This window comes from Drosophila miranda, chromosome 4 (assembly GCF_003369915.1).
Source record: "Drosophila miranda strain MSH22 chromosome 4, D.miranda_PacBio2.1, whole genome shotgun sequence".
Lineage (NCBI taxonomy): Eukaryota > Metazoa > Arthropoda > Insecta > Diptera > Drosophilidae > Drosophila > Drosophila miranda.
This window is the reverse complement of record NC_046677.1, coordinates 26,098,802-26,220,697: the sequence shown is the minus strand read 5'-3', so window position 1 is coordinate 26,220,697 and position 121,896 is coordinate 26,098,802. Positions and strand designations below refer to the sequence as shown.

Genomic DNA, 121,896 nt, shown 5'->3' with positions numbered 1-121,896 from the left:
AGATACACCGAGAGAGAGAGAGAGAGAGAAGGAGAGAGGTTGGTAACATTCCCGTGGCTCACACGCATTTCGGTGGAGTATTTAGGGCTAAGCCAAAATGATGTGTCTGACTTTCAGCCAACCTGCTGTCCAAGGGGCTATCCAAGGGTCTGCTCTGAGGGTGGGGGTGGGGGAAAGTTTAACGGCAATGCAATGACCGTTTTCATAGCTGCTAAAACTTTCATTTCACCTTCAAAGTCTGCAGACCACACGGGGCACCGGGTGCCCCAAAAATTGCACATGAAAAACTAAACCGGAAGTCGTATATTCCATTTATGAGCCAGAGCAGCGGAAATGAAAATATAAAACCATAAAACTGACACCAGGTGCCCAGAAGAAGGAGTGCACACCGCCTACAATCCTGCTCTCCTCCCGAGCCGCCATTTTCCATTTTCCATTACGGAAAATTCCCCCTTTAAACGACCGCCAGTCCCTGTCTATGGTCTACGTCTGCCTGAAAGACTCTCAATACGATGTGGTCCGCCCTTCGAACATTGCAATTTTCTTATAAAATTATAATGTCCAGTAGAAGATTTCTTTATTCTCTTATTTTGCAACGAAAATTGAATGAGTTCCTGTTGGGTTCTTGACTCTGCCTGTCCTCCCTGTCCTCCTCTGGCCATCTTCGGTATTGGCTCTCTCCCCGCAGCTGTAATGTGAAATGTTAACATGATTTTCCAGCTCTTTACTTTGCATATGGGCCAGGGCCCACACCCACAACGACACACGATAGTCCCCCTTCGGAGGGGTCTGCTTGTGTTCTCCTCGAGGCATGTTCGCAAAATTAGAAAAATATTTCCTCCTTTCTTCGGCTCTTTCAGGTCCATGCCGGGCTCCAATCAATGGCAATTTGCTTGGCTGGATACGACAAGACTATGACTGGGGACTGGCAACTGGGAGACTGGGGGACTGTGGGACTGGGGGGACAGGAGATACGGCTAGGTATGTTTTGTGTGGTCATTTCCATTAATTTGTTTGCTTATTAAATTATGCCCTTTTATTGCATTTTCCCCCACAAACATCCGCACAAGACATTGTCGAGGCATTCTCAACTTACTATGAACTAATCTAATTAAACTTGTTGGACATTCAGCTGGGGGCTAAGACATCACCTTTGGGCTTTAAAAAAGATCCTGCACTAGAGAGAGAATCTTCATCCATGCAGTAGTTCCATTGTTTAGGGAAATTCCTGCACCAATCAGTCGTCACATGTTGTCCACAATTAGAAATATGCCAGACACCAGAGGGGCATATCCTAGACAAATTCGAGAATTGAAACCACAACAGATTGAGTGGCAGTGGAGGTTGAAACCGCAGTAGACAGGGAGGTCCCGTCACGGCGAGGCAACACACAAATGCCATTAACTAGTTGGTAGCGACAACTTTTCACATTTTAGCCGCTGGGCGCACAGGACACCGAAGAGCACACCGGCCGACGCGACGCAACGAGGCAGCATGAATACTATAAACACCCAGAGAACACCAAGAGAACACCCAGAGAACACCGAAAGGGAGTAGGGGGGGGGCATCATCATTATCATCATCAGCATTCTGCTGATTCGGTGGAGTGGTGCTGGGAACATCATCCTTATGCTATTATCAACAACATCAGCTATTGTCAAAGTTTGGCGCATTTATTTGGTTGCTCAATCAGCGCCCAAAGCGCTTTCGCTTTCAAGGGACCGAGGACCGAGGACCAAGGACCAAGGACCAAGGACCATGGACCCCAGACCAAGTGCTGGCTCATTTTTATCAAAGAGCCGACAAAAACTCCACTTCCACCTGCGCCGCTGCCGCCATTTACAATAATTACCATCAAATGAACAAACAAACTTTTGTGCCGCTTGTCGTGGACTGGCAAAAAGCGCCACTGACCTCCGACCCCTGCTCCCCCACGCCCCCCACGCAAACTCCTAGAAACCGCCGCCATTCGCTTCCTCTAATAACACTAGACAGCATCGAATGCGAAACGAAGCAGCTTTCTTGCTGGCAAAATAAGGAATATATTCCAAAAGGGAGGCTTCAGTTTTGTTGTACAGTGCCCCCCGGCGAAAGCCTTTCCCAGGACACCATCTCCGTTTGAGGCGGAATCTGGTTAGCGGATGCGGATGGTGCTTATCGCGCAGCGAGCATCACTCAAAAGTTGCGTTTTTTCTGTCGAGCTTTTTGTTTGTGGCCCGCTTTTACTTTTACCACCCGACCAGCCCGACCGTGCTGTCGGCTCAATTTTCCAACATTTGAACATTAGGCCGTCGAGGATTAACAATAAGTGGATGTGGTTGGGAGGTGGCCGACTGGCTGGATGGCTGGCTGGCTTATGCCTCGGGCCAAGCAAAGTTAATGAGAGACACGGGAATACGGGGGGCGGCGAGGGCTTGTCAACTCTGGTTAATGTCGGCCGATGGAGAGGCTCCAGCTCCAGCTCAAACATAAGTCAGTGGAGGCCACTTTAATGCGGCAAAGGGAAAACTAAAGCTGATGTTAAACGATGCCAAGGCGTACCAAAGACATCGCTCAATCGTGGAAAGTGGTCCGCATAAATGTATAATCCAATAGTTGATGAGCAGCGCAAAACCGCAGAAATTAATTAATAACTTCGTGTCGTGCACAAGTGAGTGCTCGAGAGGCGCCCCCACACACGCCCCCCCACACACACACACATATGAGCCAGGCGATGGATTGCAATTAAAAACCGCGACAAAGTCAACAAGTCGCCCATTCCCTGGCCCATCTCGCAGGAGAGAACCTCCTCTAATTACGGATTAAGTCGCCGTCGAAATAGACAGTCGGCCTCAAGAAGTTTCGCGGCCGGAGGCGTGGCAATTAAAGAAAGCCAGATTTCCTAGTTGGCCGGGATGGTGTCAAGGTAACAAGTTCTCGGCAATTAACGCGATTAAACATCTCCACGCGAAAGGCGAATCCCAAAGGAGCTCCGTCCTAGGGGTCGTCATCCGTGTCGATGTCAGGCCATGTTTGCATTCGTATTTGTGTTTGCCACTCGCTCAATTTATGAGCCCAAGTGCGGTACTAGTCCTGGCCTCTATATGTGCATGTTCTATGTACCTGGTAAATATTTATGCAGCCGGTAATGACGAGGCTATGCTGGGAGTCAACTGCCAACTGGTAGCTGCCAAGTGGCTGCTTGAAGGTCGCAGCTCGTAGGCGCCCTCTCCGCCCCCCAACCCGACCCACTGCACGACCCACTGCAGCTTGCCATTTAAATTGCGAGTGTTTATTTAAAATCTTGAGGTGTTTACTGTGGTCCGAAGGAATCCCTCAATGGCCACATGATATGGCACTAATGAAACGCTTATGGCAAGCCCTCCAAGCTGCAAGTAACTCTCGAGGAGGGCCAGACAGATGCTGTCTTACCGGTGGGGGTCGGCTCAAGGCATCTCAAACTTCATTAAGGAAGTTTCGAGTGGATATGTGCGGGCTCGAGAGTTGCTTTTCTAGGGCCGGATGCAAATTAGTACAGCTTTTGCTTTTAATTTGATTACTTGGAGCATCTTGGAGACTTGCCTTTACGGGAAGTGCATCCCACTTCTCTGGGAAGTAAATTTCGGATGTGATCGGAGGAACAGATTTGATTTGTGGCCCATGAAAAACAGGTGAAAGCAAGTGGCAAAATATCGCAAGAATTGCACTGTTTATGGTTCACATTCTGCAAGACAAATGCTCCCAATATAGGGATCGTTTAAATGATTTAGTTCACGGTTGTGTTACTGCGTAACTCTTATTGATTTATTTTGGTCTATTTTCGGGGCATTTTGTTCTATTTTCGGGGCATTTTGTTCTATTTTCGGGGCATTTTGTTCTATTTTCGGGGCATTTTGTTCTATTTTTGAGGCGGCAATCCATTTCTTTTTAATATCATTATCCATTACGCATACGCACTCGTATATTATGTGCCCTGGCCTTTGTTGGCACCCGTCACAGGTGCCACTGAGCGTATACTTAATATGCCATTTATTTTGGCACAACTCAAGGCTAAGCGAACGAAACGAAACGAAATGAAATGAAATGAAACGAAACCCATTCACACAGATGCGACCCAGCAGGAGGACATACATAAGGACTGCGGATCTGCAGGAGTCTGTGGAAATGCAGACGGAAAACTGTCTTCCATTCGGTAGTTGGATTCATTGTCGCCTTAGTTGTTGCAGTTACTGCTGCTGCTGCTGCCTCTGCTGCCTCTGCTGCTGCTGCTGTTGTCGAGAATCAATTTGGCAAAAGTCATTGCATTCAATTGTCACTTGACAAACGACAAATGGTGTTGATTCGCACACAAACACAGCACACATATGTATCCTCAGAGATGCAGACACACACTCAGACACTCAGACACTCAGACCGACTGCGACTGCGAGACAGACAATTGAGCCGGCCCAAGATTATTTATTTTGGACACATGTATTTTGAAGACTTTCTGAGCTTCGGAGCTTCTGAGCTGTGACCAAATTTGTTGCCACTGCGCCTGCCAAAGCGTTTAAAAAGTTATTGGCCAAGTGGACCGCCGCCGGCAGGAACTTTTCAATTGCCAGCAACTTTGGGCCTTGCCAAAAAACACATTTAAAAGCGCTCGCCCAGACAGTCGAACGAAAGCCGAGCATAAATTTGCAAAGTGCCGAGCATCGGTTAGTGCATAACTTTTGTGGCATGCCAAAAGCCACAAACAGCAAAGGCATTGCCATCATGAATAACGCACTCGCACTCGCATTCACACTCGCACTCACACACCCATTTACACACCCATTCAGAAGCACTTCAAAGGCTGTGTGTGGCATACTTTTGTGCGGCAATTGTGAGGGAATCCAACAGGCCCCAATGCCGTGGCGTCACAAGTTTTTCTACGTCTGGCTCTGGATCCAAATCTGGGCCTGGCTTTGGCTGACTGAGTGACAGGGCCGGAGACAGGGTTCAATGAACCCGCACTGCAAAACTAATTACAAACCAATTCCGCAATGTGACCGCAAAAGCCGCAAAAAAACAAAAAAATTTTTCAATCTTTTGGCTTTTTTGATTATGCAATTTGAGGTTGAGTTTTTTTTTTTGTATGTGTTGCAATGTAATTTGACAAGTACGACGGCCCAGGTGTTCCATAGAACTCTTTTCAAACCCAAAAGCAAAGAGAATCCAATATTTGGTGTATCTGTAATCACTTTCTACTCTTTTTCCTAAAGAAATTGCATTAAAACTGTCGAGAAATATCTTCCTTAAGCAGCGATGGAGGTTCTATTTAATATTCTCAACTTAAGGAATGTTTAAAGCCTTTGAGATGTCCAAAAACCCCATGGAATTGCATAGTTAGGATAGTATCTTCCTGAATAGCACTTCATCTCTATTGTTTTCCAGATCTCATGATAGTTTTCCACAACTGCAATCCAGGAAAACCCCCCAGTATATCGTTTTTTTGTGTGTGTTGCAATGTAATTTGTCAAGTACGATTTTGTTGGACCCAGGTGTTCCATAGAACTCTTTTCAAACCCAAAAGCGAAGAGAATCCAATGTTTAGTGATTGGGAAACCAATTTCTGTTCTTTTTCCTAAATGAATGCCATTGAGGTCTTGAAGAAATGTCTTCCGTAAGCAGCAATGGAGGCTCTCTTTAAGATTCTCAACTTAAGGAATGTTTGAAGCATATGAGATGTCCATAAACCCCATGGAATTGCATAGTTAAGATAGTATTTTCCTGAATAACACTTCATCTCTATTGTTTTCCAGATCTCATGATAGTTTTCCACAACTGCAATCCAGGAAAACCCTTAGATGTTTACAGATATCTCAACTATATCGTACCTTCTCAGCTGTGCCCCAATCTCCTGCCCAGCCCGGGTGAACCCTTGACTGAGAGAGTGTATCTTTGGTAATACATTTGCCTCAGAACGCCTCGAGTGACTCACAGCTGTCAACACTCTGTTAACTGCATTTGCCAAGCCCTCTGCTCGATGCCACTCTCTAGACCCCGGACTGTCTCTCCGTCTCTCCGTCTCTGTGGGGACCTCTGACCCCCTTTGAGGCACATACGGTTAATGAAATTGTGCACTCAATCGAGCGTAACGCCGAGCGAAAAGTCAGCAAAAATTGAGGCTGCAACGATGATGATGTTTGGCTGTGGCACTTCTGTCAGGTGAGGACTACTCCTACTCCGTGGCAACAAAAATTAACATCAACGACACTAAACTGCTATCGCTGCCAGCATAAAGCTTACCGATGTGTGTGTGTGTCTGTGTGTGTGTGTGTGTGCATCTGTATCTGTGTGGGCTCTGGGCTGTGTTTCATTCTTCTGGCAAGCATAAAATGTTGTCTGGCAGTGCCATAACCATGGCCAATCCCAATCCCAATCCCAATCTCAATCCCCAGGTCCAATGTGATTTTGAATATTTAGCGTATTAGGTAAATGGCTTGCGCTTTTTCCTACTTGGCGCATCCGTTGCAACATCGTCCGCTTTATGCACCGCCCCGAGTCGCGAAGTCATGCTGTTTGGGGCGCCCCACTCTCCGCTTAAATGGCATTTTGAATTTTAACGACCATAAATGCAAGCTTATCTTAAATGCTCTTTTATGGCTAAATTTATGCTCGTGCCCGGTGAGTTCTCAGCTTTTTTTCTACCTCTGTGCATCCTCTGTACGGCTGCCAACTGCCAAGATGATTACCCCTCTCTCTAGTGGGCTCTCTAGTATGTCTGTGCCACTCATCGTGCAATGAGCTAGATCTGCTGCCACTTGTGGAAATGTGCCTCAAAAGGAGGGGCTTGCCCCTCTTGGCTTGCCCCGAGTTATGGCCTGCCTTGTTTTATAGATTATCGTGCATAAATATTCATGCAAGTCCTGTGATACCCATAAATCGTATCATAATTTACCTATTCAAACAAAAAATCGAGAACTTGCTGGGCTCTCATGGCGCTATTTTTCAGCCGGAGGGTTTTTGGTGCATGAAAAATGACACTGCCAATGTCTAATATTAGTAGAAATGTATTTTTCCCGACCCATAGAAACGCCCCCACTGTCCCCATTCATCGCACATGGTAAACGGCACTCGGGGGAACTATCTGGAAAAACATTTATCTAACACACGACCCCATCCGTATCCGTATCTGTATCTATGCCGAAGGACGCTGTTTGATCTCCCAATGTATCTGTCAACGCCGGGGCTTGTTAATTAATTATAATACTAGCAGAATTATATGTTTGTTTAGTCCGAGCAATTATTATTGAACAGCGAAAAAAAAGGCACTCCCTGCGGCCTATTTAACGCGATTTGTGGCCCTGTGTGGCAATTTGTGGCGCGTGCGGGGGCCACTTTTGGGGATTCGAACAATTGCCCGACATTTGCCCAAAACACGGAGATGATGACGGAGACGAAGACCCGGTGATATACGAACTTTTCAATTAAATTCATTACACCTCCTTCCGCTGGCCTTGCCTGTCGCTTAATTTCCCCAACAAACACTAAGTCATTTCCGGCCAAACGGCCTGGCCATTACCTAGATTATCATTTCAAGTTCGGCATGGAAATTTTCCCTTTTGTCCTCCCCTAACCTTGAATGAATACGGAAAAGTTGAGCCTGGGTTGCGACTCGATGATGTCCTGTATATGGCCGGAGAGCAGCGGCCATTCGTGCATGCCGTGCCACCTGCGCCCTGCCTGTCTCTACATGGAATATAAAAATGTCTTGTGTTTTTTTTCAGGCACTTTTTTGTTGACAGCCCAGCGAGACATCAGGGGCAAAAGACGACACAGGAAGCAGGCTGAAAGCGGAGCCAGGTGCTGGCTCGTGCTGCGCCCAGTGAATTATTTTTTAGGTAAATTGGGTGTGCTTTCTATTATTGCCCCAGACTTCCGGCCTGTCAGCCCGCCTGCCCGCAACACCAACAGTCACTTGTTTCAAGTCGTTTAAGTTATTTTAAATTTGAAACGTGGTGCTCCTCCCAGCTGGACAATGGAAATAAAATATTTTCCGTACTTTTCCGCACGGGCTTTTCTGTCGTTTCATTTTCATCTGGTCAGTTCTCGTCGGTGCTGACGGAGAATATGACAACTCAGCCAGAAAGTGACCGTCACGGTCGGTCCAAAGCAGGAACTGTGGCAAGTGGCAGCGGCAAGTGGCAAGGAAGATGTTGAGGAAATTAAACGCATTGTCGACAAGCACTTGGGGTTTCCCTCTCTTCTTTGTTTTCGCTCGTCTGTTCGTCTGTCTGTTTGTTTGTTTGTGTTTCTTTTTTTTGTTGGTTAAAGCTCTCTGTTTGGTTTTCTGATTTCGTAGTTTTTGTGCAAGGAAAACGGGGTGCGGGGGGGTAAAGTGTGTGAGGGGAAGCTGCTTAATTAGTTTATCCTTTAAGTTATTTAAAGTAGGTTTTGGGTGAGGCAAAACCCTCTCACCAAACGCGATAGTGAGGGATTAGGCCCTGTCTTTTGGTTGATTGTATTCAAAAGAATCCCCACTTAAGTGCACAAAGCGAAACACTCATCAAATATGCGTCTCCATCTCCATCAATCGCAGGCCAAGTGCAATAATCAATCGCAAAAAACGTAGCCTACTTTTTGGGGCCGCGAGACGGGCGGCACTTTGCCAATTGCCTCCCACCCACTCATCAATTATGTATTGCTTTGCTCTTTTAATTATCTCACACCACTCGCGCGGGGGCAATCCACAATCAATTCGACACATTTGCCATATTTCGCTCCAATAAAGAAACAAAAATACGAACAGCGATACAGTCTCCCACGGAGCGATGGTGCGATGGTGCGATGGAGCGATGGAGCGAAGCCTGATGGTGGCTCAGCCTCATATAATCCCAAGAGCTCGGCATAGCCATGGCATTTTGTTTAGAAACTTTTAATTAGTGTTGTAAAAGTTTTTCAATTAACACCACCTGCACAACTATTTATTTTGTTCGCTGAGCCGCGCCGAGGAGAGTGGAGTGGAGCCGAGCGTTGGGGCAGCTTCTTTGCAAACATTTTGCTTCATTGTTGCTGTTGCTGTTTCTGTTGTTGTTGTTGTGGCTGTCAACTGTAAATTATAAAAATATTTTTGAACTTGGAAACGCCTTGCAGCTAGAACAGCGCCAAATAATTTACTACTCGTACAACTCGCCCTCGACCAGGGCCCCCCCCCTGCCACTTATTAAAGCCCCAGAAAAAAAGTGGGGGAAAAAGAATGAAAAATTGTGGCCAGCCGATTTCATGGAATTGGAATCTCAAATTGATTTTCACTCGAACGTAATTTAATATAAATTGCACAAGTTTTGACAGCCCAAAACAGTTGGCCAACACGTTCCCCCTGTTGATAATTAGCCGGCCAAAACTGATGCTCTGACATCTGAAATGCCTCTGAAAAATACGATTACGATTACTGCCGAAAATCGCTAATGGAAATGGTAATGGCGGCAACTTTTTGAAGACCTGAGTGGCATGGCCCCTGCCGCAAAATGACAATCAATTATGACAATTTCTCAAAATGATAAACACGGCATGTGGCCGGGCCGTAATTAACCTGGAATGGAGTGCCGCAGTAATGTAAATTTCAAGGGGAAAAGACTGGGGAAATGGTGGGAATATATTACAATTTTCCAGATGAAGTTTTTTCATTACAAAAAGTTATGACTTTTTCCACAGGATGGAAATAGATTTTGCGTGGGAATAGGATGGGGATTCCACCTTTCAAGTATCATATGAAATTTCCATCAATCATCATTTTGGAGAACAGAACTTGATGTCGAATTAAACCGTTGCGCAGGCACATGGGAAAACTTTTTCCATCTCCTTGGCTACAAAAAAAAAATTGATTTCTGTTTCGTGGCGGATCATTATCCAAGGCCGAGCAATTTTTATGGTTAGCCTAATGAAATTTCTGCTTATGCGAATTCGTTTGTTGTTGACACATAAACGAGACAAAGACATCAATAATGGAGGGCCAGAGATGAAGTCATTGAACCGATGACGACGACCAGGACGACCAGGACGACAACTTCCTAGACAAACAAAGAGGGGCGGTCCCTACCGGAATGCGGAAAGAACTCCAATGGCGGGGAGGCCTGCGCATGCGGATTAATAATAATAGTAATAATAATAAATATTAAATGCCATTACAGCTGCTTTGAATTTATCTCAATGAAATTATCTAAACGACGTAATCTCGTATTCAATTGAAGGAGACCCGAAGAGGAAGCCAAATGAAGATGCGCCGGTTGGACGAACTAATCCGGATACGGGTACGGGTACGGGTACGGGCCCTGCTCCGGAAGAGTGTACACGTAGCGCGTAAACTGTTTAGAAAAGCTTTATTTATGTTAAGACATAAATTTAATGCCAACAAGCAGCCAGAGCCCGGGTCTTGAGATATCTGAAAGCAGAAACGAAACCCATCGCATCGCAGACGACGTGCCACGCCCCGCCCCCAGCCAAGGTGCAAGTGAAATTTATTTGGCTGGCACTGCACTTGACGAAACAGCGCGGACTTGCAGCACGGACTTGCAGCAGAGAGGCGCCCACCCAGCATTGCCAAGGGTATAAAATTAAATTTCAACTTTTAACGAATATTTACGCGTTGCCAGATAAAAGTGGCATAAAAAGTTTCTGCAAAGTGCAGAATAGTTGCCCCCAAGAATGGCCAATAAAGCGACGTGCCACGCCTCGCACTCACTCTCTCACTCACTCCGCAGCGCCCTTAACGAACCAGCCGTGGGACTGGCAACAACAACAACAAAATAGCAAGTGTTAAGTATAAATTATAGTGCAGCATGTGGCAGGCACGGTAGGTGCTTAAAAAACAATGCATTTTATTTTCGCGCAACATTTCCACGGCCACGGCCAGACACGTAGCAAAGAGCAATCCTCAAGAATCGATTAACAGCTTCGGCGATACAATCGTTTGGAAGAAATAGTGCTTCCCGTAACCCCCTTTGGGGATGGGAAAAACAGTTTTAAAGTACATTTATACTTCATCTATTTGAAGAATACCGATTAAGAAGTCGCTCTTCGAAAGTGGGGCCTGAGGGATCAGGGGGGCTGTACTTGAATACAAAATCCAATGCAGAAGCTCTCATTGAGGCTCTGGCTTACACAGGATAAACCCTAGTTTAGCACTTTTGAAATTTGCCAGAAATTCCTCTCTGAGGGGGCATGCCACAATCTTAAATTCCTGGTTAAGCCTGCCCACACGAAATTGCAATTTAAAATGTATTTATGTGCTGCCAAAAATGTTGCCATTTGCGAGCAGTTTTTGTTTTTAATTGCTTTGTGTCAAATTGTTGCGAATCGAACGGGGGGTGGGCAGGGGGGGGCGGAATTATTCAGAAATTGTCTGGAAATTGCACTTTCCCTCGCAGTTGATTCGCATATGCATTAAGGTGCACACCGAAACATATAGAGAAGGGCTGCGGCATCTCTGGGCGACAGTTGCTGCCGCTGCCACTGCCGCTGCCGCTCCAGGCCAAATGCATGCCAGCCAAGCAAAATTTTTCAATTTTCTTGGCAGCCAGCACAAATGTAATTTATTTTCCACAAGCACACGAGCACACGAGCGCACACAAGATGCTCAAATGCAGATACAGCTCGTACAGATACAAGATACAATGCAATGCCATGCCATGCCACGCCCCCCAGCTATAGTGCAACGCAATTAACCTTCATGTCTTTTTGGCAGTTGTGGCACACTTGTGAACATCTTCAAATTATATCTCGGCTCTATCTATACATCTATCTATAGGATACTCGTATCTGTTCTGCCTTAAATGTGTGCCAGTCATTGAAATTGTCTGCCTTTATTGTTGGCCACTCGACGGCCATTCCGAATGTGAAATGTGAAAAGTTTTTAACCAGTTCAGCCCTCAGCCCCCCTCAGCCCACTCAGCCTCAATGGCCTGCAATTAGCCAGAACTCCGAGCATTTACCTGAGCTATTTAGCCTGGCTTTTATTCTTTCCAGTTAAAGGGCTGCTAATTGCCTACTTCAGTTTATATTTCGAGTTGCAAAACCATCTCGAGTTCCACATGCATGCTCCCCTCCACTTACGGCATCTTCTTGTCTAAATACTCCATTGAGATGATTCATTTTTTCAAGTATTCTGAGCTGAAATTTCCCTTCTGCCGTTGCCACTTGATGTTTCTTTAATTGCAAGAATTTCCACATTAAATTAGTTGGATCCGACGCCTTTTTCCTAGCTTCAAAGCCGTCTCGTGATTCCCATTCCCATTCCCTGGTGTCCTGCTCCTCGACCTGGAGCATTTGTTATGCAATCCGTGCCAAAATGGAATCGGCGGAGCGAACATTTTTCCCATTTGGCAGGCAGTGTAGCCAGACAAATCCCAGCCTGACAACGCAGCGCATTTTAAGTATTAATTTGAGCAAATCTTTGCCGGCCAAAAAGCAACGAAGGGCCAATGCTCTATGGAGGATACATTTTGTATGAACTTTACGTGTAGAAGGGGAAGATTTAGGTGCAAGAAAGATACATTTTTAGGTGCCATATACATTCTGTAGAACGAAAAGCTTTTGGTAATCATTGAACAGCCTTTTGGTGCCAAAAAAAAGCATCTATAAATCCACAAAAAAAGATATTTTTGGACTATATTTATATGCATTTCTCTCCATCTAAATAAGCCACTTTCCCCATTGACCCAAAACTAGATCAAAGAGATTTTCATTTCAGGAAATCTGCATAAAAGTACGAGGGGATCTTCCTTCCAGTAATTTGCATGTACTCCTCCGGAACTGTTCGCACATTCATTGGGAAATTGATACTCGATATGGCCAGCGATTTATACCAGTTTTATATCCCTGTAGAGTACATACAAAGTTTTGGTAATAGAAATTTGTCCGCTGGGCCTGCGAATCGAAACAAAAGCTGCAAATACCGAATGGGGCAAAAAAAAGAAACCAAAAGAGAAGGCTTTGGGCCATGGCTGCCTGCCAATAGCCATTCTTTCCAACTGTGTGTGTGTCCGCCTGTCTAAACACGAAAAAAAAAAGGAAGATGTAGATTTCCAGGAAATTGTGGGGCGTAAAATATTTTGCACAAAAGTTGTACAACAATAGCATTAACAAGGGTAACAGAACAGAATAGAATAGAATCGAATAGAATCAAACCCCACCGAATAGTTAAGAATGATGGGGATGGTAGGAATATTTGTACAAAATATTTAAAGTGCATTGAACGCTCGAATGCGTCGAAAAACAGGCCCCCAAGGCCCCTCTTTTTTGTACATTCGCAGAGCCGCATAGACACTCGTGGATGGGGCCAAGCGCCAAGGTCAACTATTTTGACTTTTAATTAGAGCTGGGGCCATAATTACGGAGAGGACAAGTTGATGGCGAAACGCCTACGGTGCGCCGGCACAAAGGACCTGGCACTTGGCTGTAATTCAAAAGGCACCTCTTTTGGCTTTGACTTCCTTGACAGTGCGGCCACGTGCCACACGCGCCGGGCGGAAATTAAAATTCTGCCGGCGTGGAAGAGGCAACAAACACAAAGGACATGGACATGGACACAAACAGCCAGGCAGCAAAGAGCATCTAATAAACTTTCGCGTTGACTATGAATTTTCGCAAAAGCCAAGGGCTTGGCTTTGCTCGACACGCGCTTCTCCGTCTAGACACAAATCAAAGAAGAACTGCGCCGAAAGGTATGGCTGTGGTGCCATACCGTCGAAGGGGCTCTTAGAGGGCTATATAGCTGGGGCAGCTGCAGGCCAGATCATGGCCCGGGGCGACTTTAATTAACATAGATTGGTGGACACCAGCCTCGGGGAGGTCGCCGACAAGAGATTGGTTTACATGCAGCCGCTGCTGGTGCTGTCACTCCTTCAATTAAAGTCCACGGAAAGTTCCATTATTGACCGAACCCGAGAGGATTGTCCAGGGCACAATTGCAGCAGTTTATCCAAGTAAATAAGAGTGTCAGTGACGGGCTAATGAACATCATGATGGGGATACGGGAGATGCAGTTGTAGTTCTTGTCCTTGCTTAATTGGTGGATGGATAATTGGGCGGACTCCCAAGGGATACCTGCTGGAGCAACTCTTGTTAAAGAGCTCCAAGCCTCAGATCTGTCCTTGAAGATGGTTCAAGATTCGCGTTTGATAGCCCTCAGAGTGCCTGGCGTGGAAACCCATAAAGTCAACTTCCAACAACTCTTGAGGATCTTAAGCTATAAACCCGGCCATTAGCGGTTCAACAATCTGTAGAAAACTTATCCGAACTTTGAGGAATTCCCGCGAAGAGTTGAAGGGGTTGAGTGGGCGTTGAGTTTGGCAACAATCCATTCAACGATGTCATAGGTGATATGCAGGGCCCAAATAATTTCCACTTTCGCGTTGACAGAGCACTCCCTCGCCCCCCCTCTCTACCGCCCTCTCTCTCTCTCTCTGAAACAAAAGAGCTCTTAACCCGCCTGTCTGCGTGTCTGTCTGGCGCCCACGTGTATGTACTGCGAGTGGAAGTAACCTTTGGCCGATTAAACATAAATCCCTATAAAGCAACAAAGTAAAAAAATTGCCAACGAGCCAAGTAAAAACTTTGGCAAAGTGCTGAGCATCTCGTGGGTTTCACTCGGCTCGCGGCAGGATGCTGGGCGGGTAGCTCTTAGAGCCTTTTGAAGTTGCGTTAATGCAAAGGCTGTGGAGTAATTTATATGCCAGGCACAAGATCATCGCTGTTAGGGCATTAAAAACTTAAATAGTTTTAATGCGACACAAACTATGCGGAACAAGAACAACCAGCCAGGACCCAGGACACCGACAGGACCCACGACAGGACACCGACAGGAGCCTTGTTCCGGTCCAAGGTGCGTTTACTTAGCGACAATAATTATTATGGCTGTGGGCTCAGCCCAAGGACCGTCCACCATTCATAATGTGCAATGAGTCGTTTACTTTCGCCGGCGACCATCTTGTCCTTTATCCCGGCGAAATGTAAATTTAAATAAAGATACAAATGCAGATGGAACAGCAAAAGCAGAAGCTGAAACATAAATAGAAATAGCTATAGATACAGATACAGATACAAGCTGCTGCTTTGCTGGGCCTTGAGAATTGATTTGAATGACCGGCGGGGCTCTCGGGGTATTGCCAGGGAATAACAATAAACATTTCTATCTGCTTCATTGGTTATTTACTCATTTCACAGGGGGGAGGGGAGGAGGGGTGGGGGGCAGGCATCAAACAAGAAAAACAGCGAAAAATGAGAAATTTTCATTCGGGAAACTGAATTTGGAAAAGGACTTGACTGCGAAAACTAAAGCAGCCAAATAAGCAACCGCAAGGCCTCCGCGAAATGTGTCGGGGGTGAGGAGGGGGGAGCTCCTCCTTATAAAGCAATATACAATTCGCTGTGGGCGGCCGCGGCCCAGTCAAGCAACAACAATCGAACCGAATCGATATTTTTTCGCTGTTGGCTGCTAGCAGGGAGAGGGGGGTAGGGGAGGATATATTCATAACCATCCTTTGTCTCGAGTTTTTGGCAAAAATGGTTTCCTGCCTCCGGGGAGGACTCCGGTTGACATCAGCCGTGACATCTGACGTTCCTGGTTTGGGGTTTGCCGCAGGAGATCGGTGGCGTCTCTGAAATCTGTCCAGCCTCCAACCAGACTTCATTTTGAAAGTCTCACGATTGAGTTCCACTCCTAAGCGACTTCCTCAGTCGGCTGCGTGTTGAGGCTGGGTTTGAGTGCGGCGCCGACTCACCGAGAGAGAGTCGTGCAGAGCCGCCTGCCCCACAGCTGTTATATCCGGCGTAAGAGAGTAATACGGGGATATTGCTGGGAACAGTTGGTCGGGCGATCTCTTATACACGTACTGTTAGGCGGCAGCTGAAGCGGAAGCTGTAAGTCCACTACAAAAAGCATTGATAGTGTTTATCCAAATGGGGGCAATAGACAACAAAGGAAGGACTAGCAGTACTCGTGGGGTAAGGAGTGAGGGGATACAGGATATGGAGGGAATTCAACTTTGAGTAAACGATATTTTTCAGATATTTCTAGAGTACTTCTGTTTTTTAGTCTCTGAACATCTAAGACACTTCCTTCATTATTATTTTTTATAATATTTAATATATCCAGAAATTAAAGCGGTTCTTCTTTGGTTGGTAACATATTTCTATGCACGAATAGATATATTTTTTATCGGGGGTCTCTTGAATTCAATTTGCATTCGATAAATCCCATTTATTATGCAGTTTACAGGTCCCATCATATTATCGTGCATCTCATATCCCCGAAACGGATAAATCAGACTAAAAATAAAAACAAAATTGGCAACGCACTCTCACTTTCACGGCTCTCCGCCGCCGCCGCGGCCGCAAACAGCTGCGCTCTCTCTCTCGGCGCTTTCGCTCTCTCTCGGCGTGCCGTATAACAGTTTTGAGGGAGCCGAAGACGCGCCACGAGCCCGTTCGGACGTTCACGGACGCCGCCTGGCCGCTGAAATTCGCCCGAGCGTTGCGGGCCCCAGCCAGTCTCAAATTTGACGCCGTAACCGACAGACACAGCCGGGCGCCACGTTCCACCCTCTCTCCAAAACGAAGCTCTCACCGCCGCCGGACGGAGTCTGTGTGCGGGCGTCGTGCAGTGCGAACGCGATTCAGCCAAAACCTAATGCACTTTCACCGTGCTTTCACCGTGCGAAAGTTTTGACCACAGAAATTAAGCAGCGAAAGGTAAAAACCCAGTCGGGCCGATACAAAATGGTTGCCGTACAAAGCGGCCAGTAGGTCAGGCCCCCCCGCAGGAAGCTGCTAAACGTGCAACGTGGGCGCGCGGGTGTGCGGGTGCGTGGGTGCGGCGCCTTTCAGTGCGAGTGTGAGTGAGTGCGGCACAGGATCTGCAGGAGCTAGTACGTGCTACGTGCCTCCATGAGAATTTTGTTGGGATAACTAAAACGCGCTCCGGTGTCGCCTCCGGTGTCGCCTCCGTTGTCGTTGCCGTCGCCGTGGTCGTCGCTTCGAAGAGCACTCCTGGTAGTGAGTGGAGTGGGTGTCGTCCGTGTGTTTGTGTGTGTGTGTGCACCGGGTAAATAGTGAGAGCTGAGCATCGAATAACGTAAAATCCATTTGCCGCAAATTGAGGAAACACCGCGAGCAACGTGCAACAACATGTGTAAAAGCTAACGAGCGCGTAAACGTGGCAAGTGCCCCAGCTCCTTCTCCAGCTCCAGGGGCAGCTACTGCGACAATGACAGCACTCGTCGTCAAGTGAAGGAACATTTTGATTGATTTTGATTGACATGCCACTCAGAGGGCGGAACACCCACCAAGCACCAAGCAGCAAGCAGCAAGCAGCTCCGAAAATGATGGGGGAAACAAAATATTAAAAAATAACACACACACGCCACACACAGTCCCAAAAAAAAAACACTTGCCAGCTAAAAAATACTCGTATTGAAATAATTGCCTCAAGGGCACTGTCGGCGAAAGTGCCACTAAAACAGGAATTCTATTCAATGGCCAGACACAAAATGCAATCAAATCAGCGCCCATAAAAGCCGCATAAAAGAAAAGAGGAACAAACGGCAAAGAAATATAATAAAAATCCACAGAATCAGACGGGCTAATCAACTACAAAAACCGAATCGAACAACCAAATAACAAGCAACCAAAAACAACAAAAGCCACAAAAGCCACAAAGAAAGAAACGCTGAGTGGGGCAACAAAATTTGTTTGGTAGTACCAGTGTATCGGTATAATATACATAAATACGTGTACGTGTATGTATTCGTGTGCCTCCTCAAAAAAAGGATAAAATATTCCGTCATTGATTTTCCTGGCAGCCGAAAAAGTTGATCGCATCGAGGGAAAAGGAAAAGTTTCCCCGTTTCGCAGACATTTTCGGTATGTTGTTTCTAATTTCTGCAGTGTTTTAGTTATTCCTTCTTGTTGTACATAAAACTCAACAATATTGCTGTCAAAGTTCTGACAGTTTGAACTTTTTATATGCTCCTTTTACCCATTCCCCCCTGTCTTGGGTTCAATGTTTTCGCTCGACCCCCCCAATCGATGGGGGGAGGGGGGTCTTGTATAATTAAGTTAAATGCTTGTGAATAAATAAAAGTGCTCGATTTAAAGGGTTTTCTTGGGAAAAGTTTCTGGGGTGAAGATTGGGTTCATTGGGGGAATAGTATTTCCCGGGGAATTTCGGAACTTCTGGCGGTGCGAAAGTTTTGTTTTGCAGGTGGGGAGGACCCCCCCCCCCCTTCTACATCCTTCCTTAGTGGAGAGCAAACTATTGTTTATTGATATTTTCTTCTGCCTGAGCAGACCATAAATCACCTCGCTTAATTATCCTCTGGGAACTGTCATTAATTTGTTAAACATTCAATTAAACTCTTGTTAATTACGAATGTCAACCGCCGGGCAGGTCGTTCAACCCGCTCTGATTAAAACCTTTTGATAAGGCAATTTAATTACGGAGCACACAAACTGCCCAAAAGTAAAACTTGCTGATTTTTCAAATGTTTGTTCTGCGGCTTTGGTAAAAAAAAAAAAAAAAAAAGGTGAATCGACCACAACAAAGGGGTTGTAAATTCACCCCACTCCACCCCCCCGCACTGTGGGGTTTCGGGGGCTCACCTGTAAATATTTGGCAAGCCACAGAAAGCCGTGTGTTTGCCTCGACGACAAGGAATTAAAATGGAAACACGGCGCCGGAGACTGGGCCGAAGGCAGTGGTGCCTTTTCAACGCTGACGGCGTGTAAATGAGAAAATTCATTATTTAACATTAATTAAGGCTTATTATGCACATTACCCACACAGTCCAACAGCACTCGCACGCATACTACTCTATGTGTGTGTGTGTGTACATATGATAACCGCATTAAATGTCAGTCAAAGACTCGACACAGTTAACACACACACACAAGTGAAAGAGTATCTGTGTGTGGGGGTGGCTGATAGTTACACTTTCACCCCACTCCCCCCACCACCCACCTCGCCAAAGGAAAGTCAGGTTCATAATTCAACGCCCATTTGACGGGGAGTCTGGTCGGGGGCTGGGCGGAAAGCAAAGGAACAAACAGGAAACGAAGTGGCAACGAACAAAAAATACAGCAAAAGGACTATGAAAGACTATGGCGGTGGTTCGACTAGGTGATACCCAGCCATGGCTAGAATTGTCCACCAAGTTGTGGCGGCAGTTCCAAGGGAATTTCTCTCGAAAGGTGCCTGAAATCTACTAAATTTTGATGTTTTCTTAAACCTAAAGACTCTATCGAATTAGTATTTTACTAGCCAATAATTTCCTTACCAAATGTCAAAATTTATGCCTATTAACCGATGCCGCTCAGCCCAATATACCCTTTTGCCACTGCTTTTGCACCATTGCTGGGCGCAAAAAGGTGTTTAAATTATTCAGTAAATTGTTAAGTAAATAACACGAAAGAGACACGTTAAAAAGCAACCAGAAGACAATAACAACCTGCACATCAGACATCAGCACCAGGGGCTCCTCCACCACCTCCACCTCCTCTTCCTGCTCCTTTCCATTTCGTGCCTATGGGCACCTCCCATATGGCCAGGCCAATGATGGGGCGAATGGCACTGGCGATGGCAATGATGATGGTGATTCTGAGCCTGATGATGCCGATGATGACACGCCACACCGTTCACGGCTCGGCGGAGATGCCGGCAGCAAGTGTACAATAAAATAAACACCAAATGTGGAGAACTGACTGGCTAGCCCCAAGGTGCAGGGAGGTCGTTCTGCAGCGGAAACCTGGTGCGTGAGCAGGCGAAACGAAACGAAACGAAACGAAAACAAAGCCGGAAACGGAAGCAGCCATGAGAGCTCGCTCAGACGACTGGAACGACGCACTCTGAACCAAGTAAACAATAGCAAAAATTTGTAGCAACAAAAGAAAGGCAACACGGACTTACTTTAGTGGAAAGCAGGCCCAAAATGCTGCCAGTTACCCGAAAAAACAATTGCAGTTCTTTGGAATCGATGAATTATTTCTCGTATCTAATGGAAGAAGCTCGGATTCCAAGGAATCTACGTTCTGTATGGTCTAGTATTTTTGGGGAAATAAATTCATGAATTTTTGCTCCTGAAAGGGTTAGAGGTAGGGCCTCCAAAGTGCTACATTTTCTGTATATTTTTCTTAAAAACAGATTGGTTTCTACAAGACTGTGCCTTGAATGGTATGCAGTAGAAAATATAGATTTCTAGAGGAACAACTGATAGACCCATACCATATATAGACCCGTCTGGGTTGTGGTTCGCCCCTCTCTATTGGAACGATTATAAGAGGTTTATTTTTAGATATTTTCACAACTAACTGGCACCGTCTTGGAGTATTCGGAGAGTTTGCAGTAAATCTTTGCTTAGGTGTGTGTTTTTTTTTTTGGTGAAATTGCGTCGCAACTATAAATACGAAAGATTTATTTGCCGCCCACAGAATGGAAACAAACTGTGAAAGTTAGCCACCGTCCCCCGTCCGGGGGCCACATACAATATATCTGTGCCGGAGAGTGCCGGAGAGTGCCGGAGAGTGCTCAGACGCAAATGACATGCAAAATAAGCAGAGCTGGCATGGCAGCGGCAACCAAGCCACTTGCTCGGCCAGCCTCAGACATCCTCCAGATAGGGTTTATTAGGGCACCGAACCGGAGCCACAGGCAGGGGGGGGCAGGGATGGGGTGTGCCATAATTTATGCGGGTTTCGAGTACAAAATGTTTGCATAAACTTTATGCAAAAATATGCTAGGACCAGGCCAGGAAACGCATGAAAGTGGGCCGCTAGTGCCACCAACAGATACATTAACAGAAATTGATTTTCGATTTTTCCCCTCTCCCCCGCACACGTTTGGAGAGCAAATGCTTTCTACGAGAATTAGAAAATAAAGCAATTTATTTTGTGTGTTTTCGGTTATCCTGCAGGATGCTTGTCCACCCAAAAGTTTGATTAGTTTGTTTTGCATTTGTTTCGGTTGTGTTTCGGGGGCCAGGGACCCCAGCTAATGTTATTAATGTTTCTATACACTGGCCGGGGAGATTATCGAGCTTTGGTTTTGCTCTATTTCGAAAAAAAGCAAAGGCTTTTGCCACATATTTGCCGAAAAGTTCTCTTTGGCAGGGGCTCTCTACCAAAACTTTTCCATACTCAATGGCGTGTTGGGGCGTGTGTTTTATGTGGCACACTTGTGCGAGCCATTTTGGTAAGCCAAAGTTCTGAGAGTCCTGGCCCCGGTCTAACCTTTCTGCATTTATCCAAAATTTTAGCAAAAACTGCACTCTGACTTTGACACCACGCGGCGGTGAGGCGGTGGGGCGGTGGGGCGGTGGGGCTGGTTAATAAGTCAAAAGTGTCCATAAAGTTCATGGCTTAACCTTGAGGATGGCTTACCGAGGGCTGCTTGGCTTAGGAGTCGCCATTTTCCAGGGAAGCTTCTTGAGAAATCAATCGTCTGCGTCATCCTTCGAATACTTTCATCGAATATTCCTTAGAGTAGAACGTATTCCTTCTCTGAAATTAAGAATTGAAGTGTCTTATTGTCCGACATAGATTCAAATTTCAAGAGAATTAAATAGAAAGTATTCCCTGAAATTTGCTGAGGTGCTAATTTGGTTCAAGATCAAAGCCTCCTCCTAGTGCCAGACTTCTCGGAACGCTTTGGCTCCCTTCCACGAACCTTGACCACATTCCGGCTCAAACTGACCGTGACCGGTTGCAAATTGGCGTGCAAAGTGCTCGGTGGCGAATCAATTGCAATTACTCGGCCAGTCTGCCAACGGAGCCGCGGACCAGAGCAGGGCAGGGCAGGGAGGCGGCCGAGTGCTATGTAAAACATTAAATAATTCCATTCGCTTCCTGTTGGGCGCCGCAATCGCAATCAGAAAGTTGGCAAAAACAAATTGCAAAATGAAAACCCAAATGAGATACATTTTTTAGCCGCTTCCTCGTTTTTTTTTTGTTTTCAAAGAACCAGGACAACGGCGGCAAGGGCTTACTCCATTTTCAGCGGAGAGCGAAAGCAATTTCCGTTCGTTAAACCTACATTTCGAAATTAAATTTTTTACACTTGAGAAGTTCGCAGCTTCAAATATTTTCATTTTCCCTGCCTCAGACGAGGCGCAATTATGCCTGCCCTCTGGTTTGGGGTGTGCGTGTGGGTGGAGCCCACTCAACCAGGAAGCAGGAGCCAGGCAACCCTGCCCTCCCTGCCGCGATGCGGCAAGGGCGCGGACGCCTTTAAAACTTTGCCCCTGCTTGGGGTATTCGCGAGGCCTTGAAGGTATCGACTGAGGGATACTCCTTGAAGGGCATTTCTGGGTATATTCCCAGCTCGACAGCTCTTTATTCGACGAACTTTTGGGTGCATTTCTAAGAATAAGATCAAATCTTTGAAGCAAAGTCTTTTTGGAATAAATAAATGGGTTTTTTGGGCATAGTTTTACAGCCTGAATGTGACTGAAAGTCTTTTGAAACCTTTATGCATGTATTTTTGATTATTTCGCCGACCTACCCCCAAAAGTCCTTTCATAGGGTGCTAAAAAAAACCATCAACAAAGTGTATAAAAGCTGAAAAATATACACGAAAATATTGCATAAACAAATGTTGAGCCTTCAAGACCTCATCACTCCCCCGACAGAGCAGCACTCATTACGACCTACCACGCAGGACGACGGACGCAGGACGAGGGAAGGAAAAAGTTTAGCCTCTGTTTGCCAACGCTGGGCTGCGGTTACAGCGGTTGGGGAAGGGGCGGGTCGAAGGGCAAACAAAAAATTCTGTCGAGTATTAAATATCTATTGATGGGCCAGGAATTGAAGCATCGGGAATATGGCTGCTTGTTTTTCATTATGCTTCACTCCGGCATCCGCTGCTGGCTCGGCAGAAACGATTTTCCCCAGCTTAATTGAGGCATTATTTGTGTCATCGATTTTGGAGTCCCCTCAAGGGTCGCTTCTTTGCTTTAAAGACAGAGAGAGGGAGAGTGGCTGGACCCAGATCTGAGCACACTCGATCCCATCTAATTTATATTATCTGCTTAATTTATATGAAACACCAAATGGCACCCAAAGTAGATAAGTCTTTGTGTGGCCCCGCCCCCACCCAAAAAAAAGGCAAAATTTAGAATACGAGAAAAAAAAGGGCTGCCAAGGACCGTCAATAAAATCTGTTTTATTTGCCCGCTTCTGGCGAGGACAGGGACGTGGCTGGTTTTCGGTTTTATCCGAAGGGGCCCCCGGGCCTATAAACCGACAATCAGAATTGTAATAATGCGAATGCAATTTAACCTTTGTTTCGAAACGGCTGAGGGCTGAGAGGACATCATGTTCATGGCCATGAATATGAATATGAATGCTGGACATAGGCGTTCGGGGAGCAGTGAAAGAGTTGAATTTAATCACCAAACAGAGCTCGTGAAAGTGTCGGGTATCTAGGCGATAGCTACGCCCTTGTCCCTGAAGGAATGCATCAAGTTTTGGGAGGACCTTGGGACGACGCCTTCGGAATACTACGACGCCATTAGATGGAATATTTAATTTTATTGTTATCCCAGTCGAGGAGTCCTTTGTCCCTCTGTCACCAAAGATGCATCACAGACAGGGAGGCATGATATTCGGACTATCAGATACCCCCTGGCCACGAAATATCTCATAGAATCTTTTGAAAAGTGAGACTGGAGTACGACAAGGCCATATCGAATCTTTTATGCCCTCGGAAATGCCGTCACAAGCCCCTCCCTGACCACAGCATACCCCCCCTTCAGCAGTGCTACCCCGCATAAAAGGGTCAGCCTCGAGTCTCGAGTCCAGCGAGGCACATTTTTCGAGGCTTAGCTGAAAATTTAAATTCCGAGCATGCTGCTGTGAAGGCACCAAAAGCATCCAGCACATATTTACATATTCCCTTCGTCCCACCTAAAGCCATTTTATATTAAAAATACAACAAAAAAACACAAGGAACAAAACAAAATGGAACAAAAAGTTTTATACATTTCTAATATGCGAAACCCTTTTTGGAGTTTTTCATTTCATGGTCTTCGTTCTGGTTTTTTTTTTACAGGTTTCTGGCGGACATTTAAGCCGTGGATGATTAAAACGATAAAAAGGTATGTCTTTCAGCTTTAAGATACGATCCTGCGGGGCAACGAATGGCGGATACCCTCCAGCAGATGGCAATCGATGGGAAGTTCCTTTTAAAGATAATTTGAGACAGAGCAATCAGCGAAATCCAGTCCGGGTTTTGGCCCCTTTTTTTTGTGGTTCACTGACTTTAAGACCCTCCCCCCCCCACCACCTCTATGCCCGATCCAAAGTCAAAGGTTAAGGTACATTTGGCCAGCATTTCGTGGCTTGTTTTGTACGTTTTTGTATGCAAATCAAATTAAATATGCAAATCAAAAGCAACGGCAACGGCACGGCTTTGAAGTAAGTTTTCAATTTTCGTTTAAATTGTTTTTACCTTTGTGCTTTTTGCGGCATCGGGCTGACATGGCTTTATTTATTCATTATTAACTTTTATTTATTTATTTACAAATATTATATGCCATATGTGGGCATGGCCGATTCGTCAAAATCGTATGCCATATTTCATGGAGGTTTAAAAACAATATTTATGCGCCTGCGGGTCCAAAAGTAAAAACCGAGAGTTTTTCGGCTGTTTGTTTGGTTTCCTCTCCCCTCGGGGGTGATGGTGAGGGGTGAGGGGTTTATTAACTGAACGACATAAAAATGGCCACAAAAATCGCTCTGGCAATGGCCGTGTACTCGTACAAGCGGCCCAGACAAACGGCATTCGCAATAAAAACGAAATTGATTTACGAGTAGGCTTGAAATGCTCCCCCCCCCACCCCCCGCCATCCCACCATTGCACCATGTTAATGCCAGCCATTTGTGGCTGTATGACTATAAAGCACTGTTTTTATAAACGCCTCTGACAAGTGCCGAAGGACGCCACCCAAGTGCTTTTCGTCTGGAAAATGGGCATTTTTCAGGTGGTTTTCCTCCAACCAAAAGCCTGTTTTTCAATTGGATGCACTGGTTTTAAGTCCAGCAGCAGATTGACTTGATTAAGCATGAGGACCCATTGAAGGCAAAGACAAAGAAAGAATTAAAGAATGGGTTGGATAGGCAAAGAGTTCTCTGTAACTCTGTCAAAGACACAACTCTCGAGCCTGCTTCTTGGAAACTGATTTATACGGGGGGCTACCTCTGATCCCTAGATGTGCCCACCTTTCGAGGCCATGCCCTCATCTCACCTCGAACTCGAGGGTTGTCTCCAAAGAGAGTCTCATTACATGTGCCTGTCGCCAGGCTTCGAGTGCGGTTGGGGGGCGGGCGAATGGCAACATTTTAATTTCCTTTTAATGCGGGGACAAACTCATGGTCTTAGCTTCTTGCTTGGGGTAGGCCAAAAAATTAATTATCGTTGGCAAACACGCGGAGCCGAGCCGTGGAGGGAGAGTGGGGGGCGAATCATTGCAAGTGAATTGTAAGCCGCCGCTTAGGAGGAGGACGAGTGGGAGGCCGCCGCGTTGTTAAGCTAAAAGTAAATTGCTTATTAAAAAGCCTGCTCCGCACATGCATAGCCAGGTGGAGATCCCCGCCGCACCAAACTCGAGGATGCTGGAGTCTCATCTCATCGCCTGGCGGCTGCTGGAGCCACTCATTTACACTTGAGGGAGCAGCAAAGGATGGCGGGCTAGGAGACCCGGCCAGACAATGAGGAATGAAGCTCCGAGGGACTGGGTAACAGGGTGTGAATGACAAAGCACCATGGAATGTGTGTGCGCGCGAGAAAGTCCTTGAAGCAATCGACTTAATGCGTATGGCTCTGACGTTGGTACATATTTAGTTTGCATTTACATCGCACAACCAGGACACCACCACACGTCCTGAGAGGCAAGCACTGGCGACGGAGACGGAGCCGTAGCACATTTAATTTTCTACACATTGCACCATGTCCTGATAGATTAACTGGGTATTGAGGCGCCCCAACTACATGTTTAGCTCGAAATGAGCGCTTTATAAATATGTCCTTGTCAGCGTCCGAGGTGGAGACAATTTGCCATTGCCCTGACTGCCACGGCTGATTGGATGCCGCACGGTTCGAAAGTCAAGGTATCCTCATCCGCATATCCTCCGTGTGTGTGTGTGTGTGTGTGTGTGTGTGCGTATCCTGCACGCATCAATGAATTTTTGTCAACGTGATTCGCATTAGAATGTGTATTCAAATGAGCACATAATTTGTTTGTTTGTCTGCCAGCCAGCCATGTCTGTGGGATGGCATGTACTTCCTGGGGCCCAGCAAATGATCGACCTAAGGGATGCCATATCTCCAGTGGCAAGGGGTCCAAAGATGCAGTAGATATATCCTTTACAAAACTCGTTGAAAATTCTATTCATTTTGCATGCCTCTTCCGGCATACCCTCTCCACCAATGGGTATCCGTTGCCTAACATAAATATCGAGGCAAAGACCAGCCTAGGCTTTTGCCATTTTACGAGTGCAATTATGTGTGTGTGTGTGTGTGTGTGCGTGTGCGTGGGAGATAGAGCCTCTCTGGGGTGACTACCGTTTGATATAAATTTCCAACAAATTGCAAATAAATTGGAGTTGTCTTGGCATCGCCATTGTCAACCCCAAACCCCCAATCGCTGCCAAGAGAAAACCCCACTAGTAATTTCAAATATGCAAATTTCGCCAGGCACACCCTCGACTAGCTGGCTGCTGGGTGTTGGTATTTATTGCGATTCGGTTTGTGTGGCTCAACCACTCTCCCACTCCCGCCCCGTTCAACCCATCCGCTGGCATAACATTTAATTTACTTAAGTTCCCTAAGCCGCTTTCGAGGCCAATCACTTTGACGAATATTGTCTGGGGCCAGACCGTTTTAATTAAATGCATAAACCCCTCTACAGTCCCCCCCCGCCACCCACATTGTGTGTGTGCAGTTTTTGTTTTTGTCTTACGTTTGATGGATGGGACTTTGTGCTGCTTTTTGTGGCCTGCAAGTCAACGCGAATTGATTTAATGTGAAATGCAGTCCATTTTTTATTTATGGCGCCTGCAACCTCGTTTTGATGGACATATTGGTGTTCCGCTGATCTGCAATAAATATAAATTCCTTTCAAGTGTTTATGATTGAGTTGCAAGGCCATGGCCGTGTCCTGGCCGCGCTTAATCCCCTGCCCAGCGAGACATAAATGTGGATGTGAGTGATATAAATCATCTGGTGACAAGTGAATAAACAATAAATATACTCGAATAAATGTGGATATATTCCAAAAATAATTTTATTTGGAATTTTGTTTAGTTTCCGAAAGCATTTCCCATCGAAACGGGCAAACCGCCGAAAAATAAAATGATTTAAATTCGAGTACGCTTTTTCAATGAAAATTCCCAATATTTTCGGAGCTGGAGCTGGCAAACATTTTTGCGGCCATTGAACAAACAGTTCGATTTTGTTGCTCTTTGAAGTGGTGTAGACAAACTCATTTATTTATTCCGCTCTTCGTCTGAGTATCGCCATAAGAGCTACCAGCAACCACATTCCCCCCCAAACCCCAACTAGAACCGCGTGCCCTTTCAACCAGCTTTATTTTCGCGCATTTGCTGTTTATATAAAACAATAATCATAAATTTTGTGGCAATTTAGAAGACGGCTTTTGTTGCTTTGACTCGAAGCCCCAGCCCCAGCGCCAGCCCCAGCGCCAGTCCCAGCGCCCCCCCACTCCATCAGTCATGCCCGGCTTCAGTATCATTCTGTAAACTTTCACTATTTGTGTTTGTGTTTTCGGGCCGGAAAGTTTTTGCCTCTTTTGCCATTGAATTTATTTGTTTGGGGATCTTTGTGTGTGGGGGGGGGGAGGGGGCTGGAAATTATTTAAGCCTATTGAACCCGACTGGTTGTGTTGCTGTGGTAATTGCGTAACCAAATAATTGCTGGCTTCTTGATTTCTACCCCCCTCCCGCCACCCTCCACACACCTCTTGCCCTCTTGCAGCTTTATTAAATTTACAATGGCACAACGTGTCGTATGCGTAATGCCCGGAGAGACAGGAGAAAGCCTGAGAGAACTTGGAACCGTTATTAAACATTTCGTTCTGTGAACAATAAGTATTTGGCATTTCTGTTTAGTTTTTGCGCTTGTCTTGGCACCCTCAGAGGCAATCCCTGCCCTGCCACTCCCACTGCCTCCTCCCTCCACCCATTCGTGCGTTGATAGACATTTCTGACGATTGAGATTGAGGCGAAGCGAGAGATGCAGAGCCCAAAGGCACAAGGCAACTGGCGCCATTTTGTATGCCGCACACATGTATATAGTGGCACAGTGTGAGCATGTACATGGATGTATGTGTGTGTGTGTGTGGCAAAGTGACGATAAAACATTTGCCTCGATTGCTTAAGTATGCCATAGAAGCAAAGAGCCTGCGAAAGCAAAAGCAAAAGCAAAAGGAAGGATTGGGGCGCAGATGGAGCTGGTGGCCTGCTACCCTATACCCTAGCGAGTTGGGTATTACGATACCATTACGTAATTCCATGTGTGCGTTCTGCCATCAAAAAATTACGCCAAACTCAATTATTGATGGGCGCCTGCATAACCAAACAAGTTCTTGGCCGAATCTGTGTCTCATTCGTGGAGGGGGGGAGGAGCAGGTCTGAATGGCTTATTTAAAGACAACTAAAAACGTTTATCAATAATATATACATTTATACAACGGTGAATAAAGTAGAGCCTCGAGCATCGAAATTTCATATTTTCCAAAGCAATAAAGGCACATTTTAGAAGTAAACTTTTCCCAAAGAATCAGTGGCGAATATTGCATTATTTGAACCCTTAATAAGTTGTAGCCCCTAAGTATTATATAGGATATAATCTCCTCTAGAATACTGCTTTATTCTCCTCCCGCAAGAGCATCCCACTATCGTTCTATTCCGTACAATTTTCATTGACTTGTATCTTCATTGATTTTCCCTCGGTGGGAGTTTTTCAATGTATCTCGCCGGCAATATGCAGCGTACGAGCCACACATGAAAGTTAATGACTTGCCGTTAGTTGGGTGCCGACCGCTTAGTCCAAAAACCGAGCCAAGCTGCTCGGTGTTGTGTTAATTTAAGTAAAAAGCATTTTAGCTGATGTGTTTATTTGCCACGCCCTTTACACCCACCCACACATGCATGTACACCCTCTCGCCCGTTATCCTTGGGCTCCAATATTACTGATAATTTAGTTGGTCTCTTGTGCTGGCAGCATACTCGTACATTTATTGTTTGCCATGTACCAATGGCTCTATATTCTATATAGGAGAGACCCAGAGAGAGAGAGAGAGAGATAGAGCGTCCCCGTACGGCTTAGCCCGCTCGAGTCTGTATCTGCGCCATTTTTGGCCTTTTGCCAGCCCCGACACATTGGCGTCCTTTTATGCGAAAATGAGTTGAGGCAATGTGTTGGGCTAGCTATTTTTTCCCATCTCTCGAAGCTCTCTTTTTCTCATATCATTATGAAACGCTTGAATGGGTTTTTATATCCACGAGTGTGCGTGCAGCTGTGCGTGTGTACAAAGCGCTGCTAATATATATTCTTATTGATTTAGAGCTGCGATAAGTTAAATATTTAATAGATTGTATCAGTAATTTAATAAGGCGAGAGGAAAATGCGAGCAACCAAAAGATTGAAATGGGTTTTTGGAAATTAAAGGTGGTCCCTCTTTCTTGTTTAAATAAAAATTAAGTTTAAATCCCAAATATTCCTTAAATCTCTACAGATATTCCACAACTCCCTTTTGGGCCCCCCCGCAATAAACCTGTAACTGCCAAAAGCCCTCAATTTGTGCCTCATTTCTCAATTTGGCTAATGCCCAAAAGTATTTACATACACACTCGCATTTGTGCAACTGTTTGTTTAACAATTATGCAAATGTTGCATACATTTTAGTCTTTTTTTTCGTGGCAGCCTAAAAACCCAAAAAAAAACCCCAAAAATAATGTAAGAAAATAAGTAAATAAGGGCGTTGTTGTATGTACGAACATAAATTATGCCAAAGCATGTGCCGGCAGACACCCGGGCAGACAGCAGCAACAACAATTGAACGCCATTTTTGTTGACCTACAAAATGGCGGAGCAAATTTCCATTTCCCATAGCATACTTTCCCGCGCAAGTCCGCGCAAATTGCGGGCAATTAATTAGCTGCAGTCGCGGTCTGGTCGAGCACGAGTCCGACTCCGTGTCCGTATCCGTGTCCGTATCCATGGCCGTGTCCGTGTCTGGTGCCATGTAATTTAAGGCGACCGCGACACTTAAAGCATTTGTACGCCTTTCGGCTTTCGTCTGTCATGACAATGATCAGGTGGCGACCAGCAGACAGCTCGCCATTGCACAATGCATTGTGCTCATGGGGTATAAAGGGGTATATAGAGCCGGAAAGGTCTTTGAAGTTCTTTCTTCTGGGAGAAAACAGGTTATATTTTTCTGTGTTAAGTTTATAACCGATTCGAAACGATAATATCTCGAAGGTGATAAGCAAATGCTAATCTATTATTTATGGTAATTGATAAATAAAATAAAAGATTTTAATTTTTTGGATCGAATTTTTTGAAATTATTCTACAACATATAATTGACTACACATTTGATATATTTATTATTATTATTATTTATTTATTATTATTATTTATTGATTTTTATTTATTTATTATTATTATTAGTATTATCATTATTTATTTTTTATTTTTGTATCTTTATTTATTAGATCTGGATGGATTATTTTATTTTATATTTATTTATTATTTTTTATTATTATTTATTTAATTTTTCTAAACTATTTTCGAATGGTTTTGAGACGTCCGTGATACAAGATACCCTGTGTTGCAGAAAATTCGTATTTTATGGCGAGGAGCATTATCATGGCTGCCCTTCTAATGATCGGCATGAAGGAAGGCTTACAGTCGCATTAGAGCCACAAAAGACCTTATTTCACAAGTTTTCAGACCAGTCCTTAGAATAATCTAACCTACGGCTTCCTGTGTGCCCCTGAAGTTATTGCAGAGGCTGACCACCGCGACAATGGGCAGATAGGCGCCCAGAGTCATGGAATCCCCGTAGATGTACTCCCAGTAATTGGATCTCTTCGCACCCTAGTTGAAGGCCTCCAAGAACTTGCTCTCCCTCGATTTAAAGCTTCGATCAAAAACTATGCCAATGAATGGTACCAACTCAGATATCAGGCCTTACCCCTAAAATATACGAAAATAAAGCAATAAAAGCTGATAGAAAACACCCAATTCTCTGTCTTGGATTCATCTAAATCTTTCGCGATATTCCCCCACTCGAAAGAAACCGCACTAAGCCGCTTTTAAGCCGACTGATTCCCAGATGCTAGCTCCCAGATGCTTCGTAAAAACCCTAAATTATGTGCCTTGTCGTGTTGCTGTGCCCGGCTAAGAGACATTTAGTGTTGGGCATCATTAGAATGCTTTCCTTGTTAATACGATTACGCTGACGTATGCGCATTAGCAGTTCCAAAAATAAACCCCCAGCAAGGCGAGGTGAAAATTGTTGGCAATACGAGAAGAGAAGCAGCCACAGAAAATATTCAACTGGCAGCTGTGTCTGAGCTCGGGGCACCGCAAAAGCCAGAGCCATCTCTGCCACTCCGAACCCCACTCTGACGGTGGCCCCTCTGGCCACCAAACCCCAAAACCTGGGGGTAACCTGACATTTAATCAAGGCACAGCGTACAGGTAAACAAACGGAAATAAGCGAAACTTCCGGTTGCCGTCACCGCTCCCCTGTTTTTCCTGCCTTCCTGCCCCGCCCCTCTGCGTACACGGAACGGAAATACAATCAAAATTGTGTAATGTTTGCTTCTACCAGTGTAGAAGGGGCAGGGCGGGGCGTTGCAGACGCACGTGGCTCTTTGTGGCGAGGGTTTTGTAGTTGCCTTCTTTTTTTTTTGGGTTGGTTTTTTGGTGTTGGGGGGGCCTTGAGGTTTCCGGACAGATGTGGAGGCTGCTAATGAATTTTGCCAGCCATTGAATGATTAGCATTATGCCAATTAAATATTTAACGCGCCCATTTATTGGCCATGTTTATGCAAAAAGGGAGAGTGGGTGGGGGTGGGGGCTTTGGGGCTCCCACAAAACAAGAAACTCACATTTCGACTTGTAAATGCAAATGGCGCCGCGCACGTGTGCGGGGGCTTGGGTTGGGTGTGGTGGGGGGTTGCCAAGAAACCGAGAAACATTCGACGAATGTCAGTTATAATTGATGTTTTGACAAGTCAATTGCCAGCTAATTGGAGCTCATGTGTGGAAGGGGGGGGGGGGCGAAATCGAAATCAATGTCAAGTGGCGACTGGCGCTGAAAAGCTGATTGGTATACACATCTTTTAGCCATTAGTCTCCCCCATCAACCCTTTGGATAAAGTTTAAGGGCCGCCAATATGGCGCCGAAAAAGGCAATTCATTTATTTCAAAAGTTGCCCCAGACTTTAGTCTTAAAGTTGCCTTGTTTTCGTGTAACCAAACCCATGATAACTCTCCATAGAAGAGCCCTAATCGATCAAATGCCTGCATGAATATCAAAATAAATCACTTGCCATTAGCCAGGGCTCGATTCACACTCAATTCCTAGACTCTACTCAGGGCCAGGGCCAGAGAGGGAATAGTCATGCCAACGCCCATTTTTATTTGCTACAAAACAATTTTCAAAGTCATATTTTATGCCATCAAAGGCATTTGTCATTTATACACAAAATGTGTGGCAATTTCGACAAACAGTTGCCAGATGGAAACTAGTATCTGACGGAACATGATGGGTGTGTGTGTGTGTGTGTGTGTGTGTGTAAAAAGGGTAAAAACATAATGGAGGCTGGGGGCTGGGGGCCAACAGCAGCTGAAAATTTAGCAAAACTTGTGTTATTTGTCTCGCTGCGCAAAAAATGTACAGCGAAAAAGTTGACAGGACGAGCAATTTGATTTTGGCTGACAAAAATTTGTGCTTCTGCTTTTGGCTAATAGTAAAAAATATGCGCGAGTCCTCTGTGACAGCTCTCGAGATTGCCATGAATATATAAGCCCTGACTGCAGAACCGACTGAGGCCTGCCACGGCTGAGGGACGGGTGAGCAAACATGCCAGCAAATGTCTGCCAGGCTCCTCTGTATAGGGTAAGAGGGGTAGCTCTTGACCGGGAATCGATGCATCTGCGGCAGTAAGATAGTTCCCAGGGTATCTGCTAGTCGAAATATGTCCTTTTTTTTCGCTGTGTGTGTGCGTTTGAGGCCTCGTCAAAACAGTTTACGTTTTCTGGAGTTGTGCCAAGCGCTTTACGCACACAAGCACAGCAAGAGTGATGCCACACACACACACAAACACAGAGAAAAGTGATACTCTCTTCCACCCACACACACACACACACACACACACACACACACACACATGCACTTTACGTTTATTGTAAGGCAATAAATTCGCTGGATAATAATTTCAGTCTGGCGTCATAGCAATGATAAACTGTAGATGATATATTATTGCGTTTTTAGTAGAATAAATAGCGACAAGTCCTCGACTGCCACGACCCCTGGCAAAGGGCCGGGGGACTGCCTGTTTACCACGGAATACAGGCCAGACCAGAGCCCGGTCTAAGCTTTAGAGTACATAAATCTCATCTTGGTGGCTTCGGGCCTGCCCCAGCCACCGCAAAGCCCCCTTTCACATGCAGAGTGTTGCCAGCCTTGTCGGGCTGTGGGGCTGCCGGGCTGCGTTTTAAAATTCCCCCCTTTATGGAAGGCGCTTTTTATGAGCTAGTGTGACGAGTGCTCATAAATTTGATGGCCAAGAACTGAGTGGCAGCATACATTTACGCCGCGAATCCCACACAAATTTACAAGTATTTTGGGTGCTTATAAATTGCGAGTAGAAACCGGGGATTATACGGGACATAAATCATTGTTTGCCTAAGGCCAGAGTTCACGAGGAGCTGCCAGGGCTTTGCTTTAAAGAAACTTGGGGGAACAAGTAGATAAAAAACTAAAACAAACATTCGATTGATGTGCCATTCAATCGGTTATCACAGCAGCTGGCTGGAAAACCCCATCAGGAAATAAAATAAAATCCCCGCACAAACAATTGAAAGACGCATGAGGTTGACAACTGTCAGTGGCAGAAACACCTCCCCCCCCCCCCACCAAGAGGTGGAAAAAAAACCAGAATTAAATGAATTTCTTTCTTCTTTTATATTCGTATATGGAATATGCACGTGAAGGAGTCCAAAGTCCAAAGAGTTGATGGGAGTGATGCCAGAAGGTGTTCGATATGCGGATCGATTTTCGTGGGCCCTCAAACCGCAGCCCTTTAGGCCCGAGAGCCACATATAGGGGATACGGTGTACGGGATATACGGGCCAAGTAAATATTTGCCATCATCTTGGGGTCATGAGGGGGTCGCTCTCGAGAGCCTTTGTCGAATGTTTGATGTTTGATGTCCTCGTGTAATGTGATTGACTTTAAGAATCACCGAATCTCTTTCTCTCTCCCTCTCGGTAAGCCCGCAACGTAAAAAATTAAAACGAATGAAAAGAGGGACTCCAAGCAGGGCAAATAAGCTGCGTTTTTGGGTCCCACGATGGTAGGACAACGGAATCTTTAGGGCAAAAACTTCTGCCTGCTTTTCCCATCGGTGGTCAATGGAGCGTTCTGCTCTCGACTCCCGACTCCCGACTGTCGTAACGTGAAATGAAAGCACGTAGCATTTTCATTTCGGTCAGTGTGCGGAATGCCAATTACAAGATGTGGCGCTCCCAGACAGACAGAGAGAGAGAGAGAGAGAGAGGGAGAGAGAGGAGGCGAGGCACCGCAGCCGAAAGTCAGCTCCAGAGCTCATTGAAATGAGTCGCGTAGTGTCGACGGGTGGGGTCTCATAACTGATAGATGCCTCTCGGGCCAAATTTTTAATAATCTTCTGCAAGTGCACGGGTGTGTCGGTGAGTGGCAGGTGACACGCCCAAACATATATGTACTTGGTGGCGACTCCCAGTTTGGGGTGGCGGCTATTTTTGTCTGCCGCACAGTGGTTGCAAGTGGCTCCAAATTTGCTCTATTTCCTTCTACTAAATTAATAATTTTCTGTGCTTTAAAGTACTTATATTTAAGACATTTTTTAGACCAGCCACTCAAAGGGGTCATTGGTCATAAAAATATCGTATAAATCATCATCATCACTGAGTCAATAGTTGAGGCGATAGAGCCACTCGATAGAGTATGTACCTTGGACTATCCGTTTGTCTGCAGAATAATATAGAATAATCTTCCCAAGGCTGGCCCTACAGCCTCTCCCTTTCACAGGGTGGCTTAGCACTTGGGTTGAGTTATATCGGAAATAGACTCAAAGAGAATAAACCATCTCTCTCTCTCTCTTTTTCTCTCTCTCCCTCCATCGATAGTCCTCAGTTTTCATGAGTTTTTTGGTTAAAAGTGAGGCTCCTGCTCCACTGTGCCTGCCCTGACCTGTGCCACCTTTTGGCCGAGCAACGGCACTTAAAAGTGTTTTTATTATTGCGTTTTGCAATTGGAATTTTAATTTGTATTTCATAAGTCATGCGCTTGGAATCTTAAGCATCTTATGGGCTAAGCTCTAAAGCTCTTAAACTGTATCCAAGGTTCGTCTGGATCTGGCTAGGATAATTTATTGTATGCCTACATGTGGCCGTGTTTTGCTAATGCTTTGCCACCCAAAAAGTGTGCCACATGCCTCACGTGGCGACTACTTGGTATGCACACCTGGCCATGCTCCACGGGATTCGGATGCGGCTGCGGCTGCGGCTGCGGCTGCGGGAACTTTAAAGCCCCACACGCGCGTGCCCCAAGCCAACTAGAAACAAAAGGAAAGTAAGCATTAGAGAAAGAGCCACACAAGTGTCCAAAGGGGATAGCAGAAAGGCTCGAAGGGGGAGCTTCGAAGGCAACGAGGAACGCCAATCGAAGGATATGCACATAACAAACCCGATAAACAAGAGACTGTAAAGTTTTCTCAGTGTAAAAACGCGGGAAAATATGAACCCATCAAGCGAATACCTTCAAAAAAGCAGCACTAGCTGCTGCTGCCCTCCAAAGGGTGGAGCATAGAGCCAACTATATATCACAATGTCGGCGCACTTAACATAGTTTATTCCTTATCCTTTATCCCCTGTCCCTGTCCCTGTCTGTGTCTGTGTCTCCTCCTTTGGCCATTATGCACACGTCGCGCATAACCATAACGATTATGTTAATGCCCCACAGGATGGGGGCCGTGGTGGGGGACTGGCGCTGGTTACCTGCTCATCACTCGCCTTGGCTTATTTCTGGGTTATTTACATGCCCTAAGTAGTTGTAATGGGTTTCCACTGTCGCGTGCGTGGCGTTTCGTGGCGGCGACAAAGTGTTGGCAATAAAGCCCCAGCCGCGTCCTTGGCGTCTGTCACCCACCGAGTGGCTGTAGAAATTCTGAATGGGGGGGGGCTGAGCACTGAGCACTGCGAGCTAGTTTTTTTCTATTTTTTCTATTTTTGGCCCACTGCAGATGTCTCTGGCTTATGAAAGGGATTTGGCTTATTCCGTGCGGCACTCAGGGGCGGGATAATGAGTGGGCGAAAGTGAATTATACAACCCAATGAATGGCTCTACGGAATATCCTTTATATAAAGAAATTCTCTGTCGCCCAGCCTTGGCAATTTCTATCCGATGAAATGTCATAAAGAAGGCATTACGAATCAGAGACCCAAAAAACTCAATTGCGCATGCAACGTCCCCCCTACGAGGGCCACGAGGCCCAGGAGGCCCAGGAGGGGCTTAAAAGCGTAAAACTTTCAATTTGCGTTAATGGCATTAAATAAAGTCACTCTCCTGCCACTCCCACATGCCCACATGGAGAACATTATCTCAGGAGCAACCCCCCCCCTGATTCCGAATCCGAAACCGAATACGAGCCACTTCCATGGGCCGGCAGCCACTTAAAAAAGGTTGCCCTGTCAGGCCAAAGCCGCTCAAATGGCTCCACACACTACATCGATACTTTTGAGGGGGGGGCCAGGGGGCACTGTTTTTTTTAACTTTATTTTTGTATTTTTTTTAAATCGCATTAAAAATCATTGGAGCCCCGAACACGACACGAACGGTGGGGTGGGGGTGGGGGGTGGTAAAGTAAATAAAAACTCGACAGAGAAAAATACCAACATGAGATGATGGGGTGGGGGGGGCGACGGACAACAACAGTTTCGTTTTCGGCTTAAAGCAGGTGAATTCTTGGCCAAAACAACAAGAAATGATAAAGAGCCCACCCACTGGGCGGGAGAACAACAAAAAAAAGGATGAAGCCACCCAGGGAGTACCCTTCCTTCTTTGGCAGGGAGTACCCTTCCTCCCTCCCCTCCCCTCCCCCAAAAACCATAACACCCTCTGGGGCAGGGTATTTAAACATGAAACTGCTTTGGGGGCTACTGTTACCAAAGAGCCCGATGGGGATGGGGCTGGAGGGGGGGGAGGGGGTGTTGTACTTTAGATAAAGTTGCCGCAGCTAGATGTTGCTTGTTTTTTTTTAGACTTTGTTACCAACATTCGACATGCAATGCACGTAATGCCACAAAAACACACAGATACACACACACACCGGCACACACACCGGCACACACACCTGGCCAAAGTTTTCCTTCGGAGACTTTTATCCCCCAGTTTTGCAGGTTTTTGGTCTCTCTTTTTAGACGGGCCTGATATCTTGGTCGCCGGGCAGGGAGTTTATAAAAAACGAGAAACACTCTACCATTTGCCAGGACAAACCTCAGCCCCCACCCCCTCCCCCCTGGGGGGTAAAGTGTGTTTGTGTGGCAAGGCCGAATGCGTTCAACATGATTTGTATTTTACTAACATGCCGCTGTGTAAATCACATGCACAGACAGCCACCCACCGACACCGACAAAACTTGGGCATTTACCAGCAGAGCAGCAGAACAACAGAAAACAAGGGGAAGAAAAGGGTAGCCTTTGAGGCCGAAACTTGGGATACTCTGTAGTTACCCGTACATGGTAGTACTTGATGTGTTTCCACCGATCTTTGTGGATTACACACAGATATACGGCATATCGAGGGCTAAAGAGAGCATCCAGGGTCTATAGGGAGGCTTGGTTATGGGCTAGCCCTCTTCCACTCGCTACCCCAAAGAAGAGTACCCCTTGTGAGGGCAGTGCAAAAAAAAAAACAAACAAATTCGATTCTAGAGACCCACTTCGAGGTCTCACTGCAGTAATAATAATAAAGGGAATGGTTATTGTTTTCTATTAATTTAGTTTTCTTGTCTGCTGTTACACGTTGTAGTTTCCATTGTGTATCTGTATCTTTTTGTGTCTGCATTTGATTTGATTTGTTTGGTCTTGATTTTATCTTTTGAAAGAGTGGCAGTGGCTATAAATGGTTTGGAATTCGATTGGGGATGGGGGGACTGACAGCCACAATGATTTAATTGAACAAAGGTGGCCTGGCCGTTTCCCCAATCAATTTGCATTGCCTCAAATCGGGTCGCCGTTGCATTGCAATCCCATAAATGGTGGGACTCGCTTTGGGCGATACGGGTTTGGGTCCTGGTCCTGGTCCTGGCCACGGGATTTCAATAATAATAAAAGCAAAATACTTGAGAGCCGCCTTTGGTAGCAATTGCGAAACATTTCTCATAAAATGCCCGCGCTTACATAAATATTTAAACTAAAGCAAAGGCATGAAAGGCAGGGCTCCTCGCCACTCTTCTGCACTTAGGACTCTGTGAAATAAAAGCCCTCTGCCAGATGGCGGCTGTATTTGCCCAACAAGAAGAGGAGGAGGACGACGACGAGGAGGAGGAGGAGGAAGGAGCAACGTCTTTGGCTGGCAATATTCAGCCTCTGAGGCAGCACGCTGACTAAGTGAGTGAGTGATGAATATGTAGGGATGTAGGCCAAGCCCAGAGCAGGCCATCTGTCCTTGCGCCAGAAAAACGCTTTTCAATAGAACAACTCAAACGGGCAACATGTTACAGATTGCTAGCGAAGACTCCGGCACGGGCTTGGTCTCCGGCACGGGCTCCGGCACGGGCTAAGGCTGAATGCATTGCGTGCCGGCCTGAAATGATGCCACTCTCGAATACTGTGTACTTTGTGGAAATTTATGCTAAAACCTTTCATTCCACTGCCTAAAATATTTACCAAATTGCTGGAAAATCCTTCAACTATCGATGTTTCTACTTCATGGAACTTCCATTATGTTTGGTTCGATTTTGTGGAATTGTTTGGAAATCCCTGAATTTCTATGCCGCAATTTCCATTGAAAGCATTCGAACATCTGTCTGTCAATTGGCATTTGTTCGCCGAGCTTGCCTCAATTTGTTGCACGCACGCACTTTCGACGCCTTTCGGTTGCACAACCGACAACCGGCTGCGGCATGTGGCAGGCAGGATATAAGCCAAGTGTCTATCTCGTTTCTTGTTGCCGTCATTCCAGGCTAATGTCTTCGCTCCAGTTTCCCTTTTCGTGTTCAATGTCTATAGTCATTCGCATTCGCATTCGCATTTCCATTCCCATTTTGTTTTCCTCTCGGCCTTGTTCCTCTTTTTTTCCCCCATCCATTTCTTGCCAGACACTGCATTGAGTCCTGTTCTTTCGTTCTTTCATTTTGTGCTGACACAGTTGGTAGTTTTGCTCCCACGCACCCCCCCCTCGTCCTTGATACACATCATTCAGGCCAAGATGCCAGCCGGGGGTTTCTGGAGTGTCAGCCTCCGTCAAGATTGAGCGCGAGTTTTCCCCTGAATTAATTATTTTATTAAAATGAGCCTTATTCTCCCCTCCACTTGCAGATCTCCTTCAGCGAACTATAAGCGAAACTCAACTCTAGAAAGGTATGTAAACGGCGGATGATATTTCCAGGAACCACTCCAGGGACAGGCCTCACAACGAGTGGAAAATTCCACTTCATAGTAGACTTTGATATTTGAAGAGACACAAATTTCGACAAAGAGTAGATGTAGAGAATTCTCAGATATTTTTACAAGCTGTTGCCACGACTTTCCATTATCAATGCATCAGAAATTTAATCACCAAGTCCTTGAACCCACCATCCGCCATGTGAGAGCTTTTCGGCTTAGCCAAAAGAGCAGCCACGTTTTCCAAGTGCCTGCCAGGAGCAACATCACGAGGCCACGTTAAGCAGCTTATGGCCGAAACTGATCAATAATAAACGAATTTTAGTTGGCTCCGAGTCGGAGGAGCACGGCCCCAGCCCGGCCCCTGGCTGCCGTGTAGGGGGGGGCCAATTTATAATCCACAAGGCAAACTGCAATTAAAACGACTTAATTGTTTATTAATGCGCACTTCCCAGCCTTGGCGTGAAAAAATAAATTAATTAGTTGCTATTTTAAATATGGCGCAGACAATTTAAAATGCCACGGCCCTGGACTCCCATTTCCCAATGCCTTTTTTGGGGGGCGGGGCGAAGCGTTCCTTTGATTTATGCTCCCTGCACTTGTTCGTTGAGGGCTGGGACTGGGGGGGACTGCATCGATGCTGCTTCAGAGGGGGAGCCAATTTAATTGCTGGCTGGATTTTCACACTAAATCCATGTTTCCTGCAAACAGCACAGAAATAGCCCTGGTCTGGGAGCAGGGGAACAACACGAACCCCTACGCGGGCTTCGGCGTGTCGTGTGATGATTAATGAGACAATTTTTATGACGACGAACAGTGGAGCCACAAGAGGTAGTAGGGGAGTGCTTAGCGAGTGCTGTAGGGTCTACAGATTCCCCTTTTTCCATCCAGAAACCACCCATCCCCAACCACTGTGCCCCCGACTGTCTCTGGCCCGAAGACTTGTCGCTGCCACATGAATAACATGAATTTCGTTATGAAAAATGTACAACAGCAGTTCGTGCAGATGGATGGCTGGTACATGAAGGCTGGGGGGGGTCTCTTTTGGGGTCTGCTGCCATCATTACAGAGCTGAGCGATAAGCGACGTTGCATGCGGCGACGGCGACACCACTGACGATTGCAGAATGATGGATACGTCTATGGGAGATGGGAGATGGGAGAGTGCGTGCCTGCCTGCGACAGACAAGAATGCGAATTGATGTGGCACGTGGGTGCAATGCTGTTGACTTTGAAAGATTTATATGAAGAGCAACGTCGACAGCTAGCAAAAATTAGCTGCCATTCTGACAGGCTGCCACATGCAACTCCATGCGGCACAATTAACACAGGGCCGCCAGCACACACTGTTCTAGAGCTCCCAGACAGGAGTCATCGTCGGCAGCTGGCACCTGTCTTCGTCTCCCAAGGACCTCGTTTCAGGCAAGTCTTTTATTCGTTAGACTCTTACAGATTTGCTTCCACGGTCTCCGAGTCCGAGCGCTGGCAGCATTTCTTGACCCTGTGACATTTGGGCCAGGGCAGACACAGCTGCGGTATGTACTCGTCCATAGCTGCCTGCGAGGGGGTGGCGAGCAGGGCCATCCCCACCAATAGGGCGAGCAACAAGCACTTCCAGCCGGTAATCATTGTATTCCACTCGTATTACCCCAGAGGCTACACCAAAGTTTTGAAGAGTGCGGAACGGCTTTCGGGAATCGGTTTGTTCCAGTTCCCGAACCGTGCTGAAAAAACAAGACTTCTGACGCCTCAAAGTCCCGGGTTCTAGGCCCCAAACCCCCTTCCACACACTCGTTCTATTTCAGCTTTTATCTTCTTTGGGTGTATTTGAGCTCTGTTTCGGGATCGTATTCCTCCTCTTCAAACCAAACCAGCTGCGTACTCCCCTCCTTATGGGTTCGCTGGCAGCACAGCTTGAGGTAGGTACATCTTGGCCAGGGCGGACAGTGCCGATCGGCCCAGCATAGGAGCGGCAGAAGACTGGCAATGCAGACGATTACCACAAAACCATAATAATACCTCCAAGTCGATACCATACCTACAAAGATTATTCAGATATTTGGTATATTCTTTACGATTTACTGAAATGCTGATTACCGAATGCCTCAAGTTATTTTCCCTTTTAATTGGCAAATATTCCGACCTATCTTCGGCCCTTGTTCCGCACGTTCTGTACCCCAGAGCTTCGTTTTTGCCTGATTGTGTTAGGGCCGTGACAAATCCATTTCAAGTGTCGGCTTTAACGCGTAGGCAAAACCCCAGCAGGTGGCTAGAAAATGGGAAAAATGAGCAGCTATTGGGGTGGTTCATACCTGAAGGAATGGCAGTTCTCTCTGACAATGTTTTAAGGGAGATTTACAATAGTTCTGGGGTGATCTGGAATGATAAAAGCTAATCGACTGACAACTGATGAGACGACTGATTGACGACGGCCTACAACTGAATAATTAGGGCCCTCTCTTGGGCCTCGGGCGGGTCTCGCGCTCTCGAGATCGGCTCTCTGTTCTTGCGCTCTCGGTATAAGGTAGCCTAGGTGGCTATGATGGTACGCACTTTGAGGAAGATTGCAGCAAATGAGCATTTAGAGATCAGACCAACAAGTTTTCTGCTAATTTTTATCATATTTGGAATCTAAAAAGACTGAAATTGCCCAGAAAATTGAACAAAACTTTGAAATATTGTTTCAGGAAGAGGTACGTCGTAGTTCAAAGCCTTATAGCCTTTGAAAGGCGAATGGTGCCCCTCCAAAGAATATGCAATAAAATCAAATAAAATGTTATGAGACACAACTTTTGTGCAGTCGATCAAAAACGTTGCCGCATCTGAAATTCTCTCAGATGACAGTTGAGCAGATTGTCGACTAATTAAACGCATGTGCATTCGGGATCCCCTTATGGGAAGGGCACACAGCATGAGCGCTAATTAGTCTCTGGGCTGACAATGCGCTCGGGGCACAGGCCGAGAGGCCTAGATCAAACAGTTGACTTTGGGACATCACATCGAGGCGTTCGCGTCTCATCTGTCCTTCGGCGTGTCCAGGGGGACAGAGCCTCTGTCCTCCCCGTTGGGCTCCCGCCTTTGTTAAATGCTCTGCATCCAGGCGGCAAACACAGCCCCTTCGGAAAAGATCAAAGTGAATGGTGACAGGTCTTTGGGGAAACTGAAACTGTTATGGCAAGGAAGAACTAAAGAGATGGCATCAATTGGAACGAATTCATTCGATTTACCTTCAAGTTGTAGCTCCCCAATATCCATTATCGAGTATTCCTCGAAGGAGAGTCCCTTCCACGGGGCCAGGGCCCTCCGCCAAAGAACTCAATGAATCAAATGTAATTCTCTTGGAAAATCGACGCAAAACGAACATTTGCACGGAATAATGAGGCCAAATCGCATTAGAGGCGGCAGCATCTGCGAAAGTCTCTAATTGTCAATGGCTAAATAATTGAGAGCCAAAAGAATGGCGAAAGAGAAGACTAAGCAAGAGGGGGGGAGGGGGCGGCACGACATAATAGCATTAAGGCAAAATCCAAATGAAAATCACTTTAAATGCTAAACAGATGGCCGCTGGAAAATAAAAAAAAAAACACACACACACACACATAAAGCGCCTTCGGGCCTTTAAGCAGCCATTAAAAATTTAATAACTTTGGCCCGGGCCCCGAGCCTGGGCCCAATGCAATTTTCTAGCAAAATTAATTAGTCAAACAATCCATCAGGACCTTAACGTGGCCAAGCTGGCCCCGAGACCACACAACGAAAAATAACAAAAAAGGTAGAAAGACAAACAGGAAGCAGAACGTGACCAGCCCACACTTTTGGGACTCCTCCTCTCTCTCTCCGGGCTCATCTCGGGCCCGGCTCTCCTAAGCTGCCAAAATATTGACCCTCTCGAGAGTGTTGGGACACTTCAAAGGCGCGCAACAAATGTAATTTTAATCAAAAACTGTTCAGCCCCAGAAAATCCCAATACATAACGAATAAAGGACCTCGGAATGGCCCAAGAAAATAGGGTCGAGCAGAATTTCGATCCGAATGGAAATACATATAATTCTGACAATTTATTTGATCCATATTTATGGTTGAAAAAGTTGTATAAGGTCTTTGGATGAAGTTTTAATGGCCTCGAAGTTAAGGCACAAGTATTTTGATTGCGAGTATCGCCAGGACAACAGACAGACGCATTTCGTGCTCAACAATTTGCTTGTTTAATCGACTTTTGTGCTGCACAATCACGAAGAGATACAAGACACGGCCACAGACAGGGGACCATTAATTTTTAATGCAACTCTCGGTGCGGATCAGTCCGGCCGGACAGCAAACAAAAAGCGGCATCGTTGAGAGCAAGTGGCACTGCTAATTGCACTCATTCACACGGCAAGCGACAACAAAGACGGTCTGAAGTGGCATCCACAACAGCAACAACAGCAGGAGCATCCTCAATGGAAAGGAGAGGCCCGGCCCAGGCACAAGAGCGAGTAAAAGCGAGCAAGAGTCTTCCCCCTTGACGCACGGAAACGGAAGCGCTAGTTGCAAGGATATGTTGGCATAGTGCACGGCACTGTGGAGCGAAATGGTGGTTTCAGGTGGCCTAAAAAATGTATAAATGGCTACTGAATGGGCACCATATATAATATATACTCCACAATCATTTGGTAGACCTTAAAATTCCCTTGAATTCCCCTACACTTTGCCCCACTGTGCCTTGTGCTGTGTGCACTGTGTGCACTGCAATTACGTGCCATTGAGGCGGCCATTGTTAGTGCAATGCAGATAGCAAATATCCCGGGCCGAAGGCGATGCCAGAGCCTGGTCCTGCTCCTTCGTCCATTGCCTATTTCCGAGGTAATTGTTATGCCAATTTTTAAGGCGAAATTAAATGAAAATCAAATAAAGTCTGGCCGCACAGAAGACAAGAGACACACACACACACAGCAGCGTTAAATGCTAACAGTCGATTTTCCAATGCACACACAGACACATAAAAATATCAGACCCCACTCGGGGCTCCAGCTAGAGCCGCCTTCCGGCATTGCTCGTCATCATCATTCCGGCTTAGACTTTGGGGCGAGTGCAAATTGACAATTTCTGTGAAATTGCACAAATACGAGCCTGTGCTCCAATTTTTTATGGCAAATTACCCCCAGCCACATGTGTGTGTGTGTGTGTGCGCGGCAGGGGCGTGGCTCTGGCAGGATCCCAGGGCATAAAACCGTTTGGTAGACGCTGCGCTTCGGTAGGGTTTTACGATTGGTTTTTTGCGGAAAAGGGGGAACAAAATAAATAAAATATAAACTGCGTTATGTTTATGCGCCAAAAAAAAAAAGGGGGGTGGCAAGGAAAAGCTATCAGGACATCATCAGGACCGCGTATAATTAAACATTACGCAAAGGCAATAAAATAAAAGACAAAAAATGTATATGAGATCCTGGGGGAAAAGGTTTTTGTGGTACATTCGAATGGGATCGTGTGTGGGCTTTAAGCCAACAACAAAACACAGCCAATTGGCCTTTAAAAAAAAAGATTTAAAGGTATTTTGTATACCCCTTAGGGGTACAATGAATCTTGCAGGCTAGCTCCAATGATCCGACAGGCAAAAACAAACACGCTTTATCTTCGGGAACTCTGCTTTGCGGATAGATACCCAACTTTACCTTGTAAAGCAGAACTTTTTGAATGAAATAACTTGGGGGAGAATTACACCAAAAAGGAATCAAGAAAGTAATTCAGTCTTTTAGACGAAACTTTGCAACTTTCTTGAACAACTTGCTTGAGAGGTCAATAATCTTTTGAGGGGAAAAATGGTAAACAAATTTCGTTCAATTCTATGCAAAAATGTGTTCCCCCGTGGACAGCCTTTTGGCTCAATTAATCTGCATATAAAAGTAAGTGAAAAGCAAGGGACTGCTCTTTTTTATATATTGATATTTTATTAATATACATTTATTAAGCAACATGGAAATTATGTCCACGAACAGGGTTTTTTTTTTCGAAACTTTAAAAGCAATTAAGAAGTTTTTTTTGCTCTTTCTAGGAAAGTTTTGGCCCAAAACACCTTACGGCTCCTTAGGCAGAGGGAAATGAACTTTTCGGCCAGCAGCTGTGGCCAGGAAAAAGGCAACAGCATTAGGGCCAACCATACACTCGTGGCACAAACATAATGATAAGCATAATATGATGCTGAGAGCCGGGAAGTGTGCTTAATTTTGTGCAACTTTAGTGCCTTTAAGTTGCAGGCGTGGCACAGATTCGATGGCCGAAGCCTTGGATACCCTTGTAGGTTCAAATAGGGTATTCCTTGCAGTCCAAGACCGTTTTCTGTATGATTTATTCGGTACCCCTTTAACAGCGGCAAAATCAAAATACTCTCCGTGAGAGAGGGTAGGAAAAAAAGTTAAGAAAAATCCCCTTAAGTGTGCGCTGGACGCTGGAAGCCCGGGAACTTATTCCCCTTCCACGACTCCACGGCTCCGTTCAGTGGCTCTAAGTGCACATGCCACAAACAGCTTAAGCTGCTAGGCAAATGTATTGTACAGCCACCGGCAACCGGCAACCGGCAACCGACTCCAGAGGCATGCCACATCGCAATGCTCTCTGGCAAACGGGGCCCAAGTGCTCAAAGGAATGTAAGGAGCCGTGGGGCCTGGGCCCGAGACGAGTCGTTGGCGTTTATTTGCGTTTATAATGTGTGAGCTATTAAAATTTTAGAGGCTGTTAGTGTGGGCGTGTGGGCTTGTGCGTGTCTGGCGCACTTGAATTAAAAATGTTCTTTTTTTTTCCCCGTAGCAGCAGCAGCAGCAGCATAAAATGAAAATTAGTTGATTTTTTTATGCGCTGCTCGCAGGGCGTGAGGCTCTTAAAGCTTTCAGCGCCAGCTGGCAAAGTTTTAAAAAAAAATATATACATATATATTTTAAGTGAAATTTTGCCCGGCGCTTGTTTCATATTCATATTTGTATTTGTGTTTGCTTTGGCAAGCGTAAAGTGGAAATTAACATAAAGCCAGGAGACGAGGGGGGAGCAGTGGAGACATACCTACTGTCAAGCCGAGTCGGGTATACCCTTGAAAAATTACGTTTGTTTAAATTAATTAAAGAAGAAGTGGATATTGATTAAAGTATTAAGTCTCTGCCTCAGAAAAGACTTACTGCAGGGACTGTAAATCAATGTCCAGAAGGAGAGAGAGGAAGGTCTTACTGCGCCTTTTTTCATCCTGTTTACCATTAGAGCAAGGGTATATTTTACAGACAGAAGGACGCTTTTTTTATGTACTAAAAGTTAAAGGGTTTTGTTTTTTTTTTTTTACTTTAGGGGTAGGTTTTTTTTTAATAACACATATACTTGTTTGCTATTACTTTTAAATTTTATGTGTTAATTTTTTTATTTTTAATAAATGTTAATGTTATAATATTCATAAAAAAAAATTAACAAATGCAACAAATAAATCTTATTTTTTGTTTAATTTTTTTAAATATTAAATTTAATTTAAATGACAAAAATTAAAAATAATCTTTATATATAAATTTGTATATAAAAATTAACACATAAAATTTAAAAGTTATGACTTAAACTTTTTTCTATAAAAATTATAATCGTTACGTTCCCCGACTTAAACATATAATAAATTTGAATTAAATAGTGTGACAAATGTTACAGATGTTCCACTCAGACTCTGGCTCCCCTCACTACAGGGTATCCCAAGGTTTACCCACTCGCTTTGGTCGCTCAATCTTGTGCTTTTTTGTGGCATTTTTTGCACCTTTCGGATTCAGCTGCAGCTTATTTCTGATGCATATTTTATTTTGCCATTGCATGCGTAATTTTATTTGCTGCCACGCCCAGGAGTGCCCCCACACCCCCCCCCCCCCCCCGCGCTCTGCGGCTAGTTGCGGGCTCGTAATTCGTAGGGAAAGGTATAAGTTTTATGACCATTGCTGCGATTTTTGTTGCTGCTGCTATGCCAGAGCTCTGGCGGGTTGTAAAAAATGCATGCATTTTACAACAAAATGGAGCCAAGCCCAGCCCGGTCCGGTCCGGTCCGGTCAGGTCCCTGTCCCTGTCCATGTCCATGTTCGTGTCCGTATCCCTGCCCCGCACGGCCATGTTGTCGCCACTGTGGCTGCACCTGAGCGGATTGTTGTCGTCGACTCAGTGGCTTTGGGCCCGGCCAGAATATGCACGGCAATGTGCCAAATTAAGTGCTCGGCCTGCCAAAAGGATGGCGAGGAGGGGGGTCGGCAGAAAGCGACCAGCCGGGACAAGAGCCCGAGCCAGGACGTCGCTTAAGTTGTGTTGTAAATTTTAATTTTCACATGTTATGACATGTTCGCAGCGCCACTTTGAAGTTCCCCGGATTGCACGACCAATTCCGGTCGAGAGCGAAACAGGCGCGACGACTTCATTGCGAGGCCTTAAAAAGTAGAGCTACTTTTTTGGTGGAAATTTAATTTAGTTCCCTTTTTGGAAGGCACTGAAGTTAGGGACTTCTGTGGGTCTTTTGGTACTTGTCGGTTCCTAATACTATTCTCAGTGTATTCTGTTTGCAGTGTTCTCTTACGTTGCCTTCTCTGCAATTTACCGTTGGTTACTGCCCAATGCCACTAAAAAAAGGCCAGATTTAAGGCTATAGGCATTTTTATAATGCCAGATCCATCCTTAAAAGGGCTAAAATGGCAACACCGCAGCAGTCTGGAAGCGTTTTCCTGAGTCGAGTTTTTCTATCGATAGTTTCAAATTAACTATCGTTCACCTAGAAGGCTTTGGAATTGTAAGAACTTAAAAAAATCAAACATACGTACGTCTGTCTCATTTAGTTCGTTGAAAACTGAGATTCCAGATCATAAAAGTTCCAAAATGTCTGAACTTTCGCAAAAAATTAAAGAGCTACAGCTCCTTGGCAGCAGCCAACCAGAACAGCTGTTGGCCGTTGTCCAGGCGGTCTGGAATCTGCGCCCCTCGGATACACCCCTCAGCGACATTATCCAGGTTTTGGTGGAGTGTCTGAAGAATCAGAATCACCCAATGCTAAGGCTTGCAGCTGTCATTGCCCTGGGCGACATTGTCCTTGGCTCACCAGACCAGACCCAGCAGGTAATCAAGTGCTCAGTGCTCGCCAGAGGAAGGTGCTAATCTTGCGTGCTCTCCTCAGGTCGTTGACGCAGGTGCAGTGCCTGTCTGCATTGAGATGCTCCACTCTCCCGCTGGGAGTGTGCGCGATGAGATCCTGTTAGCCGCTCTGCTGAATGTGGCCAAAATTGCGGGTATGTCGGAGGAGAACATACAGGTGGTGCTCAACCATGGGGCGCTCTCATACTTGCCGGCCCTGCTCTCCCATCCCAAGGAGGCCATACGAAGGGCGGTTGTCTGGGTCATAGCGAGCATCGCCGGCGGCAACCAGTCACAAATACAGGCCGTTTTCGATGCGGGTCTCCTGCCGAAAGTGATTGAGCAACTGAGAGAGGGGGAGTTCGAGACGCAGAAGACGGCCGTCTGCGCCATCAGGGACGTGGCACTTTATGGCAGCCACCAACAGGTTTTCGCCATGATCAGTGAGGGTGTCATTCCGCCGTTCTGCGCTCTACTCGCATGCCAGGACACGACCTTGATCGATGTAAGAGATGAGCCTTGGGTGCGGTCCATGTCCTGAAGTAACCATATCTCTTTCAGTCGGTGCTTTATGGCTTAAACCATATCCTCGAAATGGCCGGTGAACATTCGAAGACTGTGGCCATCTTCATTGAGGGTTGCGAGGGTCTGGCCAAGATCAAGAGTCTCCAGAGCCACGGGAATGAGAAGATTTCTCGGCTGGCTAGAAAAATTATCCATGAGTACTTCCCTGATCATGTAAATAGCCAATAGCTAAGCCGGAATGCATTTCTCCTACTGATGGAATGCCTCTCTCTCCACAGATTCACACATCCAGAAACCAGCAGCAGCCCCAATAGAGAGAGCCTGCCAACACTCTACCAAACATAAACAACACACAACGGAACTACCCATGGATGGAACTATAGCCCGACTCTTTGGAGGGTTCCTTCCTCCCTTTTAAGATTGCATTAGAGCCCATTTAGACATGCAGCATGTTGCGACTGCCAACACTCTACCAAACATAAACAACACACAACGGAACTACCCATGGATGGAACTATAGCCCGACTCTTTGGAGGGTTCCTTCCTCCCTTTTAAGATTGCATTAGAGCCCATTTAGACATGCAGCATGTTGCGATTGCTTACCATTTTCTAGAAATATTAGCGGAAGATTCGTACGGATTTTCTGTTTGAAATTGCATTAATCATTGATATAAAGCTTCAATTGTGTGTGTCGGATCCAAATATTATTCTCAGTGTATTCTGTTCGCAGGGTGCCCTTTCGTTGCCTTCTTTACCATTTACCGTTGGTTACTGTCCACTGCCTGGACTATTGCTGTGCTTGTTCATTCGCGTTCTCTTTCTGTCCCATTGCTGTGTGGGTGTTTGGGAGAGAGACGACGACTCGCTCAGAGAGGATCAAAAGCGTCGAGATGAAGAGAGCGCGCGTTGAGCGTATGCTTCTGCTGCAATGTGTGTGCGTTGGAAAGAGAAAGACCGACCACTGTACTCACAATTGCGTTGCACCCAATGAGTGTCGGAGAGGAATGGTTCGGCAATGCTCGGAGAGTGATTGAGTTTTTGGAGTCTGCAATGGGAACAGATTCGAATTGTAATAGAAACCGCACATATTGCTATTAATTTGGCACGAAAATACTGCTTGTCTTCCTCCTCTCGAAGATACCACAAGCCCCGCCTTGAATCGTTTTTTTTTATCGGGTGTACCCACTGTTTTTCGAGTGCCAGGTACTGCAGCCCGTCAAAAATCTCCCAAAGTTGTTTACTATTTCGGTTGGCTGAGCGAAAGAGCGAGACGGGGCGAGGCCGTCACTTGGCTTTGTGGTCTGTAGTGGTGGTGGTGGTGGCGGTGCTCCGTGGCTGATTTTCATTGTGGCGTTGCCAAAGGCAACTGAAGCGCCTGCCAAATTGCCGTTTGGCGTACCCGTTGATAAGTTTTTAATTAAGTTTAAGCTTATTAGGCGGCACTTTAGTTGGGCTGCTTAGTCTTCCGCCAACGACAGTGCTTAAGCATTTACTTTGACGACAGAGAAAACGGATATCTTGAGGTTTCAAGTGTTTTGTGATTCAGGTATTTAGCTAATTACAGCACATCCCTACATCCCTACATCCCTACAAATCGTTTTCCTGTCCAAGTCCATCAATAATTCAAAGGAATCGACATGACCCCGATAACGCAATGAATTTCTTATAAACTTTTCATTTGTCTGCGAGTGAAAGGCCCAATGATTTTTCTGGCCCGAAGTAGAGGTAGAGAGAAATGGAATGAAATTGAAATTATGCCCAATGACAGCAGTTTAGGGGACGTGTCAATGCCGGAGCCAATGCCGACAGGACATGGGACATGTGCAAAAATAAAATAAATATTTATCTATTTACAGCAGTGCCAGTGCCAGTGCCAGTGCCAGTGCCAGTAGAGAGCTTGAACAAATCTCTCAAATTGCCCAAGGCTTCCTCGTTCTTGTCATCTTATTAAATCACACAAAATAGAAAAACTTCTAGACAGGCCAGCAGTGAAAGAGATAGATACAGATACAAAAGGGAGGACAGGGGACAGGGGACAGGGGACGGAGAGAAAGAGCCTTAGAGGAAAAAAGTGGGATAGGAGCCGAGAGAATGTTACTCGCATGGAAGGCCAGTTCAAATGCCTCTTGGTCTCGACTGTCAAATCATTTTGTGATAAGGATATAACAAATGTGCACACACACACCACAGATACTCCACTCCACACATCTATCTATCCATCTGACTTGACTGTCAGTCCGCAGACTGTCTGTCTGTCTGTCTGTCTGTCTGTCTGTCTGTCTGCCTGTCTCTCTCTCTCTCTCTCTCTGCCTGTGTGTGTATCTGCTTCATAACTGACAAATGAAAATGTCAAAAAATGTTTTGCTGACAAGCCAAGCAAATGAGAATATTTCGTGCTTCTGCATTGGAATATTTCTATAAATTTAATTTAAAAAAAAAACTGCCTTCTACAAAATGAAACTTAAATTCACAGAAAATGGCAGGCGGTCAACGGCAAATGTTCCAATTAGTAAGAAAACTAATGGATATACCGGAGGACTGGCAAATAGTATTTATAGTTGGCGATTGATTTTGTGGGCATTCGGAAAGGAAATACGTTTTCATTACTTATAAATTGTGTAGAGAAGAATATGGCAAATACTTAATTCTGGAAAACAGTTGGGGATCTCCAATGGGAGACACAGCAAAATTGAATTTCCAACAAACAATCCCTCTATTGTGCTCGGATTACAGTAATTATAATAAACATTTATATGGTCTTTATAGCTCCATAATAATCCATTCAAAGTACGCTCTTGTACATTTCTGTAATTAACATTGTGGCAGTCCTGCAAGTCAAGGACTCGGGCTCGATGCATGACCACCTGTCCGGGGATTCACTTCCATTACTTGTTAAGCACCAAAACATTTGAGCAAAGGACCAAGGCAGCTGCGGCCGGGGCCATTGAAAATACCCTCGCAATGATTAATGTTTGCTTATTAATAATGTCTCCGTGCCCAAAAGGCAGGTCTTCAGGTGGGCCCTGGCAGCAAATCAAGTCAATTTGTTGGCCCAGGCATACGACTATCCATTACGTATTTGCATTTGGCGCCAGACTGGTCTTCAACTGAAATTCTAGAGCCTGCCAGGCTGTCAGTCGGGCGCTGGTCTTGGTTCTGGCTAATGAAGGACACGGCTGGCATCTTTTTTTTATTCGGCTTTGGTTACGCAGATCTGGTGGGGCTTTTGTTTTATGGCAGCCCGGTAGGCACCCCCAAGTAATCTCTTGGTCCGCACAATAAACTTGCATTTAACTTAATTTTACTGTAATTTATTTGTTATTTAACTAGAGGCTCGGTCCGGCGGTACAATGCAATATGTTGCATGATTTATGCCCGACATTCCACAATTGTTTATTGCCCGCCTGTCACGGCCCATTGTCTTTGGTTGTGGGTTGTGCTCTGTCTTTTGTTTTTGCCGAGGCCGAGGCCGAGGCCGAGTGCCCGCCTAATGTCCTTTGATTAATTTCGACAAATATAAATTTCGGCCCCCGCCCACACAGCTGTCTGCGGTGAATAAATATGAATAACAAGGACAAGGTGAAATATAATGAGTTGCCCTAATAGGGCAAGCAAATAATTGCAATGACATCCAATTAAAGCCACGACAATTGCGACTCAATTTTTTACACTGTCAATGCTCGAAATGCCATTATCCTTTCATCGAGGGGGAGGGGCCAGAGGGGAGACATATAAGTATTTGCATATCTGGGGGGGAAAGTACCGTAATGAGATTGTTGTCGTTGCGGATGAAATCGAGCAATCCGATTCATTATGCAAGAAAACAAACACTCACACACAGAGAGAGAGAGACACCCAGACAGACTCACTTTAAGCTGAATAATTGTGTCCAATCGTGGAAATATTGCACAATCGAATGGCTTTATTATCGGGAATAAATTATCTTGACCGCACTGTAATTTATGCTTCGAAATTGTTTAACATTTCTAACAAAAACAGGATGGCCAGCGAAGCATATATACTATACATATTTATATTCAAAATTTACCCCTCAACTAATCTCTCTTTTATGGTGTCTTTAACAGGAACAGCGAAAACAACTTCGACAGCGACACGAACAGGAACAGGAACAGGAAATGCATTACATTATAATTTCATTAAGGACAAAAGCCTCTCTTTGCCATCAGTGAGACAACGTTGCCATCGGAGACAGGGCCCCCCGAAAAGGAAAATAGAAAGCAGAAAGGCAGAAAGGCAGAAAAACAGACAGGAGAAAGGCAGAAAAACCACAAGACAGAAGACACAAGAAGACAGAAAAGCCGCAAGAGGCGACAATAGCGAAAGCCATTGCCTACTTTTGGGCGCTGTCAGGGGAAAAATCAAGAGGCTGGCATTTTTATGAAATTAATACAAAAGGAAAGGCGTACAAGGAGTACAAGTGGCAGCCATGACAAAACTGACAAGGACAGGACAATGATGAGCATCACTCTGAATATAATGGCGACGCAGCCACAATGCGGGCCCTGCAACAGAGCGGCGACGTCCGTCGCGTAGAGACAGACGCGGCTGGAGGCTGTCGACTGGCGGCTGGAGGACGTGACAAGAGTCCGATCAACGTTCTAGTAGAGCAACTGCCACACAGTGAGGGCTAATCATATTGGCGGCAGAGCTTCCAAGCCATAATTTGAGAGGCAAACGTGACCAGGCAGGCCCCTGTCGGGATCCCTGAAGGAAAATACTTGAAAATCCAAAGAGTCCTTGAAAAATTAAACTCAAAGAGAGAGAGAGAGAGAGAGAGAGAGACAGAATGTGTGCACCTTTTGTGGTTTTGCTGCTCCTCGTGACCAGCGTCGCCGGCTGCCCGCCGGAGGTCTGCATCTGCAAGTGGAAGGGCGGCAAGCAGACGGTGGAGTGCGGGGCCCAACAGCTGGCCAACATACCGGAGGGCATGGATCCGGGCACTCAGGTGCTGAACTTCAGCGGTAACTCCCTGCAGGTGCTGCAGTCGGAGCGCTTCCTGCGGATGGACCTGCTGAACCTGCAGAAGATCTATCTGTCGCGCAACCAGCTGATCCGCATACACGAGAAGGCCTTTCGGGGGCTGACCAACCTGGTGGAGCTGGACCTCAGCGAGAACGCGTTGCAGCACGTGCCGAGCGAGACCTTCCAGGACTACAGCTCGCTGATGCGCCTCTCGCTGAGCGGGAACCCCATCAGGGAGCTGAAGACGTCGGCCTTCCGCCACCTGTCCTTCCTGACCACCCTGGAGCTGTCCAACTGCCAGGTGGAGCGCATCGAGAACGAGGCCTTCGTGGGCATGGACAATCTCGAGTGGCTGCGGCTCGACGGCAACCGCATCGGCTTCATCCAGGGCAGCCACATCCTGCCCAAGTCCCTGCACGGCATCAGCCTGCACAGCAACCGCTGGAACTGCGACTGCCGCCTGCTGGACGTCCACTCCTGGCTGGTGAACTTCAACACGCCGTTGGCGGAGGAGCCCAAGTGCATGGAGCCGGCCCGGCTCAAGGGGCAGGTCATCAAGGGGCTGCAGCGGGAGCAGCTGGCCTGCCTGCCGGAGGTCAGTCCGCAGTCGAGCTACACGGAGGTGAGCGAGGGCCGCAACATGTCCATCACCTGCCTGGTGCGGGCCATTCCGGAGCCGAAGGTCCTGTGGCTCTTCAACGGCCAGGTGATGAGCAACGACAGCCTGATGGACAACCTGCACATGTTCTACTACATCGACGAGAGCATCGGCAGCAGCGGGGCCGAGGAGAAGCGCAGCGAGATCTTCATCTACAACGTGGGGGCCGAGGACAACGGCACCTTCTCCTGCGTGGGCCAGAACATAGCCGGCACCACCTTCAGCAACTACACGCTGCGGGTGATCATCAAGGAGCCGCCGGTGGTCAACGAGGTGTCCTTTCCGCGCGACTACATGAACTACATTGTGGCCAGCAGCGCCGGGGGCGGGATCATCTTCGTGGTCCTCCTCTGCACTATCGTGGTCAAGTGCAAGCGCACCTCGGAGCCGGCCAAGCAGCGCAAGAAGTGCGACCAGGTGACGAGCATAGCCGGCGGCACGGACTCCTCCACGGCCAGCAACCAGGACACCGGCATGGGCATGATGAAGTGCGCCTCGATCCTCAACGACGGGGCGGACAGTATGACCGGCAACGCAGGCATGCTGCTGGGCGACACCATGACCCCCACGAAGGCCACCAACGGGGCGGCTGGCGGGGGCATCCTCCTGGGCGGACAGATGAAGCAGAACCTCCTGCTGTACGCCGGCCCGAATCAGGGCCAGCAGCAGCTCCAATTGAACGTCAACCTGATGGGCAGTGGGGCGGGCTCGCCGCCTCTGCTGCTGGGCAACGGGCACGGGCTGGCCGCCGCCTACTGCTCGCCCCCCGCCTCCCTGCGCAACTACCAGGAGAAGAACCCCGATCTGGTCAACGACGCCGAGAGCGTCAAGCACAAGCTGAAGACGGCCGTTTCGCTGGACGGGACCGGGGACTACGAGACGTCCAGCGACTGCGGCCAGTACGAGGGCTGCTACCAGCTGGCCGCCGCCCACCCCCATCCCCACCAGCACCCGCACGCCCATCCGCTGATGGGACGCTTCACCCAGGCCATGACCACGCTGCCGCGGGGCATGCAACTCAAGTCGGTGATGGCGGGCACACACCAGCCGGCGCCCCACCAGGTCGACGTCCACTTGAATCCCGTCTGCTTCCTGGGACAGGATGGCTTCGCCTACGACTACAGCAGCGCCCATTTGGTGCAGCAAGCGCCCCAGCAGCAGCAGCAGCAGCAGCAGCAGCAGATGCAACAGCAACAGCAACAGCAGCAGCAGCTGCAGCCAGCAGGACCGCAGCCGGCCGCAAACTTTTACCGAACACTGCCGCACAATCGGTTGCACAAACAGCAGCAGTTCCAGGGGGCAGCGGGCCCCAACTCGAGCCTCCGCTACAGCCTCGAGGCGGAGTTCATCCAGCGCGGCCCCGTCAGCTATGAGAAGTACCAGATGCCGAATGTCCGATTCACCGCCGAGGGCTATCCGCAGCAGCAGCAGATGCAGCTCCAGCAGCAGCAGTTCCCCTCTCCCCCCGAGGGCTATAAAAGCGATCTATCGATGCTGCCGGCCCCGTTCCAGCAGTGGCCCAGCTGTCTGCCCGGCTACCGCTACGCCCAGTCACCCACCCAGGCAGCCATCTCGCCCACACCACAGGCCCAGGCACCACCGCCTCCACCACCAGCAGCAGCGGCAGCATCGACCTCCACAGGGACTGGCACCATTCCGGAGCTGGACGAGAGCGAGGCCATCTCGCCGAGACTGGAGGACTCCGCTGAGGACGGTGCCGGGGCCGGGGCCGCCGGTGCGCCCCCAGACGCGTCTGCCACGGAGGAGAGTGCCGGCGGGGGGGATACCTCGAAGCTGAAGCAGTTGAACGGTCCCCTGGCGGACAGCCCCGACGAGGGCTATGTGGGCGATGGCCAGGAGACGAGCGACATATGACAAGGCCCCCCCAACGTGGCCCCGCTGCCAGCTGAAGCTGCCTTAGACGATTCAGTGGCTCTGTAAATAGGCATGCTGATCAGATACACACACCCACACATATACACACCTACCTACAAATATACCTAAAACTCTGGCCAAGACTTCAGTTGGCCCTTCCGGGCTTTCCTTTCCTGTTTGTTGGCTGTTGGCTGTTGGCTCTGTGTATCCATCGACTTGGCCAACAAAAAAAACCCGCAAAAGAAGCAAACAAAAGGCAAACCCAAGTTTAACCTAATAATTGGCACAGCTAGAAATGGGAAGCCAAACAGAGCCAAGCCGAAGGATGAATACTCCATCCATGGCCAAGACAAGATTTTTCCCACAATTTCCCACAATTTTTCGAGTCTCTAAAAGTATTCTATTGGGGTTTTCTTTAGGAAATGGTTGGCATTGGGGACCCGGATTAGGTTAGAGTATAGAACAATGGACCCGTGGAGGGGACTAACCTAATAAAGCCGAAAAACAAAGACGAGCCGCTAAACAAAAGGCTCTTGTCGCCGATTGTTTGTTTCTGTTTGCCGGCTCCCAGCTCCGTGCCTCGAGTGCCAGGCCCGGCAGCGTTTTATTTCCGCTGATGTAATTGAAAAACTTTTTCATTTAATATAAAGTTTTCAGCGTCTTTCCCCCGGCCCGAGACAGGCCATATAAAGAATAGAAAAAGAGAGAGAGCGAGAGAGAGAGAGAGAGAGAGTTGAGGGAAAGCTTAGAAAGAAATGCAGGGCCTACGAGGAGACATGTGAGTGTTTGCGGGTCTGTTGGCTTGTCGATTGAGTTGTTCATCCTCCTCCAGCTCTGCCTCACATCCTGCCAGCCCAGCTCCAAGTCGGTGGCACACTTCAGAGCCAAGTGGCATGTGTTTTCAACATGGCGACACCTGCTCGGTGACACAAAGGACTTGAGCTCCAGCTCCAGGAAGTCCGAGTCGACGGGTGTTCCGCCCCGAAAATCGCGAGTGGCATTAAGGGGTTTTCCCTTTGTAGTGTGCTCTAGCTTATGAAATTTTAATTTGGGCTACATCCGTCCCCCAACCAACCCCCAAACCCACGATCCCCATTTAAATAATTTATGACCCCCCCCAGAAAAATCTTCAATCCTGGGTTTTGGCAGAGCCGCGAAGAGAGACATGTGTTTCCGGGTAGCAACCACAGTAGATATCGTAAATTAGTAATTAATTAAACGTGTCTAACTAAGTAAGAACTAACTAAACATAGGCTAACTCCCAAAAGACACCTTGAGACTTGTATCTAAATGTAGTTTCGAGGCAGAAACTATCCAAAATTGCAGTTTAAATGTTCTACAAAGAGTGTGTACATAAAGCATAAGAATATTTGGAAAATCCGAAAAACAATTAGCAATAGCAGACGAAAGTGGGAGAGAGAGGGGGAGAAGAAGAAAGCAATCATTTAAGCACAATATGGAATATTATTGTAAATTGCATAAATAAATCATTAGATCTAAGGACAAACACTACACTCTCCCCGGACACTCACTCACTCACTTCACACCCATAAATGTTTAAGTTTTATTTTCACCAAAAGAGAAAGGAATGCACCTAAAGGAATATAGCAACAGAAACTAAATTTAGAAAAGCCGTAAAAAAAACGACAAAATTTTAGCCTAGAAAAAGCATTAAAAATTGTTTAAATCTCGACACAAAAACACACACATACAGAGCCACACAAAAGAAATATTCAACAGAGAAATTTGATGGTAAAAATAATTTTAAATATTCTATAACATAAAAAAAAAGAAGGAGTGGAAAGGAGAGGAGAGTATAAGTTAGTTGTTAGGCAAAGAACAAAAAAAAAAACACACATATGAATAAATAAAATTTAAAAAAATATTGTATGAAAAGCCATAAAGGCCAGCAAACATTTAAAAAAAAAAAAAAACAAAAACAAACAAAAGAGAGAATCCAACAGACGAGCAACAAACAGAAAAACAATCTAGTTATTAATTTAAATTCTAAGTTAAATTATAATTAAAATGCATTATGATAATAACAGAGGCAAAAGTGTAAAAAAGGATAAGTGGAAATTAAACCAAATAAAACGCATTAAACTGAAGAATTTAATAAAAACTAAATTATGCCGCCGTTTATTATGGAAGGAGGCAGCGATTGAATTCAAAATGCAAGCCCATCGGCCAGGTTGGAAGGCCGAGAAATCCAATAGAAATTGAGGAAAATGCCATGCGAAATATTCAAGGGAAATTAATTGAGATAAATCGCAAAAAGAGCCCCTCTTCCGCCCCTCCAAAGGGAGAAAAATAAAGGAGAATTTAAGAAATAATATAAATATTCATCAGGTGCAAGTGTATAAGTGTGGAGCGTGCCTCCAATACAATAGTCTTGGTCTTACGTCTTGGAGAAATCAAGTCGTTGCGTCACAAGGTCGAGCACAGGCCTTTGGCACACACATCACGCATACGCAGTGTCTGCCCAAAATGAGCACAGCTACGGGGCAAGGCCATAGCCAGCGATGACTTGCACGGCTCAAAGAAGAGTCAGAGCACAACTCACACGGGCGCATTATACGTTCCAGTGCGCAATAATGTCATTAAAAGGCGCAAATGGAAAACGACGAGCGAGTGCCAAAAGGGAAGGCACAACTGGGTCAGTTAATGCAGCCAGTTGTTACCTCGACCTGACATTTATGAGCGGCAGCAGAGGAGAGCAGAGCTGCAGGCGAAAGACACTTTTAAACGGCCAGCAATTAAAAGCAAGGTTTAAAGCACCCAGCACCACATGAGTGTCGAAATTTATTGGAAGTGCCTTAAGCCCAGGCCCAGAGGCGACTAAGACCGGGCAAAAAATATGAACCCCAGTGGGAGGGGGTGTTGGGAGCGGGAGAGGGGTAGCCACAGTGCTGACAGCACCACAGAGAGAGACAGAGACAGAGAGAGAGAGAGAGAGGGAGAGTAACACAAAACCAAATCCAAGCTGAAATTGTGGCAACGGCATCAAAATCAAAGACAAGCACCAGGCTCCAGACTCCAGTCTCCAGTCTCCGACCAAAAACCAAAGTCAGAGGCGCGCATAATTAATGTAGGCATAAAAACAAGTGACTTGTAAATATTACCAAGGCAATGCAGGATCCAAGGAGGAGCACACGCACGCACACAGACGCATGTCGAGTATCTTTGGTGTGGCTACTTACAAAGTAGCAGCAAGGACTCCCCAACGACAGAGGATGCCATGCCCGCCACAGTGGGACCAAAGCGAAAGACAGGGAAGGAACGTACTTGTGTCCTTGTCGATACAATTTTGTGGCACTGTACCGCCCGAGTGGGCAAGACGCAGAGCCACTTAAAAGCGCACACAAAGCCAACTCCATAGCCATACATGGGTGTCTGGGTCCTTGTGTTTCTCTGTGTCTCTGTATCTCTGTGTGTGTGTGTGTGCGAGATGGTCCTCCTGGTGGCTGTGTCTTCCGTCTCTTTCTGGTTGTTTGCCTGCGCTTATATGGTCTGGTGATTGTGACATTGTAGCTACAATTACAAGCGGAAGCGACGCACATCAACGCACAAATATGGAGGCGTCTATCTCTGCTTTATGTATGGCTAATGCGCCACTAAAGCTGCGCACAAATTGAGCTTATCGTATGGTTATTTCCAACCAACACAGAGCTCCTCTCTTTGTGTCTCTCGGCCGGCGAGCAGTGTGTGAAAAATGTCGAGCCAAAGTTTGCCGGCCATTAATGTAGGGAGAAGGGGGGGGGGGGGGGGGGGGGGGGGGGGGGGGGGGGGGTCTGTCTTATAAAGTTATTAACCAAAATTAATGTTTGTTATAAAATTCGGAGGAAGGCATTAGGCCATCTTCTAGGAACTGTGTCGGTGTTTAGGCCAGAGCGAGAGTTGATTAACTATTGGGCGCAATAAATATATTTATGAAATCAAATTACTTGAAACTTTTCGGCCACAGAGCGGCTTTAGGCCTCGTTTCGGGCTGTCGCATTCACGCATGCACGCACATTAATTTGCATAACTAATGGCAGAAAAAGAACTTCGAGTGGCCCAAAACTCTGAAAAATATGTCAAAAACTGCAAAACTTAGGATGACACACAATGGACAGAGAGAGCCCGAAACGTGCCTGGATACGCATCGGCCAGCTGCAAGAATGTCTTCAAAATTAATTCAAACTCATAAAATATTGACATTCAACAGAGTCTGTTCTAAAATGATGGGCGGAGGGGGTGGGGGGGGGGGGGGGGCCCACACGTATTCCAGGACCCTGCTTCATCTTGTATTTGTCTAGTTGTCAATTTTTAATGTGGCTGCTTGACAAATCAATTCTGTGACTGCAACAAATGAAACGAACAAAGGACTACTTGGAAAAGTTTCGGATCGGGCCACACAAAGAGCAGACAATGTCAACGTCTTTAGGATAATTTGATTCGGATGCCAGGAGTCTCAGGACTGCCTGCCTGTTCTCGGACTGTTTTGCCAAATTGATGGAATTTTAAATTTGTTTTGCCAGGCAACGTCCATTGACTGGCAATTAGAATAATTTTGTCAGCTGCTGCTAGAGCAGGCCCTGCTCTGCGCCTGGTGATGGGACTTAAATATTTGCCAAAATATTTAATAGTCACACGTCCAAGTGACTTGAGGGATGAGGCCGCCTGTTTGCGGTTACGTATCTACGTATCTACGTATCTACGTATCTACGAATATTTGGTACATTATTTAATCAATTTAAGCCGTAGAAACAACCCTCTCAACCGAGTATCCAACAATCTGTTTAGAATCTCTCAACATTTTCCAAGCACACACAAATCACCGAATAACCAAACAGGTTCCTGCTCAAAGCCGCACACAAACACTCGCTCGCCCGCTCGCCCGCTCGCACGATGCTTTCTCCATGCGTATTAAGTGTAATTAACTTGGCCAGAAACTTTCACTGGGCTCAAGCAGGAGCAGGAGCTGGAGCAGGAGCAGCAGCAGGACCTCAAGGCAATGCCTAAGCCTTTGTTTGCTTATTGCCACCAGTCCCAGTCTTTGTTGTATAATTTAAATGGATTTTGTGGTTATTTTAAAGATAACCATTGCAGCCTTATCTGCACAATAATAAGTCTAAGCACGGCATGTGGTTGCCACGCTGCTTGGGCCGGCTTTGCTTTCCTCTTTGCCGGGTTCCCGGTTCCGGGCTGGGGCTGGGGCTGGGGCTGGGGCGGGCTGAGGGCTGAGGTCTTCGTAATTTATATAAGTTCCGGTTGACCCAGTTAAAGGCTCAGCGCCGAAAGGATTTACAGGCCAAGCAATTTGGGCACGATGCAGGCGTTTTTGCAATTGAAAAACTTCATAGCCGTCGGATCATTGTGTATTTTTATCTAAATAATCCGCATATTTATTTTTAAAGACACACACACACACACACACACTTTTTCGACCTCCCCACCCCACCCCACCCCCAATTGACAATTCACAAAAGCTCAACACTTTGGCTGTGAGAAAAAATCAATTTATATGTTAATTCGTAAGCAAAATCCACAACGCCCGGGGAAAAGTGTGTGAAAGCTTTTGGCCATCCGGCCGCCAGTCGCTTTGGCTCTCTTTCGCCAGAGTTTTGCGTTGCCAAACAACACCGGAAAAAGGAAAGTTGAACAAAGTACGAGGTAGATGCCAAAACTGACATTTGCCGGGCCAATGTGTGCGTATGTGACGATTGGGCGATTGGTGTGTGGAGGAGAGGAGAGGAGGGCAGGCAGCCATGACCAGGCCATAGCGAGGAGTTTGGACCACAGCTTCCCTCTGAAGGCTCTATAGCTTCTACACTCCTATCTCATAGAACCCCGTTTGGGGTCATACAACAATAAAATATGGCCAAAGATCAACAGAAAACAACAGCCTTTGACAGGCTTTTATAAAAACAAAGAAAAAAAAAAACAAAAAAGAATGGACACGACATGTTAACTTTAAAGCGTTACCCTTCAAGGGAGCACAAAAAAGGCATGCTCATAAATCTCGAAAAAAAGAAATACCTACAATTGTTGTATTGTCTTCTAACTTTTGGCTTTTGAATCGGGTACGGCAGCCGCTTAAGCCATGTCGAGTTAGCCTTAGTCCGGGTAAACAACTCTCTGCCCCCCCCCCCCCCCACCACCACGACCCCTCGCCGACCACCCACTTGGGGGGCACTCGCTGGTGGGAGAGCCATCGCATTCGCATTCGCACAAAGTTCAAGATTTAGATGCGTTAAGCGTTATTTATGGCCGCAAATAAATAAGGCTTAAACCATACGCAATGCCTCACTGTGGCGTTGAAAGTTTTCGACGTTCATTCCAATTTGGGTGTGTGCGTGGGTGGTCCTATGCGGTGTATGGGTGTGTGAATGACCAAGGGATGTGCAGAGCTGTCTAATTAGGAAACGTTTCATATGGCAGGGGAAGGCGGGATGAGCGCGGGGTGGCGTATTCAAATGGTCACAAAGTTGAATAATCGTATGTCTGGGATTTCCCCAGAAGAGTCCTCTACCACAACCTCTACCTCTACCTTACCATATGTCGGGCTATCATTTAGAGCATGATCCACAGTCGGTTCTCAGTTTGATTTACTTGTATTCGCTCTCGCCATTAGAGCGGCACGTCAAACGGCGAAACAGCACGCCAACTACTCTCCGAGCATTGCCAATCCCACGCTCTCCGACACTCATTGGGTGCAACGCAATTATGAGTACAGTGGTCGTTCTTTCTCTTTCCAACGCACACACATTGCAGCAGAAGCATACGCTCAACGCGCGCTCTCTTCATCTCGACGCTTTTGATCCTCTCTGAGCGAGTCGTCGTCTCTCTCCCAAACACCCACACAGCAATGGGACAGAAAGAGAACGCGAATGAACAAGCACAGCAATAGTCCAGGCAGTGGACAGTAACCAACGGTAAATGGTAAAGAAGGCAACGAAAGGGCACCCTGCGAACAGAATACACTGAGAATAATATTTGGATCCGACACACACAATTGAAGCTTTATATCAATGATTAATGCAATTTCAAACAGAAAATTGGTACGAATCTTCCGCTAATATTTCTAGAAAATGGTAAGCAGTCGCAACATGCTGCATGTCTAAATGGGCTCTAATGCAATCTTAAAAGGGAGGAAGGAACCCTCCAAAGAGTCGGGCTATAGTTCCATCCATGGGTAGTTCCGTTGTGTGTTGTTTATGTTTGGTAGAGTGTTGGCAGGCTCTCTCTATTGGGGCTGCTGCTGGTTTCTGGATGTGTGAATCTGTGGAGAGAGAGGCATTCCATCAGTAGGAGAAATGCATTCCGGCTTAGCTATTGGCTATTTACATGATCAGGGAAGTACTCATGGATAATTTTTCTAGCCAGCCGAGAAATCTTCTCATTCCCGTGGCTCTGGAGACTCTTGATCTTGGCCAGACCCTCGCAACCCTCAATGAAGATGGCCACAGTCTTCGAATGTTCACCGGCCATTTCGAGGATATGGTTTAAGCCATAAAGCACCGACTGAAAGAGATATGGTTACTTCAGGACATGGACCGCACCCAAGGCTCATCTCTTACATCGATCAAGGTCGTGTCCTGGCATGCGAGTAGAGCGCAGAACGGCGGAATGACACCCTCACTGATCATGGCGAAAACCTGTTGGTGGCTGCCATAAAGTGCCACATCGCTGATGACCCAGACGGCCGGCATCTGCGTCTCGAGTTCCCCTTCTCTCAGTTGCTTAAACACTTTCGGCAGGAGACCCGCATTGAAAACGGCCTGTATTTGTGACTGGTTGCCGATGGCGATGCTCGCTATGACCCAGACAACCGCCTCTCGTATGGCCTCCTTGGGATGGGAGAGCAGGGCCGGCAAGTAGGAGAGCGCCCCATGGCTGAGCACCACCTGTATGTTCGCCTCCGACATACCCGCAATTTTGGCCACATTCAGCAGAGCGGCTAACAGGATCTCATCGCGCACACTCCCAGCGGGAGAGTGGAGCAGTTGTATCAAGACAGGCACTGCACCTGCGTCAACGACCTGAGGAGAGCACGCAAGATTAGCACCTTCCTCTGGCGAGCACTGAGCACCTGATTACCTGCTGGGTCTGGTCTGGTGAGAATTTGACAATGTCGCCCAGGGCAATGACAGCTGCAAGCCTTAGCATTGGGTGATTCTGATTCTTCAGACACTCCACCAAAACCTGGATAATGTCGCTGAGGGGTGTATCCGAGGAGAGCAGATTCCAGACCGCCTGGAAAACGGCAAACTTCTTTTCTGGTTGGCTGCTGGCAAGGAGCTGTAGCTCTTTAATTTTTTGCGAATGTTCAGACATTTTGGAACTTTTATGATCTGGAATCTCAGTTTTCAACGAACTAAATGAGACAGACGTACGTATGTTTGATTTTTTTAAGTTCTTACAATTCCAAAGCCTTCTAGGTGAACGATAGTTATTTTGAAACTATCGATAGAAAAACTCGACTCAGGAAAACGCTTCCAGACTGCTGCGACTGCTGCGGTGTTGCCATTTTAGCCTTCTTATACCCGATACTCAAAATGAGTATTGGGGTATATTAGATTTGTGGTAAAAGTGGATGTGTGTAACGTCCAGAAGGAATCGTTTCCGACCCCATAAAGTATATATATTCTGGATCAGCATCAATAACCGAGTCGATTGAGCCATGTCTGTCTGTCCGTCTGTCCGTCTGTCCGTCCGTCCGTCTGTCCGTCCGTCCGTCCGTCTGTCCGTCCCCTTCAGCGCCTAGTGCTCAAAGACTATAAGAGCTAGAGCAACGATGTTTTGGATCCAGACTTCTGTGATATGTCACTGCTACAAGAATATTTCAAAACTTTGCCCCGCCCACTTCCGCCCCCACAAAGGGCGAAAATCTGTGGCATCCACAATTTCGACGATACGAGAAAACTAAAAACGCAGAATCGTAGAAGATGACTATATCTTATAGAGTGCAAAATCTGAACCAGATCGAATAATTATTATAGCCAGAATCAAGAAAACAATTTCATTCTTTCTCGCTCTGTCTCTCTCTAACACACAGGTTTCATGGTCGGTTTTGCCAATTGCAAAATATGAGTTCAAGGATCTCAGAACCTATAAGAGCCAGAGCAACCAAATTTGGTATCCACACTCCTGTGATATCGGACCTTGACCATTTTGTGTCAAAATTTCGCCACACCCCCTTCCGCCCCCGCAAAGGACGAAAATCTGGGGCATCCACAAATCTCAGAGACTATTAAGGCTAGAGTAACCAAATTTGGTACACACACTCCTTTAAGATGTCACTATAAAACGTTTATCTCAGAATTTCGCCCCACCCCCTTCCGCCCCCACAAAGGACGAAAATCTGTTGCATCCACAATATTGAGGATACGAGAAAACTAAAAACGCAGAATCATAGATAATGATCATATATATCAGATTGCTGAATCTGGATCAGATCAGATCATTTTTATAGCCAAAAGGAACAAATCAATTTGCAGTGGCTACGCAGCGCCCGACGTCACGCTCAGACTGATTTTCTGTCTCTCTCGCTCGCACTCTTTGTCGTGTCGTTCAATATTAGCGGCGTCTGCCGGAGGAGAGCCATACTGACCTAGTATCGGGTATAACTGTAGAGTTGCGGTGTCCGCAGCAACTCACAACGTTCCCCCTCGTTAAGGCTAGATCTGGCATTATGAAAATGCTTATAGCCTTAAATCTGGCCATTTTTAATTTCACTTTTCCTATTTTTGCCTTGAGGCAAATCGAACAAAAAGCAGACTTGTTGTACGTGTTTTAATTGATGGTATATTGTCGTTGAAACAGAAACATTCTGGGCGACCGTGTACAAAATTGTGACTGCGGATCTGCGCCCGGACATTGGATCGTCCACTCTCGCACTGGGCATGATCGTAGTCGTCATAGGTATGCCTCAGGGATCGCTTAGTTTATGCTGGATGGTCCTGCGGAAGCTTTGCCACAGATCTCCACCGAAAGTCCTTTTACTTGTCCCCCTTGGCCTTCACTTCGAAGGCCTGATATGTGTACTCATCGATGGCCTTGAGGTTCAGGATGATGAAATCCTTGACGGCGGCCACGTATTCGGCGGCCGCCAGGATCAGCTGCTTGAAGGCCTCAATGACACGACCCTCGCCCTGCAGTTGCCCCTTGAAGCACTCCTCAGAGACCTGGATGATGTAGCCGCGCAATCCCAGAATCTGGGCCTGGGCCGCAGCGAACATCTCGAACGCCTCCTTGGGGATTTGTCCCTTAATTTCAAAGTCGCACGTCATTATGATCTGGCTGGCATCTTCCTTGGCCTTGGACATTATCACAAAAATTTTGTACAGGCTGTAATTTGTTTTTTTTTTTTTGTTTTTTTGTATTCCAAAACGGAGTTGTTGTTGATAAACAAAAACAAAATCTGATGTTCAGGGCGACGAGTGTGAAAATTGATCAAAGTAAAGACGTCAGAGGGTCTAGTGGATCCCATGTTTGCTTTTCATGGAGCCTTTTCTTCCCCATGAATCAGCCATGAGGCCACGTTTCCTTCCCCGTAAACTCTCTTCCATGGAAATGCCTGCCAATATTTCTAGAAAATATCTGCAGCCTGCCACTGACGCACAAAGCATTAAAATGAGAGTTTCCCTATCAAAGGAATCAGAAATTAATCAAAAACATTTAAATCTACTTACAACATTGAACATTCAATTAATATTTGAACACATGCAGACTCGTCGTACCCTTTTTTTTTGTGTTAGCCATGTCCATTCATAATGGACAGGACAGGACAGGAGAGGACAGCAGCGGCTGTAAAGTAAATAAAATAATTAATTGCCGAGCTGAATTAAGCTGTTCATAATTTTCACAGCCAGTGAATGGCAATGGCATTGCGAGGGGGAGGGGGGCAACAAAAAACCAGGAGACACTGACTGAACCTTTGAACACTGAACAGAGCGCATTATGAATACGTAAACAAGCCGCACTGTTGTTTGAACTAATTAATTTTGAAAATTTAAATACGAGCCAAGCTAATTACGATAGGTTATGCCACATGCCGGTGCAACAAGACCGCCCCCCCCCCCACCTGCCTGGCTGGGCACTCAATAAATGCGATACAAAATTGTTAATTAAATTTTCCAAAAATGAACTTCGTCGAGCGTTGAGCGGCAAATCAAATCAACTGCCTCTGTGCATTATTAAATAGTAGTAGTACGCTTTTTGAGGGGGTCAAAATCAAGGCCGGCCGCAGAGCAATCTGTTCAATTTACCTTGTGCAAATGCCAGAGCCGCCCCGCCCCGCCCAGCTCAGCTCTTATTATATTTGTCAGCCACCATTCGAGTGCCGACGTCCTGCAGTTTGATGAAATTAGCATAAATAAATTTTTGTATAGACCATTCCTGATGTCCCAACGCCATTGGAAAATTTGTCACAAATGTCCACTGTGTGCGTGTGTGCGTGTGTGCGTGTGGGGGCGCCTCTGTACATTTTGCAACAATTTCGCGACTGCGCGGAAATTGCAATTAGAGTCCGCGCCGAGCATAAATAACTTGCAAAATTGTACATGGCCTGTGCCTGCCGCTCTCAGAGATTAGAGAATGGACTAGGGGATACCTCATAGCCCTCTGCCCACAACAAATTCAAGCTCTATTTCGTATGAAGTCTCCAAGTCCCATCAGCGTTTTCCCCACTGAGAGGTGCCAAAAAAGACAGTTGGCCTGCGCATCAGTTGGGCACATAAATTATACCAACAAACGGAACGCAAAAGGCAAACAAAATTGTTACGGGCCATGGCAACCGAAGCTACACAAATCGAAATATCCCATATATTGGGGAAAGGGCTAGAAAGGAAATGGAAGTGGGAGTGGGAGCAGCGTAAAATGAAAATCCAAGCAGCCCTTGTCAGCATGATTAATGATGACGTTTATAAAGGCAACAAACGGGCAACAGCCAGGGGCCAACGGGCCAACGTGCCAACGGGCCATCGGCCAATGGAAAACACTTCCTTCTTCCTGGCACTCGAGAAACTGGGCTCCCGGAGAGTGTCCGTGCTAATCCACATCATGACTGCAAATAATAGAACTTAATCTATTTTCAATATGGCAGCGGCAGCAGCGACGGCAGCGGCGGCAGCGACGGCAGCGGCAGCGCAACGCAAATTAAGAACTCATCAATTTTTAATGCTTACTCAGTGGGAGATGGGCAAAAGTTTGGGGCTTCGCTCCCCACTTGAAAATACACCCCAGGGAATTGTCCCGGCGAGCTCTGGAAACTTTGTTGCCCTCCCCCCCTCCCCTGAGCATGTCTTGACCAAACCAACCAGAGGGCTTAAGCTTATATCTTGGCAAACAAAATAAAAGTTTCACACTTTTCCCCGGCCATGTCCTGTTGTAATGCCGGCAGGATGTTGATGTTGTGTCGGGGGCTTTAAAAAAACTTAAATTTGCCCGAAGATTCCTGCCTCAAAGTCCAGCCTACAATCAGCCAGTGGCCCTCAAAGAAAGCCGCCCATAGTTTTGCCCTTCCCTGATGGCCACTCTCATTAGCATTTGTCCACTCGACACTACAAACAAATCCACCCCGCCCCCCCCCCCGTCCATCGTCCACCAATCCAAGCTCATTGCCAGCTAAGCGATTTTAAAGTCGCGAACTGCAAACAGCTGCTTTTGGGGGCTCGTCTGTGATTGAAGGCTGGTCCTGCGTTCCGCTGGACACAGGATATGCTGATCAACCGCCAACAGCAAACACACGACCCCCAAACCAGTCACAGACCCAATTCCCAGTCCTAGTCACAGTCCCAGTCGCAGTGGCAAAGAGTGGAGTCGCCTTCCACTCACCCAGCATACAGATACAGATACAGATACAGTGTCAGCAGATACAGCTGCGAATAGAGGCCCAGCATGCTGCTAAACTAATTAACTAAGCGCAGCTGGGGCAGGCTGTGGCTGGCTGTGGCAGCGTCACCTTCGCAGCGGCTGTCGTCAGTGCTGTCGCCGGCCGCATCCGGGGTTGGCCGGAGTCGGGCTTTTTCTTTCCGTTTCCCGACTGCAAAAGTGCGTGGTGCAGCGCAACGAGGGGTGACCCAGGACTACGGCCCTAGCTGGCTCTTCTTTCCCTTTGGAAAACCCTGAGCAGCCCTCGCTTCGACATCGCCATCGACTTTGGTTAGTGTTTTTGTTTGGCGGACATTAGGCGCGGGTCTGGGTCTGGGCAGTTGTGACGGGGGGCGGGGGGTGGGCGCTTCCAGTGGCGGCAATTTCCAGTTGCCAACTCGGCACTCACTTGTTTGGCAATTAATTTGCCGGCGTCTGTTATTTCTTTTCCCCGGCATGAGTGTTGGCAATCTAAACACGGTTATTCGCTAATTAGCAAAAAACAAGCACACAGATACGATTCCAAACCCCCCCGATTCCGGGGTAGCCCCCAGAGTTGCACAGAAGTTGGAGTCGGAGCGAGGGAGACGGAACGTTACATTTCCCTGTGGTTCCGTGTTTGTTTTCGGTAGGTGCTTGGCCTCGTTGCCATTTATTGGCACCCCCCAGGCCCCAGGCCCCAGCCCCACGCCCACTTTGCTGGCTCCTTTTTTCCGAGCTCTCGCATAAAATTAGGTCGCCATGTAATTAGCTGCTGTTGCTTTAATTTTAGCACTTCAGATTCTTTTTGCACTGCAATTGCATGGAAATCTTCAAGTAGGAAAATTCTAAATTACGCCCAAAGAAGCGGCACTTAAAGGGTGCAGAAAACATGGAAACGTGGCCTCTTCGGGCCTTTGAAACTTTCAAAAGAATTATTAATATTTTTTGGTTTAAATTCTGTGCTGTGGGGAAGTTTTCTTAATGGCTTTGATTCCATTACGCATACGCCGCATTGTACTAAACTTCTAAACGAATATTCAAAACACTTGAAAATGTTTACTGGCAAAGCTATTAGAATATTTTCCAGCATATTTTAGTGGCTCGGCTGCCGTCTCTTGTTGTGTATTAAAATGCCAGAAATAATTTTCTAGTCGCAAAATTTTCTTAGACTTTGGCAGTCGCTCAGTGGCAGGGTATTTTGTGTTTCAAAGAGGGGTAAAAAATATAGAGAAAAATGTATATTTGAGGGTTTCAAATATAGCACAATCAAGGAGATTCTCTAGTGTTCGAAACAGACCCTCAAGCGACCCTCAAACAAACCCCAACTCTCGATCTTCTTCTCTGGAAAATTCCCCCATTGAAAACCAGGGTATCCCCTAGTCGCTTCCCCCTCTTGAGCTGTTTGTCGTTTTAGTTTTCTGCCGAGGTGTGGCTCGACTTGAGTTTTGTTGAGAGTTTTCGTTGCGTACACATGGATAATAAATATTTGCTTTGGTATTTCGATATGAAGTTTTATGCAGTCGGGGATTTTGGGGGTTTGCAAAGTCAGCACGACAGCACAAACAGAAGCACCGGAGGGAATCCCCGGTATATCTCTGCACAAAGCGCATAGTTCATAAGGAGTTCACGGGGGCCACGTCTCTGGGAAAATGCTTCAAATGCTTCGCCAGTTTCTTCCGGGCCAAAAGAGTTGAAACATATCAATTTTCCATATAATTTATGCATACACAATTTATGCTGCCATTTTTGCAACATTTCCATTTGCTAGAAGCTCGCTTTTCAATTTACTCAATATCGCACATGGCCATAAATCCCGCACATACTCGGACGAGTAGACGAGTAGAGTGGCGCCCCTAGAAATCAATTTAATTATGTGGATCCCTGATAACTTAAGCAACTTAATGTATTCTTTATGGCGGCCAAATCTATTCAACTGCATTTTGAATATGCTGAGCGATGGTAGAGGCCGGAGCCCTCCGAGCCAATATCATGAATAACGATGTAATAAAATACGTGATATGGAAACCAAATTCATCCGCCACATGATGAACTATGCGAGCATCTGAGGGGGCTGTTGCACTGCTGGGGGGGATAAGCCAGAGCCAACGCATAATTCTTGAGTATTTTCTGTGAATTAGCTGGCATTTCTCTGCCATAAACAGGGTCCGGGATCTGTTTTCTGTGCAGGAAATGCTTGCAACTTTGCAGCCACAAATGCAACGGCAGAAATATGATGAGATAATGCTAGAAAATAATAGCTGTGACTACACAGAGGACCCTACATAGGCTCTAAGCCCTGCTCATCGGGGGACACATCTCTGGTCAAAGTTGGTTGCAAAATTCCTCTTCTGTCCCTGGCATACCTCCTGGAATAACTTATGGACCCCCGCTGGGACTGCACACAGCCTGGCTCCAGGGCAAAAGTTGCGCTCAGTCTGGCTGCAAATTCTGTGACAGGCAGCAGCACAGACCGGACCCAGGCCGGGCTTCTCCCCGATAGCCCCCATAGCCCCCAGGGGCCGGTCAAGTCCAAAGCGTCTGTGTTTCTGCATATGCAAAATGCAAAATATTCGCTTTAGCTGGAAGTAATTTTTTTGCTTTCGGTTTTAGACCAGCAGCCGGGCAAGGCATATAGATCTGGCCATAAGCTTTAGATATAGAATCTCTACAATCCCTGGAGAGCGATGGTGTAGGAGCTTCTATTTGGTTTGCAGGCGAGCTCTAGGGATGGATTTTTGGCAAGAGAGGGACACCTATTTGGACGCCATGGAGCTTATATCAAAAGGAGTTTCTCAAGGCGATTCTTGAGCTTATATTTAATTAGTTTTATATTTTATTTATTATTTATTATTTATTTAATTTTCTTTTATTATTTATTATTTTCTTTTGTAGTATTATTTATTTAATTTTTGTTTATTATTTATTTATATTATTATTATTTATTTACTATTTTTTTGTATTATTATTGTAAGACATTTATTTGTTTTTTTATTTATTTATTAATTTTTATTTATTTTCGTTTTAATATTTATTTGTTTTTATTTTATTATTATTAGAGATTTATTCGTTTATATTTAATAAGTTATTTATATTTTATATCTTTATTAATTTTTTTTATTTTTATTATATTATTATTGTTGTTAGTTATATTATTATTATTTATTTAATATTTTTGTATTTATTTGATTTATTATTTATTTATGTAGTATTATTTATCTATTTTTTTATTATTAGAGATTTATTCGTTTATATTTAATTAGTTATTTATTGTTTACTTATTTATTTATTAATTAATTATTATTTATTTATTATTTACTTATATTTTGTTATTATTGTTTTGTTTATGTATACTATTATATTATTATCTATTATTCTTTGTTATTTATTTCCATTATTCCCCAGAGCATCCCACCAGTCGTGGATACCCGTCTCCCAGTAATTCTTATTTTATTTTCTGTTTACGTTGCTGTTTTCGTTTTCATGCAACGTCGCATTAGGCAAAATGCAAACCACTTTTCCCAGCTTCCTCTCTCTCCCTGCCGCTCTCTCCCTCTGTCTATCAACAAAAACAAAAAACGAGGGGGGGGGGGGAACAATCAAGAGTGGCAGAGAGAAATAAAGAAAAATTCTGCATAAATTCGTTGCAGAGCTATCCCGTTAAATGGCCGCCGCTTCTGGGCTGTCAAGTTGGTTAATTTCTTCTCTGGCAAAGAGTACTCGTCCTCGGACAGCGAGCAGGACTTTAAGGACCCGAGAAGATGGCTAATTTAATGCCTGGCACCGACAGCTTGACATAATGCCTCGATTACGCTGACACCAGCACGAAAGCACACAATCGGACAATCGAACAATCGAACAATCAGACAATCAGATATATGCGAATCAATAAAGTGTAAATTGTAACATTAAATAGTCATTAGTGTCTAGAGCCATTTGACCGGAAATTAATCAAGCAATAACCGCACACACACACGCACACACAGACAGAGACACACCCGCAATCACGCAAAACCGCCCGAAAAGGGTTAATGTTTGGTCAAGCTTTTGTACATATCATTACACACACACACACGCATAAGGGGAGCAGTGCCCCCCCCCACCCTGATTGCGCCTTGTAGATATGTCAGACAAGTGACGGAAACTGTTTATTATTGCCCCACAGAACGGAAAAGGATAAAGGATGTGTCGGACCCGCGTCGGCGGTTCGGGGGGTGCAATGCTAAAGCTCCATTGTCGAGAAATTGTCAAAAATATTTTTGGGGCAAAAGTATGTCTGAGCATTGAATAAATACCATAAATGGATGATGCCCTTAAAGCCGGAACTGCTAACAACATCAAAATCCAAGCAGGACGGTGGCCCACACACATGCAGCACTGACAACAGCAATTGTGCTCAAGTGGCAGCAACAAAACAACCCCCCCCCCCCACACACACACACACACACAGACACACACATATCCACATCCGGTGGCTAACTTCCGTGTGTCAAGAAGCGCTCAAGCATTCATTTATGAATTTTTATTATTATTTTGTATCTTGCCACATGGCCACTGCTTCGGGCTCCCTCTCCCTCTCTCTCACTCTCTGCTTGTTGCCTTTTATATTGTTTTAGAGAACCTGACAGCTATTGCTGGGCGAGTGCTGGACGACCAGATCAAAGTCATTTTGAATGCAAACAAACTTGTGCGGCTGCACGCAATTAAGTTTTACGGAAATCGTCTATTCGGCATCCGATTTTAATTAAAATCGTTTTGTGCCAGGTAAACATGGCGGCTACAGGCAAGAGTCGGGGGGAGGCACGGCACGGGAGGCAAGAGGCACGGACACACAACTTATTGAACTTTTGCGGTGGGGACTCAAAACTTGACAGAAGAGAGGCCATCTGCTCTCTCAGGCGGAGGGCAAGAGGTTTTAGATGTAAGCTGGTAGAGGAGGCAGCTCCTAGAGTCTAGAGGGTCCTGGTGCTCTGCCTCTTCTCTCAGTGCACCGGGAGTGCATCAGAAGCTAAACGCTGTCCGCTGATATTCATATATGTGCGGGTAAACAGCAGCCAGCTGAGTAGCGCCAAGCAAACACAAACACTCCAACAAATATGGCCACCCACAAGCACACAAGCACACATTCACGCGTTGATTTCTCAAAACCAAAGTCAGCCAGCCATGAGACCAACAACTAGCAACAAGCCAGAGGCAACGACCAGATGCGACTGTGGGCCAATGGGGCAGTGGCTACAGTTTGTGGCAGGCGACGCATGCCCTTGTCAACAGAGCTCCAGCAAGGGATGGGGCACACTGGGTGAAGGAAGAGCCACAGATAGACAGTCATAAATATGAATGCATGCCCCACCGAATGGCGTGAGGGACAGCCACTGGAGGCACTGGAGGGCTGCTTGTTATTTACAGCCCGGTCTCGGATCTTGTGGCATAATTTAAGCACCTTGTTTAGCCACTGTTTATGGTGCTGCCATGTCACTGCTTTTGAGGTCATGAGGTCAACACACAATCGCACTTTAAATAATTTATAAATGCTACAAATCACAAAACGCCACATTCGAAAGGGATTCACTTGTGGCCCTCCGATGGATGGCACTCTCCAGGACACGCCCGGGCGATACTTACGCAAATCAACAAACAAATCAACGCGACAAAAGTCTGAAATCCTTTTCGGTAGCTTCCTTCAAACGATTTCCAGCTACTGTCAGCAGAAAATACTTTTTCGGGCGAACAACGTATGAAATTGTGAAATAAAAACCGCTACCTCTCGTTCTTTTCGGTGTTTCGGTGGTGGGGGGAATGGGGCGGGTGGCATTATGCAAACAAGACGGAGTCCTTGGCAGGCACCAAGAACCCTTTCCCCCAGCATCCAGTCTCCCGGCTCCCGGCTCCAACGCGTGTCTGGTTCTCGCGCTTTTGAAGTTGAGAATTTGCAAACACTGGAACACGTCGAGGCCACCCGGGGGGTCACAGGTGCCAGGGAAAGCAGCTGCTGTGCGTTAACGAAGAGGTGTGTGTGCGCCAGTCTGGCAGTTATGATTTTCAAGTGACAGGAACGCACGCACATACATATATTCCGTAAGTATTTCTGAAGATGCCATCAAAGTTTATCAGCATTTAAATGAGACACAGGGCAAAAGATAGCCCGACTGAGAGCATTTTAAGAAGGCAGATCCCATCAAGCAAAAGGTAAACTAGACAGAGAAGTTCCCTTAGTTATTCAGTAGTTATGCTTTCACCAACTTCCAAGCCACACACTCGCACTGCCTTCTATACAGACTGCATTAATCGAGAGCCCGACTAAGCGCCTTTTAAGAACTTACTGGGAGAAGGCAGATACGATTTGGTTGGTCTATAAATTCCACTAGTTATTCAGTAGTTATGCTTTCACCACTCGCCCAAATAAACATTAAAGCACTGCCTTCCATACAGACTGCATTAATCGGCTTCGCGTATCGTTCAAGGCGGGCATATCGTATTGATCGGGAGGCCATTAAATATGCATTTGCTGATATCGTCTAAATCCGCAAACGAAAACAGCTTATGGGGTGTTTGTCGCCACCCCCCTCGAGCCCCCTTCGAGCCCCCTTTGAACCCCCTTCGAGCGTGTGTGCGGTTGACAGTCGTAAAGAAAATACATGCAAATCCGAAAAATCAAACAAGAAAAGGCACCAAGTCGCCGCTTTAGATACCTTCACCCGTCGATCAATCATAAAGAGTGGAGTCTCTGGAGCCCCTGGCGACCCTCTTTGCATGGAATAGAACCCCCTCTTTGAAAGGGTATTGAACCAACAAACAGAACAATAGAATTTAAATGATTTTAATGCGACCATTGAATTTTATTGAAGGCATTTTCGGCGCTACACGGGTGTCCATATGAATACCAACCAGCCGGCGATATCCCGGGGCCCCCAGGCTCTTCATTCGCACTGACAATAATAATAATTGTCAATTGCAGCAGATGTCGCACGGGCCCGGGCCCGGGCCCGGGCCCGGCCTTTTTTCATATTCAATTTCAAATGAAATTTTCATGTTGATCCTCCCTATTCAGGCTTCACAGTTTGGTGTAAATTTCACGTTAATTCCAGGGCAAATCTCTGGCTGTTGTAGTTTTTATCCACATGCCCGGCTGCGAAGATATGTGCTACGACCAGGGCCTATACTTTGATTAGAAATAACTTCAGGCTCCAAGGCCTTGTGCGCCGGCATTTGGGCCATAACGTGGCCTCGTGGCTGGTTTGGTCTGGCTTTAATTTCATTGGGTGCGTGCGGCCAGAGGCCCCGTGGCCTAACTGCATCACTTTGAGTGCTGTCAGACACCGAAACTTTGGCATAATGCAAATGGTAATGACATGTGCTCTCTGGCGAGACCCCAGACCCCACAAACAACGCACATAATAGGCACATAACAACATTATCATTAGCACAGCAGAGGCAGCACATTAAATTGCAATTGCTGTGCTCCCCCGCTCCCCCATCGGTGGAGGGGCATGTAAATGCTTGTGTCTAATTGATTTTGTTGCATCGGGCGACAAAAGCCCGTCCTTTCGAAGGGCACATGGCGTATGCGTGCCCTGAAAACGCATTTTAAAGCAGTCCTGCCGCCCCTCTCGCACTGTTTGCTCACAAATTTCATTTTGATGAAGCCAATGTGTGCTCAGCAGCCGAGAGTTGGCCTTAAACTAGCTCAAAAGCCCCAGCCGAGTGGCTGGCCAGGTCCCCAACAGTCTCCAATCCCCCGGCCCGGCCCGGACAGACAGCCCCCGTCATTAGCATATGTAGTTGAGGCTCCCCAACAAGACAAGCAAAAAACTGTACACCACTCCACGGCCACACCTACACGGCAGCACACACACTGGCAGGACCTTGGGGCCGGTTTGAGTTGAGCTGACAGGCGAGCTGTCAAAGCGGATTTTGGAGCACTCGCTGCCAGGTAAACAACAACAGGGCGTCGAGGCACGGCACAACGACCCAAAGATGCTCTTTCGAATGGGCAAGATGGCTTCAAGGAGCTAACTCTCTTAGAACAAGGCTCAAAAGGTGAGGCCAAAAATGTGGGACTCTGAGGGGAAGACAATCTAGGGATTGCTTAGGGGAGAAATGGAAGAAATTAATGCCAAAAAAAGTGGCTTATAGGTGTAGCAAGGCAATAGTCATTAGCAGGTCAGCCACAAACAGCTCGCTTTGGTCTCTATCTGCCACTCCATCGATACACTCTGTGGGAGATACCCATAGTTATCCCATAGTTATATAGGTACAGAAATATCGGTGAGCCAAGAGACCGGGCCTATCGAAACGGGCACTTTGTAAAGGGCAATCAGAAAGAGCTTCTAATAAAAGAAAAAAATTCTATAATAATTATAGATACAGAATAGAATAGATACAATCCACTAGTACTCCGGAATATAGCCCATAGCACACTCTTTGAACAGCCTACACTTGTATATTATTTACCTTTAAAAGGCCATCAAAAATATCACCAAATACCCAGCTAAAACCTTAGCCAAGGGCATTGTTAAATCCCTGAAAATTATATACATTTTCAGAGGCTAGTACTGAAATATGTATGATCGCTGGGGAATATATTTCAAGGAAATGCCTTTAATAGCCATATATTTTCTACATATTTTATTGTAACGAAAGGCGATTAAGTTGGCTGATTAATGCAGGATTATATGAGGAATATCCAGTCTTTGCAACACGTAAAACCCCCAGCTCAATAAAGCCTCACTTTTTTGTACCCTCCACCCGGAAAATACCAACTGTTTTAGCAGTTTAAAAACAAATTAGTATCTTCAAAATTAAATATATATTTTTAGAAATAAATACCGTTATTTCCAGGGACAAACTAATTGCAAATTCCTCTAGACCCTGGCGCAGGGGAAGCATGAAAAAGCAAACACCTGTCAGGGGTTTGAGTGTTGGCCAAAAGGGTTTAACAACGTATCTCACTTGTTTCTGTTTCTGTTTTTGTTGGTGTTGCTGTTGTTGCTGTTTCTGTTGCTGTTGCTGTTTCTGTGGCGGTTTGCCCTTGGCCAAAAATGCATTGTTGTTGGTGGCTGGCGTCGCTGCGGCTCTGCGGACAAGCGCCTGTCCCACATTTGGGACCAAATATCTATGTATCTACGGGTGTATGCATATGCATAAAGTTAATTTATCCTAATGCAGGCAGCCAGGCAGGCGTAGGCCTTTGTCTATGAGTGATAAATGTGGCTAAAACCCGATGAAAGGCGTGACAGGGCTCTCTGTTTACTTAGGACACCTCTTGCCTTGGAAAATATGCAAATCTGCTTTAATATTGTGTATTCAGAGGGCAATAAAGTCCTTTTTCTTCATCACCTCGGCGGGATTGCCGTCGTCGTCGACCAACAGATGGATGTCCGAATAGTTAATCTTGTCCAGCTCCTCGTAGATTCTGTCGTGGAGGAACATCTCCGGGTACTACGAGACATAGACGGGTTTATTTCCTCGTTATATGGCGTGGATTTGGACCTACCATTTTGGCCATTTTCCAGCATTCCAGGGCTGTTTTGTTGCGGTGCAGGCGCAAGTTGCTGATGGCCAAGTAGCCCCAGACATCGGGCACAAAGACCTCCACTTCGGTGCAGCGTGCCAGATACAGAATGGCCTCCTCCAGGCGATTCAGCTGAAACACATCGCTCAACAGTTGAGGAGGGACTCGTGGCAGTGGAGGGGAGGGTCTAGGCTTACGTAGTACAGGGCCAGGCCCTTGCCGTAGCTGACGAGGAAGTTCATCTTGTTGCAGTGCTGCGGACACTTGTCGTAGGCCTGGTTGGCCAGCTCGTAGTCGCCGCGATCGAAGGCCAGCCGGCCCAGGCGCATGATGCTCACCTTGAAGTACTCCCGCTCCTCCTCCTCCTCGATGGTCAGCAGCTCCCTAAAGTAGCGCATGGCCTCGTCGAACCGCCCGCGGGTGTACTCCACATTGCCGTTGATGTGGGCCTGATAGTGGTGCTGGGTGGGGCATGGGGTGGGGATTTACTGGAGCATTCCCTGTGCAAGTCTTACCATCAACTTTCCCGCCACACTTTTGTTCGTGGGAAAGGCGAGCACCTTGAACGTCTCGTCTATGTTCCGCTGGAGTATCTTGAGCGTGCACTTCACTAGATACGCCTCAGTGGCCGTGAAACTCGATTGAATCTCGTTGAACACCACCTCGGCAAAGCCGTAGGCTCCTATCCGGGCAAAAGTGGTGAAGACCGGATAGAACTTGGCTTGCATCATGGTGCTGGCGCTGCTCTGCTCGAAATCCTCGGGCAGGAAGAGCTCGAAGAGCGAGACCGGGTTGCCGGCGAGATTCTTTCGCGGCACGCCGTACAGATTCTCGAACCGCAGGCGCGTAAACTCCATGCCCGGCAGGTAGTCGTGCCGCTTGTAGTAGCAGTACAGCAGCACATAGCCGTCCAGGTCGAGGGTGTTCTTGGCCACAAACTCCCGCAGACTGGCGATCATACTGGCGTACGCCTGCAGACGCCGCTCCTCGTCCTCCGACTCCAGGTCCAGCATGTAGTCGATGTAGAGCTTGCCCAGGGATCTGGTGGGGGGGAGGGGTCTCTCGTGACTGAGTCGTTCTCTGTTTCGGGGCTGGACTCACGGAAAGTATTCGCCCACCCAGCCGCCGCCCACGGGGTTCCGGAAGTACCTCAAAGCCTGCCTGAACTTGGCGTTCTCCAGGCTGTTCAGGAAGTTGTAGAAATTGAACAGCAGCTGGTGGGAGTTGCTGTCCCGGAGGTCCTCGAAGATCTGGCCGGCCAGCTCGCGCTCTCCAATCAAGCACATGAGACGCACCTCCTCCATGAGGTGGATCATGTGCAGCTGCTCGTACTCAAAGTTCACCACACAATTGCAGACGCTCTCCCAGCTGCAGGCGGCCAGCAGACGCTCGATGCGCTCCATCAGCTCCTTGTACATGTGCGTGAGCATCGCCTAAGGAGAGTCTAGGCTCTTGAGAATCAATCTAGAGGTTTGGTGGAGCCTTGGGCCTACCCTGAACTCCAGGTTCGTCTTGGTGGGCATGCGTATGTTGAAGTCGCAGCCGCAGATCTTCAGCAGCAGATTGTTGAGGTTCGCCAGCTGGCAGCAGAAGTAGTCCTGCCCCTCCACCGCGGTCCTGAGGTCCCGCTTCACTATGACCGCAATCATGTCCGATATGAGATCGTCGAAGGAGCGGTACAGCTCCAGCAACAGATTGTGATCGTCCTCGGCCTCGTTGAGGAACGTGTGGTCGAAGCAGCGCAGCAGCTTGGCCCTCTTCAGCAGGTCCTCGTTGTACTTGTCCAGGTTCTCGTTGCGCTGGACAATCGACTGAAAGAAGCAGATCTTGACGCTGGCGAACATGGGACCCATGTCTAGGGTGCCCCGCTTCACCAGGCTCTTCGTGGAGTCCATCGGGTAGGGACTCAGAGTGCTGGCAAAGCGGCAGTAGTTCACTGGAGAAGAGGCAAGGAAATCAAGGATGAAACCCCTTCGAATAAGGCCTCGAATATGTACCGTCTGGGTAGCCGAATATGCTGGGATTGAGCACACCCTCGTACAGGACATTGGCGGGCGACTCGTGGTACAGCTGCAGCAGCAGTTCGTGGCTGTTGTGGAGCACGGCCGCCTCCAGAATGCGGCGCATCTCCTCGTTGATCACATAGCGGTGCATGGAGTTGTTGACGAGCGCCAGGTCCGTGAATATATCGATGGCGTTGCTGCCAAAGTCCACGTCCTTCTCCCACAGCAGCAGACGGAAGACGCGCTGCAGCTTCACGCGGATATTCGTGTCCATCTGATTGAAGCTGTAGCTGCGGAAGGGATTGATGTCCCGCTTGATGTTCTCCCACACAATGCTCGTGTTCTGCTCGCTGATCACCTCCGACCCGAAGCCGTAGAAGGTGCAGAGGGGCACCACCTGCTGGTCGCCCCGCTCGTCGGGCACTCGCGCCCGGAAGGATATGCTGAGGCCCAGCTCGGAGGCCATCTGGTGCAGCACCTCGGGCACGTTGTACACCGACTCGAGGGTGACGAAGGCCAGGTTGGTGAAGTTGAACTCCTTGAGGATCGGCAGGATGGAGTACATGTGCCACACAGTGCAGGTGGTCGTCTGGCCCTCGCTGGAGCCCTTCAGCTCCGGATAGAGAAACACCGTGATGTCGCTGATGAAGCGGCGCTGCTGGAACAGCTGCAGCAGATCGCAGTGGCCGCGCGAGAGCATCTCCAGATGCTCCTCCGTGAAGCCCCCCTCCTCGGCGTCCCCCTCGTCCCAGGCAGGCTCTTCGGGGCGGCCGTCGGGGCTGGCACCCTCCTCGGGTGCGTCTAAGGGCGTGGCCATGGTGTCCCCGATCAGTTCTGCCGCCGCGGCATCGGCTTCCTTTGGCCTCTCCTTCGCCGCCCTCTTGGGGAGCCTGGGCACCCGCCGGTAGAGCGTGATCACCAGGGGATTGTCGCTAAACACATTCATGTCCTCCATATCGTCCTGCATCACGCCCATCGCGAACACGGGCTTCTGGATGGCGAACTCGTGCTGGTAGATGATCGTCTCCGTGGTGTAGCGCTCCTGCATCTTCTGCAGCGAGTTCTTGGCGTGGTACAAGTGCAGCTCCAGCGGGTGCTCCGACTCCGGCAGCATCTTGGTTTCGTTCAGTTGAATGTAGAGGAAGACCCTGGGCGGCTTCGGCTTCGGCAGCACCAGGACGTCCGCCGTGGAGCCCTCGTTGCTGGCCGGCGTTGCTGTGGGTCTCTGCTTCGAGATTCGCGCGGAGCGGACCACCGAGCCCTTGCTTCTTTTGGGCTTCTCCATTTGGTAGAATAAAATATATATTTAGAAATAGCTAGTGGAATATTTTCAGTGTTGAAGTGTCAGGCCTTGATTCCTGAGTATCTGCGGGGGGAATATGTATCTGCTCCCATGTCCCACCCTTTTGGCCCCTCCTTTCGGCCCTCGTCGGTGTATCTTGTTAGGTTTCTAAACAATAAACACTTCAACAAGTTGGCTGCCGTCCCCCACTGCCATCACGGCTCTTACTGCGGACTTTATGGCTCCCAGACATATAAGTTTTATGAGACACGGTTGGGTCGTAAAGCATATTTCGGCATTCGGCATTCGGGATACGGCAAAGTGTTAAAAAGCGTGGGCCATGATGCGGCGGCGGCGGCGTCTTGAATTTTATATCACAGCTGGAAAATTACATTTTGGCCAGACGCCACCTTGAGATCTGATCAGACCTGCCTGCCCCCCCCCCTTTATATGGAAATCTGCAAAACTCAGGAGATATTCTTGCCCCAAGAAAGGAACTGCGGAAAACGTCTGCAACCGAATTGTTTTTACCCCGAAAACTAGCCGCAAAGAAAGTCAATTTATTTGATATAATTTCCATGCTCTTTGCAGCTCTTTTCTGGTCTTTGTTTTCTTCTGGAAATTCAACTTTTAACCAAAGTTTGCGCACACATCAAGGAAACCAAAAAAACAAACGCAAAAAAGAGAACAAAAAATTAACACTTGACCTGTGACTTGTGCTCTGCAAATGACGTGGGGCGTGGTGGTGGGTGGTGGGGCCGGGCATTAGGTAAACTTATGCCATATATTCCAATTTATCGCCTGCTCGAGGCTCGAAATGTTATTATACCCTTTTGTCACAGCTGAGAGGGGTATATCGTGTTCTTGGGGATGTATGTGACGGGCAGAAGGAAGCATTTTGAACCCAAAAAGTAGCTGTATCTGTTCTGGAGTGGCTAACCTCGATCTTCGAGTATTCGAGATGCCTCCGGAATCAGCCATCTCCCACACCTTTAATGGGCGATCTGCCTATAGGAGATGGTGGATTTTTGTTACATTATCCTCCGTGGTAGCCATTTTTGGGGCATCTGCGAGAGGCTCATCAAAAATCAACGGGCCACCACATTGAAACTCGCTAAACCCATTATTGAAGATCGCCATCGAAGGAGACGAGTCTCCAAGCACAGCATCCAAGCACTCTTTGATTGCGCTGCCCAATTTCCCTTCAAAAAATAGCATTCGGTCTACAAGAATGCAACACAGGTTAGAAAATCTCTTTTGGGATACTGGCACCATCGGCCGATTAGGCTAAGTTCGTCTCAGACCATCTTCGTATAAACCTTCTTCAGATATAAACCCTGGTTGTAAGATACAAAGATCCAGCGGCATCCACAGTTTAAAAGACACCACAACCTTGTTGCTATCCAATAGATATATATATTGACAGTTTTTGGTAGAGAAACGAGTTCGTTCTTCTTCCGACACGACTCCTACCTTCTCGATTTGCCCTTCATTCAGGACCGGCGTCGATTCACACAGGAGTGGCCGCTCACTGTTTTAGTGGGCGTATATTCGGTATTTTCCCAGTGTGGCCTTACATTTATGGCTTGTGAATATACACTACGACTGCCGTATTACCCGATATAGGCTATATAAGACCTTTAGGTGTTATATCTGCCGATCCACAAAAGCCAGTACAAGAAAAAGTTATTTCTATCAATAATGAAGGCATTTGCCTTGGATACAGTGGAGGAGCAGATTGGAAGGTACACCAGCAGATACAGTGACAGGCTGATTAGACACAAAAGTATGCTAGCGAGACTTTTACTACCTGACAGGCCTTTGAGGCGATTGAGGGATTGGGTTTTGCCTCAACTATAGGCCAACTCTAAGGTTCCCTCCGAATATTATAATACTCAATATGTTTGGTCCCCTCAATATTATTTACCAGTGTTGTTAAGATACGATCTATGCAATGAACGGAGCTGTTCAACGCTTAAAATGTATATAAAAAACAAATACAATTTCCCTTGAGAATATTTCCATATATTTTTCTGGCCATCGCTGGGCATTTTCCAGTCGCAATGCCTTGCACTTAGAAGGCCTTAGAAAGCCTCCATATTTGTTTTAATGTGGGTCAGGCTTGAGCCTGTGGAATTTGCATGTCCGAGAGCCCTCCCCCCGGGCCCACTCAAGATTCCGTGTGCGAATTTCTGGGGATCCCGCTGGGCTCCCCCAGCTGAGGCTCCAGCAGCCAGTGTCAAAGGAAAGAAAACTTAAAATGCAGCGCTGCCATCTTTAATATAACTTAATCCTTTTTGTGGGGGGTATATGCACACACTTCCCCTTTCCGTCTCCCTACCCCTCTGTGTGTGTTGTAACTTGCGAATTATGGCGCTAATACCACTGTGTGCTTATGAGCCCGCTCTGCAGGCATGTGTGTGCGCGTATCTGTGTGTGCGTATCTGTGTGTGTGTGTGTGTTACTTTAGCAAGTTCACTTTGGGGATCATCATTAGAGAGAGAGAGAGGAGGAGGGAGATAGAGTGGGTGCTGCGTTTGAGTTTCTTATGTTAAATGCCTGACGACGACGACGACAGCTTAGCTGCCTCGGCCGAGGCATGCCACAAAGGGAGTTATTTGTGGAAAAAATTTTAATTATAGTCGAAGATTAGACTAGTCACAAATCGTAGACCTTGAGGGTTTCCATTGGCTTTCATTCTGGCCCTAAATATGCTCTCTTTTTCCTGAAATTAAATCTCTTCCCTTTCAATCGGTAATAATTTAGCTCTAGCCGAAATCTTTGTGCACAAATTTAAGCTTTTCCCAAACAAATATGTTTAATAACTCCGCCAAAGCCCTGGCTTTGGTTGACTTTGTGGCACGCCACAAAAAAATCATTTGAAAGGCAAAAAAAAAATAGGTAGTGAAATCATCTCCTAATCCACTGGATTTATGGGAAATTTAATTAAAAAATAAACAACAAAAAATGGAAACAATAACTATTTTCCGGAAATTCCCTTTTAAAATTCCAATCAATACAGATGTATCTGTATCCTTTAGGCATCTAAATTTCAGCAGTATCTGCTGGCTGCAATGTATCTACCCCTTTGGCATTCAGGGTATCTGCTGGCGCAGAGGGGGAAAAAAACATCTAAAACCGCAACAAAACCAGCTACACGCTGATACACAAGCCGGTGGGTGTACACGTACTCCACACACACTGTACCTGCAGCCGTGACAGTGCCCCGAGTGTCAGAAACAGCAGCCAGTCAAGAGCCAGGGCGAGTATCTCCCAGATACACACACACAGCCCGTCCCGGGAAGGGAGCTCTGCAAAACGGAATTTGCAAAATGTCACGTATGACGTTCGTTGGCAACTAAGAAGGAAATTTACCACTAAATGATGCCCAGGAAAGGGGGGGAGGGGGGCAAAACCAACCTCAGTGCTCGATGATGTGCAAAACGGAAGGCAGACAAGTTACGGCAAATTATGACAAAGTTTTCCAAATGCAAATGGCAAAGAATCCTCCAAAAAGGTCTCCAAAGAGGCCCCCAAAGACTCCCAGAGAGAGAGAGAAAGAGTGGTGGCTGTTTTTAGGGCTAATTCTGCTTTGAAAACTTTAATTTTGTTGTTCTCGCGATATCTTTGTTCCCCGAAAACATGGTTCCTGGTCGCCACAGGTCTCTGCGCCTCAGTCCAGTGGACTCCAGCCGAACGTGTACGGTCTGTTGGCCACCATTGGCGGCATCATGGCATAGCCGGACCAGCCCCCGGCATCGTTCGCATTGGTCATGTATCCGTAGTTGTAATGTCCGTCCATGGCTGATTGAAGTTGCAGCAGCTGCTGCAGCTGTTGCTGGTATTCCTGCTGTTGCTGTGGCATCCCCTGTTGCTGCTGTTGCTGTGGCATCCCCCCGTACCCCCTCTTGCTGCCCCTCGTTATGTTGGGGGCACTCGAAGTTGGTGGTGGACACTGAGGTGGATATTCGCTGAGTGGGGAGTTGGGAGCGCGGTTCCGTGGCGGCTGGGACTGTAGTCTGGTCCGTGTTTTGGGTCCGCACGAATGTGGATGCCGCGGGGCCATGTTCGCGTACCCCCATCCAGTCTCATGTTGCTGCCGCTGTTGCTGTCGCTGCTGCTGTCGCTGCTGCTTCTGGCCGGGAACGTGGACTGGTTTGTGCATCATCTGCCAGCGCTGCTGGGCGGCAGCCTGTTGAGCATCGACGGGCGCCTGCATGGGTACACCGTCCACCAGAACCGGATAAACACTGCCACCAAAGACGAGCCCGTTGCCATATATTAGCATCCCGTCGGGCGGTATTTGGGGGATTTTCTGCTCCCGCTGCTCCCGCTGCTGGCTGCCCACCGACTTCTGTGACCTGGACATGATTACTGTTCACCTGACGCTACTCAATTTCGATGCTCGAAACAAATACTATACTGAAAAGCAAAAAGCAGGGCCTCATACGATGCCCATTCCAGGCGTGCTCATTAATACTTGCCACATGCCGGAGAGGGCGACGGCGACGGCGACATTTTGAAGAGCCACTCAGTCGGGCAGACAGGCTTTTGTTTATGGCCCTGGCAGTCAAAGGATCTCACGCCTTATCAGCACGTACTCCCCTTGAAGATGCTGCATGCTGCTGGTGGCATTTTTAATTAAAGCGAGTGAAGGACTTGAAATGCGCTGCCTAGACGATGCCAGTAGATCCTTTGTTCTGAGGATTTCCCAAGCTAATCGTGATAAAAGTCGGCACACAAGTTTCTTGGCTACAATTTATCGCCCGACTAATCTTTATTCAGAAAAAATACTTAAAATCAGGGAATTAGAGAATTAGAATTAGAGCATTTTGAAATTCCAGCAGCACAAAATTCAATTCGGCTAGCAATAAAAAACCCCCAGACGGAGACGAAAAACCCCAGCGCGTTGGTAGAAAAACTTCGCCTGAAAAAACCCCCCAAAAAACAGGCAGGAAAATGGTCAACATGGCTGACATCGACTACGAGCCCTTCAATCCGTTCAACGTGGGGCCGCCCAACAACGGCAAGCGGATGGAGTTCAAGATACCCACCGCCGTCACGTATCCGCCGCCGGTGTTTGCCGTCGTGCCGCAGGACAAGCAGGGCTACATCAGGCGGTCCGTCTCGCAGGACTCGGCCGCCAGCTCCCATCTGAAGATTGAGCCGTCCAGAATCGGGGAGGTGAGCGTTTCGAAGGCCATCAAGGAGGAGATGGCGGCGGCCAAGCGGCAGGCGGCCTCCCTGGACGAGGAGGAGCGCATCGATGCGGGCGGCATCTCGAAGATGAAGCTGGCCTCTTCCAAGTCGGGGATCGACTCCAAGTCGAAGGTGTCCGTCAAGACGCTGATGCCGGTGCGGACGAGGCGGCAGGTGGCCCCCGGCGACGACCAGGCCAAGAACCATTCGATATCTGGGTCCAGTGTCAGCAAAAACGGGAGCAAGGTGTCCTGGGGTCGGGAGACCAAGTCCCGCTCGAGTTCCACCTCCAAGCGGAGCAGCATCGTCGCCAAGCGGAGCAGCACTCGTTCCCAGTCGAGCACCGCTTCGTCGAAGGCCTCGCTGGCCAGATCGTCCAGCAAACTCAAGCCGAAGTCGAGCACAGCCTCGACCGTGACACTGACGGGCAAGGTGTCCAAACACCACTCAAGGACGGCCTCTGTCAAGCGCTCTAGCTCGAAGATCAGGTCCAAGGAGGAGTCCAGGGTCTCGCTGAAGTCAAGGACTAGCAAAAGGCCCTCAGATACTGTATCTGTGCGCTCTCGCACGTCCAAGACTGTGCAGAAGCCCACCGAGACGGCCTCCCAGCGCTACATCAAGGCCAAGTCCACCTCCGAGACCTTTTCCCAGCATTCGGTGCAGTCCAAGACCAAAGAGGCCTCTCGCTCGGCCTCCAAGTCGAGGACCTCGCCATCGAAGGTCTCGCTGAAGACCAAAGTCAAGTCTGCCGCCCCCAAAATGAGGTCGGCCAAGGCCCTGGCCGAGGACACGTCTTTGGTGAGTCGAGCCGCGGCGATCACCGAGCGCCTCAAGGCGGGCAATGAGGACAACTTCCGGCGCTACAGCTCGGTGATCCACAACCACTCGATGAGGGTGCCCGAGAAGCTGTTCCGCGAGGACCGCATGTCCTTCTGGTTCCAGGACGCAGTGCTGTCCTAGGCAATGGCCAGCCACCGCCCCCGCCCCCGCCCCGCCCCACCCACGGGAAACCTCCGCAACATTCCGCAATAGTTTACGATTTATTTAAGCGAATCGAATCAATATAAATAAATATATACAAATTAGCCGTGCAAAGGTGGGCGATGGTTTATCTAACGGGGTTCTGACCTGGCCCAAAGCATAACCTGATTTGCGGTTTAAACTTCTTTTTTTTTAGGGGCATTCAGCGCTAAAAATGTGCGGTTTTGAATCCTCTGGGCTATAAAATATGCTTAAAAAAAAAATAAATAAATGTGCTTAATTAAAAAAAATTTAAAAAACAAAAAAAATATTGGCGACTGTACAACGAAGTTGGCTTAAACATTGATTCAGGAAAAAGCGAGTTAAAATATGCGAAAAGATTATAAATGGTTTTAAAAAAAGTTTTATGGTTGTGTTTTAATTACAATTATTATTTTGAGTAAATTTTATAATTACAAAAAATGACAAATACATTTAGCTGAAAGAGTTTTCTACGCTTGAGGGCTAAATACGAATTAAATAATCTCCAAAATGACATTTAAATTATGAAATATTTAATTAAAATTCGTAAGGGACACCCCTGTACGGTTTAGCCGAATCTTTTTGGTGGTGCATTGTGGTGGGTTCTTGTTTTAGTTATTGCCGGGCAGCCTGCTAATTGCAGCAGCAAAAACGTCGGTTAGTTGCTGGCCTAATCAGCGTCAACATTTGGCCAAGAGCAAAATTGCACGGCGGCTGGTACTTGGGTTGTAACAATTATAACAAATGCTTGTGGCTTTCATTTAATTGCATGTCAATTTGTAAGCCTCTCGGCCTCTGGCGGTAAGTAGGCCACAATAAATGAGGCGAGAGTCGGCGGCATATTTATATGGAAATGCGGCGATTTTTATGCGAGCACTTGTACAATGAGGGAAACAACTGCAATAATGGCCAGGAACGGCCCAGAAATAACAACTTTGCTAAAGTGCAAAAACCCAGCCACCCAGCCAAAAGGGCTCCGAAATGAAACAAAACGTTCAGAGAGAGAGAGAGAGAGAAAAATATATTTAATACGAAAAGTTTTGCAATAACGGAAATGAAATGGAAATGGACGCCCGCCAATAGACATAAATGTGACTCTGTGTGTGTGTGTGTGTGTGTGTGTGTGTGTGTGTGTGAGTGGGTCACTGCAGGATACAAATAGGACACGGCACCAGGAGCAGGCCGTGTAAAACAAAAGAACCATCGCATAAAATGCAAAAAAAAACACACACAGAGATCTCAAAAGTAAAACCAACAAACAATATCCGCAAAAAGCAATTGCACAAAGGCACCACCGCATCCAGTCCATAAAATATTAAAAAATATACAAATACTAGACACAAGGTGGCGGAGATACTTGTATTTACCTGGGCCTTTCGAAGGGGCTGAAAGCCGAGCAATTAGTTGCGGGAAATCGTTGGAGGAAGTCTCTGCTGGGGGAAGGACTCTATAATTGATGGAGAAACTCTGCAGAGTTTGTTTTCGAACTACAAAACAAAGAGTTTCCATCATGGAGACCCACTTGGGTTTTTCCCCTTTCAATATTTACTGACTTTATTTTTGGAACATTGCTAATTTCGTACAAGTTTGAATGGTCTTAGAGCCGACTGTAGTAGTGGAACTGCTCTTCCTTTTTGGTCATGTCGCGCCGCACTCTCTCCCATAGTCCCAGCTTTGGCGCCTCGGTGGCAGACACAACATTGGCGTCTTTCTCGCTTTCCTTCTTGTTGGTTGTCGGCGGCCCTTCCACCAGGCTGGGATCGAGGATCAGGAAGTTCTCCATAGTCGAAGAATACATCCATTGATTGTCTGATTTTGGTGGCTTCTCTGCAGCTGGCTTGAAGTTTCCCACGTAAACGAAGAACAAGAACAACACGATCAGAATTATGGGGCAGAAAATAAACTTCTTCGTTTTGAGGTTCTTGAGGGATACAATCTTATGGATCTTGATTTTTAGTGATTCGAGCATTTTCGGTTTTTATTTGCTAAAACCAAACAATTGTTGACTCGATTTGTTTTGGGACAACAAAAGTTAGGAGTGTATCAGCAAAAGCTTGGAATGCTTTGTTTTATAGAACTTATGATCTTTTTTAGAGCCCCTCTCTTTGTAAAACTCTCCTCTTTTCGACTATATTGTATAAATAACACCTCATTGATATACCTTTCTAAGGTACACTCCTTGCAAACCACTTTAAGCCCTTGAGATGTGGCCTGGAGAGCAAGACAAGGAAATTGCACTGCCTGCTAGACTCTGTCCAACAAGGTGCTCTTTTAGAAGGCTATCCTGGCGCCTATTTGCAGAAATAGACCAAATCGAACCTCAAGATAATCAGGCTGTTCCAAAACAAAATGTTATGCAGAATTTCTGAAGCCGATTGGTGCATCCGTAACTGTGAAATAGCCAAGGACCTCAGGGTCCCCCCTCGTGGGCGATGTCATGAACGCACAAGCTACTAGATACCAGTTACCAGATAGAAAGTTACGCAATCTCCCAGATGTTCTGTCCAGTACCATTCCCAGCCAGACCCAGAGCCAGATATAATTTACTCCCCTTAAGCCGTCCCCATTTTGATGTCTACCTTGATGGCCCACATTTTCTTTTACAAAATCTATGTAACTGAATATTTTCATTGACTGTTACACAACATAATTGCAAAATAATGCAACAATAAACAGCATTGCTGGGAGCCCTGTTGGTGCTTTTCAAGTATCTGGTATCATTGCAGATACATCTTCTGGCAACCACACAATGCGCTCCAACAGCGAAAAAAAACGAAGTACAGAGCTATAGTATTAGTGGTAGTGTGTGTGTGTGCTCTTTTGCTAATTTTTTTTTACAAGTTTTAGTTAAAATTGCTATGAATGATGAAAACTTATATAAAAAATTAGGGAATTACCGTTTAAAATACTCCTAAGAACTCTTAAGAAGTCTGTTATTGCCTTCAAATTTGATAAAAACAAAAATATTAAAAGCTACGCATATATAATAAAAGAAATTCTCAAAAAGTTACTAATTATATCTCGTACAAAAAATTTGTGAATAACATTTAAAAATAATTTAAAGAAATCTGTAAAAATCTGTAGAAGATATTCTCCAAAATATATTAGTTATTTGTCGTACAACAATTTAGTGAATTACATTTAAAAATACTTCTAAGAACGTTTAAGAAGCCTGTGAAAAAAAACTTTACCTCCAAATACGATAAAAAAATATCATCAGCTACACATATTCTATGTATAGCCGTAATAAAAGATATTCTCCAAAAGATACTAGCTATTTCTCGTACAACAAATTAGGGAAATACCCTTGAAAATGCATTTAAGAAATCCGTAAAAATCTGTAAAGAATATTCCCCAAAATATAGTAATTATTTTTCGTACAACAGATTAGAGAAATACACTTGAAAATACTTTTAAGAACTCTCAATCTGTAGAAAATATTCCCCAAAAGATACTAATTTTTTCTCGTACAACCCCTAAAAATACTCTAAGGAAATCTATAAAATTCTGTAAAGAATATTCTTGATTTCTTGTACAACAAATTATTGAAATACATTTGAAAATACTCTTAAGAACTCTCAAGAAATCTGTAAAAAGATCTAAAAAAAAATTCAATTTGTCGTACAAAAATTAAGTGAAATACCCTTGCAAATATTCTTAAGAAATGTGTAAAAATCTGTCAAATATATTACCCAAAAGATGGTACATTTTTTTCGTACAAAAATTAAGTGAAATACCCTTGCAAATATTCTTAAGAAATCTTTAAAAATCTCTCAAAAATATTCCCCGACAGGCAGTAATCATTTCTTAATTAAAACTTCCTTTTACTTAAGGAAACCCACCTTTCGCTCAGTGATTCTGTGAGCTGTGCAGAAACACATTCATGCAGATGATCAAACAAAACCCCACTAATTAATTGCTGACCAAAAGGGGGGGCTGGGCACTGAATCAACACTGTCTTGCAAAACACACACTTCCATCTGTCGCAATGCAGATATTAGCAAACACACAGACACTTGCACGCACACGGCAGACACTCGAAGGTGCATGTCTTTTCGTGCAGGACACACACTGCGTATGCGTAATAAAATTGAATTAACGCATTTTGTGGCACACATGTGGGGGGGAGGCTCCCTGTTTATTGATCATAAATTTTGAAGGCAAGTTCCTGGCACAAAACTGCCCAAGGGCCTTGTCATGTCGTCCGATGATTTACTTTTGCAATTATTATGAGTTCCATTCACCGACAAAAGGCGTAATATTTGAATAATTGTCCAAAGGAAAGTGTTCTCTCAATAGAACTCGACCTCGAGGCCAATTTATGTTTGGTCGCCCTTAATCAAGAGTGCAAAGTGCTGGGCATTGAATTGAATTTGTCGAAAACCGAATATGGCAAATGCGCCTCGGGGGCCGAAAGGCAAAACATGAATCTGTGAATGTGCTCGTAATTGAAGAGGCCTCTCGACAGAGGGATACCCACTAGTCTGTGGAGGATGGCCGGCCCTGGGGAAACACGTGGCATAAATTCATTTAAATTCATTGAATTTAATTTGTAAAAAAAGACTACAACACTTTGTGCAACTTTTCCGCATTTCTATCCACGTTTTCAATTAAGTCTAAATGCAGTTGATTAACAAATTCAATTTTCATGCAGCTCGGTCGAGTGGCAGCGACTTGCATAATTATCAGCGCGGCATTAAAACATTTACATTATCCGCAGCATTATATGGCCGTTGTTGTTGTTGTTGTTGTTGTTGTTGGCGTGGCGTTAAAAATTAATTCATAATTTGCATAATGATAAATGAAGAATGCTTTTTAACGGACTACGAATCGGGGCCGGGCAGGAATCAGGAATGGCAAAAGTGAATTTTCAGGAGAGCAGAAACCAAGTCAACGGCAAATGATTCATGGTCCCCATTGTGGTGCTCCCAAGTCGGCTTCGGCTCTGATTTCATAGTGAAAGTCAACCCGAGTCATTTGTCGTCATAACTTTTGTCATTAAAAGCAATCCTGGTGCGGAGACTGGGCGTGGCACCACCCAGCTACGTGCTGGGGACAGACAATGGCGTCGAGGAGGCCCCCCCCTACCCGTCTGTGTATACATTTTTCATAACATGCTAAATACGAGTATGCGCTCTCTCTGTCGCTCCTTTCTTTCTTTCTCTGTGTGCGGGCCGTGCAAGTCACGTTCCTTAATATGTCTTTGTGTGTGTGTGTGTGGCAGGATAAGTGTCCAAGTCTACGTGTTTGGCTGTATGTGTGTGTGTGCCTAACACATTTTTAATTTATTTTCTTGCCACTTCTGTCAGGGAAATACGCACACAAATACAAGGAAAGGGGAGCTCCTTAGAGGCCGAAGACCTGAATACTCTGCCGATTAATCAGTCCCATCGAGGCTAACCGATATATTCCTGACATTTAATCATTTTATAGCCCCATCCAATCCCCCGAACCAAGTTTTTTCCACAAAAAAGGATCTTTTCCATAAGGCCCAATGATCTGCTGATTTCTAGGCCTTTGATTCCCGCTTTTTGGCCAAATATCGCCTCTTATTTGTTAGTGTATTAAAAAGTATATGTATTTCTTTTCTTCTGTTTGACTGTCGGTCTTAGCCGCAGCCTCAAGCAGCGGGTTAAGAGCCCTTTTGAACCCTCGAGTGCCGGTCAGGAACAGGCTCAGCCCCAGCCCCAGCCCCAGTCTGAGTCTTAAGTCTTAGTCCCCGAGTGGTGTCTTCCCCCCCTCCCCCCCTCGCAATGAACAATGCACATTTTGCTGTCGCCCCAACGGCTGAGAGTCACAAAAAGATGCCGAACTCCTAAATACTTGAATAAATGGAAATCTTGCCATAAAATTATACAAATTTCAAAGAATTATTGCAGTTGCAAGAATGTATCTAGAATGTTCGAATGGACACCTCCACTATATCATGTTAACCCCAATTAATCCCACCAAAATAAGGGGAAAAAAAAGGAAACCAAATAATAAAACCAGATCAACTAAATAAAATTCCATGCCGAGCCGTAATCCTTTGAAATTAATTTGTAGCCAGTGGTTTGGTGTCTCGGGACGGGACTCGGGACTCGGGTCTTACCATTCCGTTGGCCATTTTAATTGGTTTGCGAGCACATAAGCCGGCCATAAGTCGCCCAGGTGGGGCCGCAAAGGGTTGGAATATATGTATTTATACATTTGACTGTGTTCAAGATGCAGTTGGTGGCAGGCCTGGACATTTGTGGCAAATGGAAGGCGCTTAAGATTAAAAAGCGTCGCATGGACCACAGAGCAAACACAAACACAAATAGAGATGAGAGGGCAGGAGCAAATGAGTGCTCTGAGGGGCAGGAAGAGAGACACAAAACAAATATATGTATGTACTACTGGCCAAAGGCAGGCGGTAGTCGACAAAGGGAATACCCTTGGAAAAAGGTCTATAAAAGGCTCCTCCCTTTGGCTATCCACAGGGTATCCCAGCGGCGACCCTGGTGTATGCCCCAGCATCACGTAGCCGCCCACATGTCCAAAAGCAAACATTTTAAAGTTCAAAAGAAGGTCCTTAACCTGCTGCCGGGGGCGGTTTCCACTTGCACTCACGTACATCAGTCCTTCAGCTCTGCTCCCCTGCCCCTGCCGTGGCAGGGATTGTGGCTTTGTGATGTTGCAACTGCTGCTGCTGCTGCTGCTGCTGCAGCTGTGGGCTGCTAAATGAAGTGAGTGTCAACGCAAATGCAAACAAATGGGAAAAACGCATAAAGCGAAAAGCAAAAGGCGTCGCAAATCAACAGAGGACTTCCATCAAGTCAAGCTCCATCTGACACCGTCATCCCCCCCCCCCCCCCCCCACCCCATCCCACCCGGCCAGACGAATGGGGTCAGTGCTCTGGGATATGAGTGTGTGTGTTTAGTTTTAATAATATTAATGCACACTAATGTGCACAAAAAAATAATGTTTTTAAACATTTTCCGGCCACAAAAGGGGTTTTAATGGGTTCCTAGGAAACTCCACTTTTGATTGATCTAGGGCGTTGAGTGCTCAGAGGATTAAAGATGATTAAGCCGGGCCCAACCTGGCGACACTTGAGAGCCCAATCAACCATCGATTGTCAAAGGGAATATGCTACGAATGGCAGGGATTATATATGATATAACGAATGAATTAATAAACCTTTGGGGGCTCCTTTAGAAGCTCTGAGGCCTCAGCGACTTTACTCCAGGAATTCAAAAGGCAGAAATGCCCAAAACTTTTCCAACACACTTCTGAGAACTCTTTTTGTGCATTCGGCTTATATGCCGGTGCTAATGGGTAATTATTTTTTGCTCCTTACGCTTTTCCATTTCATTAGTTGCCTCGAACGTCGCTCTTCAAACAATGCCAGAGCTTGAATGAAATTTTTAATTAAGAAAGCAAGCAAAAAGTGGAGCAAAGACTTCGATGAGTGGAGTGGAGTGGAGCTACCGAAAAAACTTGGGCTCCAGTTTCGGCCAATTTGTTGTTGGTTTAATAAACTTTATTTTATGCATTTTGTCCGCTTGCCGGAGCGGAACTCACTTTTCTGTTTGCATTTTGCTCTTTGAATTTGTATATATACGTGTACGTGTATGTGTGTATATTTTTTGGAAAGCTCATTAAGCGCATTTGCACGCTGCTGTGAATCGATTAAAAGCAAAAATAATATTCATTAATCGCATAATGAATTTATATTGAATTAATATTAAATTTAGTTGCCATTATCATGGGCCTGGCCCAAAGTCAAATAACAAAAAACAAACAAAAGCAACGACAATGATTAATTCCATGTACGGATGGCCGCTCTGGATTTTGTGCTCCAACGCTTTGGTGGATTAAAACATCTGGCTTATTGCACACACACACATACACACATACGAGTGTATTCATGAATAAATATTAAACAAAAATATTCATAAGTTTCGAGAAATATATCATTAATATGGGCCGAAAATTGCATTTAATTCAAAGGAGTTTTTCGATTAGATTTGAATGATTTTGTGCCGAATTTAAGAGGAATTTCATAACCGTAAAAATTGTCTATAAAAATTGGCAGAAAAATTGCATTTAATTCAAAGGAGTTTTTCGATTAGATTTGAATAATTTTGCCCCTCGAATATACATTCCAGGGTACATTTTGGGTCCATAAAACATGCCTCAAATTAACATAAATATTTTCTCTGAATTATTAAAGTATCTTGAATTATTTGATGAATATAAAACGGCTTTCCTATTCCATTTGATTAAGGCCCATAAATATTATTTTACTCCCCTCGACTATACATTCCAGGGTATATTCCAGGTCCATAAAACTTGGCCGAAAATTGCATTTAATTCAAATTAATTTTTCGATTAGATTTGGCAAATTTTGTACGGAATTTTAGAGGAATTATTAAATATTATTCTACCCCCCGTCGACAAAACATTCCAGGGTACATTCCAGGTCCATAAAACCTGCCTCAAATTAACATAAATATTTTCTATGAATTATTGAACTATCCTGAATTGTTTGATGAATATAAAAACGGCTTTCCTATTCCATTTGATTACGGCCCATAAATAATACATTTAATTTATGGCAATGCATTATTTGCGTAATAATACAAATATTTATATAATTTTTGCCATATATTTATTGACTTTTGTTGAATTTCTTTTGTGCCTGCGATACGGCGGGGGATCCTTGGCTACAATCAGCCACAGACCCTCAACGATACGAGTATATTTATTCCCTTATGCGATATGTATGTACATCTGTACATCTGTATGTATTTCCGTTGCATTGTCGCCAGATCGCATTACACAATGGTGTGAATAAATTGAATAAATGGCAAATTGCATACAAAAGAGCCGCCAATGGAGCACCTGACGTCTGACGCCCTTACCAATCCCCTGCCTCCGTGCCTCTCTGCCTCTTGTTGGCTCCTGGCAGACGTCTTTCGTTGCAAACGTGTGAGAGCATAAATGAAAGGAACTACTGCAGGGGGAGAGGGGGGCGGGAGGGGGGGGAGGGAGCTCCTAAGCTTTCTCGGAGAAGGGAAATACGAACTTTGAGGATATCTCCCTGCGACCCTCGTTTCATTGGCAGGCAAACTCATTCGAGTGGCTTTATAAACCAAGTTAAGGCGACAATTTCCCCCGTATTTTCCCCTGCCTCACATGTGCCCCACAGCTCTCCTCTTCCCTCCGCCACATTCCCTTTGAAATAACCATTTCGTGCTTAACCATTCAAAGCCATCGTGGAAAAGGCTTTAAACTACGCTTTGATTTTCACAAAAGGTGGCTTTGAATCCATTTTCCGCGTTTTTTCCTTCCACCAGAAACCCCAACTAATTAACGACGGCCCCTCCTGTCATAAAGGCAGGTTATTAGGTCATTTTTGTAATACCTTCAAAGCGAAAAAGTGGAAAATGCAAGAGCAGAGGGGAGAAGGAGACTTTCCTTTGAGTACTCCCCAATTAATGGGGAAAAAACACTTGACTTTGAGGCTCAGACTTGGCTCGGGAGATCGCGGGTCTCAGGCCCTCACTTCAGATTGTCGCAGCAAACAATTAGGCTGCCCATTAATCATACGCCGCGTTGCCAATAAACTTGTTGAGGACATGAATCCGGCGACAGTTGAACGACATTCACATGCCACTCGATCTCTCATCTCCCGACTGGGTGGGGGGGGGAGGGTCCTGGCTTCTGTTGACTCTGCATTATCTTAATTGTGGTCTGTGTAGGTCCTGGCACGTGTACACGCGCTTACAGGGTGACTGGGTGGCTGGGTGTGTGCTCTGTCGAGTGTTTTTTGGTGGGAAATGCAGCTAATGGCATTGCTGGGATGATGGATCGTCAGCCTAATACCACAGCAGTCCTCATCGCAGGAACTTTGGCAATGGCACCACATGAGACTTCTTTCGGCAGCGACTGCTCTTTCCGCAAGACAGCAGATCCGATCCTTGCGACTCTTAAACTTCACTCAGGACCATCTCCCGATTATATCGATTATGATGAAAGGACCTGTAGACAGCAGACAGCAGACAGCAGGCTGTTTAAATATGCAGCACACAAACACTCTCACACCCCCATATGCACACAGACAGACAGCCGGACGGACAGCCGGACGGACGGACAGACAGCTCCGTAATTCGCATGCAAGACACATCGATTCATTGCCCGAAAAGCAAAGGCTGACAAAGTGCCTGCCCAATGACCCACTGAATGACTGACTGTCGCACTGAGACTCGGAGACTCGGAGACTTCCTGACAGCCAATAAATGTCAGCTTGGGCAAGCTGATGCATGAATATAGTGTCTCCCCCGGGCAGGACCAGGACCTTGGGGCGCCTGCTGTGTCACAGATAATTGACAGCGAGGCGATGAAGATATTGAAACAGACAGCTGCCTAGATACGGCCTGCCCTTTAAAGGAAAGCGAAAGTGCGTGAAATGTCAACCATAAATATGGAATCAATGGGCAGGCCATGAAAAGTTCTGCAAGTCCTTGACATGTGGAGATGAGGCGCCTCGCCTTCTAATTCCCACAAACATGGTCAGAGGTCAGCTAAAGTCAAAAGTCTAGACAAGCGACACCCAAATGGGCCACATTAACAGCAAGTGTTACCGTAATCTGGCCCGGCCAGTTCATTAGGGGGTTTGAGGCGGTCTAATGCGATATGGAAAACCGTTTAAGGGTCCACCGTCCACCGTCCTCCGTCCGCTGGCCAATCCGATTAACTATGCATGCAAAAAAGGCCATGCAAAATATGAGATATGAAATGAATTCAGCATTCGCCATAAAACACACGTCAGAAACTCATTTGGCAGTCGGCAAGGGGCTGTGGCCGGACACGGACTCGATCCGAGTGGTCTGCAGCAGCAAACCAAATATTAGCTCTACCGCTGCAGAGTTTTTCAATTAAATTCGCCGAATGCTTCTTCAATCGTGCATTAAAATGAAAATTTAATCACGACAGAGGCAGAGGCACTGGCACTGGCACTGGCTCTGGCAACGAAATGAATCGCATCCGCTGACCCGACGACACCAGGGGTTGAGCGGGGGGGTGGGACAATGGGGCGTATACGTATTCCGAGGAAATGTGTAATTAAATTTTTCTTTCGCTTGTCATGGCCGGTGCCCCGGACAACGAAGGAGGTTTTTATGAGGCTCAGGATTAATGGATAGACAAGGTAGTAGTGCACTCAGTCTCTCTCTCTCTGTCTCTGCTGGGGGCTTCCATCGAGTGCCAGGGGCACTCCCCCCGGTAGTGGGTATCAATTAGTCGTTGCCACACGTGTTTGGCGTTCCTTTCACGTTCATTATTTTAAAATGCGCATCACAAGTGTTGGATATATATTTGTTTATCGCTCGCCCCGACTTGCAGCCCGTTTAAAATGGCTGTGGCAAGTCTTTGACCACACATGCAACCCCCCTCCCCCTCCACCCTAGACTCGGGGCACATACGATTTTCCACGCTGATAGAATGCAGTTGCCCGTTGAATGAAAATGAATGAATGAAGAATTTTCACTTACCCCATACGGTAGCAGTTGCCACTGCCACACACACACACCCACACACTCCACCCCCATTCATGTCCATGACTGGAGCTTTCTTATCTGTGCGGAGCGCGCTCTCTGCATTTATATTTAAATGTATTTAAACGACCGACAATTTGAGAGCATCGTCGTTGTCAGAGCCATGGAGCCATGGAGCCACAGAGCCACGGAGCCACAGAGCCGGATGGCTCCAAAGGAGCCTCATAGTCCCAGCTCATTTATAGTCTGACCAGAACAGAACAGAACAGAGCGGGCCCAGAGAAGGGCCCAGTGCTTGCTCGGGCTTTGGCTTTGGCTTTGGCTTTGGCTGCTTTTTCAGAGATAAAAAGTAAATATGTGTGGCATTGGTTAAGGCGGTTCGCGGTTGCATTTTGGCTTTCGGTTCGGGCGTAATTTTTCATTTATTTTAGCCACTGGCCCTCTCAATTAATACTGCCACTCCACTGCCATTCGACACATTCACTTTTGCGGGGCCATTTGCAATGCGAATTTCATAATTTTTTGGCTGCCAGTGGCAACTAATTGCTGCCCCTCGTTCCCGGGGCATAATTAACTTTCGTAAAAGTAAATAGAATCTTGGCCAAAAACTGCAAACAACAGACAACAGCTGTTAATGAGTGGAGTTTGCTGGAAAGTTTTCTGCAAAATGCAAGAAGTCATTGTTCTCTCCAGCCCCCAATCCCCCCAATCCCCAGCCAGCAGCCACCAGCCAACAGCCACCAGCAAGTGTAAGTAATTTACGCAGCTGGCAGTCGCTGCTGACTTTTGCTTAGTTAATATTTGCCCAGTTTATGGCGAATGGAAAAGTTGAAGGGGTTGAGGGCTTGAGGTTTCGGCTGCTGCAAGTGATATGGGTAAGAAATATTGATTTAACGTAACACAAAGCCGCAGAAGCGACAGCCCTAGACCCGATGACGCTAACAACGATGAAGGCAGACGACGGCGCGTCGTTGTCGTTGTCGTTGTCGTTGTTGTTGTCGTTGTTGTCGTGGTCGTCGCCATGTCTGCTGCCAGCAGCAAGCCGGAAACGGAAACTAAAACAAGTGAAGGATATTCCAGGGACTCCAGCAGCAACGACTAGGCAATGCTCTTTCAAAGCCAAGCCCCAGGCACAAGTCGACAAGTCCCCTCCCAGACCCCATGGACCCCCCCGATTGGGTCAACATAACTCTGCGTTTTTAAGGGGGGGCCCTCGTCAGCTTACTGGACATTTTTACGGTTTGGCAAGTGTCAACATTGTTGTTGGACGGAGGGGAAACAGCGCTGTCAGTCGCTGGCAAGACAAACATTTTATTTATCGCTTCCTTGAGGGGCGCGAAAATTGCCAGCGAAAGAAATGTATCCACTCTGCTCCGAGCAAGACAAAAGGAAAGCCACTCCCCCCAGTCCTGGCGAATGCAGTTCCGTAATTAACTCGTTTCAAAGTGAAGACATCATCATCATCATCCTTTTTCGAAATGCAGTCGAGGATATTCCCTGGCCAACAGCATCGGGTTTCCAATGGTCTCTGGGGGGGTGGTTGCTTATTAGGTTGGACATCTAAATGGAGTCGGAAACACAGCACTTGCCTTTGGTCATGTCCGTAGCAATTTCATTTCGTTCCCAGAGAATTTCCAAAAATTTGTTGCTGCCGACAGCCCACTGGATGCTGAATGACAAACAGAATGCCACAAAATTGTGGCAAATGATTTTTGAAATAGGCAATAACGGAATTAGGCCTTCGAAAAAACCAATTGAAAATCGAATGGAAAGCATACGAGTATTCTACCAAAATGCCCATAAATATTTCATATAGATTTTTGCTATATTTCAATTTATTTAGCTTGAATATTGCCCATTTCGGAGAGCTCTCGGTCTCGGGGAGGCTTTGCGCTCGAGAGCCTGTGAGAAAAATTTAAAAATTAAATCGAGAATTGCTGGCTCGGGTCTTAAGCCCGGCATTTGGCAGACAAACAATGAAACTTGAGGCTCAAGTGCAGCAAGGCTCTTATCGGGTGGGAAAGTGATGCGAAAGTTTTAAGCGTCTTTGCACGCATACAATTTCTCATGAGCACCAAATACAATTGCACAATAAAATACTCTCAGAAACAGAGCCAGAGCCCCAGAGTAAGAGCCAGAGTAAGAGCCAGCGCCAGAGCCAGCGCCAGAGATGGGCCCGAGACAGAGGCAAACGCAATGGAAAAAGCTTAAGCGAAAGGATTTTAAAAGCAGCCCCGCCTGCCAAAGGTTTTTATTTTATTTTTCTGTGTTTTACTAAGAGCAGAAAACTGTTTTCCCCCCACCCTCCACACCCCCCGTCGGCATGTCATAATGGCTGCTGCCTTTAAATGGCGTGCCAGCTGACGAAAAATAATGTTTTTTTATGGCGCTTCAAACTGTTGCCGAAATGAAAACATTGAAATTAAAGGTAAAACGCCCAAAACTTTGGGCCATCGGCAGGCATTTGATTAACTCTTTCAATTGCCAATTAAAATGGCCGTAACGGCAAATCACGTACCGAATGGTTTCCCCCCCCCCCCCCCCCCACCCACAATTTTTTCCGTTGTATGCAAAGCAAAGCCATATGCCTGACCTTTCATATATATTTTACTTTTTATTGAGTCTACTATAAAACACAGAATGGTAAATAAATTGTAATTTTACTACTCGCAAAATGCATAATTTAAGAGCCCCCCAAGTCCGCAGTGGGGCCTACCAAGTCGAGGCTAAGCCATAAAAATGTGTATGGCAAATAAATTTTAAGTGAAATACTTGTAAATGAAAACAAATGTAGCACACACATAAAACACAACAGAGTCGAGGCCCCAACGAGGGGACCCAACAATAACTGGTAGAAAGGCTGTGGGCCACAAAATCCGATATTACGTATACGCCATGTTCGTATGTGTGTGAGAGAGAGGGAGAGAGGGCTGCTGCCCAAGGACACTGAAATGTTTGTCTTTGGCTAAAAATTTGCCATAAATCGTACGGCCCCGGCTCCATCCCGACGATAAATATCGAAAATCAACTAAAAATACCAAACAATACTTTATTCAATTTCTGGTCGAAAAGTGAGACGGAAAATGCTTTTAATTGATATGCGGATGCGGATGCGGATGCGGCTGCGGACTAAGCATAAATTTTCCACTCGCATAATTTATGCCAAAATAAACACAAATTAATTTCGTATTATTGCTTAGTTGGCCGATGGGCCCCCCGAGGACCCCAAGGACGGGGAAAAATGCTGAACAATGGGAAAATTATTAACATATTTGTTGCACTGTCCTGCACTGCCCTGCAATGCTCGGCAGTTTTTCTAGTTTATAATTTAAATAAATTTAATAATAATAATTAAATTCGTGTCACGCTTTGCTGATTCTGATGACCCTGCCCCTGATCCTAATTCGTTTTTAAAAACTAAATTCGAAAAATTCGTACAAATGGCTGGGCATTTACATTTCTAATTACAACCGCAAACAATATCGGGTGTATCGGTGGCCATTAGAAATGCAAATTTCGACAAAAATAAATCTAAAGAAAATAAATTGCTAAAAATAATAGTTGCTATAAATAAATATTTCATATGCTACGCTGGCATTAACAGCTGTCGGGCTGTGCCAATGAATATTCAAATAACAAGCTTTAATCAATGCAATTTTTGGCCCACACACGTACAGTATGCACCGGCTACTGTGACCGCAGTGGGACATAAATTCCATTTGCCTGACAGGTGAACACCAGAGACAGGCGCTGCCGCCACCGCAAAAGCGACAAAGGCCACCGTTTGTCGGGCTGCCGCCGCCTGTTTTTCGGGAAATTATTTAGCAAAACACAGCACCAAACCGCAAAAATATAAGACATGGAAAAATGGCAAAATGTTGCGGCTAAAAAAAAGATGAGTAAAGTTTAAACAGAAATCCATTTCGCAGGCGTTTCAAGGATCCAAGCCTCAGAGACAATCTGCAAAAAATTGCACAATGTCGTTGCAGGAAACTACAGCCAGGCTATGGACAAGTTTTGTACCTCTTATTGGCTGAAATATCTAGGAATATGTGGAGGCCTCTCTCTTTTGGGGTTTCCCATGCAAAGCGCAACAAACAAAGTCCCTTTTTTGGTACAAAAATGGGAAAGATACAAGCTGTTAAGACCTCAGAAGAAAAGTCTAGACATTTGCCGATTGAGTGGTAAATTCGAACGAAACTTTATTCTTAAAATCCAAGAGTTGTATATAATTTAAGAATGAGGAAGAGGTCACTGCATGCATTTTTTGTTAATAAATGTTCCGGTTCGAGCCCATAAAATGATATAATAGTAGGGTGGAAGAAAAGCTATCGATGACATATAATTTGATATATTCCAACATCATAAATGAGTGGTGTTTTAGGACTAAATTGGACAGGTGCTTCTTTACTTGTTAATGGGTTTATAGATAACTGATCACAGATCAGACGAGCAGTCATAAATTGTCTATTTGATGTAATTTCGTAAAATAAATTTAGAGATCGGGTTTCTTTTTAACACAATCCTATTGGTCTGACAAATATTTAAACATATATTATTGGATATATTATTTATTTACATTTTATTCGAATTATTATTTTCTTATATTTTATTGGATATATTTTTTATTTATATTTTATTGGCTATATTAATTATTTATGATTTATTATATTTATTAATTATTTATATTTTATAATATAATAATTATATCCAATAATTACTGGATCTATTATTTTTTGTTATTTTATTGGATATATTATTTATTTCAATTTTGTGGGATATATTATTTATTTATATTTTATTGAATATATTTTTTTTTTATTTTATGGGATATATTAATTTATTATTTATTTATTTTAATTTTATTGGACATCATATTTTTTATATTTTATTAGATGTATTATTTATTTTTTGGATATATATTAATTATTTACATTTTATTGAATATAAATTATTTCTTTATATATTATTTCGATATTGGACATATATTTATATTCTTCTGGGCTTTAAAGGGGTGTAAAGGGGGGCCCTTCTGCTGTTTGCAACCAATATACCCTCGCCCTCGCCTCTGTCTACAGGTCACAAAAAGTTGCAATTGTCATTTCACGTAAAATTATTTTCAATTTGGGCTTGTCATAAGTTTTATGTAAATGTTGACACACACACACATGCGCACACACACACAAGAGGCGAAACTTTTGTACGGCGGAAGGGTCTGACGACGGGATAATGGCGACTCTTTTTAATGAGTTTTGGTATTTCGGTATTTTGGTATTTCGGTATTTGGGTATTTCTCGAGGAAGTGCAGAGAGGTCACAACTTTCCGACTTGCATGCTAATAAATAAACGATGATCCTGATTGACTGCATGGCCCTGATTTGTGGTGCCCGCAAATGGATGGAAAATGGTTACTGAGGGGGGCCCATCGGTGGGGTTGGGGGGGTGTGTAGGTGTCGGTATCCCGCCACAAGCCCCTCAGATGCCAAATTATAATGTGACGCACATTAAGCGACACGTTCTCTTTATCATTTGCATGCTGCTGGCGTAATCATTGCATAAAAAGAGTGAGAAAATAAAGGGAAGGATTCCCTTTAGTCCCATCGCCATCGGAGGGAGTGGGAGGAGCAGGAGCTGGAGCTGGAGCTGGAGCAGGATATCCTGTCACGTTTTCAGTTGACTTGACTGCTGTGGGAGTGTGCGGAGGAGTACTTAACCGTTCAAGTTGCCGGGCTCCGGCTTGCCCGCCTCCGGGCCACTGTCGTCAATGTCTGTGGCTGCAACCAAGTCTGTGGCCCCCCCTTGTAGTGGTGTGAAAATTAAAGGAATTCCGTTATTATTTTGCCTTTTTTCCACTGCACCTCTGCTGAGGCACTGCTCAGGCACTGGAGTGTTTCTTCCTCAACATCTGCTTCTGCTTCTGCCTCCTGCCTCGTGCCACCTGCCTCCTGCATATTTTGTAGAGCACTTCGTCGCAAATTATGTCGGCGCAGCGAAAGCAAATGTTGCATATGCATGTGGCATGGGCCATGTCACAAGTACTTAGTAGACTCATGACAGTTTCTTCTACATAAACAACAGCACTTCGTCCTGGTCCTGGGCCTGGGCCTGGGTCCTGGATGCTGGCTGTTGGGTTCTGCATGTGGATGCAATGTGAAAGTAATTTGCAAAGTAGAAGCAGACGCAATGCTGTTGCAACTCCCTCGCTCCCCCGGCAGGTTGCTGCGTGATGTCTTTTGCTGGCAGCTCATTATGTGGTGGCTTTTGTCCCGCTTTGATATATGATTATGACGCCCAGGATTAGGAAAAAAGCGAGAGAGACCCACACAAAGTCGTGACTTAATGAATGCATATAAAGGCGGATCACACTCAAAGGCCTGCCCCAAACATCGGTGACAGCCTTTAATCTGGAATACTTGGAAAATTTAAGCTTTTTAGGAACCCCACTCTAACAATATCCCTGTAGAATTTTTGGTAACCCCATCCCGCAGCCATTTTAAGCTCTCTCGAAACCAGTGGCCGATCATTGCATGGCCCAAGGTCCTCCCTCTTGCACGAGTTTATTCCCGCTTTTAAACGGCTTTTATCGGGCCAACATGGACCGCTCCAAAACCGCTTGACTTTCGCCATCATCAACCATTTATAGACAGACCAAAATCCACTGAAAAAAGCGCACCTAGTCGGCTTTGCCCACCAAAAACGTTTCCATTTGGCAGCAGGCAAAGATGCAGTCTTTGGGCCATAAAAAATGCCCCCCCAAGGGGGGGACTGAGCCCCCGCTAAGCTCTCCACAGACTACTGTCGTCTAGACGGCATTTGTCATGCAGCCAAAGATACACTCGGGCGACCCAAAATATAGCAAACTTTAAAGTCCAAAATCCAGATCACCTTTGACCCTAAAGACCAGGCATTAAGCGCACTCGTTGCGGGGCTAATTAGCTGGGACGCTGCTCATTAGTGTTGCCCTGGCCTTTGCCCTTTGGGTATTGGTAGTTGATTCAAAATCAAAATGCTTTTTCGTCTAATCTTTAGAGGGTCATTAGGGGTAACGGGTTAAGGGGTTAAGGGGTTAGCGGGGTGCAGGTGGCAATAATTGAAAAACTTTCAACCAGCCTACTAATTAAAAGTTTTTTTGCTTTCGCCGAGTCATAATCAGGAAACGGAAGGAACAACCAGAATGGCGCCGGGATTCTTCTGGGATTTGAAGTTTATTAAGAGGCCCGTCGACGCCTCAGCCACCGCCCCCCGCCATTGTTCATGACTTGCGTTTATTAAATGAAAAACTTTCGGCCACGACTGCTGGCTGTTAACACGATTATGCCAGGGGGCCAAGGACTGACTTATGCCCACTATTTGTGGCACACAGAATATTGATTGAAACTGTGTGGCAGCACGCTGCCATGCCATTGTCTTTGATGACATTGGATAACTGCAGTTCAATGCCTAAACAGACAGAGAGGAGGAGGAGGAGGAGGAGGAGGAGGTGCTGCTGCCACTGCCACTGCTGCTTGTGGCATGCCTGCTAATGAAATTGTGCATTCAATCGAGTGGAACGATGGGAAAAGTCAATAAAATTGATGTAGCATAGAGGGAGAGGTAGAGGGGGAGCGAGAGCCGAGCATTGCCAGAAAATGCACACAGATCCGAGAGGATCTGGTTAATGGAACGGGTCTCGAGCCAAGTCCAAGTCCGTCCGCTGGCAAATGAACTGCTGGCTGGAATGGAAAATCGAAAATGGAAATTGTTGATGGGGAAAAGCACAAAGCCAAACTATTTCGTCCATGGCAATTGCAATCAGGCAAAGAAAAAGACCCGAGCCGAGCAGAGCAGAGCGGAGCGGAGGAGAATTAAACTAATATTAAGTATGCCCCCGAATGGCACTCCATTAAATATTTAAAGCGTTTTCCGCCACCTCACACGTACAGGGCTTTTCTGGGTGTAAGTATTTTGAATGATGGCCAAATAGAAGGCGCCACGACGGTGCGGACCCAACTCAAAAATGGCCAACAATCGGCAATGGCTGAAACCGGGTACCGGTCACGGAAAAGCGGAAAAACGGCAAGTGCACTTAGCTAATAAATCTTTAATGCTGCCAACATTTTTCTGCAATGGCGGCTATTCATTTCAAGGTTGTCCTTTCAAGTGCCAACCATCGCCAGGAGAGCCGCAGCGCCGTTTCCACAAGGAAAGCGCGAGTGCTGTCAAAAAATTTTTCTTGAATAATTTGTGTGCGATTCGGTCCCAATTTTTTTTCCAGAACCTTCGTCTGTAAGCCAATTATGGTATTAAAAGTGTGCACAAGTCAAGGGGCATGGGGCATGGGGCTGGGGCAAGGTCGGGTCAGAGTTGGGACCGACGGGCGACTGCATTTAAATGTAAATTGAAATTAATTTCACTCGAAGCAAAAGGCCCAGGAACCACCCGTCTAGGGTTCGTTTGATGTGGGTTTGGGGCCATTTCAGGCAATAGTTCGGCGGAAGATGAAGGAATCGACACATTTTTGAGGGTTATTTCCTCAATAAAGTATTAGCTCTTTAAGTGGTACATTTCTCAGAGAAATAGAAGGCGATTGTTCCCCCTACTCCTCTTTTAAACAGCAATCTATCCTTTGAGACCCTAAGCTTTTGTTTCAAGAACCCAAAATCCACGAAAACGTGGCTCAAACCTAATTGATTTGACTTTTAAATGTTCGTTTTATAGAAAAAGAGTCACCAGGCATAGTTCTTTTTTTTTTTTTTTTGTTAAGCTAGCAAAGAAAATCCCCAAATGGGGGGCTCAAAAGCCACTTGAAGTTAACTCCCTGGAATCCCGTTCTAATAACCCTAAGTGCTTTCAAATTTCAAATTGAAAAGTCAACAGAGAGAGAGAGAGAGAAAAGTTGGGCACACAAGACAAAACAAAGAGGGGGAAGGGGGGAGGGGCGAGCGTATAGCGCGACTTGAAATTACAAAAGATTAAAAAGTGAAATATAAATATTTATCTGCGGTACTGAAGTCGAGACATCGGCAGGAAGACACGAATCGGCATGCAAAATAGTGAGCAAAGGGATTTGGTCAAAGGACCTGAAAGTGGGCCCTGGACATCCTGAGCTCATGTAAATCCATTTTAATTAATTCGAGACAAAAGGTTACTCGCATTTCCCCAGCATAATAATGAACCTTGCCGGGCTCCCAGGAAAAACCCTTGGGTGCGGCCGGATTTCGCAAAGGATTTGCATTTCATTTCGAGTGGGAACTGCCGCTCGACTGATGCTACAAATTAAAACTGTACGATTAGAATAAATAGTAGACAAAGTCAAATTCCAAGTGCCGTCCCGCCGTCTGGAGTGGCGTCTGCTCCATCAAAAATGGCACACAGAAATTTTTGTGTTACATCAAATGGAGATGCTAGAGTGGATTTGAATATTGATTGCAGCTTAGCTCTCGTTGAAATCGGTCTATTTGCATATTGCTTTTTGCACGACACAAAACTTTTCGGTAGACATCTTATCCGCTTTTGGCTCTGCCTCGGGGCCCCCCTACAATGCCGAGTAAATCAGCTTACAGAAAATTACAGGCCACTCGGGCGTGTGGTGTTCCCTGCCCAGGCTTTTCCCCCTCTCTCTTTGGAGGCGCCATTACAAGCACATATCTGCACTTGCTTAACTACATTATGCTCCTTCAGCAAATAAAATAAAAAAACCCCACTGGAGAGGGAAACTGCAAAGTCAGGCTGTACTCGTAAAAGGCCTAAACCGATTGGGCCAGTGTGCAGCAATTTTGTCAGCTCCCAGCTAAAACTCATAACAGTTTGGCAGCTCTGGAGACCGGCCGTCCCTTGGCATGCCCTCAGACCAGCCCATCATTTATGCCTTTGAGCGCATAATTGCCTTTAATTAAGGTGTATTGGGGTCCGGGTCCTGCCAAAGGAGGGCCACCCAAACAAAAATTCGATATCCCAGCAGAGCTGGGCGGGGCGGGGCGGGGGGGAGAGTGAGAGCTGCATTTGGGCTCGCAGTTGAGTTTGCAAATTGCCGGCTTCTGGCACAGCTGCTCCGTACTTCTCTTCCTGCCTGCAGCCTCCTGCTGCCTCCTGCTGGCATCGACAGAATTCATCCAATTCAGGCCAAGTGTCTTTGAGCTGTCATTAAACGCCAATCTACAAATTGACAGTTTTCCAGGTCCCCCCTTCCCCAATGAGCTGCAATTCGAACTTGGCAGCCGCCCAACGGCAAAGGCAAACATAGTTTAACTCAAAACTATTTGAGCAGCTACTTAAACTATTGAATCGGTAGGATTTATATTCAAACGGAAATGCTGAATTAAGTATTCTCTTGCCGTATTAATTTCCCCAAATTTCATCTGTTCTTAGGCAGAGCTTTGTCTAGAACATTGATTGCACTGATATAATCATAGTTATCCAAAAGCCTATCTTAGTCTCTGTTCTTTAAACAATTCTGTATGCATTTACTAAATATTACTTGTATCTTGGACATTATTGAAGCAAATTCATGCCACTAAAGAACTAAAATGTAAGGAAGTTCCTATCTCAGGCCCGGGTACAGCCTCTCCTTCTGTCCAGGGCCTAGAGGGTAGAATCTAGAGAGGAATCTAAGGCACGCGGATGGGGTGGGACACGCACACGTCTCCCTTGTCTCTCTGTCTCACGCACGCTTACCCCCTTCTTCGGTGGTCCCTGGTTCCTCTTTGAGATTTGAGACGGCAATAACTTATGAAGCCACTTCTTTACCATCACATAAATGGCTTCCAAAGAATCGACCTGCTTAAAAATCACTCACTGATCACCAGTTCTTGTAACTAAAGGGAAAGGGACTATGGTATTACTTCCTATAAAAGTCGGAGATTAAAGAAGTAGATTCATAAATTGAAGAATATGTTTGAGAAAATTAAAAAAACAACAGAAAAACGTCTTTGTCTAGACAGAAATGGGAAATATGTGGGAAATACTTTCAAATTTGTATCCTGGAATTATTCTAGTATCCGTCTGGTATTCGTTAAGTATCAGTTCGGTATTTTTTCAGTATTATTCTGCAACCAATCTAGTGTTAGTATTTTTGTATTATACCAGTATATTTTCTATTATTATTCCAGTATTTTTACTAGTATTACTACAGTATTTTTTCCTAGCATTATTTCAGTATTTTTCCAGTTTTTTTTCTAGTATTATTGCAGTGCATTTTGTAGTATTATTCCAGTATTTTGTCTAGCATTTTGTTCAGTATTTTTTTATAGTATTTTCCAAGTATTATTCCAGTATATTTTTTATTATTATTCCAGTATTTTTCTGGTATTATTATGGTATTTTTTCTAGTATTATTCCAGTATTGTTACGGTATTATTTTAGTATTTGTTCAAGTATTATTCCAGTATATGTTATAGTATTCTTCCATTATTATAGTAGTATTTTCCAGTATTTTTTCAGTACTATTTCTAGTATGATTTCAGTATCTTTTCGAGTATTATTCCAGTATATTTTCTAGTATTATTCTAATATTTTTGTATACTGTTTTTTTAGTATTTTTCTAGTTTGTTTCCAGCATTTTGTCTAATATTATTCCTATATATTTTCTAGTATTTTTCTAGCATTATTCCAGTATATTTTCTATTATGATCAGGGTTATCCTAAGCGCGTAAGCGGAATGCTACTTTAAATGGCTTCCATTCATCCTTCCTTTCTGCTGCTTTGTGTTGTTTTGTTTAAATTCAATTGCTGCATCTTAAAGCCGGAAAAACTTTTGCGCTCCGACAGCTGAAGCGAAGCACATGTGCACATATGTAAATGCTTGTCTTTGGGCTAAACACGTGCGGGATAATCAAACACACGGCAGCCAACAGCCAACAGCCAGCAACGAGTATCCAGGAGCCAGGAGCTTTTGTTTGTTAATTAAGAGCCAGAAACAAAGTCATAAAGAAGACGGAAAAATCACAATTGGCAGCAGCGGGGAATGAGTGAAAAAGAGTGACATGGGGGGAGCCTGAAAGGCGCCCATAAATATGTATACAAAAAAGAAAGCCTTGTGAAATTAAAAACTCACTTTCCCCTCCTTCTGCACGGTTTACCTCTGGCTTTGGCTTTGCTTTTCTTTTTATTTATAATTTTGCAAAAAACATTCCTCTGTCTCTGGCGCTTGCCCGGATGTTTAAAGAGCTCCTGTGCCGCACTTACCGGCTGTGATGCTCGTACGTCTTCGTTCAAATGTCACAAATATAATGAGGAAATTCGATTTCGTTGGCACGCAGCCTCTCCGATGCATCGCAATGCATTTCCAATGGCGCTCGCCGAAAATTACACATACGCAACGCGGCACGTGGAGCGTCTGTGCGTGTCTGGGAATCCATTTTTCGGCGGGAAGGGGGATGGGGGGTGGCGGGGGGACACATCACTTAAAGTAAGGCAACGGCCTGGCCGTCGCACGGCTGGATTTATTAATATATGCGCAGCGCGTTTCCTGTGGCCATCGGACCGTATCGGACCGCAGCCCGGGGCCTGTGATGTGATGTGCTCCCCGTTGCTAGATGGCCACGGACCCTCGGGCAGAGTGTATAATTATGGCTGTGTGTGTGTGCGCGTGCCAGCAGCATCTGTGAGTGCGTATTTATGGCCAACAAATGAAATTCAATTGCAGAGCCAATGGAATACCCCACTCCTGCCCTGCCCTGCCCTCGCCCTGGCTTATAGAGTCAGGAATGCTAATCTCGTTTTTAAACCATTTCATAAGCCAAAATAGAAGGCAAAAAATTCCCTAACAAAGAACCGGCACACATACACGTATTTTTTACAGAAAAAATTCCAGCTTCAGTGGCATGCAACATCCGCCAACAGCCACAAGGATCTGCTCTGTGCCGCCGCCCTTCCTATCACACGCACACAGGGCACACATCTTCTACAAAAGAAGGCATCAGCAGCATCAGCAGCATCAGCAAATGCATATGCAAATTCGATTTTTTTTCCCCCCCCACCAAAAGCCGCACATATTTGCATGCCTCTGCTGAGGACGACCTTTCCATGGCTCCTCTTTGGAGGGGGGGGACGGGGGACGGGGAGACCTACTCCTCCAGTAAACAGCTTCTTTATCTAACCCGTTTTTCGTTTCGTTTTTCGTTTCGTTTTGGGACTTGGTTCGGTTGCAATTTTCGGTTTTAAGTAGAGCGGAAAATTAAAAACAAATTTGCCACAAATTTCATGTTTTCCCCGCCCTTTTTCTCCTACTCCTTCTTCTCCACCGCCTTTGCCATGCATGCATTTCTCTATTCTGTGGCTCTCTATCTTCTTTTGCCATTTTTATTCGGTGCTTTTCACCTGCAAAATTGGATTTCTTATATGTTGACTTTTTAACCGTCTGTTAAGGGGCATTGTATATCAATTTGAGCATTCCAGGAGATTGTAGGGCACCGAAGATACCATTCAAGGAGGTTTTCCCAAAGAATTGGCTACAAAATGAACAGCGGAATGGAGTAATGTATTCCCAATCGATGGATTTGTATAGAACCATCCTATAAGTACATTTTTCTTCAATGTTTCCTTCCTCGAAATAACCTCTAACCCTTATTGAGCATTCCAAGAGATGGTAGGGCACCAAAGATACCATTCAAGGAGGTTTTCCCAAAGAATTGGCTACAAAATGAACAGCGGAATCGAGTAATGTATTCCCAATCGATGGATTTTTAAAGAACCATCCTATACGTACACTGTTCTTCCATGTTTCTTCCCTCGGAATAACCTCTTACCCTTATAGAGCTTTACTCAAGACTGTAGAGCACCGAAAATACCTTTTAAGGAGGGGTTTTCCTGGGGAATTGGCAAGCTAAAACGATTTATATATTCAGAATCAATAGATTTTTAAAGAACCATCCTATAAGTACATTTTTCATCCATGTTTCTTCCCTCGGAATAACCTTTAACCCTTAATGAGTACCGAAAGAGCACCGAAAATACCTTTTAAGGAGGCGATTTCCTAGGGCATTGGCAAGCTAAAACGATTTATATATTCCCAATCGATAGATTTGTATAGAACCATCCTATGAGTACATTGCCCTTCAGTATTCCCCCTCTAACCCTTCTTAAAGACCCTTTTTGAATGCCAAGCCATCACGCGATAGACCCCCAACAGATGGCAGACTTCCCACAAAAGTATCTCGAATATTTTTGTTGGAATCTTAAAGTTTGCACATGGCATAAATATTCAGGTGGCAACCCATTGGCCACACTCACGGATTCGTACCTTTAAATAGAACCGACGAGGACGCTCCACTCATTGCGCATTCATACAAGGACATTTAAAGCAATTACGCCCCTGTGTATTATTCAACTGCAACTTGCTGACAGACACACAATTCGGGCTGAGGCCGGGAGCAAAAAACAAAAGTGACTTCGGCTCCATCGCTCCATCGCTCCATTGCCATTGCCAGACTTGGACTGAGTCAGCAGAAAGCAGCAGAAAGTCGGGCATGCCGCAGAGGCACCAAAGCAGAAATAACTTGTGGCAGGAAGGCGGGCGGGGGGAAAGAACTGTGGACTGAGAGACAGAGGCACAGAGAGACAATAACATTTAAATGATTTTAATGGCAGCTGTTCGATTTTATTGACTTACGCCCGTCCAGGACTTGTCAGGACCCCGCTCCATCCCGCTCCATCCCGCTCCATCCCGCTCCGCCATTTGTGGCCATTGTGTGGCAGTGTTATTTGCTAACTGAGAGTAATCAGTGGCTGTGCTGCAGCCCCCACTCGAGAGTCCACAGTCTGAGGCTCGAGGTGGTCTCATAATAATAAAAATTATTGTTACTAGCGGCTAAATCTATGTCATTCGGTGGGGTCCTTGTTGTTGTTGTTGTTGGCGGTGCTGCAGTGCCCCGCAGGCAATTGAAATGCTCAGCCAGGCGAAAGTCGCCTCGCAATGCAATGAAAATATCTGAAAGTCAAGCAAAACGCTTGCGGCGCCCCAAAAGATAATCAAAATTTCGCTGTACACAAAGCTGCCGCCGCACAATGCTGCCTGTTGTTGTCCTTGGGGCAGGATACTCGTATGGTGCCCATATCTTCTCTTTTTTGTGCCACATAAAATCGGAACTATTAACTATAAGCTTGATATCCATCTGTCACAGGGGGGGGAGTGTGCCCTTTTGCGCCTCCCCAAAGTAAATATTGATTAAATTATGAGCAGTTTAAAATCGTTGTGGCAGTTTTTTCGCCCGGTGCAGAGTTTGATTTTAAATAAATACAAAAAATATGCTGCATAAATAAATGGAATTTCTTTCAAATACAAACACGGCTGTCATCGGGCGGATCGGGGAAAAAAAAACCCTGGCGCTGGTCAAAGCCCCACAATATGGGGGCACAAAAAAGTATTAATGTGCCATGAAAAAGGATTGCCAGCGTAAGCCAAGCATAAATACAAGATATGCGTGTGCATGAAACGGGCTTTAAATTCTAACCAAATGTTGAATCGGCTTTGTAGGCCATGAACTAGTTATATAATCAATCAAAGGAAACCCTCTTAGCCCTTAGCCCTAGCCCTCTTAAAGGCACAAGAAATACCTGTTTCAGGCATTGTTCATTACTTTGGGCGTAACGGAATCCATAATAATTAATCCCCAGAACAGGAGACAGCCACATCTTTGCTGGGGAAAACGCTCATCGTAATTTCACAGTCAATTTAAAATTAATACGCGCCTGTCGCTGCAGCCTGTCGTCTTGTAAGACCCGACAAACGTCTTTGCAAATGCAAATTGCATTTTGTCATAATCCCAAGCGCAGCTGCAGTGGCAGTCGAGGCAGAGCTTTGCCAGGATAACAGGCAGAGTGGCAGATCCTGGCACAGGCACCAGGCACCAGGCACCAGGCAGGCAGACTTCTGGGATGTCTGAGCATACATAGGTGCAAACAACTTTCAGCTGGGATAGCAGTCTTGCCCCTGCCCCCCCCCCCCCCCCTGCCACCACATGCACTGGCAAAACCTCAGCTGCGTGTCAAAAGCAGAGCCGTGTGTGTGTGTGCGACTTCCGAATGACTTTGTTTGCAGTTGAGTTTAATTAAAAACGGATCTAACATTGGGTCTGAGCTCAGGCCTCCCTCACATGGTCCCCCCCTTTACATGCCAGGCTTGTCTGCCCCCCGACCCCTCGCCGGCTTGTTTGCAAGTTTAATTGAAGCGCAGCAAAGGCAACGCAAACTTGACATCACTACAACATTTTCGGCATCCAGCATATACTCGTCGTACCCCCAGCATTAATTTCATTTCAAAACAAAATTAATTCCAGGTACGCGTCTGCAAAAAATATGCAACAAAATGGCAACGATTTTCACGCTCAAATACCGCCAAAAAAGGGCTTATAAATGCGAGTGTGAGAAAGGGAGAGCGAATCAAATTGATGGAGCCACAATAATTAAATAAAATTCATGTACACGAGGGCCTTCAAGGGCCTTCAAGGGCCTTTAATTGCCGCCACAAAAGCCTACAATATTTGTATATTTTTTACGCCTGAGGGCAGGATTTTTCCAAAGAGGCTTTTCATTGAAGAATGTTCTGGTCTTTCCCAATGATTCCCTGATTTTTGCTGCATTCCCAGATTTCTTCCAAAATCAAACACATTTAGGCAGTCATTTGAAACTGAGTCCGCCCTTCAGAGAGGCTTCTGACATTCGCTCAAAAGGAAAGAAATGGAAAATCCTGTGAGCTGCAGCACGCACACACACACTGCCAGAGGGGAGAGGGGGAGACTAGAGAAGTCTGGGCACTGGTCACCGGCTACATTCATTAATTTTCGCCACAAAATTTTTGCAATTAAAGTTTTGCTGTTGGTTTATCTGTTGCGACTGGCATGAAAATCAAGCGCCATGAACACGAAGTCAATAAAACTTTTGGCGCTACTTAATGCGAATTTATAGTGTAAACACACACACAGCAAGACAGGGGAGGGGGGGCAGGACACCAGGAAGGACATGGACAGGGACATGGACAGGGACATGGACATGGACTGTGGCTGCTGCCAGTGTTGACAAAAACGACAAAATTGTGTTACCAACAATTGCATAACAATCATTTCAAGTTTTCCTGCAAAATTGTAAAAAAAAAACAACAACTTTTTATTGTTATTATGAAAACTACAACAACAAAGAGCGGCAGCAGCAGCGCCAGCAGCAGCAGCTTTTGGCTCGACTTTGTGTGTGGCTGGGTTTTCGGTTTCTGCGGTATATACTGTGTGGGTGTCGTGGTATACCCTACAGAAAGAGGGTGTTATGGATTTGAGCAGCGGTGGGCAAGGCTTTGGGGGAAGTACAGATGGAATGGCTGGACACCCAAGGGATCGGGGGCCAGGCGAAGCCATGAAACCCCAGGAAACCCCTTGAAACCCCTGAATCCCCAAGACACCCCATGAAACCCTTTACCGCACCCAAAAACCACTGCCTAGAAGACAAATTTGCAAGTTTTTCCATCATTTTTGAGGGGTTTTTTCATATGTGGGGGAGTCAACAATAAATTTATTTTTGAACACAAACCAACACTAAGCTCTTCATGGCAATCCGCTCCAAAGAATTCAGCCTCAAAAGCGCTCCTAGAAACTGATGGCAGCTCCCGCTCCCGCTTCACCACCAGCTCCGGAGTCGCCTCCAGCTCTATCTTTGGCACCAGCTTCCTTTGCTGCTCGAGATGCTTCCCGCAGCACCTGCATTAGGGAGACTTCGAAGCCGCAGGTCCTGCACAAGCCATGGCCAAATATCCAGGCATGTTTGATGAACACTTTCGTGCAGGCGAAAATCGTGGCCAAGGCTTCATTCAACATTTTGTGAATATCTTTTTGTAGAATGTTTGATTTCATTGAATGGGGCTTAGATCAAAGCCTGCTTTGGCTAGGGTATTCCCAAGTTCGGTCAGCCTTCTAGTTGTATCTGTGTATCTGGATCTGTGTGTGTGTGTGTAAATGGCGGCCACATCCTTTTGCCGGCGCTCATTTTGGCACCCGGGAACCCAGGAACATTCGCATAACTATGCAAAATTGTTGTCGCTGTCATTGTCTTTCGCTTTGTTTTGTTAAGCTTTTGATTTTCCTCTCCCCCGCTTCCCCTCTCCCTTACACCCTCCCTCTATCCCCCTCTCTGTCTATCTGTCTGTTTGTGCATATGACTTTGCTTGGAGGTCGCTCGTTTGTGCCACTGGCTGCGGTTTGGGGTTTTTGGGTGGGGTCTTTGGATTTGGGGTTGAATGGGGCTGAGGCTGGGGCTGAAGCTGGAGGCTGGAGGCTGTGGCGGCTGAGGGGAGGGGGAGTGCGTCAATTGCGGTCCGTTTTGTGGCTTCCGTTTGTTACTCGCAATTCTGTTGCATTCTGGTCTTGGATTTTTTGGACTGCGGCACCATTTGCTGCTGCCGTTCTGATTCGGTTGCGGATACGGATGAGGATGAGGATGAGGATGCGGATGTCTGCCATTCAGTTGGACAACTTTGCTTGCGGCTCCTTGGCAACTTTTACAACTTTAGCCCCGTTTCGGCGACGGCTGCTGATGATTTTTTAATTGCAGACTCTTTCTGTGGTGCGTTTTGTGCGCTTCATTAACGCGGCACTCATCATTAAACGCCAATTGGCCCAATGGCACTGGCCAGCACAATTCTTGGCTCAATGACGGGGAGATAGTGTGGATCGAGGGGAATGGATTGTATGAAATGCTAGTTAGAGATTATTTATTGTATGACTTGCCATATGGGCAATGTCTAGGGGACTTCACATTTATTCATCAACAAAAACTTCAAGGACTTTCAAGGAAGCCATACATTTTCAGGCACATTATTTCTCATCTCCAGAATGGTAAGCGGTATCGGTTTATCGAGTTTTAAAGTCTAATTTATGGTTCGGGACCCCCCCAAAAAGTTTTCTACTTCAATTTTGGTAGGAAATCGCAATCAAAATAATAATAATAAATAATACAAATAAAAATACAAAAATAAATAATAGTAAAATATTAATACAAATTAATAATAATCATTTTTACTTAAATTTTTTGAGGAAATCGCAATCAAATTAAAAGAATAATAAATAGTAATAATAAAAAGACAAAAAAAAAAAAACAAAAAAAACTTTAATAATAAAAAAATAAAAATACTAAAATAGTAAAAAAAAAAAATACTAAGTAACTAAAATAATAATAAAAATACTAAAAATACTAAAAATACTAACAAAAATAATAAAAATACAAAAAAATAATAATAAAAAAAAAAAAATAAAAAAATTATAATAAAAAAATAATAAAAAAATAATAAAAAAATAATAAAAAAATAAAAAAAATTATAATAAAAACAAAAATTAATAATATTAATAAAAATAGTATTTATTACACATTTATTTATAAAAATAAAATAATATCCAAATAACGGACGTAAGAAAAATTTGTAGAATAAAGAAATATTCGGCATAAGGAAATTCGTTATGAGGAGATCAAAACGAAATTGTAGTGTTCTGGTTATAAATTCGCTCTATAGAAACCTCCGCTGTCCGAAAGATCTTTTAAGAGAAGTTCGACTGTATATGGGCTTCCAATTAAGATCATCGAGAGCTCATTGACTTCCCCCAGACTGAACGCCGTTCAATAGGAATGTCATTTGGAGTATTCCCCTCTGAAAGTCTGCCCAATCAAAGCTCGTGTTAGATCCCAATAAATATGAGCCGCCTTTACGATTATTTTGTGTTAACCAGTGTAAATATCGAACGAGTTTACGTGCTATTTAGCACGTGCCCATATGGCCAGTCGCTGGCCCCCCTATGAGCTCTGCCGCTGCTGCTGCTGTCAATTTCCATAATGATAATGAAGATGAGGCCGAGGCTGAGGACGAGGACGAGGACGAGTCTGATGATGATGATGAGAGCGATGATTGGGATATTTGGGGCCTGCCAAAGGGGCCATAACAGTTCGCTGCACTTTGTGGCCAATCGAAATTGCGTATGTTGATCGTTCTCTGGCTTAATTATGTGCCCCCCCGACCCCCCGCCTCTGAATTTGCAATATGCCAAGTTTTTGCATTGCCTTCATGGAGCCATTGAGGTGTGCCATCGGTGGGTATTGGGGCTAGGAAAGTCGCAGCTGGCGCCGGTTCGTGGATAGTGCGAATTATGCATACGCCTTGAGCTGGACCGACAAGGCTGATTGGGCGCCTCCCCCCCCCCCCCCCACGCAGCTGTTTAGACAGAACAGACAGAACTTATGGCACATCCCAGAGAAATAATTGCAAGGCAGAAAATATGGCCAAAAAGTGCAGCTCAGGTGAAGGCTGAGCCTCAGCAAAAGCCAGGAGAAAAGTAAAGAGCAAAAAGTAGAAAATTCGGGCAACAAAAAAACTCGCCAAGAGAAAAGAAAAGAAATTGAAAGCTCAAAAAGCACACAAGCGTGAAAGGCAATAAAAGAAGTTCGGGAATGGAAATATTCTGGGGAAAACGGCAAAGAAGTTTAAATACTCTTAAGAGAGTGCCATGCGATACACAGAAAAGTTTGCGGGGAAACGAAAGAGGGCCAAAGAATATTCTTCTATTGTGGTCTAAAGGAAGGTCTTGTGGTACTCCCCGATGGATTCCACCTCTTCCAGACGCTTCAGAGCTCATACCACAAGTAGTTGCTTCCTGGTAGTCCCTTTCCTTAGACCCCCTTGATCAATTAATGAAATATACCCTTTGCAAACGTTTTGGCAAATTCCAAGAACTCTTTGGGCTCCTTCCGCAGTCAATGGCAGGCTTTTGTGGTGGCGAATCCTAATGGATTTCTGGGCATAATTAACCCCTGCCCGTTCGGTGGGTGCCTCGTGCGACAAGGTCAACGCGATGCTGGGGCGTTGATGGTTTTCGGCAAAGGGGCGTACGGGGCAGGGGCAGGGACAGGGGCTGGCAATGACATTCCTCATGCGTGGCAATTTATGTGGATCCCGGGTAAAAATATTAATCCCCTTCCGCTCGGCCCCAGTAAAACTTTAAACGTTTTATATTATTTATAAAAATTTGTTTCATTCGCCCTGGGAAATGTCGTAGTATCTGTTTCAATTAGCATATCTTTGATTTGGCAACTATTGTCATCGAATCCTCCGAGGACCCGCACATAGGCGGCCACGCCTTTCGGTCTCTGGCCTGTGGATTGTGGATTGTGGCTTGTGGGATTCTGCGGGTCTTTGACTAATAGAAAGGATTCATTATGAATTATACATGTGTGTGTGTGTGGGGCCTATCCCTGGGCCAAGCGTGTCCCTAGTCCCTGGAGCAGAGCCCTCTGCTCGGGCGCTTGGGTTGTGGTCTTGGCTGGCAGTTTTCAGCGGTGTTTAGGCCTCCAACTTGATGGGAATTGATGAGATTGAGGGTGTGTGCGCCTCTCCATTCGATTTCAGTTGTTTTTGAAGGGCTTTCGTTTGCTACTTAGAGAATTACTTGGTCTAATGCATATTCCAGCCATAAATAACCCCAAGACAGGGCACTCAAGTGTGCACACATCCCATGTGTGGTCGAGCGAGGAATGAAATCCAAAACTATTTTTGAAGCAGC

The 121,896-nt window shown here is 45.9% G+C and overlaps 7 protein-coding genes across 9 annotated transcripts; 3 read left to right on the top strand and 4 right to left on the bottom strand.

Annotated features, from left to right (window-relative positions):
- The first annotated feature begins 16,504 nt into the window (after nt 1-16,504).
- On the top strand, nt 16,505-59,162 carry LOC108162532. Of its 2 annotated transcripts, XM_033394091.1 has the most exons (4): nt 16,505-17,862; nt 24,041-24,086; nt 39,832-39,873; nt 53,609-59,162. In XM_033394091.1, the coding sequence occupies exon 4, from the start codon at nt 54,331-54,333 to the stop codon at nt 57,037-57,039; it is 2,709 nt and encodes a 902-aa protein (XP_033249982.1). In that variant the 5' UTR covers nt 16,505-17,862; nt 24,041-24,086; nt 39,832-39,873; nt 53,609-54,330; the 3' UTR covers nt 57,040-59,162. The 2 variants fall into 2 exon arrangements, with proteins under 2 accessions (XP_033249982.1, XP_033249983.1); XM_033394092.1 differs by lacking the exon at nt 24,041-24,086.
- On the top strand, nt 48,648-50,225 carry LOC108162524 (importin subunit alpha-4-like). 2 transcript variants are annotated; one of them, XM_033394094.1, is made up of 5 exons: nt 48,648-48,983; nt 49,042-49,503; nt 49,560-49,736; nt 49,802-49,864; nt 50,002-50,225. In XM_033394094.1, exons 1-4 carry the CDS (start codon nt 48,747-48,749, stop codon nt 49,835-49,837), a joined length of 912 nt encoding a protein of 303 aa, XP_033249985.1. In that variant the 5' UTR covers nt 48,648-48,746; the 3' UTR covers nt 49,838-49,864; nt 50,002-50,225. The 2 variants fall into 2 exon arrangements, with proteins under 2 accessions (XP_033249985.1, XP_017152795.1); XM_017297306.2 differs by having other exon boundaries at nt 48,650-48,983; nt 49,802-50,225.
- A 4,853-nt stretch (nt 59,163-64,015) lies between the features above and the next one.
- Nucleotides 64,016-65,447, bottom strand: LOC108162526 (importin subunit alpha-4-like). Its single transcript, XM_017297307.2, has 4 exons — nt 65,122-65,447; nt 64,602-65,063; nt 64,369-64,545; nt 64,016-64,303 (listed from the first exon to the last, which is right to left on the bottom strand). Exons 1-4 carry the CDS (start codon nt 65,356-65,358, stop codon nt 64,268-64,270), a joined length of 912 nt encoding a protein of 303 aa, XP_017152796.1. The 5' UTR covers nt 65,359-65,447; the 3' UTR covers nt 64,016-64,267.
- Nucleotides 65,448-66,808: 1,361 nt separating this feature from the next.
- On the bottom strand, nt 66,809-67,452 carry LOC108162529 (acylphosphatase-1-like). The gene has a single exon (XM_017297310.2). The coding sequence runs from the start codon at nt 67,347-67,349 to the stop codon at nt 67,023-67,025; it is 327 nt and encodes a 108-aa protein (XP_017152799.1). The 5' UTR covers nt 67,350-67,452; the 3' UTR covers nt 66,809-67,022.
- Nucleotides 67,453-78,684: 11,232 nt separating this feature from the next.
- LOC108162518 lies at nt 78,685-82,742 on the bottom strand. Its single transcript, XM_017297298.2, has 7 exons — nt 81,382-82,742; nt 80,878-81,320; nt 80,486-80,817; nt 79,900-80,425; nt 79,582-79,845; nt 79,367-79,516; nt 78,685-79,311 (listed from the first exon to the last, which is right to left on the bottom strand). The coding sequence occupies exons 1-7, from the start codon at nt 82,670-82,672 to the stop codon at nt 79,177-79,179; spliced, it is 3,141 nt and encodes a 1,046-aa protein (XP_017152787.1). The 5' UTR covers nt 82,673-82,742; the 3' UTR covers nt 78,685-79,176.
- Nucleotides 82,743-86,239: 3,497 nt separating this feature from the next.
- Nucleotides 86,240-87,103, bottom strand: LOC108162528 (putative uncharacterized protein DDB_G0294196). The gene has a single exon (XM_017297309.2). The coding sequence runs from the start codon at nt 87,036-87,038 to the stop codon at nt 86,343-86,345; it is 696 nt and encodes a 231-aa protein (XP_017152798.1). The 5' UTR covers nt 87,039-87,103; the 3' UTR covers nt 86,240-86,342.
- A 373-nt stretch (nt 87,104-87,476) lies between these two features.
- On the top strand, nt 87,477-88,963 carry LOC108162522 (mucin-22). The gene has a single exon (XM_017297303.2). It carries the CDS (start codon nt 87,629-87,631, stop codon nt 88,826-88,828), a length of 1,200 nt encoding a protein of 399 aa, XP_017152792.1. The 5' UTR covers nt 87,477-87,628; the 3' UTR covers nt 88,829-88,963.
- The last annotated feature ends 32,933 nt before the right edge of the window (nt 88,964-121,896 follow it).

What these genes read in the sequence shown, in the direction of transcription:
- LOC108162524 (XM_033394094.1), top strand. Translation starts at nt 48,747, where the DNA reads ATGTCTGAACTTTCGCAAAAAATTAAAGAGCTACAGCTCCTTGGCAGC. An exon ending in CACCAGACCAGACCCAGCAG is followed by an intron (nt 48,984 to 49,041) that starts GTAATCAAGTGC and finishes TGCTCTCCTCAG; the next exon opens with GTCGTTGACGCAGGTGCAGT. An exon ending in AGGACACGACCTTGATCGAT is followed by an intron (nt 49,504 to 49,559) that starts GTAAGAGATGAG and finishes TATCTCTTTCAG; the next exon opens with TCGGTGCTTTATGGCTTAAA.
- LOC108162532 (XM_033394092.1), top strand. Translation starts at nt 54,331, where the DNA reads ATGTGTGCACCTTTTGTGGTTTTGCTGCTCCTCGTGACCAGCGTCGCC.
- LOC108162526 (XM_017297307.2), bottom strand. Translation starts at nt 65,358, where the DNA reads ATGTCTGAACATTCGCAAAAAATTAAAGAGCTACAGCTCCTTGCCAGC. An exon ending in CACCAGACCAGACCCAGCAG is followed by an intron (nt 65,064 to 65,121) that starts GTAATCAGGTGC and finishes TGCTCTCCTCAG; the next exon opens with GTCGTTGACGCAGGTGCAGT. An exon ending in ATGAGTACTTCCCTGATCAT is followed by an intron (nt 64,304 to 64,368) that starts GTAAATAGCCAA and finishes CTCTCTCCACAG; the next exon opens with ATTCACACATCCAGAAACCA.
- LOC108162529 (XM_017297310.2), bottom strand. Translation starts at nt 67,349, where the DNA reads ATGTCCAAGGCCAAGGAAGATGCCAGCCAGATCATAATGACGTGCGAC.
- LOC108162518 (XM_017297298.2), bottom strand. Translation starts at nt 82,672, where the DNA reads ATGGAGAAGCCCAAAAGAAGCAAGGGCTCGGTGGTCCGCTCCGCGCGA. An exon ending in AGACGAACCTGGAGTTCAGG is followed by an intron (nt 80,818 to 80,877) that starts GTAGGCCCAAGG and finishes GACTCTCCTTAG; the next exon opens with GCGATGCTCACGCACATGTA. An exon ending in AGGGCCTGGCCCTGTACTAC is followed by an intron (nt 79,517 to 79,581) that starts GTAAGCCTAGAC and finishes GATGTGTTTCAG; the next exon opens with CTGAATCGCCTGGAGGAGGC.
- LOC108162528 (XM_017297309.2), bottom strand. Translation starts at nt 87,038, where the DNA reads ATGTCCAGGTCACAGAAGTCGGTGGGCAGCCAGCAGCGGGAGCAGCGG.
- LOC108162522 (XM_017297303.2), top strand. Translation starts at nt 87,629, where the DNA reads ATGGTCAACATGGCTGACATCGACTACGAGCCCTTCAATCCGTTCAAC.